Here is a 144,179-nt window from a genome sequence, read left to right as displayed (position 1 = left end):
ATGCCACCTTATTTTATTTTATTTATTTATTTTACCTTGGAGTCCTGGACTTCAATATGCTACCTATCAGCCTAAGTTTGGCTTCCATGAACTCCTGACTATATTTCCCCACATCGTTGGTGCAGAAATGCACCATGACAGCTGTCTCCTCCCCATCGCTGTGTAACAGCCTATCTAGACACTGTGTGATGTCCACAACCTTTGCCCCACCCGGTCAACATGTGGGTCACAAACCCATCTCTCTATACCTCTAATGATTGAATCACCCACTACAAGGAGGCCCCCATTCCCCAGAGGAGTATCCCCTGTGTGAGAGGATATGGGTGCATCATCCACGGATGGGTTCCCTTCTAATGGAGCATTTCCCTCTTCCTCAGACTGATGTTCTTCTTCCCAGAGACCTTCATTCTCCCTGAGAGCAGATGAGCTAGCAGCCTTGGAGTTTGGCTCTATCAGCCTCCAAAATGGCCACCGGGCTGCCAGGTTAAGACCGAAAACTAGCTGAAGAGTGCCCGAACTGGCGAAAAGGGGCATAATGGAGGCTGGCGGGGGGAGGGGGAACCTCCGCGTGCGCGCACACACACACACACACACACACACACTTTTTACAAAAATGGTCTGAGAACCCCCTGGACTGGACCGAACCAAACTGGGGGGGGGGTCAAGGGGATGCTGTACTGAACTGCCCCGGTCGGGTTCGAGTCCAGTCTGGACTCGAACCGATCCGGGCCAGCCAGTTCCATGCACATCCCTCGTAGGAATCACTTATTACTCACCTTCTACCATTCCCTTATTTCCTCTTCAGGGGATCGTGTGTGTGTGTGTGTGTGTGTGTGTGTGTGTGTGTGTGTGTGTAGCACGGAGCAGCTGGCATGGACACAGCTTGTCATCTTCGACACCAGCCTGCTGCTGGCATTCACTTTACAGCTGCCAGGAGGAGGGAAATAATTCAAAAAAGCATTTGTATTAGGGTTGACAGGGTATCCCCATTATTATACACTGTGGTGTTCCTTACTGCAGGGCATCATAAACATAATTGGAACGGCTTTTTTGTACATGTTAGTTTCTCCCACATTCTTTTTCACATAATCCAATGTTCTGCATTGAGTTGCTCAAATTCTCTCTGTGAGAACTTGAGGAAGATCTGTAATGTTATTAGTTGCTCAATCAATCTTTATTGCTTGACAAACAGAATTCTTACTGGCTTGCTGTATATGCACACATTCTCTGTACTGAATTATTGCAGTGGATAAAACTCATTGTGGCAGGGGTGTAGCAAGATCCCCGGGGGCCAGGGGACAAAATCATGGCAGGGGGCCCTCCCTTGGGACCCCAAGCCCCACCCCCTGTGTCTGGCATCAGATGCAAGGGGTGGGGCAACCAACATCTCCTCACTGCTGCTCCTACCTCCTGTTGGCCACCTCTAGTGCCTCTGCTGCCACTGTGCCTGCACAGTTCAACTGTGGACGTTGCATGCCCATGACACCACAGACATGCAACATCCATAGTCGATTCGAACTACGCAAATGCACGGTTTGGCTGGAGAGGGGCGCAGACCAGCTGGAGAGTTCCATCAACCACAGCGCCTGCCACTGCTGCCACAGGGTAGTGGTGGCCTGCCCCGCTCAGCTCACACACACCCCCTGGAGGCCAAGATAAGAAGTGGCAGGGGTGGCAGCGGGGCAGGGCAGGGGCAGTCTGCTTGTGGGGCCATTGGGGACCCTCTGACCCTCTGGGCCCAGGGACATTTGTCCCTGCTTGTCCAATGGATGCTACACCCAAGCATTGTGGTCTTTCACATGAACTCGGCTGGTAGGGTGGGCGGGCTTGGGGGAAGGCAGGAGTTCAACTGCCTCCCCCGTAAGTGAGCAGCAACCGTCTGTGCTTTCACCATGCCACATGCCCACACAGCGCCTGCCACCAGAGTGGCGCTCTGGTCCAGAGTGGCACTGTGGCAAAGGCTGTAGCTGGAAGTGGGAAGTCTTCCCCCCCCTGCATTCCAGGGTATGCCATGCCGCAAGCACAGTGGCTGCTCATGTTAGAGCAGCCGCTCCTCCCACTTGGCTCACTGTCGGAAATGGTAAGTGTGAAGTAGGTTAGGCTGAAAGAGAAGTGACTGGCCCAGAGTCACCCAGCAAGCCTTATGGCTGAATGGGGATTTGAACTCAGATCTTCCTAGTCCAAGTCCAGCACTCTAATCACTACCCCACACTGGTGTAGCCTTCAAACTCTCTTCTGCTGACTCCGTACTATTTAGGCTGCAACAGATGCTAATGCATTTAATAGTATGGAGTCAGCAGAAGAGAGTTTGAAGGCTGCTTCTCTTTCTGGGCAATCAGATATGGAGGCAAATATGAGGGGCCAAATGGGAGAGGCCAAATTCCCAGACCTAGCACACTGGGAAAGGCTTAACACAGGTCTGGGTTTCTAGCTGTGCTGTTTCAGGGAAGACACCGCAGTTTCAAGTATTGGAAGAGGGCTAAAGCAAGGGCTTCCTCTGGAAGCCCCAGAGCCAAACAAAGAGGGAAAGATCCTCCAAGACAAGATCCTCCAAGACCCTGGCACAAGCAGGGTCAAATGAGAGACCTCAGCCTGTGTCTATACCCTTAGCATACTAGGCAGATGCAGACAGGCCAAGTCCCCTCTATGTAAAATTCTCCTTCCTTCCTTCCCCCACTCATGCCTCTTTATTAGAGAAGCAGAGGAGGCAGCCAATGCCCACTGTCAGTAGGACTCCACAGCACCCAGCCACTCAACATGCTCCAGGTCGATCCTAATCTTGGCCTTCCCTGCTTGGTGCACTCCAGGGCATTGACACACATGCACTTACAACATCCAAAACTTGATTTGAACTTACAGCTGTTGCTCCGAAGTACTGGCTTGAAAAACAACTGAAATGTGATGAAAGTTGCCGTCTGGGCCAGCCATCCCACTTACACTGGCTTAATAGAGCTGGTATCCTACACCAATTCGGAACAAAAGGCAAGGCGAAGAGATGGCAGATGAGGAAACTCCAGAGGTGAGTTGCTCAAATTCTCTTTGTGAGAACTTGAGGGAGATTTTTGATGTTATTGCTCGATCAATCATTATCGCTTGACAAACATAATTCTTACTAGCTTGCTGTTTATGTGCAAGTGCTCAGTACTGCATTATTGCAATGGATAAAGCTCATGGAGTTCTTTCACACAACCTCGCTATTGTTGTTATTGTTTTTGTGTTTTCTTCTGAATTTATTTTCTCTATTTCAGATTATTGAACTCCTCAGCAATAGTTGGAATAATGGTCAATTTATACATAGTCCAGACTCTGCTATTATATATTCATGACTGTCTTTTTCATCCTCGATAGAGTGGAGGAATAATTTTAAAATCTGAATTTTAAACCCAGAACCCAGAACTCTGAAACCCAGTGTCCTAGAAAGTCAGAGTTTGAAAACTCCTACTTGATGAAAAAATAATTATTTACTCTTGGACAACATCCACGTCCCTTGATGGGACCTCACACATTTTTGACCGTGTTCCTTTTGGCTACTCTTTGCAGCAGTGAACTGAGTGACTTTTTGAATTATTGTATTTTGGGTTGGATATAAAGCAGCATTCTTATAAGTCTCTCTCTCCTTAACCCTTTACTAATCCCATTAATGCCCACTTTTCTTGCCTTGGATACAGGAAATATTAAGGGAGGGAAGTTATATTTTGGTTTTTTTCTCTTTCAGATTACCAGATATATATCTGATGAACATACTTCAATCACTGGCCACATTAGCACATAACATGAAACTGGAGGCTGCCAAACGAGTGGTTAATTTTTCTAACTGTGAATCACATTACAGATGTTTCTTCAACTGCAGCACAGCAACCTCCATTTTCAGAGCAGGGGAGCCCCTCCCAATTTTTGATCCATATATATATGAGGGAGGGAAAAGGATGCTGGGTCTGGCCTGCTGTGACCAAGGATTCTCTTGCGATGGCTCGCCCCACAAAAGCAGTCCATGCAGGCCAAACCATACTCCTGCTCCCATGACACAAGAATAGCCCTTCTGGATCAGGCCCAAGAATGCCCATCTAGTCCAGCATCCTGTTTCACACAGTGGCCCACCAGATGCCGCTAGAAGCCTACAGGCAGCAGTTGAGGGCATGCCCCCTCTCTCCTGCTGTTACTCCCCTTAACTGGTACTCAGGGGCATCCTGCCTCTGAGGCTGGAGGTGGCCTATAGCCCCCTGACCAGTAGCCATTGATAGAACTCTCCTCCATGAAGTTATCCAAACCCTTCTTAAAGCCATCCAGGTTGTTGACTGTCACCACATCTTGTGGCAGAGAATTCCACAAGCTGATTATTAGTTGTGTGAAAAAATACTTCCAATTGTTGTTCCTAAATATCCTGGCAATCAATTTGATGGGATGACCCCTGGTTCTAGTGTTATGTGAGAGGGAGAAAGATTTCTCTCTATCCACTTTCTCCACACCATGCATGATTATGTAGACCTCTATCATGTCTCCCTGCAGTTCTCTTTTTTCTAAACTAAATAGCCCCAGGTGTTGTAGTCTTGCTTCATAAGGAAGGTGCTCTAGGCCCCTGATCATCCTGGTTGCCCTTTCCTGCACCTTTTCCAGTTCTACTACAATGTCTTTTTTTAGCTATGGTGACCAGAATTGTACGCAGTACTCCAGGTGTGGCTGCACCATAGTTTTATATAAGGGCACTATAATATTAGCAGTTTTATTTTCGATCCTTTCCTAAAGATACCCTAGCATGGAATTGGCCTTTTTCACTGCTGCCGCATATTGAGTTGACACTTTCAATGAGCTATCCACCATAACTCTGGCTGCCAGTAGGTTTCCGGGCAAAATACAAAGTGCTAGTTATTACTTATAAAGCCCTAAACGGCTTAGGCCCCGTGTATCTAAGAGAGCGTCTTCTTCGCTATGAGCCCCACCGGCCGCTGAGGTCACTTGAGGAGGTCCGTCTCCAGTTGCCACCAACTCGTTTGGTGGCTACACAGAGACGGGCCTTTTCGGCTGCTGCCCCGAGATTGTGGAATGTACTCCCTGCTGAGATACGATCCTCCCCATCTCTTGCAATTTTCAGAAAACACCTGAAAACACATCTCTTCAGCCAGGCTTTCTCAGCTTTTTAAAAATTTGTTTTTAAATTGTTTGATTGTTTAATTGTAGTTTTATGATGTTTTTAATTGTTAATCATTGTTATGTTTTATAATTTTTATTTTAATTATTAACTGATTTTAAGGTGTTTTAATGTAAACCGCCCTGAGCCTTTTGGAAGGGCGGTATAAAAGTTTTAATAACAACAACAACAACAACAACAACAACTCCAAGATTTCTCTCCCGGTCAGTCACTGAGAGCTCAGATCCAATCAGCGTATATGTGAAGTTGGGATTTTTCGTCCCAATGTGCATCGCTTTACACTTGCCAATATTGAACCGCATTTGCCATTTTGTTGCCTGCTCACCCAGTTTGGAGAAATCCTTTTGGAGTTCTTCACAATCTGTTTTGGATTTCTCTACCCTAAATAGTTTAGTGTCATCTGCAAATTTGGCCACCTCTCTGCTTACCCCAACTTATGTAAGTGTATGGCAGCTTGGGCTAGTGCTCTCATTATAAGGTCAGTCTAATGGGGAGGACCCCAGGCTCAAAAAACTTTGACCTTCTGTTGGATTGCATGCTCATAAGTGAGTCATCCAAAAAAGCTGGCCCCACGTGTGGGGGCCCAATTATCTCTTGTTAATGATATAACTTTTGCACAGGGAATCCTTTCTAGGGAATCCTTTGATGTACGCAAAGTAGGATTTGACACTCTATGTGTACGGGCATTTCCAGGTGGACAGAATGGGGAAACATCAGTACCAGAGACAAATCTTTACTCTCATTCAAGTTTTCCAGGTTTGGAACAGCATTGTTGCATATGTAGATCTGCCACCACAGGGAATTGTGAGAGAGGGGAGTCCCAGTTGTCTGAGACCCCTGGAGATATGGGTCACTATTCTGGGCAAAAATCAAGACGGATATGTTCAAATGGGCAGATGGCCTGGCAGAGAATCTGCATTGATCGCTTCTTTGCAGTAATAGCCAAGACAGGGAGAGGTGTTGCTGGGATAACCATCCCTGTGGCTTTCTTGTGTGGATCAACCAGGCTGGGCAGAATCTTCTGTCTGACCCACATGCATGTCTCCATGGTCTAATACTCTCGTGAGAGGGCAGTCCATGAGAGAAGGGCTATCACTGCACATTATTAGCGATCCTGCCAAATCCCCCTGTCCCCTCGGATGGTTCTTCTAATGAATCCCCATGGCCTTACACTCTTATGAGACAGTGGTCCACACAGGAGCAGCATCCATCCTCATCACATATAAGGAATCTCTCCTTTCACTGGAGGCAGTGCTGATCCTGCTGCCTGGCTCTTCTCATGTGTAAGCCTAGGGGCCGCATGTGTTAATCCAGGGGAAAGGGCTGGGCCCTCCTTCCCCAACATCACTGGATAAAGAATAGATCTGAGCTGTTCAAGAATTCCTGGGTAGGGATGCCTTTTAAACCCAACCTTGGTTATCTCCACCTTGCCATATCTTGCCAGCCCAGTAATCTAATGGGGTTGCCCTGTTGATGCTCCCAGCATGACTCCATGTCCTTGTGAACATCTATCTTTATTGCTTTATGCCCATCTTGCCATCCCATTATTATTGTAAACAAATTCCAACCTCTGCCCTATTTAACTGCTCCCCTCACCCCCTGTCACAGCCTCCCTCACCTCAGAGATCTCTCCCCCCTCACCTGAGCCACACTCCTGCTCCTCCTCCTCCATCCCCTTACTCCATCTCCCTCACCCCTCTTGGTTTCAACTGCAGCATTGCTGACGCTATTGGCCAAGCTGTAGCCCCCTATCCCAGAGACCTCCCCATCCTCACCCGAACCCCTCTCCTGCTCCTCCCCACAGGCAGTGGTGGCCTGTGAATGCACCTTGGGGGGCAGGGGTGAGTGGGAGGCACCTTTAAGAGTAAATTAATTCAGTGCTCACCTCCGTGGCACCTGAACTCTGTTTGGAGTCGCAATGTGCCACCCAGCAGCCCCTACGCGGGGAAGCACCTCCGCCACTCACTTGGCTTCCATAGAGCCGAGCCCCTGCCAGTGGCCAGGTGAGTGGCAGAGGCGCTTCCCTGCCATAAGGGCTGCAGGGCGGCACATTGCGGCTTCGAACAGCATTCAGGTGCTGCGGTGGCGGAGGTGAGCACTGAATTAATTTACTCTTAAAGGTGCTTCCTGCTGCCCCGCCCCACCGGAGGTGCGCTCACGGGCCACCACTTCCAACGAAAGCAGCAGCAGCAGCAGTTGCCTGGGCCTTCCTCGCTGCTGCCACAGCCATGGCTGCTCTTTATTCTCAGGTCACTGACAGGCTTGGGCTTATCCCTTGCCTGCCTGCCTTGCTCTGCCAATGGCCCAAACAGCAGCAGTGGTTGACTAAGTAGCCCCCCAAAGCAGCAGTGTTTGACTGGGCCCTTCCTTTCCGCTACCGCCATGGCCGCTCATTCCCCTAAGTCCGCTGAAAGGCTCGGGCCCATCCCTCACCCTTCCTTCTTTCTGTATTCCCTTCCCTTTCTCTCTCTTCCTCTCTCCACTCGCTTTCCCCCTCTGTCTGTCTTCCCCTCCCCCCCCCTCTCTCCCTTCCTGAGCTCTTGTTCATCTTGTTTCTTCAACTAATTCACATAATGACAGCTCCTCAAGGGGCTCCTCTCTCCCTCACGACCCCTCTCTTCATAGACCCCTGCCCACTATCCTTTTAGATATATAGATTTCTCTCCTCTACAACCAAGAATATCTTCCGACCAGTAACAGTTGCATTCCAACTGACCTTAACCATCACAGGCTCCTCCTCCCTATATGCATATGGAATCCCCACTGCTCAATAACCATGGTGCTTCTGCTTTCACAGGCTCCTCCTCCTTATCTCCATATGGAAATCCTCACTGCCCAGTCAGGTGCTTTTGCTCACAAACTCTCGAGAGAGCTGCCACACATGGGATTAGCCACGGGTATGCCTTAGAGAATTAAATATATAGATAGATAATACTCAGACTTTTAATGCAGCACTATTTTAATTACTTTAATTGTTGAATTATGTTTTAAGTATTGGTTTTAAATTTTGTAAACCGTCTAGTTGTGGGCTGCATTAAAAAATCAATAAAAATGAATACTTTTGGAAAAACAGAAATGCTATACAAAGGTATCTTATAGTAGAGAAGATAGCAGGGACCCCACTTCTTCCATAACAAGATGTGATTATTGCTAGGAAATTCATCGAAGAGGACAGGCCTATCTATAGATATTAGCCTGCAACTAAACTGAATGTTCATTTTCAGAGGAAATGCCAGATGCTACCCTCAGTGATCTTCATGCCCTGAACCTCCTGGAGACATCTGACTGGACATAGCTTGAAATAGGATGCTGGACAAGATAGTCACTTGTTCTGATCCAATGAAGTTATTCTTCCTCTAGCCATTATTGGAGACATAGCTCTTCAGGTAATGCAGAAATGCTAAAAGGAGATGCATATTTGAAACTATTTAACTGGTGAGCAGTTTCCTCAGTAGCTTCTTAATTTACTATGGAGCTGGGGATATTGAAATAGCTGGAATGACAACTCAAGAGATGATAGTGGAAGCCTTGTGATAGGGATGTGCAATCCAGCCATGAGAGCAGTTTGCTTCGAATCCGGACTGGACTGGAACCAATCCAGCCCACTCCAGAATTGGGTTCAGCCAAACCGGTCCAGTTCAACCATCGAACCAGGATGAAGTTACTCTGGGGGTATACTCGTAAAAGGGAATCTGGCAAGGATTCCCCTTTACAAGTAAAGGGCATTCCCTAGAGTAAATGCAGGGGGAGGGGAGAAAAAGGGTAGTTTTTATCTTTAAAATTAAGATGCCAGTGTTGTGGGGAATGCAGAGGCGGTTGAAACATTGGAGGCAGCAGTGGTTGCTCCTCCAACTCCCCAGTGGCCTCCCAAATGACAGCCTGGGCAGGTTGCAGCCTGGACCAGACCTCTGAACACATGCATAGGCCATTTTTGTGATCTCCGTGCATGTGCAGAAGCCATTTGCATTGCCACACAAAACCTCATGAAGAAGATGGGACAGCCAACCCTCCTGAACTTTTTCAAGAGAGCAAATCCTGGCATTCAGGGAGTCTGGCACTTCAGAGCAGCCTGGCACTTTAGGGCACAGCTGTGAACTCCCTGCTCATTCCTCTTGCCGACGCTTGCTGACTCCTGGCAATTTTATGTGCATGTGAGTGATTTTGGGGGATTCAGAAATTTTCCAGGGGTTCAATCTACTCTTTTTTCTTGATGACTCCTGGTAACTCTTGCTGATTCTTGGTGACTTGTGGTGATATTTAGGCAATTTTGGTGATTTTTAGCATTTTTTTAGCATTCCCCCCTTGATTTTTAGATGGTTTCATGGTCACAGTTCCCCTAACCACCGGTTTTCCATTGGTTTCAATGCCTTGCCAACTGCAAATTTGCCAACTGTGGGGTTTTGTGCGAACGTAACCCCATTGTAGGCGAAGGATGACTGTACACGAATACCAACCTCTGCTCTGTTCAACTCTTGTTTGGCATTGCTTGCGAATGTGGTCACTGTCGCAACTGCCACTGGCATTTGTTCTTTAGTCTATTAAGACAAAAGATGCTTGGCAACACTAACTGCAGATGCGACTATAATAGAGAACAACATACCTAGAATATTTGAGTATGATGTCATAACTTTGTTATCAGTTTGTCTTTTATAAGTGGATGAGTGGATGAAGGATGAGTCCCTGAGGAAATCACAAAGTAAACTGGGAAAAAACATTCAACACATCCAGACACAGAGAGAAAACTCAGGAAAATGTTGGAGCTTCAGCTATTTCTATTTTTTCTACTGGTGTGTCTCCTGATCCTGCATTACCTGAAACAACTTTGGTCAATTAGACACTACCCTTCTGGACCTCTTCTGCTTCCTGGCATTGGTGGCCTGTGGAGGGTTGCAACTGGAGTATCTCACGATACTCTCATAAAGGTATTTCCCCCCTAAATTATCAGTTACCTGAATAAGAAGTTTAGTGAAGAGAATTGTGAACTATTTTATCTGATCAGTAACCATGAAACATTAAGACCCATGAGATTTTGAGGTTTTCCAAATGGTGATTTATTCCTGCTTGATAACTCTTAGAGTCGGGGTGAGTTTATAGGAGGGGTGAGTTCATATATGTATTTACAGCCCCTGCAGTTCAGTGCTGTTCATGCAACCAGTGGGATCATTTGGCTTTTTTTCCCATGATGTAAGGTACAGTGTGCTGTCGAGTTAGTGTCAACTCCTGGTGCTCACGGAGCCCTGTGGTTTTCTTTGGTAGAATACAGGAGGAGTTTACCATTGCCTCTTCCTGCGCGGTATGAGAAGATGCCTTTCAGCATCTTCCTATATTGCTGCTGCCTGATATAGGTGTTTCCCATAGTCTGGGAAACATACCAGCAGGGATTGAACTGGCAACCTTCTGCTTGTTAGTCAAGCATTTCCCCGCTTAAGGTGGCATGATGATTGGTAAAATAAGCATCTTTTAAAAGTTGTACTTTGCTGGAGTGTTGAAAACAGTTGTGTGGTGTCCTCTGGCATCTGTGTGGAGCCTTGTGGAAAGACCCCATGGATAAAGCAAGAGGTGGAGGTGTGGCTACCTGCCTGAGGGTGATTTGGGGAGTATTACTCCACCTGACACCCTTCTCAATTCCTAACTAGACAGAATTGTTTCCTGTGCCCTGTAGTCAACTTCTAAACTACAGAACAATAGATTTTTTTCCCTCTTGTCCTCTTGCACAGTCCCAGTGGTTAAGGATGTTTACAAAACATGCCTGGTTTGGTTCAAATCTGAATCAGATTTGAACCAGACCAGGCATGTTTGGTAATGGCACCCTCAAAAAGGGGCCTGATTGTGCCAACCACATGTGCCAACCACCTCCCAAACCGCAAGGCAGTGGGGTACTCAGTTTATATTTTAGAAATCTTTGAAGTGTTTAGACGCATTGGTGTGTAATGAATCTTCATAGGAATTCATATGTTAAAAAGGCATAACACACCAAAGCATCTAAAAACTTCAAAAATTTCTAAAAAAACCCAACTGAGTACCCCACTGCCTTGCTGATTGAGGGGTAGTCAGCACCCAATATTCCCTACCCCAACCCACTTTAGACCATAATGGCTCAACCCATGGGAATTAATGGGGCTGCTTTGAATACCCATTATTTCCTATGGCGGAAATATACAAAATCACAAAAAACTGGGGGGGGGGATCATTAAACATCAACCGAGTACTCCACTCCCTTGAAATTTGGGTAGTATGTGGCACCTATGGGGCTTTACCCACCAGCCCACTTGAGTTCCCCCTGGACCTTTAGAAGTCAGTCAAATCAATTTGAATCCAAATCTAATCTAATCCAACTTGAATCAAATCTGATCAGATCCAAGTCTGCAGATTCAAGTTCAGATTGAATCTGGCTGATTTGATTCAACCTCAGTTCAAATCATAAAAATCAGTTGTGCCTTGCTCATGGATAATCGGAATAATTGAAGGCCAAATACCAAGAACACAGTGTTCATCAAAATTTAGATCAATTTCTCATTGTCTCATGCAGCATCTGCTTCCTCCCCAAGATGGAGCTGTCAAAAGCAAAAGATCCAATAAAGCTACAGTTCATATTCTGTGGGATGGTTTTCTTTCTATTTGTTCCCCAGGACTTCCAGAAAAGGGGCCCAGTATCTTAAGCAACAAACCCATTACTGCTCCAGTAGTCCCGAGCAATCTACATGATGGCTCAGAAGGCTCAGAAGGCTCATGGCCTCTAATAGCAAGTGTGACCTAAATAGTCACACCCATCTTGAACCTTCCTTACACAGTAAACACTGAAGCAACTTCTTGAGAAAAGATGAACAGATGGAACAGGAAGAAACAGTATAGGGAGTTCTGCACATTCACCTCCTGCACATTTGCAAAACAAGTTAGCCTGGATTCTGCTGTACCATAAAATCTAATCTGCCTAAACTTTTCCTTCCAGGCCAGCAGAGTTATTGGCATCAAGTGCACCTCACAAATGACTTCTGTCAAACAAGAGGGTTACATATAGCTCATGGGAAGAAGTTAGATCAGACGAGAGCAACAATACAAGCTCCTTTGCACTCTCTCCTTTCCAAATAACCAGCTCTTCATTAAAGCTCTTTATTAAGCTGTGTCACTTGCTATAATGCTGCAGCTTTCAGGTTAGGAGCTCAATCCTGAGCATGCCAAAAGACGCATTAACTGCCTCTAGGCCACCAGTATAGCAATGCATCAAGAGGTTTGGTGGTAGCAATGACTGGTTCACCCGTCTCTCTAAGACAGAGGGGCTGAGCAGTCAGAAGAGCCCTGGCTGTGATTGGCTTTCCTGCTCAGATGCTAGACTGTGGTAAGGCAGGCAGAATGGGCTTCAGAAGAGGGACTATGAAAGGAAACTTGGGGGAGGGAAGATGAAGAGGCCAGAGGCAAGAATCTGAGATGGAAAAGAAATTAGAAAGGAAAATGGGCAGAGAGGAGTGCTTCAAAGAGCTAGAGAAACTTTTAACCATCTAGTTTCTTTGAATATAACACTTGTCTCCTCTGCTCTGACTAAAATGGCAGCTGGCAAAGCAATATGGAAACATTTACACCATATGGGCAGGGCCGCTACCCTTAGTAATACTTTCTGGATTCCAAGCTGTGAAAGAAGGGCTGATCAACCATTCAGAAGCAAGTGCTGAGCGACTGGAGACCCCATTCCTTAGAGATGCTTTGAAAAATAGAGGTATGTTGCAAAGAGTCAGTAACACCATTTCCTTCTACAAAGACCTTTGATTGATTACAGCAGGCTCAAGCAGGAACTTAGGAAGCTGCCTTATACCGAGTCAGACCATTGGTCCATCTCCCTCAGTATTGTCTTCACAGACTGGCAGCAGCTTCTCCAAGGCTGCAGGCAGGTGTATCCTTGCTGAGTTCCTATTAAATCCTCTATAAGAGACAGGGGCATAACAAGGTTGGAGTGGGCCCAGAGACAATATTTAAAAATGCTCCCCACTGCATCGCGGCAGCCTCTCCTCTCCTCCCGCGAGCATGGCACAGCAACAGTGAGTCCTTTCCACCACCCGCACAGCAGCAATCTCACCTGGTACAGCAACAGTGAGTCCTTTCCATTCCCCCCCCCCCGCCCAGCAGTGGCAATCTCACCAGGCATTGTGATGCACTTTCTCTCCCAGCAGGGCCTGCCCTGCCGTTCGCCCCAGCTGAAGCTCTCCTCCCCTACCCCCCCCCCCCCGGCAGCGGTGATCTCACTCCCAGCCAGAGCAGGGCTTCCCCTGCCATTCGGTCCAGCCGCATCTTTCCCCAACTGCGAGGCATGTGCCTGTGCAGTGGAAAGATAGTCACAGTGACAGATCATCACTGTGATGCTCTTTCCACTGCGCAGGTGTGTGCCTCGCAATTGGGGAAAGACACGGCCAGGCCGAATGGCAGGGCAGGCCCTGCTCTGGCTGGGAGTGAGATTGCCACTGCCGAAGGGGGTGAAGAACTTCTCCCCCCACCACCCCCTGGCAGCGGTGATCTCACTCCCAGAGCAAGACCTGCCCTGGCCGCATCTTTTCCCAGCTGTGAGGTATGTATTCCCAGAGACCACCTGCTGGAGAAATGTCCAGGTGAATGAAACTTGAGAGGTGTCCTTCATTCTTTTTTTACTTGAATCTCTTTTATGATATACTCATTATTCCCAATGGGAGGAAGCACTGGGAATGCAATAATGTTTAGAGTGGGCATGGAGCCTCCCCACCTTCACAAGCCACATCAGTGGGGTTTAAAATGCTACATAAGCAATGAGTACACCTGCCACTTAGACAGATGGATCGCAATATGGTATGTTAGCTAGAAGCTTTAGTCATCTTCTCTCTAGAGAAATCGTAAATGAGATCCAAGTAAAAACGAATGAAGAAAACCTCTCTGAAAGTTGCAGTCAGCCACAGCTTTCTCCAGCTGGTGGCCTCTCGGAATGAATATTGCTCTGCATTTCCCAGTTTGGTCCATTAGGCACAGAGGCTGCTATATTGTCCATTAGAGGCTTTAATGTTGTGTACACCACCTTGAGATCTAGGTGTTAGGCGGTTCAGAATTGTAATAAATAATCAAATAAAAGTAAACCCAGAAAAGAGAAGTGATTCGATTGTGATCTTTTAAAGGTCTTTGTAGAAAACATGAGTTTTCAGGAGCTATTGACAGGAGGACATTTCTGAATGGGAAGGGAGAATGGCCATTCTATGCATAGAGTGAAGGGTTGTAGATGGTATGAGGGGGAATATGGGGCAAGAAATAAAGAGCAGCTGAGTTCTGAGGAAGATGAGGGCCATCCCGCTCATTCTAACATGTTTGTGGGAGTGGCACTGAACCTGCTAGATGTGGCCTATTTACTGGGAAAGGTAGAAAAGCCCAAGGTAAACTGTTAGTGAAATCCAAATGAGAATAGGCAAAAATAAAAAGGGGGGTGGGCGTGGGGAAGCCCTCCCTTCCTAGGGCCAACATATTTATTCTCTGCCCCACTGGCAAACAGCTAATCCTCCACCTCTGGAAACTGACTATGTGGGCAGGTTGCCACTGTGCTGATAACTAAGCCTTTGGGGAGGCATGGTCAGTCAGACTTAGGTCACATTCACACGTAACATGTTACGGTTCTGCCCCCCCCCTTATTTGGATGCAGCATAGAGTGATCTCTCTGCAGTCAGCAAGACTGCAGAGAGGAGGAGCAACTGGCTGTGCAAGCTTCCTTCTTGCATGAAGGACAGTCCACACAGCCAATCATAACCAGAGTTGAGGGAGGAGCTTGAAGGGGACGCAGCCTGTGGTTCTGAATTTGAACGCAATGCAGGTAGACAAGGATGCACAGTTGAATGCATGAACATCAGTGGGTTGTTGGGATTTTTTGTTCTCTCTTTTTAGTCTAAACAGCCTAAACAGTTATTTTCATGTGAATTTTTGCAAGCAGTAATTTCTCATTGATTCCTGATGGCCTCAGGTTTCGTATTTGCAAATGGACACTCCTTGAAGCAGCAGAGGCGTTTTGGGCTAATTACCCTGCGGAAGCTGGGACTGGGGAAGAAAGGGATGGAGCAGCAAATAGAAGTGGAGGCCCAACAGCTTGTGGAGACTCTTGAACATGCAAAAGGTATGTGATGCTGAGACTATACTGGCACATGTCCCAATCTGAAGAAACCTTCATGTATCATCTGTCCTGTCTGGGTCACCCCCAAGACAAGGTAGGACCTTGGGGAGGTCCAAGTGAAAAGGTTCTCAGCACTGCGTAGGACCAGACTGACCCCTTAAGGCTCCTTGAGCCCAGACTACCTCCTGCCTAGAAAGCCGGAGCCTTAAAGAGGAATCCTTCTGGAGCCTGGCACTCCTCCTCCAATCTACCTGCTCCTTCAGAGCTTGTGATAGGGGAGGTGTGATGGTGTAGGAGAGGCCAGCACTTTAGTGGCCTCAGATTCTGTGGGTGCTGCTCCAGACATCCCAGGACCCAATGGAGCTTCCTATGGGAACCACAGATTCGAGGCTCCCTCCCTCAGGTTCCTCTCCGAGGGCCAAGGCTGGGGCCGTGCTGGTCCTGCCTTTTCCAATTCTGGCCCAGTGCTCTGATTGAGGACTGGAGTCCTCACTGGGCCCACCACTTCAGGGTCAACTCAGAGTCACTACTGTGAGCAGGGGTGGTGAATGCCAGGCTATGACTCTATTTCTATCCTTTGGAATGGAATTTGATGCATTTCTACCTGGTCTCTGAAATATTATTACTATACTCAAGTCCCTGGGCAGTTCACAATCTAAAAACACTACAATTAAAACATCAATACAATTCATACTGTTTAAAATACAGATAAAAACACTTAAACTTAAACCTTTAAAACTATAAACTAAAAGCTTGATTAAACAGGTATGTTTTCAACATCTGGATCTTAAAAACATCCAGAGAAAGGGAGGCTCTAATTTCATTAGGAAGCGTGTTCCAAAATCCTGGGTCAGCCCTAGAAGAGGCCCGGTTCTGAGTCACCACCAACCGAACTGGTGGCAACTGCAACCGGACCTCCCCAGATGATCTTAATAGGCTGCAGGGTTCATGAAGAAGAAGGTGCTTTCTTAAATACCTTGGACCCAAGCCATTCAGGGGTTTATAGGTCATAACCAGCACTTTGTATTTCACCCAGAAACTTATTGGTAGTCAGTGTAGTTCTTTCAAACTGGGTGTAATATGATCTATTTTGGTAACCTCAGAGACAAACCTGTCTGCTGCATTCTGCACCAGCTGCAGTTTCTGGACCTCATACAAAGGCAGGCCAGCTTAGAGCACATTTCAGTAGTAAAGTCTGGGTGTTACCAGCATATGCAGCACTGTTCTAAGGTTATTTATCTCCAGATATGGATGTAGCTGGCGTATCAGCCGAAGCTAATAGAAAGCCCTCCTGACCACCGCCTTGACCTGAGAAACCAGGGAGAGGAATGGGTCCAGACCTACTCCCAGACTACATACTTGCTCTTTCCAGGGGAATTGTAACCCCATCCAGAACAGGCAGATCTAAGCCACTTCCTAAGTTCTGACTTCCCACAATGAGTACCTCTGTCTTGCTTGGATCCAGCCTCAGTTTGTTCTCCCTCATCCAGCCCATTATCGCCTCCAGGCAGGCATTTAGGGAAGTTAGGCCATTTCTTGATGAAGTTGACATGGAGAAATAGATTTGGGTGTCATTAGCATATTGATAATACCCGGCACCAAATCCCCTGATGATCACCGCAGGCGGTTTCATGTGGATGTTAAAAAGCATTGGAGATAGAATGGAGCTTCATGGAGAATAAAAACTGTAGAAGATCCTCACAATAGTCTTAGCCCAATAGTTGTATCCCACTCTCCATATAAACAGGAGAGGCTGGGTTAATATTAATATGAGTGCAATTAACTTGCTTCGCAGGGCAGCCTCTTGATCCTTCACTACCCATCACAAACTCAGTCTGCAATGTGATCAGTGTCTTGGCTTTTGGACAGCGGTTCTCGCTTGAAGACGAAGACTTCCAAAAACTGGTGAAAGCCATTTATGTTCTTTCAAAATTTGGAGCGACCTTCTTTCAAATTGTGAGTGGTCTTTTTAAAAACTTCCTACTGACCTGAACGGGTCTTCCAAAGGTCTTATTAATATTCAGAGTGAGAACTGACAACTAGTGATTAGAAGTGGCGCTGAAGAGCAAGGAGGTGCAAGTATAAATCTCTGCTTAGCTTTGGGCCAGCTGCTGACTGACAATCTACTAATATATATACGTCTTAGGATTGTTGTAGAGATAGAAGGGCCAGAGGCCATATATACCACAGATATTTATGAAAGGAGAGTAATATAAAAACATAATTGTCGGGGCTTCCTACCCTCCTCTCTGAGACATGGTAGTTTACCCAGTCAAATGGCAGTGTGCTGAGAGAAGCAGAGGGCTCTGGTTGCCAGGACAACCTCAGTAATTACCTTTCAGAAGTCAGGAAGGGCTCAGAGAGGTGGGCAACAGCTGCTGGGGGTGGGCAGGGGCAGCCCAAGAGGCAGCAGAATGGTGGAGATGGAATAGTGATGATATTAGCTCCACAGCTGCAGCCTTGTGTGGAAATGCTAGTGAAGGGGGTGAAGTTGGAGAAAAGGGCCCCTTGGGAGGCCAGGGATTGGGTGGCTAATCCACTTGCTGGCCGGGGAAGAAGGAGCAAGCTGCAAGTGGGGAGGAGTGTCCTAAATGTAGGGCTTTATTTAAGGCAGGGGCTGCCGAAGATGAGACAATCAGCAGGGATGGGATTTGTTGGTCTGGTGGACTCCCAGAGAGGAGCTCAGACCTTTGTTCCCACTAATAGGTGAAGAAGTGCAGTGAATATACTTCCCTCCTCCACCAACTCTCAGGCAATGCCTGTGCCTATAATTTAGTGCAAGAGGGTGGGAAGGTGAATTAGAGAATTTCTCCTTCCTAAACACGGACAGTAATTAACAATAATTCACAGGAATCTCTTTAATGGTTTGCTCTGAACCAGATCTGTTTTCTTAGCAATCAATCAATCAATCATCTTTATTACAGTCATAGACCAGCATAGTTTTCTTATCTCTTCTTATAAAATGCAAGTTTTGGGTGGTATAGAAACTGTACCCCCTTCTGTGTGGAGGAAAGGGGTGTGGTTGGTGGTTGCTGACAGCAGCAATAAGGATGGATGGGCTGGGGGGATTATGTATTAACACAAATGAATGTGATGTTATAAAATGGGGACAATGTTGAAGAGGGAGAGAGAGGGAGAGAATTGCCCCCTTTTTGTAACATTGTATTCATGTAGTCCATATCTATCTCATTTTTTAACAGTTCTCTCTTTTGTATGCCACCTATGCAAAACTTAGAAATAATTCCATTATTTTGAGGCATATTTTCAGGCTACACAGGGCACTTACAGAGGCAATGCAAATAATCTAAATTAGCTCCTTCCTGCCACGTGTCCAATGCTGCACAACTAGGAAAGCTTCCCATAGAGAGATGCATCTTTCTTTCATGTCTGCTGTGCCTTGATCTGGATGTCAGCTACTAAATCCCAGCTTTCACTCACTGACAGACAAATTAATATATTAGCCCTCTAGAATAATCCACACCATCATTGGTAACCCAAAGGAGTTGGCTCACAATACTTAGCCTTCACCTGATATGACAGGATTTGACTCACATCTTTCCTGCAGCTCTATGATGCGGTCCCATGGCTCATGAAATATCTTCCAGGGCCTCACAAGAAGGCATTTTCCTGCGTGGAGATGGCACGTTCATTTGCTAAAAAGGAGATTGAAAGGCATAAGGAGAATCAGACACTGCATGAGCCACAGGATTTCATTGATTTCTATCTAGTTCAGATGCAAAAGGTAAGTGTTGGCTTTGATGATAAATACTACACATTTAGGCATGTAAATACTACGCATTGTAAATACGACGCAATAATTACATTTCCTGCTGTGACTGAGTAGCAACATGTGGGGCAATAGCAACAAGTTTTTCTGGGCCTCAAGTAATATTTGCCTCCCATCTCTCCACTCATACCCGTTGAATTCAGCACTTTCCCCATATTAAATTCTGCCACAAAAGTAACTTTTTTACTGTAAAGGAACAGTAAAGGAGCCAGCAGTCAAGAAATATGCGACAGACTAGCCCTTGGTAGGGTTGCAATGAAAGCCTTGGAAAGGATGCCGTGATGTGTCTATACCTACAAAGATTAGAATCGTTCAGGCAGGGGTTTTTCCTGTTACACTCTATGGATGTGAAAGCTGGATTTTGAAGATGCAAGATAGAAAAAGTATTGAAAAATTTGGAGAAGACTTTTGAGGATACCATGGACAGCCACGAAAACAAACAAATGGATCATAGAACAAATCAATCCAGAATTTTCACTCAAGGCACAAATGACCAGGTTCAAACTATCATACTTCAGACACATTAGTGAAAACCCAGCTCCCTTGAGAAGTCCATAATGCTGGGGAAAGTTGAAGGAAAGAGAAGAAGAGGACAACCAGCAGCAAAATGGATGGACTAAATTACAGCAACAATAAATGCACCCCTGAGAGACCTTAAAGGCCAAGTTGAAGACAGATCAACCTGGAGAGAATCTATTTATGTGGTCGCTAAGAGTCGACACTGACTTGACAGCACTCAATCAATCAATCAATCAATCAAAGTGTTTTATAATCTGCACAGGAGAATGCATTGAAATTGTCTGTGTGTGCGTGTGTGCGTGTTTGTGTTTGTGTGTGTGTGTGTGTGTTCCTGCATTTTCAGTTCCATTCCCAACACCCTCAAAACTGCCATTTCTTCTCCCCCACAGTTCTACTAATTACCCACTTGGCTTTCCCCACCTGTCCATTCCATGTCGTCCTCCCCACCCCCACCATCCCTGGTTCCCTGAGAGCTCACATTGCATATCTATCAGAACAGTCATTGCACTTGCAATAGAATTCACTAGCTGATTCCCCCTGCCAATGTCAGAGTACTGGCCAACGCGTCAGCAATTTGGCTTCATCCTTAAACAGGTCATGCTCTGTATAACTTGGCCAGCACTTGCTAGCCAGAGGCTTTAATGAACAGGAATTTTTAAATAACCTTTGAAATGCTGCACAAATGTTCATCAAACCAATAAAGGATTGTCATCCTAGACAAGCCTGAACAGATTACATTTGTCATTTTCATCAAAATTTGAAAGGAATATATGACACACCAGTCTAACAGGATAAAAAAAGAGTCAATTTGTCAGTTCTGGGCACTTTTTAACTTACTGTACTGTACCTGTGGCAACTTTTTTCAGATCACTTTGAAATGAGGCACATTTTGTAGAGCTTGTCTAGTTAGTAGATCATACATGCTAAGTTTCAAGTTATTAACTCAACAAATGTCATATTTATAAGTAATGGTATATTGAGGCTTATAAAGGCAGGGTCGTCCCCCCCCCCCCGCTCACTTTAACTAAAGGCGTACAGGGGCTTGCCTTTAAAAGACTAGTTTTTCAACAGACTGATAAGGCACATCAATGTTAACCTGCTTGACTGGGTCCCCTGCCTCTTGCCCCCCCATTTCCTATCCACACCCCAAAGAGAAAACTGACACTTGACCAAGATCTGAAAGCTATATTAGTGGGGAACAGTTTAGCTCTAGGAAGCAGAATGTGGCTGTCGGAGCCTCACCATATGGAGCTCCACATTGATGAACTGATAACCAAAAGGCAACACTGGATAACCACAGGAGCAGATGGATAAATAAAGCATGGTGGGGTCTTAATAATCCTAAGACGTACAGACCAGATGTCAAGAAGGTGTCAATGGAACTGAACCTCCAGGGGAGCAGCACAAGCTTAGCATGCATGAGGTCTCAGGAGGAAACTCTGGGGACTATAGACTCCCCTTAGAAAAGTCTAGAAGGTGCCATATGCTAAACGACCCACCCTCACAATCACAGGTGTGCCTGTCATCACAGGAAACTCTTTTCCCTCTTCAGACAAGCCCCATGGAAACCATTTTTGTCCCTCTGTGTGGTTGATGGGCAGTGTCTGCTCTACCTGGCTATACTCACTGTCAAATAAAAGGTAACTAAGCCATGAATACTTTGCAGACAAAGCTGCTCGTAATCTGCCATTATTTGGATCTCATGTCGATTGTTCTCATGGATGTAACCTTTGAAGCTGCTAGTCCTGTTCTTATGAATTCTTTTCAGCTTGTGCAGCCTAAGGATGTGGACCAAATTCTTAGAAGTGCAAAGTTGTCCATTTTCACTCTTGACCCTTGCCTATCTCAGCTTCTGCTTGCGGGACTGATGTAGGGAGAACTAGCCCAGGGAATAAACAGATTTTATTCCTCCTGCCTTAAACTGGCAATAAATTGAAGCTGCTTCAGTGTGTGATGGAGACCAAAATTTGTGGATTCAGTCTGGCTTCTGACTTGGGTTTGGGACTGAAATAGCCTTGTCCTTTTAGATGATCAACACCAGAAGCTGGAGAGAGGAATGATCCCCCTGTATTTTCCTGGAACTCCTGGCAGTTTTTTGCATTGGTGATGCATCAAATTTGAACAATAATTGTATCCAATTTGATACAGCCCTTCTCATCCGGTTCTTTTTGTTTCTTTCTTTTTCTTTTTCTTTTCTTTTTTTGCATTGCAGTGTTTTTGGTGCAAAATTGCCAATACCATTGTATCAGACTTGTATTGAACTGCATCAAAAGATTGGGTTGTTTTCATGCTTTACTCTATTGCTTGCTTATGTCCCAAAAGTTGTTTCTCTTTGACTCTTTTGATGTGCCACATATGGAAAACATTGAGTGGAGAAGGAGTGTAGTTAACTCTTTTTACCCAAAGAGAAGACAACCCTGAATTTAAGACAACCCCATCGAAGAACTTGGAAAAAACCTAGCCTTGGATTCAGGTAAATACAGTCTGTGACTGACATCTCTAGTTGCATATTGTTTCAGTGCCTGCTCAGGTGTATATTTGCTGAGTATCTTTTGTTTCTGCTGTGCTTCGCATAGCATCTTTAATCCATGGTCACATTAGGAGCTTTTTCACTGTTTACATTGTTGAATCTGTCCTGCAATAAGCATTTATCTGATTTTCCCACACAAATTTCTGCCCACATTACTTCAGCAAATAGGGATGTGCGAAACGTTTCGGATACAAAACGTTTTGTACCCAAAACAGCCTGTTTCGGGTGTTTTGTAGACAAAACAAAACACCCATTTTCCAGATCCAAAAGTTTTGTATACAAAACAAAACGTCCCTGTTTCGGCTACAAAACGTTTTGTTGTTTCGGACCTCCATTTTGTGGTGATCTTTGAGTCAGTCTCCATTTTGTGTTTGACATCTTTTTGAATTTCCCACCCTTCCAGCCTTCTGATCAGTGACCTAAATCATGGGCTGACCTGCTGACAATTCCCTCCTTGTTCCCCATTGGCTCTTTTGCTTCTTCCCACTCTTTACTGACCCCACATTGGCCAGGGGAAGGGTTGCTAGCCCATGGGGTGCTGGGTTCTGCTGTTTCTGTGGTGTTCTGAGTGTAGATTCTCTGGTAGCATATGAGTAGATTCTTGTTTTTCACTGAAAATCTCATATGCTACCAGAGAATCTACAATGAACACCTCAGAAACAACAAAACCCAGTAACCCACAGGCTTGTGGGTGTGGGGGTGGTTGGCACCCTATGTGCACTACACAACCCCTCACTCTGGGCAACCCCAGTGCCCCCCAAGTGGAATTATGGAGCTGCTGAAACCTCCATTATTCCCCATGGGAGAAATCTTAAAGACACGTAAACTTCAACAAATCACAAAAGATCAGCCCTTTGCCCAATTCCTTTGAAATAATTCTGGAAGTTTCCTTGCCCCCATTGGGCACTACCACCCACCACACTCTGCTCTGGGTCATCCCTTTCCCCTTGATTTGAAGTGATACATTTGCTGGAATTCCCATTATTCCCTATAGGAAAATTCTTAAAGATGTGTAAACTTAAAAATAAATTCACACACACACAAAAAATCAGCCCTTTGCCTAATTCCTTTGAAATTTGGGTGGTAGCTTCCACCCATTGGACACTACCACCACCACCCACTCTTTTTGCCCTGGGACCCTTTTTAAAATCCAAATCAATTCGGATTTGGATTCAGAAAATTTGGCTACAAAACAAAACAGGGCTGATTTGGATTCAGAAAATTTGGGTACAAAACAAAACGGGGATGTTTCGATTTGGATACAAATTGAAACAAGAAAATTCCAAAACGCACACCCCTATCAGCAAATTGATGTTCAGCTGAATTATATTGAAGGTTGTGAGGGGTTTAGTTTAAGCCCCCTCCACCTTGAATTTGATCTTGGAACCATCTGTCACTCACTGTGATGTCTTCAATGACTTTTTTGCAGATAAAATCTCTTGTATTTGTGCCAAGCTAGATTCCACAGTTATTGCAGCCTACTACAGAGTCGATAGATAGATAGATAGATTGATTAAGTGCCATCAAGTCAGTGTCAACTCTTAGCGACCACATAGATATATTCTCTTCAAGCTGAGCTATCTTCAACTTTGCCTTTAAGGTCTCGCAGTGGTGCATTCATTGCTGTCGTAATTGAGTCCATCCACCTTTCTGCTGGTTGTCCTCTTCTTCTCTTTCCTTCAACTTTCCCCAGCATTACGGACTTCTCAAGGGAGCTGGATCTTCGCATAATGTATCCAGTATCCAGTACAGTATCAAATATGATAGTTTGAGCCTGGTCATTTGTGCCTCGAGTGATAATCATGGATTGATTTGTTCTATGATCCATTTGTTTGTTTTCCTGGCTGTCTAAGGTATCCTCAAAAGTCTTCTCCATCACCAAAGTTTAAAAACATCAATGCTTTTCCCATCTTGCTTCTTCAAGTCTATTACAGAGTCTGTTAATAGAGGTGGCCAGCAACTCCTCTTTGAGGATTGGATTGGATTACTTTCAGTTTGTGACTCCTGAGGATGTGGATAAACTGCTTCTGACTGTCCGTCCCACAACCTGTTCTCTTGACCCTTGCCCAGTTTGGTTTATTTCATCTGGTAGTCATATTATCAGGAATGGTCTGGTAAATATTATAAATGCTTCTCTGAAGGAGGAGGATGCCTCCTTGTCTTAAGGAGGCTATTATTAGACCTTATCTACCAAAACCTGCAGTGGACCCCTCAGAGCTGGCTAACTACAGACCCATTTCTAATTTTCCATGGTTGGACAAGGTGATTGAGTGGGTGGTTGCCTCTCAGCTCCAGGCAATTTTGAACGACACAGATTATCTAGACCCATTCCAAACTGGCTTTTGGTTGGAGGGTTGAGACTGCCTTGGTCAGCCTGATGGATGATCTCCAATTGACTGTGCTGATCCTTTTGGCTCTCTCAGTGGCTTTCTATAACATCAGCCATGGTATCTTTCTGGGTCACTTGAGGGAGGTGGGATTGGGTGGCACTGTTCTACTGTGTTTCCATTCTTCCCTTTCTGGCAGATTCTAGATGGTGTCACTTGGAGGCTGTTGTTCTGTTAAGCGATAGCCAAAGTGTGGAGTTCCACAAGGAGTTCCATACTGTCTCCTATGCTTTCTACCATTTATTTATTTACATTTATATCCTGCTCTTCCTCCAAGGAGCCCAGAGTGGTGTACTACCTACTTGAGTTTTTCCTCACAACAACCCTGTGAAGTAGGTTAGGCTGAGAGAGAAGTGACTGGCCCAGAGTCACCCAGCTAGTATCATGGCTGAATGGGGATTTGAACTTGGGTCTCCCCAGTCCTTGTCCAGCACTCTAACCACTACAACACGCTGGCTCTACATGAAATACATCTACATGAAACCACTGGGAGAGATCATCAGGAGGTTTGGTGCAGGTTATTATCAATATGCTGATGACACTAAGATCTATTTCTCCATACCAATTTCATCAAGTAATGGTATAATCCCCTAAATGCCTGCCTGGAGGTGATAATGGGCTGGATGAGGGATAACAAACTGAAATTGAATCCAAATATGATAGAGGTGCTGACTTTAGCAGGTTGGGACCAAAAGGTGTTTTTGGTGGTTTAAATCTACCTGTTCTGGATGGGGTTACATTCCCCCTGAAAGATCAGGTATGTAGTCTGGGAGTGCTCCGGGATTCCAAGCAGTCCCTGGTCTCTCAGGTTGAGGCAGTGGCCAGGAGTGCTTTTTATCAGCTTCGATATGCCAACTATGTCTATTTCTGGAGGTAAATGATCTTAAAACTGTGGTACATATGCTGGTAACCTCTAGGCTTGACTACTGTAATGCGCTCTGCATGAGGCTGCCTTTGTACGTAGTCCAGAAACTACAATTGGTACGCAATGCAGTAGCCAGATTGGTCTCTGGGTCAACCCAAAACACCAATTTCGAAAGAGCTGTATTGGCTGCCAATATGTTTCTGAACCAAAAAAAAAGGGCTGGTTATTACCTGTAAAGTCCTCATTGGCTTGGGTCCAGGGTACAAGATAGCACCTTCTCTGCCATGAACCCTGTCATCTATAAAGGTCATCTGGAGGGGTCTGGTTATGGTTACTGCCAGCTTGTTTGGTGGTGACTCGGGACAGGGCCTTCTCTGTGGCTGCCCCAGGGCTTTGGAATACACTCCCTGTTGAAATAAGAACATCTCCTTCTCTGCTTGTTTTTAGGAAGACCCTCAAGACTTACCTGTGTTCCCAGTCTTTTAACTGAAATTGTAAATCTTTAATATGTTTTTATCTGCTGAGATAGTTTGTACTTGTTTTTGAATTTTAACTGTTTTATATTGTTTTACATTCATTCTGTTTTAACATTGTACACCACCTAGAGATGTCTATATCAGCTGGTATAGAAATATCATAATAAATAAATAAATAAATAAATAAATAAATAAATAAATAAATAAAATAAAATAAAATCTCTGGGGCCTTTAGGTTGTAGACTAGTAATAGCAGCAAAATTCTTGCAATTAATTGTAAATGGCATTTCACTATTTATCTTGTCAACAACAGGCTGAGAATGACCCCGATTCTGCCTATAATGATGACAACTTGGCTCAGTGCACTATTGATTTATTTGCTGCAGGGACAGAGACAACTGCCACTTCTCTAAAATGGGCGCTGCTCCTCATGGTGACTCATCAAGAGATCCAAGGTGTGAGAGACCTGTGCAATGTGATTGCTCTTGTTCCCTATAGGGAAGAACTTAATTTTGATATGCTCAGAGTTGGATTTGAATTCCTTTATGATCTCATATGTACCTCAGATGAGGAAGTCCTAAAATATCAAATACAACCCAATTCTAACAACGTTTCTTAGAAGTAACTTTCATAGAATAAAAGAGGCTTACTTCAAAGTAAATGGTTTTGTTTGGCTTTTCAGAAAGACCTGAACCTGAAGATGATTGGGTTTTCTCTGATAGGAGGAAATACTTTTTCACACATTGTTTTTGGAACTGATTGTCACAAAATATCATAAAGATTAACAGCTTGATAGAATTGAAGTAAATCAGATACTTTGGTGGATCACTGGAAATCATCTTATTAAAACAATGAGCATTAGAATACTGAGTACGATTCTCGTGAGTATGGGAGAGACAGTGGCGGAACGGGACCGCCGGTGGCCTGTGTGCAGCCGTGGCTGTGGCCCCACTAAGCCTGCCCCCGTGAATGACATCAGACGTGGGGGCTAGCCACACCCCCACATCTGTTGTCAGATGTGGGGGACGTGGTCTGGCTCCTGAACAGAGCCTTGAGGCTCCGTTTGGGAGTTGGAGTTTAACTCCCAAAGGGGCCGCGCGGGAACCTGAAGGGAAGGGCCACTCCTGGCTGTGCTGCAAACGCAGTGCCAGCCAGAGTAGCTTTAGTGGTTTAGCTCCCGAGCTAAAAAGTGGTTTAGCTCCCAAGTGGGGGCCGTGTGGCCCCTTCAGGATCTAATTTGGCTGGCTTTCCCTGGGAAGAACCACTCCTGGCTGTGCTGCAAACACAGCGCCAGCCTTAGTTTAGCTCCCGAAGGGGCTGCACGGCACCCGCTCGGGAGCTAAACCACCACCCCCACATCTGATGTCAGATGCGGGGGGCATGTCAGGGCCACGAGATGCGGCCCCTGATTGGGCACGGAATGGGTTCTTTGAACCCGTTGGCCCAGTGGTGGCTCCACCCCTGGGGAGAGAGCTCGTGCCCAAACCAAGAAATGGATCGAGAATTCTCCTTGGAAAGTAATGCCTAGATACTGAAGAAATATAAGGAAACCAACAAAGCTGGACCCACATGTCTGAATACACAGGCTGCAACATTCTGCAACAAGTGAAGTTTCCAAATATTTATCAAAAGCAGAAGGAATTGCGGTAACTGGAAGGCAGTAACATCAGTCGAGAAGTGGTCCCCCGGGGGTGGCTCCTCCATGAGGCAAGGTGAGGAGATCACTGCCAGTGCAGACATCCTACCCTACAGCCTGGGATATTACGTCGCCTGCCTGCCTGCCACAGCCGCTTCCCTGCTCAATGCCACCACCCAATCACCCTGCCTTTCTGTTCATCCTCCCCACCTTGTGTCGCAGCCCAGACCCTGATGCCGATGCCAGTGTCAGGTGTGGGGCCAGCTCTGCCTCCCTCACCCTCATTCTCCATCTTTTGTCTGCCTTACATTTTATTTATATCTTTGTAAGCCTATTTGGGAGCTTTTGTTGAAAAGTGGTACAGTATATAAATACTCACTGTTGTACATAAATATTAGTCATTTTGCCGTGGATGGAGCTCGCCAGTGCAGCTCCATTTTGGTCCTCTGTGTGTGTGTGTGTGTGGGGGGGGGGGTCTTCAGGCAATTTTGGCAGTGGTGGCAGCACTATCGGTGCTTTCAGTGGTGCTGGCAGCAGTGGCTATGTTGGAGATTTGGTGACAGCTGTGGTGGCCCGGTGATAACATCAGTGGTGCCCGCGGCATGGCCCACCTTGGGTTTGAGGGGCTTTGGCCCTTGTCAGGTGGCAGTATCATTTGGGCCTTTTGCCCCTGGAGAGGGGCACTTTAATGGCCTTAGGGAGGGCTTGGCCTCATGGGCCTTGGGGCGTCTTCAGGCTGTTCTGGCCTCTGGTGATCACAGGCCCTGGGTTAGGAGTAAGCAAAGTGCACAAGTCTATTGGTGGACGTGTAGGGGGGAGAGAATGAAGAAGTAGTCAAGGCAATGAGTAGAGGTCACCACTCTCTGCTATGAGCTCTGTTCTTGCTTGCCTTGCCACCACCTCTGCCGCTGATCTGAAGTTTACCAACAGAGAACTTGAGTTTTGGGTGGTATAAAAATGTGATAAATAAATAATAAATAAATAAAATCCCAGCATGCCCAGAAGGCAAGGCAGCTGGGAGATGGGGAAGGCAGTGTAGGTGAGGGCTGACCCTGCCTCTGATTCTGGCATTGGCATCAGCAGGCTGGACCTCAAACAGTGGAAGCTGGTGTCTATGAGAACATAACCATATTTCAGAGTTCATCTTTCCACCATGGAGTGTACATGTTTTCCCCTTTTACTTTAAGTTTGGTAGTAATAACAAATTTATTGTCTATAGCCATAGGGCATTATAAATAAAATACAAACACATAACAGAGTCTGAATTACAATATCAAAAAATTTCCACCTTGTCACTTGCACTAAACTTCATACCAGCCAGCATGACGCCACAAGAATCCACCAAAATCTTTATTTCAAATAAGAAACATGTATCTTCTTAAGTGTTGTAGCCAATAGTGCTACAACATATGTAACACTCACATACACATCCCACAGAAGATATTTTAAAACTTCATGCTCTGAACTATAAGCCATGGAAGTGGGCCTGGAAGTGCCAGTGGACTTCTTTCAGGAGGTTTTCCACTTCCAACCCTCTTTTTCTGTAAGACATTAAAGGCAGGCCACTCGCTTCCAGGAACAACTCATGCTGTATTTCATGAGGCTCCTGACAAAGCGGTCTGCCCAGAGACCAATCAACTGCTCTTCCTTTATTTTTAGATTTTCCATTTTCTGTGTAACACCAGTATGTGCCCTTCAGATGCCAGGTTCCTCCATCCCACCCTTAGAGTTCACTCATTATTCCAGTGTCTTTAATAGAGCTGTGGGGATTAATTTCATTCATTTCTCAGCGATTGCCTGACTTAAGATTGCATAGGATAAATGCAGTGTCCAAAAATAAAGCTTTCTTTCCACTATTTTTCTTAGATAAAGTCCATAAGGAGATAGAAGATGTTTTTGGTTCCTCTCGCCTAATCTGCTATCAAGATCGGAAGAAACTACCCTACATCAGTGCAGTAATTCATGAGATCCAGCGTTTCAAATACATCTTTTTCTATGGCCTTGCCAGACAAACTACAAAGGATGTGAACATGTGTGGTGTTCACATTCCCAAGGTATAGAAGGTTGGCATGTTTGCACTCCTGTATTCCAGGAGCAATAAGCATCCAAACACCTAAAGGGCAAGAAAGAATGGTGGGCCAACCACATTGCAAAGGCTACCATAAAGCCACAGGCTACATAGCACTAGGATACAATGAGGCCATTCACACAGTCAAAAACTGTGTTCTACATGGGTTTGAGAGCTGTAACGTAAGGTAAAGTGTGCCATCGAGTTGATTTCATCTCCTGGCGCCCACAGAGACCTGTGGTTGTCTTTGGCAGAATCCAGGAGGGGTTTACCATTGCCATCTCCCACGCAGTATGAGATGATGCCTTTCAGTATCTTGCTATATCACTGCTGCCTGATATAGGTGTTTCCCAGAGTCTGAAAACATACCAGTGGGTATTTGAACCAGCATCCTTCTGCTTGTTAGTCAAGCATTTCCCTGCTGCGCATGCCCCCCATTTTTGGTTGTGTGGAAGCAAGGTAAGAGGTAAACCTGGGTAGAAGTGATTGTGGAGAAGCAATGTAAGAGGAAAAGCTAGAAGGGCTGTATAAAAATCAAATAAATAAATAAATACAACTGAAAGTTGGGAGCACACCCAGCTCTCAAAGCTGGGTAGAACACAGTTTTTGTGTGTGAATTACTTCACTATCTGTATTCTACCTTTACATGTATGTTGAGTGGTTTCTAGTGATTGGGAATACATCCAGGAAGACCCAAGACATGTTCATGTATTTAATATGCTCTCTAACACACTTCCCACCCCATCATCAGTGCTCCAGTAATAAAGCAGGAGCAACATTTCACAAACAGCATCTTGCACTCGGCTCTTCTCTTTTGCTTTCACAAATCATTGTCATCGGTTCTACACCAAACTCAAAAAGAAGGATCTGAAATAGAAGTGTGTAATGTGTGTTTAGTTTTCTCTGGATGAGAATTCATTGCCGTTGCTGTAGAAAAATCTGTCTTGTCTGCTTTCTTTGCAATCCACACAACAAATCGCAATCAACATAATGAGCCCTTTCTCATGAGCAGTGAGAAAGGGCTACCCGTTGTGCAGGGAGGGAGCCCAAAAGCACTTACCTCCCTGCAGACGATCGCTCTGGTGTCCCTGGGTGGGCGGATCGCCTGCCCAGATGAGCACCAGCTGCTGCCGGCAGCTCCAAGGGTTGGGGTGCTGGGACGCACCACCCTGTGTCTCCCCACCCCTCAGAGTTCCAATAATACACTGTGCGAGTGCACAGTACATTATGGGGATCTCCCTCCCCTTGCAGCTGCAGCTGTCACATGAGCAGAAAAACAGGGTTAGGAGAGCACTCATTCTCCTAACCCTGTTTTGAGGGGAGGATCCACAAGTGAGTTTGCTGCCACAGTGCCGCCAGGGTCGGACCTGATCCTGGTGGTTCACACGCACATGCAAAACTGGGCTGGACTCCATTAGCCTGGCTTTGCATGCGTGTGTGAATAGCCTCAACAAATCACTTTTTCCAGACTACCCCACATTCTCAAGATGTATATTTTTCCACAGATGCAAAACTGCAAATGCAACACATATTTAAAAAATCTGAGAGATCTAGGACAATGAGCCTGGTATATGTGAGGGCCAAAGTGCATATATATCTGTCTATTTCCTCTTTGTGGCCAATAGTTGCCACAGAGAGTGGGGGGTGGGTTAGGTTTGGAAAACAGCATAAAGGAAATAGTTATGCCTATAGGTGCACTGCATCCCCAATCCAAACTGGAAGGGGTGATGACAATTTTTTGTTGTCGTGTAAAAGCAAAATGCTTCAGGAGATCCAGTCTTCTATGTCACATTTAGTTTGGCCTGAGAAATAGCAAAGATTAGTCCTGTGACCTCTCTAAATGCATTCTCTGAGTCAAATCTTTCTTCCTTGTAGGGAACCATTATTGTTCCAGATCTGCGCTCTGTTCTCCTTGATTCAGAACATTGGGAGACACCTGAAGAATTCAACCCAAATCATTTTTTGGACAAGGATGGAGAGTTTGTGGCTAGAGAAGAATTTCTGGCATTTGGTGCAGGTAAATGTAGAAGTGATCTACCATGTTTACTGGATTGTTTAACTGAAGCCGAGGTTTGTGTTTGATTTTCATTTTCAATGAATAAAGGAATGTAGCCACAAAATTACCACAAAATTACCTGACTTGTGTAAAACGTGAAATCTGTCATGATTTTGTTAGTGAAATTATTGAAGGATAAATTAGCTATTGTTTTCAACTTGGTGATAATGAGAAGCATCATTCTTTCCCCCTCCAAGGTTATAAAGCCTTGTGCTGAGAGAGACCAGCGGATTTTCAGCTGAACAGTGGATCACAAGGCAAATACTTGACAGCAGAGGGGCACATCCTCATGGGTGGGGTGGGGTGAGGTTGGTCACCAGTAGGGATGCTGTTGCTTTTAAAACTCCATGCATCTTGCTGCATGGTATTTGAGTGGCATCAGGGTTGGGTACCCGAGTTAGGGCTGCTTGCCGTTCCCCCCTCCGTGGCTGCCACATTACCCATTTCCCCCTCCCTCTGCATCCTCAGCTCTGAGCTCATGGGGATGCACAGGCCCATACACAGGGTTGAAACTCTGACATTCAGCATGCAAAGATTTGAATCCTTCCTAATGCATCCTTCCACAACATTATACCACTAACATTTGCTACTTTGGGATGGTGGGGCGGGGGGCGGGGGAGGTTGAATCTCCCATGAGCATATACATACAGGCTGTGGTACCTGAAGCACAACCCAGCTGCATACCTTCTTTCCCTGTACTAAGGCTGCATATAGAACTGCTGCATATAGAAGGCTGCCTGTAGCTTGGCCAGAGAACCCACTATGTCATCTCAGTCATCCCTGTTGGAACAGAAATGGAAACTTCTAAACTGAATTTGACTCTACGACAGGCTTGCACAACCAGCTGTTTTTGAACTACAACTCCCATAATCCTCAGTCACAGTGGCCAATAGCTAGGGATTACGGGACTTGTAGGCCAACAACTGCAGAAGGGCCAAAGTTGAGCAGCTGTTTTCAACAACAGCTAGGAGCGCTGTCTCGGCAGAATGCTGATTGGCTGGCTCTAGTTGCAAACACAAAGCCACTTCCTCACACCCAAATAAAGCTTCCATGTTTCAGAAAAGTCAAATGAATTTAAGAAGCTGTTGTTACTGGTAACTGAGCAAAGAGGCACTTTTATAAAGAGGTGGTTCTCTTTATTGAGCAGGGGGGGAGCAACTGGCCCTCTCCAAGCCCTTCTCAGCATCACTCCAGGGGCTGTTGGCATCTCCCTTATGTTTCTTTTTAGATTGCATGCCCTTTGGGGACAGGCATTTATCTTTATTTATTTTTATTTCTCTATAAAAACTGTTTTGGGAACTTTTGTTGGAAAATGGTATATAAATTTTTGTTGTCGTAGTCATGGCCCCCTTTACCTACCCGAGGGGTGCCTACTCATAAGGTATGGAAGAAACAGAAGTTCTAGCAAAGAGAATTGCTAGGGTGCCACTTTCAGGGGGGACCTTGGCCCACCAACTCAAATTCCTTTTTTGTAGTACAATGTAGTTGCCAATTGATGTGCATGTTTCTGTTCAGAAGAGAGCTGGAATAGCCTTACTCATGTTTTGTCTCTTTTATTTTCTCTTCAGGGGCTCGTGCATGTATTGGGGAGCAGCTGGCACGGATTGAGCTCTTCATCTTCTTCACCAGCCTGATGAGGGCGTTCACCTTCCAGCTGCCAGCAGGAGTCAAAGAACTCAGACAAGACCCTGTAATGGGGATAGTGACACCTCCCCAGCCATATAAGCTCTGTGCTATTCCTCAGTGCACTATATGATCAATTATACAAATAATCAGAGTGACATTTGTCAGTCTCTCTCAAGCTGACTTCCTGCCTTGCTTTGCTAGGATTAATCCTGTCCCAGTAGTCTCCACTCCATCAATGCTTGGCAGATGCATTCTTTAGACAGAGAATCCAGGGTACTTTCCAAATTAGACCCTGCAATAGGGTCATGTCATATCTCGGAAGTATGCTTCCACACTTCCTGTGTTGTGACACCACAGTCCCTATGCAGACAGCAGAGTGTCATTCACATTTCCAATGCCTTGTTTCTAATTTAATTGCTGTGATATAGAGCTAAGACGTTGTATATCCGGCGTAAAAAGGTTGCTGTTTTTTCGAGTTGTTAGTTTCCATGAGACTGCCCCCTCCCCTGCTGTTTATGTTTTGAATGCGACTTGCCTGAATGGAGGCATTTTGCTGCTGTTGAGCAGCTAGTCTGGAAAGCGCCCAGGCTGCTTCTGTGCTTGGGCCTGCATATTCCATGGCTCAGGCAATGTGACGTGTTTTGTCTCAGCCTCTACAGAGTCTGGAGAGGCACAAGAGGAGCTCCTCACGAATGCACAGCGGCCTTCCTGCCTGTGTGTGGCTGTTGCTCCATTCTTTCCTTGGAGCAACTGACTTTCCTTCTGCTGTTTTAGGGCTTTAGTCTTCTTCCTGATCTGGTGTGTTGTGTGCCGAGTGGCAGTAGTGGTGGGGATCGAGACCAGTTTGGGTGGTGCTGTATAACCTGAGAAGGGGGCAAGCGAGCAAGCATCACCTCCATGTTGTTTGGGATGAGCGGGCCTCTTGCTCAGGAGGGCATGGCTGGCATCCCACTGCATCGGTCTCTTGCTCCTCCAGTCACTGTTTCTTGGGGAGGGGCTTTGGGTATGCCCTGCTCGATCACATGGTTGTTGAGGCCACGAAGTTTGCTGTTGGGCGCAACAAGTGGGAGACTTGTGAGGCGATGCCTGAATGGAGGCATTTTGCTGCTGTTGAGCAGCTAGCTGGAAAGCGCCCAGGCATCTAATTGTGATCTAATTGCTTGACAATTAAATCACTGTTGCCACTCTGTCACACAACAGGGATTACTTGAATTCAATGACTGACATATGGAGAATTACTCAGAGGTGAGTGCAATGCTGAGTAATTTTCCTCATCATATCAGCCATTTTCAGTAACAGAGAATACCACCAAACTACCATTCATTTCTCTCCCTTATTTATTAGCATATACTCAGGTACTATTTCCCCCTGATCTCATCATACTTTTGAATTAGGGTTAAAACTGTATCCTTACATTGAAGAAATTGATAGAAACATGGCTGTTCTCTTTGCTTTGCTGTTATCTCCTGGTAAGATAGTGTTCTAGTTCCTGTCCATAACAGAAATATTTGATCATCTAATATTTAATCCATGTAAAAAATACCACCTAGGTCTTCCAAATCCAGACTTTTTCATTCCAGATGTAGATGGAAGGAGACCTGGGCTTAGTTTAGCTTTCAAGTGTATTAGCTTGTCATTTCCCCCAAACTTTATTCCAATACCATAGAAGACTAAAAATATTTGTTTTCAGTTCTCATTCTCCAGATTTAAATAATTTATCTTGAGTATCTAAAGAGTATCTATATGGTCACTAAGAGTCGACACCTACTTGATGGCACTTAATCAATCAATCAATCTCAAGATAATATTGCTAATGTGGAGGCTTTATAGTAAAGTTCAATATAAGGAAGATCCAAGGGTGTAGCTATAATTGAGCAGATGGGTTCAAAGAATCTGGGCCCCTTGCCCAGTTCCTAAGGCCCCCCACCCAGCTCTGCTCCTCCCTATTTTCTTCATTATCTCCTTCACTCTGAGGGCCTCTGGGGAGAGGGGTGAACACAGGCCCCCTCTCACCATCCTGTTTATGCCTAAACAGGACTGTTTTTAAAATGCTAGGTGGCTTCCTCTCCCATATTAAAACCCTGCATTCTCTTTTGCCATTTTTGTAAAATGACAGATTTAGGTTATTCACACGATTGCAGAAAATCGGGCTAGTCTCCGCTAGCTCAATTTTCCGCAATCATGAGAATCAGCAGGCTTGGATGCAAGCCTGGTGGTTCTTGAGCGGGTAACCCGCTCAAGTAGCCCGCCTCTAAAACCGGGTTTGCAGAGCGAGCTCTCCGCAAACCTGTTTTTTTTTTATCGTGAGTAGCCTCGTTGCAGCTACTCATGAAGATATCCCTAGAGGGGAGGCAAAAAGCCACCTCCCGGCTCCAGGGGTCTTGCCAGCATGCCCTGTGTGCTCGTGCAGGACGTGCTGGAGCTTCCAGGGGCCGATCAGCCCCCGATCCCCCCAGCCCCCGCCGGCTCCATCACAGAGCCGGCAATCATGTGGGCAGCTGATCCTGCCACCCAGGACTCCCACCTTGATCATCTATTAAGCCTGCTCTCCTCGCTCACTCTCCAAAACTGGATCTCAGTTATCGTGAGACCCAGCTCATTAACAGAGCAATGGAATAGTCATACATAACAAGTGGTTCAAGTAAGAACTAATCAGCCAACTTTCCTTTCACTGTTTCTACAACTGGACTAAATTTGGTGCAAATCAAAGTCCACAAGTTAGATCTCTAGTGCCTCAAATGTTCATGTCTCCACCATCTTGGATTGGGGTGGATGTCATCATTACAAACAGCACTATTGAGGTGTCCCTGTGTGTCACTCACTACAGCTGTTCCAAATTTGGTTCTAAGTGGTTAGACAGTACTCAAGTTAGTGCACTTGTGCCTCCAAAGCTTATGTGTCCACCATCTTGAATTGGAGTAGATGGCATCATCACAAACCTCACTGTTGAGGTGTCCCTATGTGTCTCTACAGCTGTAGCAAATTTGGTTCTTATCAGTTAAGTGGTTCACAGGTTAGCTCACTTGCACCTCAAATGTTTATGTTTCCACCATCTTGAATCAGGATGGATGACATCATCACACACCACACCATTTGGGCATCCCTATGTGTCTCTATAGCTGTAGCAAATTTGGTTCAAATCAGTTAGATGGTTCACAAGTTAGCCCACTTACGCCTCAAAAGTTTATGCATCCGCCATCTTGGATTGGAGTGGATGACATCATCACAAACTATGCTATTGAGGTGTCCCTGTGTGTCACTCACTGCAACTGTACCTTTACCTTGCTTCCACACAACCAAAAATTGGGGGCATGTGCAGCAGGGAAATGCTTGATTAACAAGCAGAAGGTTGCCAGTTTGAATCACAGCTGGTATGTTTCCCAGACTATGGGAAACACCTATATTGGGCAGCAGCAATATAGGAAGATGCTGAGAGGCATCATCTCATAATGCATGGGAGAGGGCAATGGTAAACTCCTCCTTTATTCTGCCAAAGACAACCACAGGACTCTGTGGGAGCCAGGAGTAGAAATTGACTCGACAACACACTTTACCTTACCTTACAGCAGAGCCTATTTCATTCATGGAACAGAACACATGCCAGGCAGGTAACCAACACCATGGTTCAACCATGGGCCAATCACTCTCCAGCTAAACCTCCAGTTATGGGTAGCCCAGCAGGAGAAGGTTCGCCTTGAGGAACACCAACTGCTCGACCACACCAAAGTCCAACCAGGACCGAGCAGGTTTTTCCACGTCACCAGTACATGAAAACACCCACTCGCTCTGGACGCTGGTTGGTGTGCAGGAGAGGAGGCGCACAGCAACCACTGCCAGGTCTGGCCATACTTGGTGGTGGGTCACCCAGAACTGCCCACGGTCCATCTCTGGGTATTCCTCCACAGGCTACTCCAAGAACTGGTCAACACATTGCTCAGCACTGGTGGGCCTAGTAGGCCGAGCCTCCCGCACACTGGGCAAGGTGCCAAGGCACACCCGCTCAAACCACTGGGCTGATTTAGTGGGAGGAATTGCCTGTTGCATTGATGCCGCTGCCTGGGATGCCATGCTGCTGGACTGGGAAGAAGAAGGGGAAAGGGTAGCTGACGCCGGGCTGCCAACACTGCTGCTGCTGGGTGTGCCGCAATACAGTGTGGGACACAGTGGAGCCAGAGGCACCACCCAAGGTCACCTCTCTCTCCAGTCCCCACCAGTCCCCCAGTGGGCAGTGAGGGCCAGGAAAGCAGCATGCATTGACACTGGTCCAGAGGTCAGCTGTGAAATGCACACTGGTGGCAGACAGAGTTGCCTGCAGCCTGGATGACACAAGCTCCCTGCACCATCAGTACAAGGAGGGGACCACAATCCGGCTAAACGTTGTCCTTGAGGGGATCGTGAAGTTGGGTGCAAGGTACTGAAGAATCTGGCAGAAGCAAAGTTCTCGACCACCTGGAAAGGTTGGTCATTGGTGGCCATCATCTCCCCTATGAGACGGGTGCGGTGACGTGGGTCCACCTGACCTGGCCACTTGCTACCCGATGCCTGTGTCCACCACTTGCCTGGCAGCATGCCCTGCTTCATTGAAGCTGGCATGCTGCCCTTGCCAGCACTATTTGCAGGCACACAAGGTGCACTAGTGTTGCCAGAAGGGTCAAGGACACCTGGGTGATGCCGCTGCATGTGCCGCCACATGGGCATTGTCCCCAGGTGCTTGGGATCCTTATCCCAATTGACTTGTGCCCTGCAGTGGACACAGCAAGCAGTAGGGATGTGCGAACCAGTTCGAATTTGAACCAGGGTGGTTCGAAGGTTCAAATTTGAACCGAACCAGGGGTGGTTCGATTCAAGCTGGTTTGGACATCCAAAAATTGGTAGGATGGTAGCTGGCACCCAGGGGAACCTGCCACCCAAACCCCAAAGCAATCAGACACTCGTATGATTTTTTTTATGAATTTTTGAAAATTATTTTTATTTTTTCTCATAGGGTATAATGGGACTCCAACCAGGCCATTATACCTTATTGTGGAGCACCCATGGGTGCCAACAACCACCCAAACCCTGAAGCAATCAGACAGTATTAGGATTTTTTATGAATATTTGAAGTATTTTCAATTATTTTTCTCATAGAGTATAATGGGACTAGAACCAGTCCATATCCCCTATTTTGGAGCACCTAGGGGCACAAAACCGTGGTGGGTGGTAGACAGACAGTGGTGCCTACCACCCACAAAACCCCAAGGCAATTGGACACTCCTCTGATTATTGGTGAATTGTTAAAGTATTTTTGAATTCCTCATAGGGAATAATTAGGATTGCAGCAAATGTATAGCTTCACGTCGGGGGAAAAGAGGTGTCGTAGAGCAGAGTGTGGTGGGTGGTAGTTCCTAGAGTGGGCAAGGAAGCTATCAGAATTATTTAAAAGGAATTGGGCAAAGGGCTGATTTTTAAGTGATTTTTGAAGTATATATGTTTTTAAGGTTAGCAATGAGAGTGGATTCATGGTTTGTCATTGAAAATCTTATATGCTACCTAAGAATCTACACTCAGAACTCTTCGGAAACAACAAAACCCAGTACCCCATGGGTTAGCAACCCATGGGGGTGGTTGGCACCCTCTTTGCACTAGACCACCACTCACTCTGGGCCACCCCAGAAGCCCACAAGTGGCTTTAAGGTTTTTCTCCATAGGGAAGAATGGAGGTTTTAGCAGCCCCATAACTGCACTTGGGGGGTACTGGGGTGGCCCAGAGCGAGGGTGCCAACCAAGAGGTTCATTGGGTCGGGCGGAGCTGTAGGGGTGCCATAGAGGACATCTGTTATTTTGAAGGGTTAGGACTGGCCTGCCCCTATTTGCCTCACCCCCTTACATCTGATGTCAGACACAGGGGGCATGGTTTGGGGCACACACACACTTTTGTACAGGGGAGGCCCCCTGGCTTTACTTGGTCGCCTGGCCACCAGGAAGCTTGCTACGTCACTGCTTGTTTTCTTCAGCCTCCACCCCATCCCCTTTCTCATGGTCTCCCTCTCTTTTTCCCCTCTGGTTTTCTCAGTTCGTATACATTGGACTTGCTCTCTCTACTGGCTGCATGCTTGCTTTAAAAAATCCTAGTTTATGTTATCTTCATCCCCTTTTTGGTGAGAGTCAGCCAGCTAACCATCAGCCCGCCCCCTGTCCCTTTCATTCTCCTCATCCCTCCCTCATCATTTGATCTCTCAGCACTGTTGCTTACTTTTTCTCTCCAGCCCTTTATTGCAAAAAAATAGAATTAAAACATAAGTAAAACTTAAAACAAGCATTTTGATGTAAACACGTCAGCCTCAGTGTTCGATATTCCACTGTTTAAACCACATTCTTACATTTCAAACTCTCCCCAATCAAATCAAGAGACAGATAACACACAGCTATGACTGCTTATCACTAACATGGGAAGAAACAAGGTGGGGTAGGAGGGTAAGAGAACAAATTCTTTTATGTACCCTTTAGTGACCTATGTACTTCAGTTCTTTGCCATTAACCTCAAACATAACAACTGATCATAGGGTAAGCTGTTCTTTATATGCTTGGGCTGAAAAATATTGTAAATATGTATTTCTGTCTGTAGATTTCTTATAGAGAGTGGTATTCAAACTTCCTTCCTCCTTATATACCAGAACATCCATGCATTTTAGATCACGTTGCTTCTCAAATATCAAATAGCTATATCTATCTCTGAGTAGTTCCACATTGCCCTGCCATAGGACAAATACATCATCTATGTAACACCATCATGAATCAAAATATCTTGATATGGCTTCTGTGAGAAGATAGGTTTACTCTCAAAATCATCCATATATCAATTCGCCATTTCTGGTGCTGGCTGCAATGTTGTCCAGGATTAAGGCTTTAGAAAAACAAAAGCAGAAGGCACCTGCACAAGGGGAACCATCCAAACAGAAGCTTCGCTACAGGACTAGCTTGAAATCATTCATTCATTCATTCATTCATTCATTCAATTTCTATACCGCCCTTCCAAAAATAGCTCAGGGCGGTTTACACGGAGAAATAATAAACAAATAAGATGGAACCCTGTCCCCGAAGCGCTCACAATCTAAAAAAGAAACATAAGATAGATATCAGCAACAGTCACTGGAAGTACTGTGCTGGGGGTGGACAGGGCCAGTTACTCTCCCCCTGCTAAATAAAGAGAATCACCACGTTAAAAGGTGCCTCTTTGCCAAGTTAGCAAATTGGGTTAGGGATTTTGAGTTGCTAGATTTTCAGTCTAAGGGCAATTTTTACATAGATTGGGCCTTGCTCATAGGTTGCTCTGTGTCCTGCACAGCTTTTGAGTGTTTCTGTACCTTCCTTGAGTGATGTGTCATAGCTTGCACTGGGCACCCTAATGTGGTCTATTTCTAGATGATTTTTTGTTTGCTGGGCCTGCTGAATCACCTCTTTGTGGCTGGTTAATGGCTGCTTTCAGCAACCTTGCAAGTGAGCTGGGGGTTCCCCTGGCTCATGAAAAAATGGAGGGACTGGTGGCAGATCTTTCTTTCCTAGGCATTGAGCTCAATTCTGGGGAGGGACAGTGCAGACTGCCAGCAGAAAAGATGGGTGATTTGGTTGTCCGCCTGCAGAATTTTTTGAAGATCAAGAAGGCCACTTTGCGTGAATTCCAATCCAGTTGACCTGGAAGTGGTTTACTTGTGAAGTGGTTGCACCTGGTAGGACTTTTCTGAGGTGCCTGTGTGATGCAATTAAGGGAGTTCGTTCCCCACACCATCACGTTAGAGTGATGACTTGCAAGTGTGGTACTCCTTCCTTCACAGATTTAATGGTGTATCGTTCTGGATGGATGAAATGTTGAAATGCTGCTGTATGCTGAGCTTCAGGTGCACTCAGATGTGTCTGTAGCCTTTGGCTTTGCCCTTACCTTTGAGGTCTTTGGTGCACAGTCGATTGGCCTGTTGAATGGGCAGCAAGTGAGGTCACACAGGATTAGACCTCTTTTGAATTGTTGCCTATTGTGGTTATGGTGCACATCTGGGTTGTGGACTTCGCCAACAAGATGGTGCACTTTTAGTGTAACAATGAAGTGACAGTTCAGGTTATTAATGCTCATACCTCTCGTAGCACCAGGGTTATGGAGCTGGTTCAGTGTTTAACTCTTCATTGCCTCTGAATGAATATACAAGCTCTAGCTCGCCATGTTCCAGGTTTGGATACAGTGGTGTAGCAAGGTTGGAGTGGGCCCAGAGACAAGATTTTAAAATGCCCCCCCCCCACCGAAGCTCTTTTCTCGGATGCAGATAGAGTGTTTTCAGCAGTTGGCACCAGACTCTTCTCCTGTACCCGAGATCCTGCCCGACTTCCTTTGGAGGCTTGGAGACGTGAGGCAGACCAGGTGACAGCCTGGTCATTGGCACCCAGCACCAGAAAGTGCTACCTTGTGTCCTTCAGTGAACGTAAGAATTTCAGGAGGTCTGCCAGTTTGTCACAATCATAGCCTGCACCTGTGAAACATCTGGTGCAATTCATGCATGGTACAAGGAGGGGACCGCGCTCCTGCTGAAGGTGGTCCTTGAGTGAATCTTGTACTCTGGGGCAAGCAGCTGGAGCAGATGGTGGAAGCAAGTCATTCTCCATGATGCAAAAAGGCTGGTCGTCCAAAGTGATCATCTCACCAATGGCCCAAATTATGAGATATGGTTTTGGGCAATCAGACGCTTGCTCAGAGGCTGCACCCAGCGCTCAGTCAGCTTTTCCTGCCTAGGAGCAGGAGCCGCTGGCTGCTTGCTGCCACTAACACTAGCTGAGGCACTGGGCCTACTGCCACTGCCAGCAGAGGTTTCCACACCCAGGTGCCACTGGCGCAAGTGCACCAACAGACCCAAGGTAGTGAAGTGCTTAGGCTCCTTGCCTCTGCTGACCAGTGCCTTGCAGTGGGTGCACTCAGCATGTCTGGGATCACCAGGGCAAAGCTCAAAGTGATCCCCGACCACACTGCTGACCTCTCCTGCGACACAAGGTTGCTTGGGTGGTAGCACCTTTGCTGGTTCCTTCTGGGGCACACCACCACCACTGCCCTCAGAGCTGGCCTGGGAAGGCCTAGGGACAGGAGGGCTTCTCTCCTGAGCCTCCTCAGACACAACCCTGGGGCCCCACCCCAAACAGGAACTGGTGGAGAGGGCGGCAAAGTGGATCTGGCTGGACTGCCAGCCGCCTCCACCAGCACCACCTCCTCCGCAGCCACAGGAAGATCTTCTTCCCTGGTAAGCTGGGAGGACTTCCCCCCTAAATTCTGCCTGGCTGCAAGCCCTGGCATAGGTCCAGGTTGACTCGAGAAGCCCAGCCTGTGCACTGAAGCAGGGCCGGGGGTGACTTGGGGAATAAGCCCCTCTGGCCTCCCCCTGCCATGACCAGCAGGGAATAAAAGCCTCCCCCTCCCTTGCACCCTCCCTCGTTCTGCTGCTCTACCAGCCCTACCAGCCGTGGTTTGGGGGCTTCTTTTTAAAACTTTTTTTAAAAAGGGAACTTTTTTGGGAAAGGATGGAATGTGGGGCGAGGGGCAGAGTGGATGGGGTTGTCTCAGGGGGAAGGGGGATGACACTCGGGGGGGCAAAAACGGGCTGCTGTGATTACTTCTGATGCAGTGCCTCCTTGCTTAAGACTTTTTGGCACAGATTCGGTGGCTGGCTAACTCAGAAGTTATAATGTTGTGTATCACACAGAGTTTAGTTAGACGGACTGTCTGGGAGTTAGAATGATACAACAGCAAAGAAACAGGCTGCCACAGACCATCTGTCGCTCACTGTGATGTTTTTAACAACTTTTTGGCAGATAAAATATCTTGTATTTGTGTTGAACTAGACTCCACAGTTACTGCAGTCTATCATGGTGGTGCCCAGCAACCTCTCTTATAGGATTGAATTGGATCACTTTCAATTTGTTGCTTCTGAAGATGTGGACAAACTGCTTTGGACTGTGAGTCCCATCATCTGCTCCCTTGACTCTTGACTCTTGACTTTCCTCTGGCAGTCATAGTATCAGAGAGGGTCTGGTAAATATCATAAATGCTTCTCTGAGGGAGGGCAGGATGCCTCCTTGTCTTAAGGAGGCTATTATTAGACCACTTTTGAAGAAACCTGCACTGGATCCCTCAAAGTTAGCTAATTACAGGCCTGTCTCTAATCTTCCTTGGTTGGGCAAGGTGATTGAGCAAGTGGTTGCTTCTCAGCTCCAGGCAGTTTTGGATGAAACAAAATATTTAGATCCTTTCCAGACTGGCTTTCAGGAGGGCTATGGGGTTGAGACTGCCTTGGTCAACCTGATGGATAATCTCCAATTGGCAGTCGACAGAGGGAGTGTGACTCTGCTGATCCTCTTGGATTTCTTGGTGGCTCCATACTGTCTCCAATGCTTTTTTTACCTCTCCAATGCTTTTTAACATCTACATGAAGCCGCTGGAAGAGATTGTCAGGAGGTTTGGTCTGGGGCGCTGTCAATATGCTGATGACACACAGATCTATTTCTCCATACCAATTTCATCAAATAATGGCATGACTCCCCTAAGTGCCTGCCTGGAGGTGATATTGGGCAGGATGAGGGATAACAGTCTGAAGTTGAATCCAAACAAGATGGAGGTACTGTCTGTAGGGGGTTGGGATCTGAGAGATGGTTTAGATCTGCCTTTTCTGGATGGGGTTACACTCCCCCTAAAAGATCAGGTTCATAGTCTGGGAGTGCTCCTGGATCCCCAACTCTTCCTGGTTTCTCAGGTTGAGGCTGTGGCCAGGAGTGCTTTTTATCAGCTTCAGCTGATACACCAGATGCATCCATTTCTGGAGACAAATGACCTTAAAATGGTGGTATATATGCTGGTAACCTCTAGGCTTGACTACTGTAATGCACTCTGCATGGGGCTTCCTTTGTACATAGCTCAGAAACTATATTTGGTTCAGAATGCAGCAGCCAGATTAGTGTCTGGGACAACATGAAGGGACCACATAACATTGATTCTAAAAGAACTGCACTGGCTGCCAATCTGATTCCGAACGAAATACAAAGTACTGGTTATTACCTATAAAGCCCTTAACAACTTACATCCTGGGTACTTAAGAGAGTCCCTTCTCTGTCGTGAACCCTGTCGCCTATTAAGATCATCTGGAGAGGTCCGGTTATGGTTGCTACCAACTCGTTTGGTGGCAACTTGGGACTTGGCCTTCTCTGTGGCTGCCCCAGGGCTTTGGAACTCACTCCCTGCTGAAATAAGAGCATCTTTTCTGTTTGTTTCTAGGAGGACCCTGAAGACGTACCTATTTTCCCAGGCCTTGAGTTGATACCAATTTTTTTACATTTTATTATGTTTTTATCTAATGTTACTTTAATCTTTTTATGAATTTTAAATTTATTTTATTATTGTTTATTTATTGAATGTATATACCGCCAATATTCAAATCTCTAGGTGGTGAACAGAATTAAAACATAATATAACATATAAAACATGGGAAATTTTTTAAACCCTGTGATGGGTTTGCTATGATCTCTCAACTGCACAGGTGCACCTTGCAGTTGGCAAAAGACGCTGGCCCAAATGGATGGCCCCAGCATCGCTCCAGCTCCTGCCTTCTCCAGGGGTGGGGTGATAGGGGAGAAGGACTGCTCCCCCCACCAGCAGCTACCCCTCGGCCACGGTAATAATAATGTTTTTTAAAAGTTAAAGGTTTGGCAGGGCACATGGTGACTGTAATAATTATAAAAAAAAATGGAGGTTCAGCAATGGGCCCCCCAAAGAAGGTTGGGGCCCCCAAAGAAGGTTTTGGGGGGTCTCACATGGGGTGGGCTCGTGAATGATTGGTCAACATGCCCAAATTACCAACATGCGCCCCTGTTAGGTGTATATGTGGAGATTGTAAAGAAGGTATACTTTCCCAGCACCACTGCATTGGCACAGTGCTATTCTGCGGAGTAACTTCCAGTGGTTAGTGGCATGTTACATCCTGGCCCAGAGAAGGAGTTAGAAGAACTCTTGCTGCTTTACCGTGACCAATTTGTCAAGAACTTCACAAAGAGGACCACTCATATATGACTCAGCTTGGACACCACATTGAATACAGAAGCAGCTCTGGTTGGCCAGGAAGAGCTGGGTCAAGCAAGGAAGTGGTCCAGTTTCCAATACCTTTGTTGTCATCTTCAGGCTGCACAAACTGAAAATTATAATTGTTAAGATTATTGATTGTTAATATTCCCCAGTAGCCAAATTTTAGCTATGGGGTTATTGGGTTCAGTTATAGCTTTGTCAATAATATGCCATTGTTCAGTTATAAATATGCCCCTGTGTTAGTTGGCAAACAATGATATATGAGATATATCATGGACTTTCCACAGGTATCTGACAGCATGATGAGGCAAAACCAAAAATCCTTCAGAAGTAAAATGGCAACTCCCCCAACACCATGAGGCTATTCCCACAATCGACGGAAAGCAGGCTAAGGGAGGTTAGCCCCCTATCCGTCAATTGTGGGAACCAGCGGGCTCACGGGTGAGCCTGGTACTCTCAAGGTGGCAAGCCCACCTAGAACACCCTCCCCATAAATGAGGTTAAAAGTGCGAGCACTACGTTAACCTCATTTCTTTGCTCGTGTGTCACCGCAGTGCATGGCAACACATGTGTAGACTCCCGACCGGTAGGCTGCAGCCAGCCTTCTGGGATTGGGGGTCCCTCCAGGATACCCCATGCACTCACATGGGGCATCATGGGACTTCCAGGGGCCACACAGCGCCTAATCCCCACAGCCCCCACCAGCTCCATGATGGAGCCAGCAGCTGTGTGGGTGGCCGATCCGGCTAAGCCCGCCTTCCCCACAGAATCCTGTCAGGCTCTTCGCACATGCTGTGTGAAGCACCTTCATGAATAGATGGCAAGTTGTTTTTCAGAATATATGTGGCCCATAAGTAGTTTATATGCTTGCCTTTGATATTCAACTCAATGAATTTGTGACCCATGAGTAGACCACACGGTGGACCGGGTCTCAGGATCAGTGAGACCCGGTTTAGGGCGCTGAGCAGGCAGGGAGCCCTGGGCGGCCGGATCAGCTGCCCATACAATGGCTGGCTCCGAGACGGAGCCGGCGGGGGCTCGGGGGCCACACGGCCCCGTATGCCCTGCGTGAGTGTGCAGGGCATACTGGGGAGACCCCCGAGCCGGGAGGCTGCTTTTAAGCCTTCCGGCCAGGGGTCTACTCGTGAGTAGCCACGGCGCAGAGCTGTGCCGCGGCTACTCACGAGCAGATAGCCTGGGTTTGTGGAGCACTCACTCTGTAAACCCAGGCTAAGGGGTGGGCTACAGGAGCGGGTTAGCCGCTCCAGAACCACCGGGCCCAGTGGTTCTGACAACCAACAGAAATCGGGCTAGCCTCTGCTAGCCCGATTTTTGTTGGTCGTGTGAATAGCCCCGGTGATTGCCTGCCTGGTGCATAGAATGTGGATGTCACACAGCATCTAGATAGGGTGTTAAGCAGTGCTAGGGAGGAGTCAGCTGTCGTAGTGCACATTGGCAACAATTGCTGGGAAATGCAGGCGGGAGGTCCTGGAAGCCAAATTTAGGCTCTTGGGTAGCATATGGAAATCCAGGACCCCCACAGTAGTATTCTCTGAAGGACATGCAAGGAGAGTGAGACAAATGGAATTGAGGGGTCTCAATGCATGAATGAGACGGTGATGCCGGGAGAAGGTGTATAGATTTGTTAGCCACTGAGGAACATTTTGTGGCAAGGAAAGTCTGTACAAAAGTGACATGCTGCATTTGAAACAAGATGTAACCAGACTGCTGGCACTTAAAATCGAAAAGGTCACAGAGCAGATTTTAAAACGACACCTGGGTGATTGCCGACAGGAGCTTGACAGTATCTAGTTTAGCAAATGCCATCCCTTAAGTTGCGAGGGTATAAATGCTTCAGAAAAACAGAAGGGGACAGTGTAGGACCTGCTAAAGAGCAGACAGATGGATGTGTTATCCCTCTATAAAATTATGCATGGAGTAGAGAGAATGCACAGAGAGAAATTTTTCTCCCCAACACTAGAACCAGGGCTCATCCCATGAAACTGAAGGCTAGGAAATTTAGGACCAACAAAGGAAGTTCTTTTTCACACATCACATAATTAATCTATAGAATTCTCTGCCATGGGGTGTGATGATGGCCAGTAGCTTGGATGGTTTTAAAGGGGGCTTAGATAAATTCATGGAGGAGAAGTCTATCAAGTTGCGTCAAAATACCAGTTGCAGGGCAGCAACAGCAAGAAAGAAAGCATGCCCTCACCCCTCAGAGGCACCTGGTGGAGCACTGTGTGAAACAGGATGCTAGGCTAGATAGGCCTTGGTGTAATTCAGCAGGGCTGTCCTTATTTTTTAAATAGTATTATGTTCCTGTTAATCCCTTGATGCGTAATTAGTTTAATGACTACTGCATACGTTCTACCTTAAAATATGACTGGAGGGTGGCACTCCTAGACTAATGAGAATGATGTCAGAACCGTTTTTTATTTCTTTGTCTTCCATAACTGCAAGCACAAAGCCATTATAAAAGAACACTCAGACATACTAGAAGGACACAGACAACAAAAGAGAAGGCAGGAGAATGTTGGGGCTGTGGACATTTCAGATTCCTCTGCTAGTGGGTCTCCTGATTCTGCATTACTTGAAGCAGCTCTGGTCACATAGACACTACCCTCCCGGACCTTTTGAACTTCCTTTCATTGGAAACATGTGGCGGTTTGCAGCTCAGCTTCCCCAAAATGTTTTAATGGAGGTAACTTTTTCTAAATAATTGATCACCTTAATAAGATTATTTTTGAAGATAATTGTGAACTGTTGTCCTCCAATGGTAACAGCGAATCAAAAATATTGATAATTTTGCAATTATTATGTATTCTATCATGACTAAAGTTATACATGCAATTCTCAGTTCAGTAATATTTTAAATTTTCTCATGATTCCACTTAATATGCAAATAATCCTTTCCTTCATTGTTATGTCACATACGATGATAATGACTTTTGTTATACAATGCAAATTGACTACTTCTGTGTCTAGGTAAATTTACCTTGCCCATGAATGTAAATGACATCTATTGACTTCCTGAAATGAATTAAGGGGATTCAGCTGGGACACATATGAATGGGGATCAAAACCAGCCCTTTCAGCCCTGATGTTGACACAGACCTGCTTCTCTGGGAGTAGGCAGGGCACTTGTGAATGAGCACCTCTTTTATCTGGAGTTGGCAGAGGCCGCATTAGCACATAACATGAAACTGCAGTTAAACAGGGCAGAGGTTGGAACTTCGTTATGTCTGAATGCGTTAAACCATGGTTTTTAGGCAAAACCGACCTGTGGTTTGCCTTGCAAAACTCCAAGTTAAACTTTCAGTGAGGCTATTCACACGACTGTAGAAAATCGGGCTAGCCTCTGCTAGCCTGATTTTCTACAACTGTGAGAACCACTGGGCTCGGCTGCGAGCCTGGTGGTTCTTAAGCAGGTCACCTGCTTAAGTAACCCTATGCTTAAACTGGGTTTGCAGAGCGAGTGCTCCACAAACCTGGTTTAAGCAATCATGAGTTGCCACAGCACAGCTCCGCACTGCAGCAACTCATGAGGAGACCCCTGGAAGGGAGGCAAAAAGACGCCTCCCGGCTCCGGGTGTCTCTCCAGCATGCCCAGTGTGCTTCCACAGGGCATGCTGGAGCTTCCGGGGGCAAATCGTCCCCTGCTCCCCCCAGCACCCGCCAGCTCCGTAACAGAGCCAGCAGTTGTGTGGGTGGCTGCTTTAGCCACCCAGAGCAGACTGTCTGCTCGTGTGTGGGGAGTGCAGGCTAAGCCCGCTCTCCCTGCTCACCCTCCCCAGGCAGGTCTTTGTGATCATGAGACCTGCCTCAGTTTGTAGTAGGTTTCACTGCTCCAAACTGAGTTTTGGTGGTGGCAGTGCTACCTCTGAACATAGACAGAGGTGTGGTGCTTTTGGAACCTGAATAATAAAGAGGGTGACCTAGACCTGCCTGGGAACATAGGAAGCTGCCATATACTGAGTCAGACAATTGATCTATCTAGCTCAGTATTGTCTACAAGACTGGCAGCAGCTTCTCCAAGTTTGCAGGTAGGACTCTCTCTCAACTTTATCTTGGGAAAGCCAGGAACATGGGAACTTCTGCTCTTCCCAGAACAGTTCCATCCTCTGAGGGGAATATCTTATAGTGCTCACATGTGGTCTCTTATTCAAATGCAATCTTGGCGGACCCTGCTTAGCTAAGGAGACAAGTCATGCTTGCTACCACAAGACCAGTTCTCCTCCCAGAATGTGGTAGCTCTATGCACGTGGTGCCTCTCGAAAACACTGCATCCCCTACCATCCTTGTTTCTCTTCCTGACTCTGCCTTGCAACAATGATGCCATGGCCTCGCATACAGAGTATTTAAAGGGAGACTACCCTTTTGGATTTTGCCAGCTTTCTAGTGCTTCCAAGGGGAACTGGGTGTCCCCTATGAATACAGGAGAGAAAGATGTGGATGGGGACAAGTGGGGAGGCAGTCCTACCCGCTACTGCACAGGTCACACCATTTAAGTCAAGTCTGGTCCTTTCTTTCATGGACCAGGCCATGCAGAGGCCAATCATGCAGGCATGCGGGCTCCAAAATGGGTGCTGGGCCATCAGGATAAGGCCAAAACCCAGCCGAACTGGCCAGAGGGGGGCATAAGTTAGTGGTGAGTCCGAACCGGTCCGGCGGCCATTCTAAGGTGGTTCTCTTGGTGGTTTGGGTCCGGGTGGGGGGTATGACTTTAAGGGCGGGAGGGATTGCTTACCCCTCCCGCCTCTTCGGCCCCCTCCAGCGCCCGTATTTAACTTAAAAGCGGGGCGCTGGAAACCAGCCGCCCCACCGCCGCTACCGCCGCCCCCCCCGAGCAGATTAGCAATTAAGGGTGCCCCTGCCGTCGCCCGCCCGCCCGCCAGCCAGCCAGCCAGCCAGCCAGCCAGCCCTCCCTCCCAGCTGCCCGCCTGCCCGCCTGCCCACCCGCCCGCCCGAGTGTGTCCTTACCTAATGCTTTAAGTAAACGAGAGGAGCTACCGAACGGAGCTCCTCTCGTTAGCAAGGCCTCCAGAAGACTGAAGGCGCTTTGCGCGCGCGCGCATGTGCACGCCGCAAAGGACGCCGGAGGCCCGGTCTACCCGCCGGGAAAAGGCCGGGTAGACCGGGCCTCCGATCGCCGGAGGCCCGGTCTACCCGCCGGGAAAGGGCAGGGTAGACCGGGCCTCTGGCGATCGGAGGCCTGGTCTACCCGGCCTTTTCCCGGTGGGTAGACCGGGCCTCCGGCGTCCTTTGCAGCGCGCGCAAAGTGCCTTCAGTCTTCTGGAGGCCTTGCTAACGAGAGGAGCTCCGTTCGGTAGCTCCTCTCGTTTACTTAAAGCATTAGGTAAGGACACACTCGGGCGGGCGGGCGGGCAGCTGGGAGGGAGGGCTGGCTGGCTGGCTGGCTGGCTGGCGGGCGGGCGGGCGACGGCAGGGGCACCCTTAATTGCTAATCTGCTCGGGGGGGGCGGCGGTAGTGGCGGCGGGGGCGGCTGGTTTCCAGCGCCCCGCTTTTAAGTTAAATACGGGTGCTGGAGGGGGCCGAAGAGGCGGGAGGGGTAAGCAAGCCCTCCCGCCCTAAAAGAAAGGGCCCCCCGTCGGTGCTGGTCCGGACTGGGCCGGACCGTGCACATCCCTAGCATAAGTAAAGCCGACAGGGGGAGGGGGAACCTGCGTGGACACCCCACCCCCATACACATCACCTCCAGCAACTCCCCAGAAGGGAGTAAGTTTTTAAAAACCAATTTTTTTTACACTGCAAAATCTTCGCAAACCACCCCCCCCCCAAACCGAATGTTGTGGGGTTTTGATGGGATGCTGGACCGAACTGGCCTGATTGGGTTTGAGTCCGGTCCAGACTTGAACTGAACTGAGCCAGACAGTTCCATGCACATCCCTATCCCCTTTCTCTCTCATCTTCCACACAGGTGGAGTTTGTGTTGAAGGATCAGAACAGTTTGTGGTGAAGGATCAAGGTGTAATTTTAATCAAAATTTCAGAGAAAAACGTCTCTTATTTTTTTTCCTTACAAGTGCTCCATGTTAAGTGGGGTGATTTGTATGAATAATAAGCTGTAAAACCATTGGGGCTTGTATTATTTTTCCTTACAAATGCACTATTTTCAAGTTTGTTTGTGAATTATCAAGAAGGCTGTGAATCCATGGAGGAGCCTCTGCTGTTTTTCTTTTAAACAAGTGTATTCATGTATTTTAGATCTGTGGGCCAGTGGAGGTGAAGCCTTACAGCCCCTGAAATGTTTCTACTAATGTATATCTGCACAGAAAGTCTTGTACATCTTTACAAATTCAGTTGCTTAAATATTGGATCCTTTAGAGCCATAATGGGGGGAGGGGAAAATATGTGTGATGGGAGTATGTTAAGTTGTGTGTTGAAATGTTTCTGCTAATGCATATTTGCATGAATATATTTGTTTTTATATTCTTAATTTCTTGTGAGTTTAACCCACATGTTAAAAATACTGTGAGACGAGTCTGCTTTTAAATTTTTTATTGGTTTTTACAATATCTTAACAATCCTGTTACATCTAATTAAGTAAATGTAGACTTCCCGCTCATCAATCTGCATGATTCATTAACTATACAAGTCAACCATTGCTATGTAATTCAAAACATATATCCTACACATTGCGAACTCGATTTTGCTCTACCCAACCTGCTATTATTACTAAATTTCAAACCCTGCTGAAAGGTCCATATTAGAAAAATAGTTCTAAGTATAGTAAGAATGGTTTCCAATCTTCTTTAAAAGATTCCAAGTTTTATCCCTTATCAGTACTGTAAGTTTTGCCATCTCAGCATATTCCAAAATTTTTATCAACCAATCTTCTTTTGAGGGCATTTCATTGTCCTTCCATTTCTGCGCATATACTATTCTGGCCGCCGTGGTTGCATACATAAAAAATGTTAAGTTTCTTCTGGAAAACTCTCCTTGCATTATTTCCAGCAGGAAGGATTCTGGCCACTTAGGAAACGTCATTTAAAAAATTTTCTTCAACTCGTATATCATATCCCAAAAGGCCTTTGCCTTCCCGCAAGACCACCACATATGAAAAAAAGTTCCTTCACAATGTCTCCATTTCCAACATTTTTTGGAACATTTTTATAAACTAATGCTAATTTTTTGGGTGCCATGTACCACCTATACATCATCTTATAATAATTTTCTTTTAAAGTATAACATGCAGTGAACTTTAAATCCATTTTCCATAATTTTTCCCAAGCTGCCATATCTATATTTTGACCCACATCTTGAGCCCATTTTATCATAGTCGTTTTAACCACTTCATCTCTTGTCTCCTCCAAAAGCAACAACTTATACATCTTAGAAACTAATTTTTCATCATTTTCACACAGCACCTTCTCGAATCTCGACATTTGATCCTCAAATCCAACTTTAAGATCCTTCTTATACATTTCTTTTAGCTGATGGTACTGAAACCAGTTACTAACCAAATTTTGTACTTCAATTAGGTTTTTTAATTTGTAGCCCTTTTCTTGGAAACATAACAAATCCCCATAGGTACCCCATTCAGATTGCATAGTTATCTCTTTACATCCTAAAGCTTCAATCGGGGATACCCATAATGAAGTTTTAGATTTCAACCATTTTTTATATTTTACCCACACTCTCATTAGACTCCTTGTGCCCAGACCTTGAGCCCCAAAAAGACACGGACACATATTTATTTTGGGTAAAGGCCCACGACTTTATTTAAATGAAATAAAATAAAGCGGACTGGCAAACCAATAGGTGATCAATCACCCTAAATTAACAGTGAGGGTCTGCTAAGGTTGGGTTAGGATTTCCGCATCCTTTTCCCAAACCTGTAAGGGCGACACACCTTGGCTCAGGCAAGAAGCAGGTACAACCTACCTTCCGCCTTCAAGGCCAACCCCCTCACCTGAGGGGGCCTGAATACTTCTAGGTCTTCGCCAGTCCTGGACCGCGCAGCCCAAGGGCCAGTGAATTCCTGAAGCTGCTGTCATGGTGAATCAATCTCCCTGGGCTGCACAAACCACAAGGGAGCGATTGACCAATCGACCTGATAATTATTCAAAGGTGCTCACCAAAGCTTATTCCTGAAATTACCCCCAACCCTCACTGTTCCTGCCACACAGGGAGGTTAGCCTAGCTTGACCTCCCTGCCCCATACCCATCCAAGAGTTCAACAAGCCTATTCCTGATATTGAGAATATAAAGATCACAACCTTCTTCAGAAAGGTGCACCCCATCGGAGCGATAAAGCTGCGGGAAATGGGAGGATAGCCCGGGCTGGCGCAGCACTGACCCGCCAGCCGCCACCACCAGCTTACCAATGGCAGCAGATGCCTTACGGCGTGCCCTTTCAATGCCCCTAATGTTCTGGACCCCGCACCACGCCCACCGCTGTAACCAATCGGCCCAAATAATGTAGACATCAGGCAACCAACCCTTCAAAACCTGCAAATCCGAAGAGGCCTATTGAACTAAGGAAATGCCAGTCTGCTTACCCAAATCATTTTCGCCCAGATGGATGACGAGAACATCCGGCCTGGGCATCCTACCTAAATAATCCCAAATTGCTGGGAGCAACTGACTCCACAGCATACCCCGCATGCCTTTCCAATACACAGATGCCCGTTCCGCGAGACCCAACTGGGTGCCCCAATGGGAGGTGCTGGCCTTCTTGAACGCCCAGAAGACCAAATGAATGGCCGCAAAGGAGTATACGCACAGGAGCCGCTGCTCCACCAGCACCTGCCGGGAGAAGAAACAGGTAAACCAATTAGTGCTGTAGCACGTGCTAACGCACATTGCGCCGCATCACCAAGGATTTCCAACGCCCACTCCACATTATAGTCTCCTCCTGCAACCCCAGCCGACTGGTGGTGGTTGCCGCCCTGATCCGAAAGGAATGGAGCTTGAATCCAGAGACGGGCACCCCGGCAGAAACAAGGGCCTTACGCAGGATGGTCAGAAACTGGAATTGTGTAAGTGGGTCCCCGGCCTGATGAACAAAAAACAGCCCCCCCCTTTGGGGGCCCAAGTCCACGTAGTGCCGCAAAGCCGCCACGGGACAGACCGGCAACAAGCGAACCTCCTGCCCCTTCCCCTTCTGATCCGTCTTTGACCTGCGCAGGAGCAAACGCGCTTCCCCCTCCAAGAGAGACAGATCGGAGAACTGCAGGCATCTGTCGCGAGGAGAGCGGCCGCTCCTAGGCAACAGCTCCCCAGGCCGAAAAGCCCCAAAGAAAGCCACGAAGACGGCCGCCCGAAAAAGGGTGACTTCTCACGAAGACCTGCAACACATAGGTAATCTGTCAAGTAACAATTGAATTACCTCTAATGTGAGTGCGCGCCTGACATCCCCAGCCTGTGGGACCTCCCTGGCCCATCCTTCCAGCATCCGCTTCACCCTAGGATCGCCTGAGCAATCTGCCACCCTGCGCGCTTGGGCAGCAAAGGACAGAGCCGCCACATAGCCAGTCAAGGTGGACACCGCACACCCTTCCCCCCACAACCGAACTAGAAACTGCAACAGGTGGTCACTTGGCACGGGCCAAGCCTCCTCCAACCCTTTGCCCCTCCGGAAGCAAGATAAGGCGGCTATTTTGGAAAAATAGCTCGCCCGAGTGCTGGGCGCCAGCGAAGCCACTGTGGCCCACTGAGCCTCTACCTGCCAAGTTGCCACAACGCAACAGGCATCGGTTCCGGGTGAAGTGCTGCCTCGGGCGCTAAATCCCTAAACCTGTCCACCTGGAAGCGAGACAGAGCATCAGCAATGTTGTTTTGCAGCCTGGGAACATGACGCGCCATGAACATAATGTTCTCCCGTAGGCACTGCAACACAAAAGTGCACAGCAAACCCATCACCCGCGGGAGGCGAGAGGTCTGAGAGTTAACGACCTGGACCACTGCCTGGTTGTCACACCAAAAGCGGACCATGGAATTAGCAAACTCCACGGCCCAACGGTGCACCGCCACAACGATGGGAAAGAACTCCAGGAAAGTTAAGTCCTGGTCATCCCCTCAGACACCCATCGAGCAGGCCAGTGGGCGGCACACCAACGACCCCGAAAGTATACCCCAAACCCAATGCCACTGACGGCGTCAGAATTAACCTGGAGCTCGGCTTCCAGAAGCTGAACGCTCCTCCAAAAGGACACGCCATTAAATTCCCACAGGAACGCTTCCCACATGGCCATATAAGCCCTGACCCCCTCAGAGATCCTCACCCTATGGTGAGGGGCCCGCAAGCTGGACATAATGTCACAGAGGCATCGCAGGAACACCTGGCTGGGCGCCACCGCCCTGCAGGCAAAATTAAGGTGGCCAGCAACCACCTGGAGCTCCTGAAGCGAAGCCTTGCAGGCCCACCCAAGGGACCTAACCAAGTCTAATAGAACTTCCAGCTTCCCCAAGGGAAGCCGGGAACGGCCGGCCAGGGTATTCAGTTCAATGCCCAAAAAGGCGAGCCGGGTCACAGGCCCCTCTATCTTTGCATAAATTCCAATTATCACCATTTTGATTCTGGAAACTAGGATTCCCAAAGCTAGCACCCTACCTTCTTCATCTTTAAAAATCACCTTAGGTTCAAATTGTTGTTTCACATAAAACACTACCCCTCTTTTTTTTTTCTTGTCAGAGGAAACGAATTCTTGTCCCAAGGCCTTATTAACCAAATATTTTCTATCTTGTTTTCTAATATGTGTCTCTTGTAAGCATACAATGTCCAAGCTTTGTTTTTTAAGAAAAGGAAAAACTTTTAGCCTTTTGGTTTTGCTATTTAATCCATTCACGTTCCATGAAGCTATTTTATAATCCATCTTGGCTAGTTAGAGTTATGTGTTGAAGGCACTGGGTGCTCAGAGGTTTTTGTTTTTTGTTTTATTTCCACCAAAATTCTTGCGCTTTGAGGAGCTCTGTGAATCTATTCCTCTTGTTAAAAAAGGAGACCCCTTCAGGTACTTCCCATCTAAAACGTATTCCATTGGCATTTAAAGCATCTGTTAAAAATTTGTAATCCTTACGTTTCCTTAAAATCCTGGATGGTATTTCTTTCAGAACGTTTATCTGTTGAGCTTCAATGGTAAGGGCTTTGGCAAAATGTGCTTGTAGTATCTGCTCTGTAATTGATTTGGAGTTGAATTGAACCATGCAATCCCTAAATAATTTGTTTCTTGTGGCATATTCAGAATTCACATGGAAAACTACCTCTATCTGCTGTTCCATGTCTTCACTTGAAATTCCCAAAAGTAGTGCGGGTTCCTCCCTAAGCACTTTTAAAATATCTTGACCAGTTTTTTCTGGGATTCCTCTAAACCTCAGGAAACGCTCTTTTTGCCTCGGTTCCAACAAAGCCATCTGATCTAATAATTTTTCCCTATCATCTCTTAGTAATCCCACATCTTGCTCCAGGCTTTCCACCCTTGTTTTAAATTCTTTGTTGTCTTCTGCCAATTTTTTCACTGTCTCCTCAATATTTGATGTTCTCTTATTGTTTTTATATCCTGACTTACTTGTTGGAGGGTGCCAGTATTAGCTTCTAGTAACTGTTTCATAGCAACTAGTGTCTCATTTAACTCTGAAGACATTTTCCCTTCACCCAGGCCTGGGATTGGAACAGAAAGTCTCCTAGTTTGTGTTTGGGTCTGTGTTTGGCTCTGCTGCTTTGCCCTTTGCATTATTTACAACTCCTCCAGCAACACAGCTCTTACAGAAAGATTCAGCCCCCTTGTTGTCCAAGAAAGTAGAGGCCTGCAATAATTTTCCAAATAAACTCAGTTCCAGATCGCAAGCTTTCTATCTTATCACCGCCAGTTAAATTTTTCCCACCATTCAATAATCCGCCTTCTTGCTCTAATTGGTCCACTTCATGATAGATAGGGATGTGCATAAAACCAGTTCTCCCGGTTCGGTTCGGGTCCGGACCGGGTCCGGACCGGACCGGGGAGGTTCGGTTCTGGTTTTGCCGGACCACCCCCCCGGTCCGGTTCGGTTTCGAACCGGTTCGGATCTGAACCGAACCGGTTCGGATCAGAAAAAGTGGCTGGTTTTGAAGGGGACATTGTGTTCTACCTGCCACCCAAATTTCAAGTCGATTGGACCTTCCTCTGATTTTTTACAATTTTTTTTTAAAATTAATTCTTGCCCATAACTCACAATGTGGAGCCCTTAGGGGCAAAAAAGCTGGGGTGGGTGGTAGCCACCCATGGGTGTCCTCCACCCCAAAAATCCCAAGGCAATTGGTTGCTCCTAGTATTATTGGTGAATTTCTGAAGAAAATTTTTTTTCCATTGCCTAGAATGGGGGTTTGGGGCTGCCCCAGACCCGCCTCTGTGGGGTGGCAGCACCCCCAAAGTGGGTCCGGGGCCATGGCAAAAATGCCCTCAGTCCCTCCCTGCAATCCACGTAGAGATAGGAGTGATGGTTCTGTTGTTTTTCTGAGGTGTTCTGAGTGTAGATTCTATGATAGCTAATGAGATTTCCAATGAGACACCATGAATCCACTCTCATTTGCTATCACAGAATCCACACTCACTCAGAACACCTCAGAAAAACAACAGAACCATCACTCCTATCTCTACGGGGATTGCTGGGAGGGACTGAGGGCATTTTTGCCATGGCCCCGGACCCACTTTGGGGGTGCTGCCTCCCCACAGAGGCGGGTCTGGGGCAGCCCCGAACCCCCATTCTAGCCAATGGGAAAAAAAATTTTCTTCAGAAATTCACCAATAATACTAGGAGCAACCCAACAATTGCCACCCCATCTTTTTGGCCCCTCTCTCTGGGCGCCCTAACACGTAACACCTAGTCAGTCCATCTTAATGCCTACCTACTACCACCACTCCTATCCAAGCAAGTAAGAGGAGGACACTCAGAGAGACAACACCCACTCTCTGATCTAACAAAAAGGCCACTGCTGTGCTGCCTGCCAGCACAGCAGCAGCAGCGGAGCAGCACACTAAGCACAAGAGCAGCACACACAGAGAAGAAGCAGGAGGCGGAGCAGCAGAGCAGCAGACCTGCCGCTCTGCATGATGGGTGACGTGATGCCCAAAGAAACCACCGCCTCACTCAGTGCCTGCCACTGACTAGGCCCGACAGACAGAAGCCAGCCAACCTGCTCTGCTCTGCTCTGATGCTCCCCATGGATGATGCACACACACCCTACATCTGCATCCCAATGACCAGACCAGACCAGACCAAGTGCGCAGAGTCAGCACAGGCCAGCAGCCACCAGCCCAGAAACAACAACAGCTACTACTGCTACCACCACAACCAGTGTTGCCGCTACAATAACATTCCCAGTCCAGTCACGCGCGCCACAGCCTGAGCCTAGCACACAGCCAACAGCTGCTGCCAGCCAGTGCCTGGCAAGCCCAGCCAACATGAGGAGGAGAGAGCTAACAAGTAGACGGCGCACGCACATCACCAACCCATCACGACGGCGCAACTGCAAGGGGAGAGGGCACAATTACAGGCAGGAGGAGGAGGAGGAGGCAAGGCAATCCTAGCACAGATTTGAAAGTTTAAAATCCACCAGGACATCTTCTAGAATCTAGACTTCTGTTTTTTCTACCACCAGCTGTAGTGTCTAGTTAGTCAGTGTGCTGTGCAGCTGAGCTGAGCTGAGCTGCATGTGAGGAAGGGTGATTGTAGGTAGTTCTTTAGTTTCAGCAGACTGAGCATTGAGCATGGGCAGTGGCCTTGGGAAGCAACACAATTACACGACACTCACCTGCTGCTGCTGGTTCTAGAAGTTGCCTCTTCTCGTCTTCACCTCTTCGTGTGTGTGTGTGTGTGTGCAGTGAGTGCATGCCTTTTGCCTTGCTGGAAAGAAATGCTTCTCTGGTCCACCACCACATATCTGCTCAAGGACACAGAGGCCCAAGGCAGAGGTGGTGGTGGCACCAGTGTGAGTGCATGTGTGCTGGTGGTGTTTGCCACCACAGGTGTTTTGTGTGTGTATGTGTGCGCTGCTAGCTAGGAGGGGGGAGGGAGGCAGGGAGGGAGGCAGGGAGGCAGGGGGGAGGAAAGGGGAGGGGGAGAGGGATGTAGAGGGGATTGAAGGGGGGAGGGTCCGGCTCAGAGTTGGTCAGCCACATATTTGTGCACACACGTGCTCACGTGTGTGCTTCGGTGGGAGAGACCAGACTCTCATCATCTGCCAGACCGGGGTTGGGGGCAGGTGAGGCGGTGGTGGGCTGGAAGGGAGGGAGGATGGAAGGTGGTGAAGAGGAAGGGGAGAGGATGAGAGGGGAAGGATGGAGGGAGGCATGGGGGGGAGGAAAAAAAACAAGTAGACAGACACACACCACACTACACACAGAAAGCATCCACACACAGAGACAGTGCTAGGCATCCATTCACACAGACAGACAGACAGACAGACACACAACAGGAAGAGACAGACTGAGCCTGCACCACACACACACACACACACAGACCCAATTCCCCCCCTGCACAGTTATCAATCAATATGTTGTGTTGGCTGCCAGTTCATTGCTATTCTGATGGTTTTGGGTTTTTTGCCATCAGCCAACATCAACAGTGACCACAATCAAGATGAACATAAGATGATAATAATTCATTCGTTTCATTTCAAAAAATCACCCAATCATTTTCTCCATGTAAACCAAGCCCCCCACACATGATTTCTGGTGACATTTTCAATAAAATCAATTCATTTGGCATTCATCATTTTGTTCTCCCTTTGTCACCTTTTTTTCTTTCTTTTGCATAATTTTGAGGCTTGATTTTGACATGGGGTTTTTAAAGAAAAAATTATTTACATGTTTATTTACTAGTATTTACATATCTACACTGCATTTTTGAACGTATACCCGCCACTGCCGCTAAGTCTAGTACTCCGTGGGCTGTGCTACTTTGGGGGGGTCTGCCGTGCCCACGCCAGGTCCCCAAATGCTGACAGATGGATAGATAAAGGGCCTGTGCTGGTCAGCATTGGGTTTCTTTTTAGGTGGGCGTGGGCATTGTAAACATCTGGCCAGTCGCAGCACTACAACTACTACTACAACTGCATCTCTGTGTGGGCACACTACACGCTGCGACTGGCTGGCACGGCTCAGCATCTGTCACGTCAGCTCAGCTAGAGGTGGAAGGGGGGAGGGTAGGGATAAGCAGAGGTCGAGCCAGGCAGGTGACCAACCATGGGGCAACCCACGGTAATCACTTGCCCGTCTCAAACTGCAGCTTGGGGTAGCCCAACAGGGGGAGGTTCACCTTAAGGAAGACCAGCTGCTCCACCACACCAGGGTCCAAGCGGGAGCGAGAGGGTGTCACCACGTCCCCGGCACGTGAAAACACCCGCTCGCTCTGGACACTGGTTGGGGGGCAGGAGAGGAGGCGCACAGCCACCACCGCCAGGTCCGGCCAGACTTGGCGGCGGCTCGCCCAGAACTGTGCGCAGTCCACGCCGTATCCCTCCACAGGCTCCTCCAAGTACTGCGCAACGCATTGCTCAGCACTGGAGGGGGGCCTGGCAGGTCGAGCCTCCCGCATACCAGGCATGGCGCCATAGCAGAACTGCTGAAACCACTGGGCGGATCTCGAGTCGGTAGCAAATGGCTGCTGCGATGGCGCCGCCTGGGATGCCGCGCTGCTGGACTGGGAAGAGGGAGGGGAAGGGGAAGCTGACGCCGGCTGGCCGCCCATGCTGCTGCTGGGTGCGGGTTGGGCCGCGAGGGCTGCCCCCGCACCACTACCAACACCCTGGTCTCTGCGGGCCCTAGCGGCCTCCTCCTCCCTAACCTTCTCGACCAGGATGCCCTTCCACCTGGGCAAGTCATCGGCACTCACGGCATTGCCCTTGAGGGCTGGGTGACAGAGACAAGCGAGGACATACTCCTCCCTGTCTCCCAGCACATCAACGAGCCGCTTGTCAACCCCAGACCTCAGCCTCCCAGCCAGAGCACGACCCTCTGGCGTGGTCAGAGAGATATGGAGTCCACCCATCAGCTTCTCTAGACCAACAGCTGTGGGCAGCGCCTGGCTCAAGGGAGTGGTGTCGCCACACAAGCCCTTCGTGGCAAGCTGGAAGGGCTCGAGTGCCGACACAGCCTCGGACATCTGCTTCCACTCTGCGTTCGAGAAGTCGCAGACATCCAAGGACTCGTCCCTCGCCAGGGAGACAAGGGCTCTCTCCTGCTCCAACAGGCGCTGGAACAGGAGGAAGGTGGAGTTCCACCGCGTCTCCACATCCGTAGGGATGAGATGGCGAGGAAGGCCAAGGTCATCCTGCTTCTGGCGAAGCAGTCTCCTGGACTTCTCGCTGCGGTGGAAGTGGGCGGCCAGCTTGCGGGACTTATCCACAAGCGTGGCCGTGGCAGCAACAGCAGCTGCGATGGGGCGGGCCCCCTTCTCCTGGGACGCCTTCAGCTCCTTAAGGCCAAGGGCGTCCCTGACGGTCAGATGGAGCGTGTGTGCCATACACCGTATGTTCACACAGTCCATGACTGTCTCGACAGCGGCGGTAACGTTGGCTCCATTGTCGGTGACAATGAAGCCGCGGGAGAGGTGTGGACACCCGCCAATCCACTCCTCTATCTGGCGGTCGAGTACGGCCGCCACCTCCTCCGCGGTGTGCCTCGTGTCCATCGTCTCCACGTGCAGGACGGCCCACCTGTGCCGTAGTGCAGCGGGAGCCGCGCCGGACCCGGAAGCATCGCCCGCGGAGGTCCCCTCACTCTCCGGTCCCCACCAGTGGGCAGTGAGGGCCAGGAAAGAAGCGTGCATCCCACTGACACTGGTCCAGAGGTCAGTCGTGAAATGCACGCTTGTCCCGGCCGGAGCTGCACGCAGCTCGGCCGACACGAGCTCCCTGCACCGGCGGTACAGGGAGGGGACCACGTTCCGGCTGAACGTCGTCCTTGAGGGGATGACGTATTCGGGAGCCAGGTATTGGAGAATACGGCGGAAGCCGTTGTTCTCGACCACCTGAAACGGCTGGTCATCGGTGGAAATCATCTCCCCTATGAGGCGGGTGAGGTGATGATGGTCCACGCGAACAATACGCTGGCTGCCCGAGGACTGCGTCCACCGCTGGACGGGCAGTGTAGCCTGCCTGCTGGCTGGCACACTGCCGCTGCCCGCCCTAGTGGCAGATGCACAAGGCGCACTAGCGCTGCCAGCCTGTCCCCTGAGACCTGGGTGGTGACGCTCTAGGTGTCTCCACATAGGCGTCGTACCCAGGTGCGCAGGGTCCCTTCCACGGCTGACAAGCATCCTGCAGTGGACACAGCGGGCGTGGAATGGGGCATCTTGAGGGACCTCAAAATGCACCCATGCACCACTGCCCTTGGCCTCCTGCACCCTGGGCGCCGTCCTAGGCCGTTTCTCGCAGGGTGGCTGCAGTCCTAGGGGGGGGGAGGCCGCCGCTGCCTGCCCACTGCTGCCACCCAACCCGCCCCTTCCGCCCTCCACAGCGGAGGAAGGGCCCGGCTCAACTGGCATCGGAGAGGCAGGCCTCTCCTCCACCACCTCGCCAGACCGCTCCCCACCAGAGTGTCGGGCTTCACGAGGGGGGGCCCCACTGAGCGGCGAAAGGATAGGGGGAAGGGGCCCCAGAGGGAGGGAGAACCTGGCTGCATCGCTGCCAGCCGCACGGTCCTCACCGCCCTCTACCTGCTCTTCCAACTCCACAGTCTCCTCCACCTCAACAACTGGCGGTAGCTCAGCAGCACCTGGTGCCGCCGGCGAGGAGGGACCCGCCACAGCCCTAACAGTGCCTCTGCCTCTGCCGCGATTGGCGGCAGCAGGCGTGGGGAACTGAATCCTGCGCACCAAAGATGGGGCCGGAGCAAAGAATTCTCCAATGGGGAGAACTGGGGTGTCCTCAGGCTCCCCGCGTCCTCTCCCTCCCCGTGCCGCAGGCGCACCCCGCACCTGGCCTCTCCCACCTCTGCCTGCCAGCCTTGAGCGAGCCCTGCCCGCCACACGGCGCTCAGACATGCTGCTAGGTCAGAAGGAGGGAGACTTTAGGAGGAAGGCCAGACAGGGTCAGAAAAATAATTTGGAGGGGCTTAGGGGCCAAAAAAAAGGCAGCTGATTTGGAGGCGGCGGGGGGGGGGGGGAGTTTGTTTTCAAAAAAGGAAGCCAATTGGGGGGAAAGGAAGACTTTTTGATATGGGGGGGAAGCCAATCGAAGTGAGGGGGAGGGTGTCCTTTTTGAATTTGGGAGTCAACCACCAAGCCAATTGGGGAGATGGGTCTGGGAGGGTTTTTTTTTAGAAAAATAGGGGGTTAAAGGGTGGAACCCCGGTGTGGGAGGGTGGCACGGGCAGTTGGGTGGAGTAGTTGTGGTGTGGGTGGCAAGTTTTTAGCTTTTTTGGGGGGGGAGAGTGGATGGGGGGAGGGCACAGCACCTACTGGGGGTGGGGGAGGGATGCAGTCAATGCTTGGGAACCTGCAGATCAAAGGAGGAAACCCTTATTTAGTGAACTGGAACACAAAGTGTGGGTTCTGGGGGGTGGTTCTCAAGTAATGCTCCTGTGGGGGGAGCATCAAACTCAATGCAGCCTATTTAGTGACTCTAAATTGCACACAACCAAAACCAGAACCCAGTCACACCAACACAGAGGTTGAACCCACCCACTCTGTGACTCTGCCTGCCCAATGCCATGGCAAGCAAGCAGCAGCAAACACTTGATGGCAGCCTCATGGATTGAACATCATGATCATCATCATACGTGTGTATTGGCCCAGCATGTAGTGGCAGCATCAGAGCCCAGCCAGGACCCCACTCAGACTGCCCCAGAGGCAAGGAAGCACTCTGGCATGGCATGGGCCCAGCATGTAGTGGCAGCATCAGAGCCCAGCCAGGACCCCACTCAGACTGCCCCAGAGGCAAGGAAGCACTCTGGCATGGCATGGGCCCAGCATGTAGTGGCAGCATCGCATCAGAACCCTGGACCCCACTCAGACTGCCCCAGAGGCAAGGAAGCACTCTGGAAGGCACCTGTTCAAAAACCACCTGCAAGTCGCATGCAATGCAACGCAACACACAGCAGCAATTTCTTTACTGGGCATGGGCATGAAGACACAAGTTTTACAACAGTACATCTCCTCTCCAAGGTTCCCTCCCTCCTCCCCACACCCAAATGCATTTCAGAATAGGGGTGTCCCTATTTAAAACCGCCAGCTAGGGAGAGAAAGGGGCAACAAAAGGTGCACAATCGCACACGCACTAACCCCTCTTCTTCCGGTCCTTCTCCTGCCGCTCACTGCTGGTCACGGATTCGCCGCCGCCAGCCAGCCACCCTGGGCTGAGACACAGCAGGGCGGCCGCACGAGGCACACAGGCAACCGGGGTAGTTCAACAACGATGGAGGGGCAGAAGTGAGGAGACAACACTATTTGTGTCGCTCAACTCACCCCCAAGCAGAGACAAAATCAACCAAAAAACTATAAAAAGAAAAAAAAAACCGATGGCAGCCGCCAGGTGGGTAGGCTACTGTGTGCGGCTGCAGCTGTGGGAGAGGAGGTGGAAAGTGAAGGGGAGCAGAGAGAGAAAAGACTAAGAGAGAGAGAAAAGAGAGGGGGGGGCAGGGACAAAGAGAAAGAGAGGAGAGAGAGAGAAAAGAAAGAGAGAGAGAGGAGAAAGAGAGATGATAGAGAGAAAGAGGAGAGAGGAGAAGCGCAGCGCAGCAGGGAGGGGGGATTCAGGTGTGTGGGGAGGACACAGCAGTAGCAGCGGTCCAAAGAGGTGGGGGGAGCAGAGAGGGTGTGTGTGGTTGGGGGCTAGTGTGTGGCAGGGGGCCTGGGGTAAGTGGAGAGAGTCGGGGGCAAGGAGAAAAAGAGGTGGGGTGGGGGGAGCAGAGAGGGTGTGTGTGGTTGGGGGCTAGTGTGTGGCAGGGGGCCTGGGGTAAGTGGAGAGAGTAGGGGGCAAGGAGAAAAAGAGGTGGGGTGGGGGGAGCAGAGAGGGTGTGTGTGGTTGGGGCTAGTGTGTGGTAGGGGGCCTGGGGTAAGTGGAGAGAGTCAGGGGCAAGGAGGAAAAGAGGTGGGGTGGGGGGAGCAGAGAGGGTGTGTGTGGTTGGGGCTAGTGTGTGGCAGGGGGCCTGGGGTAAGTGGAGAGAGTCGGGGGCAAGGAGAAAAAGAGGTGGGGTGGGGGGAGCAGAGAGGGTGTGTGTGGTTGGGGCTAGTGTGTGGCAGGGGGCCTGGGGTAAGTGGAGAGAGTCAGGGGCAAGGAGGAAAAGAGGTGGGGTGGGGGGAGCAGAGAGGGTGTGTGTGGTTGGGGCTAGTGTGTGGCAGGGGGCCTGGGGTAAGTGGAGAGAGTCGGGGGCAAGGAGAAAAAGAGGTGGGGTGGGGGGAGCAGAGAGGGTGTGTGTGGTTGGGGCTAGTGTGTGGCAGGGGGCCTGGGGTAAGTGGAGAGAGTCAGGGGCAAGGAGGAAAAGAGGTGGGGTGGGGGGAGCAGAGAGGGTGTGTGTGGTTGGGGCTAGTGTGTGGCAGGGGGCCTGGGGTAAGTGGAGAGAGTCAGGGGCAAGGAGAAAAAGAGGTGGGGTGGGGGGAGCAGAGAGGGTGTGTGTGGTTGGGGGCTAGTGTGTGGCAGGGGGCCTGGGGTGAGTGGAGAGAGTCAGGGGCAAGGAGAAAAAGAGGTGGGGTGGGGGGAGCAGAGAGGGTGTGTGTGGTTGGGGGCTAGTGTGTGGCAGAGGGGTGTTGGGGGGAAGGGGAGGGGGCAACAACAAACAGCAAAGGAGAAACTGGAACAACTCGGGCAGCAGCAGCAGCGATTAGGCTGGATGGGGTGGTTGGGGGAGGAGCTGGGCCTGGGCTAGGGTCTGGGAGGAGGGAGGGTGGGGGGGCAGGCAGGGGGGGGAGGAGGAGGAGGAGGGTAGCAAAATATATAAAGCAATATATATCAAGAGAACACAAGCCAGAAGTTTAAAAAAAAAATGAAAAGAAAGACTATAACCAGCAGAAAAAACTTGGGGGTGGGGGTGTGGGGAGGGGGAACCAAACACAGACTCTGAGGGGGGGCCACTAAGTGAACAGAGACAATGAAACCACAATTGCTGCAAATTAATAATAGCAAATGAATAAGTGGAACCAAGCAAAGAAAACTGGACTCTGTTTGGCAGCAGCAAACTTGGGAGAAGGCTGGATGGGGTGGGGTTGGGGTGGGGTGTGGTTGGACTTGGAGGGGCAAGTTTGGAGCAGGGAACCAAAACTGATTATATGGGACAACAAGAAACAACAACAGAATCCTCTGGGGGTGGGGGGGAGGGATTCAGGGAACCAACTCGCAGGGCAGCAGCAGTCAGCAGAAACAAACAAAATGGTACAATTTAAGCAAAACCAGCAAGCAATATATAAATGAAACCAATGGAATGCAATGTGAAAATCAAAAAGTTGGACAAAAACAAGGCAGGACAAAGAGCAATAATTAATGGAAGAAGATTTAAAGCAATGAGGATGCAGTGGGTGGGAGTGGGGGAGGGGGAGGGTAGGCCCAAAGGATGAGAAGGGAAAGGGGGGGGAGGGGGGGAGAAAAGCAGACAGACAAGGAACAGGGAAAATTGGGGGAAATTAAGAAGAAAGTAAAGTGAAGTAACACACAGTATACAGACAAGAGACAGACAGAGAGAGGAGACACACAGAGAGTCACAAAGGGCAGGTGGACAAAGGATTAGACAGAGCACACACAGAAAGACACAGGACACAGTCAGGACTCACAGAGACACCAGAGCAGCCAGCAAAGGGCAAGCAGGTCTCAGAGATGATCCCACAACTGCAGCCAAGAGAAGTTTCCAGAGAAGAGGCTTGGGTTTATATAGGTTTGAAATTCCCTCCTTTGGGAGCCCCCACCTTTGCACTCCCCCCACGGCCAACAGGGTGCCAGCTCTCAACAGTGCAACAGCCAAGCAGCCTACCAGACCAAAGGACTCATTCTGGCCAATCAAGGATCAATAGCGCAGCCAATACAATGCCTGGAAATAGCATCACAAAATGGATGCAAGGAGGAGCAAAAGTTTCGGGAAGGAGACACAAAATGGAGGACACACTTGGAACTTTAAAGAGACACTCCAGAGACTCAATTTCATTCCCGAACCGGTTCGGGAAACCCGAGCCGGTTCAGTACCGAACCGGCTCGAATTCGGTCCGGCTCGGTCCCCGGAAGGGCCCGATTCGGTCCGGGATCGAGCCGCCGGATCCGGACCGGTTCGGATGAACCGGTCCGGATCCGAACCGAACCGCACATCCCTAATGATAGACATATTCAACAGCAAACAGCAAATCACTTGTTCGTTGAGTTAAACTCTCTCAGAAGGTACTGGGGGGAAAATAATGCCAACTGCTTTGCTTTTTAAAGTTTTAGAACTTTTAGGCATCAGTTCAATTTTTAAATTCCAGCATTTAGTACACAGATTGAATATCCATCCTTAATTTATAGTTGGCAGACTTACAACAGCTTCACAGCATCGGCTTGAGATCTGTCCAGTCTTTGCAGCAAAAGCAGGTAGAATTCCAGCAATTTATGACTAATCACGCTGAGAGGTGAGCTTCTTGAACTTCAACCATTAATTATAATCCAAACCAAAAGAAATTGGACACCAGACCGGCTTCTGTCCATTGGATTTCCGATAAAGGAGTGTAGCTTGATGAATCCCAGCCCCCACTGCTCGACTTAAATCAAATCTGTACTTTCCAGCACAGCCTTGAGATAAAGACCAGGCTCCAGGGGGATACAATGGTCAATCTTGATCCAACCCTTTAATCCAGGGTGGTGGTGGGGGGGGTTGTGAAGACTCAAACCCCCCCCCCCAAATAGCTTGTTTTCGGTCTCCCCTGTTGGGAAGCATGCAGCCTCGTTGGCAGTCCATCCGGAAGTGTGTGAGACGAGTTTCATGATCAGTGAGACTCACCGGAATGGGGTTTGCGGGGAGAGTGGCCTTAGCTAGCTCTCCCCACAGACGATCACTACTGCAGCCCTGGGAAGCCGGATTGGCCGCCCACATGACTGCCAGCTCTGTCACGGAGCAGGCGGGGGCTGCGGGGATCAGGGGCCACGCAGCCCCTGCAAGTTCCAGGATTCATAGAATGAACTTCTCTTTAATGGGAAGAATTTCAGTTGTGAAGATGAATGTTTTACCAAAAATGTTGTTTCTTTTTCAGACTATTCCTATAATTAATACGTTAACCTGTTTCAAGCAATGGCAAAAGGATAAGGTTTGGCAAGGGAAAAGACCAAGAATTAAATTTAAAAATTTAATAGACACTAAAGAAAAAGGTGGTCTTACCCTGCCTGATTTAAGGTTGTATTTTGATGCTGTTTGTTTGATGTGGTTAAAAGAATGGATAACATTAAGAAATCCCAGAATACTTGATCTGGAAGGATTTGATAGAAGGTCTGGCTGTCATTCATATCTGTGGTATGAAAAAAGCAAAATACATAAAGATTTTTTGAACCACTATGTGAGAAGGAGTTTAATGAGGGTGTGGCTAAAAAATAAACACTGGTTGGAACCTAAACTCCGCTATGGGTATCCCCGATTGAAGCTTTAGCACGTAAAGAGACAAATATGCAATCTGAATGGGGTACCTGTAGGGATTTGTTATGTTTTCAAGAGAAGGGCTGCAAATTAAAAAACCTAAACGAAGTACAAAATCTGGTTAGTAACTGGTTTCAGTACCATCAGCTAAAAGAAATGTATAAGAAGGATCTTAAAGTTGGATTTGAGGATCAAATGTCGAGATTTGAGAAGGAGTTGTGTGAAAATGATGAAAGATTAGTCTCTAAGATGTATAAGTTGTTGCTTTTGGAGGAGACAATAGATGATGTGGACTATGATAAAATGGGCTCAAGATGTGGGTCATAATATATATGGCTGCTTGGGGAAAATTATGGAAAACTGATTTAAAGCTCACTGCATGTTATACTTTAAAAGAAAATTATTATAAGATGATGTATAGGTGGTATTTGACACTGAAAAAATTAGCATTAATGTATAAAAATGTTTCAAACAAATGTTGGAAATGTGGACAATATGAAGGAACTTTTTTTCATATGTGGTGATCATGCAGGAAGGCAAAGGCATTTTGGGATATGATATATAATGAGTTGAAGAAAAAAATTTAAATGACATTTCCTAAGAGGCCAGAATCCTTCCTGCTGGAAATAACTCAAGGAGAGTTCTCCAGAAGAAATTTAACATTTTTTATGTATGCAACCACGGCGGCTAGAATAGTATATGCGCAGAAATGGAAGGACAATGAAATGCCCTCAAAAGAAGATTGGTTGATAAAATCTTTGGAATGTGCTGAGATGGCAAAACTTACAGCACTTATAAGAGATGAAAATTTGGAATGTTTCAAAGATCGGGAACCATTTTTTACTTTACTTAAAGAACTATTTTTCTAATATGGACCTTTCAGCAGGATTTGAAATATAGTAATAACAGCAGGTTGGGTTGGGTAAAATTGAGTAGCAATGTGGAGTATGTATGTTTTGAATTATTATAGCAACGTTTTATATGAATAGTATAGTTAACGTGGACTGCGCAGACAGGTAAGAGGGAAGTCAATATTTACTTAATCAAATAAATGAATGTTGTTGATTGTTAAGCTATTGTAAAAGCCAATAAAATTTTAAAATGCGAAAGTTCCAGGATTCCCTATGTGAGTGTGCGGGGCATGCTGGAGAGACCTGGAGCCCGGGAGGCTGCTTCCAGTCTCCCGGCCGGGGGTCTCCTCATGTGTTGCCATGGCACAGACCTGCAGGGTGGAAATACACAATAAAAACACCGGGATTAGCGAAGTATTCGCTCCGCTAACTTCGTTTAAGGGGAGGGGTATTTCAGTGGGTTGCCCGCTTTGGGGAAACTGGGCTTGTCTGCGAGCCCGGTGGTTCCCACAATCTGTGGAAAGCGGGCTAAGGGAGCTTAGCCCGCTTTTCACTGATCATGAGAATACCCTCTTAATGTGTCAGAGAGAGAGAGAGAGAGAGAGAGAGAGAGAGAGAGAGAGATATGATGCTTAATTTGTCAGCAGGGGTGGGGGGGCTCTAAAGGTCTTTAGGCCAGGAGAAGGAAAGGAAGGCAGTGAGGTGCCCATTTAAAAATCTCATCTCTGGGCCAACTCCAACCTTCGTACGCCCCTGCCTGGAGGACATGATCCATGTGCATGCCCCGCAGGAGGTGATGTCGGGGTTCATGCAGAAGGGGTTCCCAGGCATCATTGGATGTATAGACCCAATGGATTTGAACCTAACTGGCCTGACCACTTCAATGCACATCCCTAGTCTCATACAAATTTGAAGGTGGTCAGTAGGGAGCTGTCAAGAGACAGCTCCCATCTCTGGGGAACCCATCTCTGGGGAACAGACAATCAGGGGAAATGGGAAGCAACACTGAGACAGGAGCTAAGAACCATCCAGCTCCTCCGCTGCTCACAGAGCAGGCACAAGAGTGGTGCTTCTTTGATTGATGGAATGAAAGAACGTTCTCTTTCGTGAGTGCCTCCCAAGAGGTGACCTGGCCATCAACCAAAGATATGACACTACTGTTCCTGCTCTCAGGTTTGTGAGCAATGGAGGAGCTGGTTGATTGCCATCCGCTGTCTCCCTATCCACCTGTCGCACTTCAGAGATTCTGGATTAGCTCTTCAGGATTGCTTTATGTTCCTGCTAATGTCTCTTGCTGAATTCTGGATTAATGTGCAAGCTGAGAATTACACGAGGAAGCTAAGAAAATACTGATGTCCTTTGCAATATCCTACTTGTGTGAATCATTTCAACAGCTGCTGCTATGAAGAGCAAATACAGATAAAAAAAACTTGGATTATTTTAGATAAGCATTAGACAGGCATTCTCAAACAGAAAGCCAAGGTTTGAAAAGCTAAGCAGAAGCAAGAAAGATTAGGGGTGTGTGTTTTGTTTTGGATACAAAATGTTTTGCCCAAAACAGGCCATTTCTACTGTTTTGTAGCCGAAACAAAACACACAATGCTCAAAACAGAATGGCTGAATTTTATTGTCAGTGTTGTTGCTGTTATAGATATCGTTGCAGAATATAGCCTGTTCCCAGCAAAGCTGCTTTTTGTAATTGGCTGATGGTGATTTCTGTGGCCCCTATGGTGTTGAGGTGCTCTTCAAGGTCTTTTGGAACTGCACCCAGGGCGCCAGTTACCACTGGGATTATTTTGGTCTTTTTCTGCCACAGCCTTTCAGTTTCAATTTGTAGATCTTTGTATTTTGTCATTTTTTCTATTTCTTTTTCTTCTATTCTTCTATCCCCTGGGATTGCTATGTCGATTATTTTAACTTGTTTTTCTTTCTTCTCGACTACAGTTATATCTGGTGTATTGTGTGGCAGATGTTTGTCTGTTTGTAGTCGGAAGTCCCATAATATTTTTGCATCTTCATTTTCTTCAACTTTTTCCATTTTATGCTCCCACCAATTTTTGGCTACAGGTAGCTTGTATTTTTTGCTGATGTTCCAGTGTATCATCCCTGCTACCTTGTCATGCCTTTGTTTGTAGTCAGTCTGTGTGATCTTTTTACAACAGCTGATTAGGTGGTCCATCTGCTTCTTTACAAAGGCGACACTTGCTGTTTGTTGTTGACTTTTCTACTTTTGCTCTTATTGCATTTGTTCTTAGTGCCTGTTCCTGTGCAGCCAGTATTAAACCCTCTGTTTCTTTCTTCAAGTTGCCATTCTTAAGCCATTGCCAGGTCTTGGTGATGTCTGATTTTTCCACTTATATTGTGCAAATATTGACCAAGCTGCATAGTCAATATTTGCACAATATACGTGGGAAATCACCAAGACCTGGCAATGGCTTAAGAATGGCAACTTGAAGAAAGAAACAGAGGGTTTAATACTGGCTGCACAAGAACAGGGGAAGAATTGAGGTTTTAGCAAATGTATAGCTTCATGTTGGGGGGAAAGGGGTGGTCCAGAGCAGAGTAGGGTGGGTGGTAGTGCCCATTGGGGGAAAGGAAGCTGCCAGAATTATTTCAAAGGGATTGGGCAAAGGGCTGATGTTTAAAGATTTAATTGAGTTTATGTGTCTTTAAAGTTCTTCCCCATAGGGAATGATGGAGGTTTCATAGCCCCATAACTGCATTTGGGGGGCACTGGGGTGGCCCAGAGCAAATGGTGGTGTAGAGCACATAGTGGCCAACTACCCCCATGGGTTGTTAACCCATGGGGTACTGGGTTCTGTTGTTTCTGAGGTGTTCTGAGTGTAGATTCTAGAAGGGAAGAAATACCAGAGAGAAAAAGAGGGAAGTCAAAATCTTTGAAAGTTTGAAAATCTTCCCGCTCACATAACAAGGGGTTAATATGAAATCTTAGAAACAATGTCCAAGGACAGTCTCTTGTTAGGGGAGAGACTAAACAATACCGGAACTATAACTTCTGTGCCCGGTAAAAACTGTTATCAAGTTTCTACACAGAGAAATTCCTCTAGTTAAAATCATTCTGCGTAAATCTCAACATAGCTGTAATGCCAAAAGCCAAGTATTTCTATTAATACACATGCAAAAGGTAAACAACTGAAGCGAGTAAATTTTCAAATGAAGTTAATCTTCTAAATTTATCTCAAAGTAAATCACCTCTTAACAGTCCATCCCCATAGTGGTTTCCCTTCCCAGTCTTTCACAAGAAATACCAAGGTTGCAAGATCAACATTCAGTAAAAGTGAAAGAAATGAAGAGTACTAAATCTTCATCTGTCCAGCTCAACCAAGTAGTAAGTCTGGGAATTCTTCAAGATAAAGTCAGAGTCTCAACACAAAGGCAGCAAACTCTTTCCAAACACTTTCGTTTCCCCAATCAGAGCTTAAATAGTTAGTAGCAAAAGAGTAATTGTTCAGCCATAAAACACTTTGACAGCTGTGCAAACAGAAGGAACTGTAAATGGAACTATTAATTTAAATCAGATCTTCAAGAATCCCACCAAGCGGATCCTCAGGATCCTCCCAGGAAGCAGGTAAACATAATTTTTCCAAATAGGCTTTGTAAAACAAACATAGGCTGATTAGGTATGTGGTTTTGCAAAACAGTAAAGTTAAAAACCAAATCAAAGGTGAAAGAAAGAAACCGTTTTCTCTCTCCAAGTCTGTCTTCTTCTCCGTTCCTCTTCTCCATTGCAAGTACATTATCTGCTGGGAAGTTTGGGGGTGGTGGTCACAAAAAGTATAAAGTGGAAAGGTGGGGGAAGCCATAATAATCTCTGATGAATCCCATGAATAGTTTAGAGTTCAAGATAAAAATAAGTAAGTAACTGCTGGGGTATGAGACATTTTTAAAAAATTATTCTAAGCAAAGCTGAAAGCTGTTAGCATTGGAATGCTGAGATTTCCAGCAAAGTAAAGATAGCAGAAAATAAGCAAGAGTTATCAGTTTAAAAAGCCGTAGATCTGACAAACTTGCAGCCATGGTCATCTCAGAGATTTATTAGAAAAGATAAAAAAGTAGAGCAGGTCGTCCATAACTAGGCGGTGTAAATGCTTCTCTCCGTTCAGTCCCTTTGCTTGTAAAGGGGGATTCTCACAGGATTGACTGAACAGTTCAGTGCTTCAATTCAAATTCAGTTCATACTTGAACTAGACCACATAAATGGTTCAGTTCATACCCCTAGAAAAATCAATGTTTAGAATTGGAATAGAGTATGGAGGCCCTCAAATCCAACCCCCTGCTTTGTAAAGGAATCTCCTACAGAATCCCTGACAGATGGCTGTCCAGTCTCTATTTGAATTGAAAACTGCCAGTAAAGAAGAGCCAACCACTGCACAAAACCCACTGTAGAACTACAGCTCTTTCAGTTAGGAAATTCCCCCCAAATGCTCAGCTTGACATTAGCTTTGATTTAGTTTTTTCAAAGCTTTCTTCCCCCCACTTTTTAAAGCTTCTGTATCACACTGCTGCTTCATGTTCAGTAGGGATGTGCACAAAACCGGTTTGCCCGGTTCGGTTCAAATCCAAACCGGGTTCGAACCGGGACTGGGTGGTTCGATTTTGGTTTTGTCCGAACCACCCCCTGGTTAGGTTCGAATCTGAACCGGTTCAAATTCAAACCGAACCAGTTCGGACTGGTTCGGACCTCAAAAAATAGCTAGGATGAAAGCTAACCTTGGGTGCCACCTACCACCCAAACCTCAAATCGATTGGACCTCCCTCTGATATTTTACAAATTTTTAAAATATTTTCAAGTTTTGCCCATAACTCCCTATGTGGAGCACTTAGGGGCAAAAAGATGGGGTGGGTGGTAGGCACCCATGGGAGTCCTCCACCCCAAAAATCCCAAGGCAATTGGTTGCTCCTAGTATTATTGGTGAATTTTTTTGGGGGGGAATCCCTTTGGATAGAATGGAGATTTTGGGCAGCCCCGGACCCGCCTCTGTGGGGTGGCAGCACCCCCAAAGTGGGTCTGGGGCCATGGCAAAAATGGCCTTAGTCCCTCCCAAGCATCCCCGGATGGATAGGAGTGAAGGTTTTTTTTAATTAAGATTTTCTAAGCCATTAAATAATATCTAATTGGAAAGAATAGAATGTGTGTCAGTGGGTGAAAGGGAAAGCCAGCAAGCTCTGAGAGAGATAGTTATTTAATGCCTTAGGAAATCCTAATTAAAAAAACCATCACTCCTATCCATCTGGGGATGCTTGGGAGGGACTGAGGCCATTTTTGCCATGGCCCCAGACCCACTTTGTGGGTGCTGCCACCCCACAGAGGTGGGTTCGGGGCTGCCCAAAATCCCCATTCTATCCAATGGAAATTTTCTTTTCTTTTCAAAAAATCCACCAACAATACTAGGGGCACCCATCAATTGCCACCCCAGCTTTTTCCCCCTCTCTTGGCACCCTAACACGTAACACCCAGTCAGTCCACCTTAATACCTACCCAAGCAACTAAGATGACACACAGAGAGACACCAACTATTGACTCTCTGATCTAAAAAAAGGCCACTGCTGCTGTTGCCTGCCAGCAGTACAGCAGTACACACACAGAGAAGAAGCAGGAGGCAGAGCAGAGCAGCAGACCTGCTGCTCTGCATGATGGATGATGTGATGCCCAAAGAAACCACCGCCTCAATCAGTGCCTGCCACTGAGGCCACCACAGACAGACAGAAGCCAGCCAACCTGCTCTGCTCTGCTGCTCCTCCCCTCCATGCATGATGCATTGCACACACACCTGCCTACATCCGAGTTTTGATCTGAGACTGAAAAGGCCAAGAAGGCGTCCAGGCAGGCCAGGGGACTGATCCAAACCAGACCAAGTGCAGAGTCAGCACAGGCCAGCAACAAGCCCAGCAACAACAACAACTACTACTACCACTACCAGTGCAGTGCTACATCAACATTGCCAGTCACACGCACCACAGCCTGAGCATAGATAGCACACAGCCAACAGCTGCTGCCAGCCAGTGCCTAGCAAGCCAAGCCAACAAGAGGAGAGCTAAGTAGACAGCGCGCACATGCCAACCCTTGATGACGCAACTGCAAGGGGAAAGGGCACAATTACAGGCAGGAGGAGGCGAGGCAATTCTAGCACAGATTTGAAAGTTAAAATTCAGGACTTCTACCACCAGTGTGTCTGTAGTGTCTGTCTACATAGTGCAGTCAGTGAGTGCAGCTGAGCTGAGCTGCCTGTGAGGATGATAGTTAGAGCAGACTCAGAGCATTGAGCATGGGCAATGGCACTGGCAAGCAACACAACACAACACTCACCTGCTGGTTCAGTACTACTAGCAGTTGTCTTGTCCACACTAGTGACTTCATCTCTTCTTCGTGTGTGCAGTGAGTGAATGCCTTTTGCCTTACTTGGGGAAAGAAATGGTTCTCTGGTCCACCACATATTTGCTCTAGGACACAGAGAGGCCCAAGGCAGGTGGTGGCACCAGTGTGAGTGCATGAGTGTTGGTGTTTGCCAGGTGTTGTGTGTGTGTGTGTGTGTGTCTGTGTGTCTGTGTGTGTGTGTGTGTGTGCTGCTAGCTATGAGGGGGGGAAGGGGAGAGGAAAGGGGAGGGGGAGGGGGAGGGGGATGTAGCAGAGGGGATTGAAGGAGGAGGAGGGTCCGGCTCAGAGTTGGTCAGCTACATATTATGCACACACGTGATGTGTGTGCTTCGGTGGGAGAGACCAGATTCTCATCAGCTTGCCAGACCAGGGGCAGGTGAGTGGGTGTGGAAGGGAGGATGGAGGGTGATGAAGAGGAAGAAGGGAGGATGAGGGATGGAGGGAGGGATTGGGGGGAGGGAGGGTTGGGGGGGAAGGAAAAAAACATGTAGACACACACAGCACAGACAGAAGACAGCACACTACACAGCAAGCATCCACACACACAGACAGTGCTAGGCATCCATTCACACAGACAGACAGACACAACAGAAAGAAACAGCCTGCACCACACACACACGCACAGACACACACAGACCCAATTCCCTCCCCCCCCCCAAATAACCCAGACAGACAATCAAAGCAAGCAATAGTTATCAATCAATATGCTGTGTTGGCAGCAAGTTCATTGCTATTATGATGGTTTGTGGTTTTTTGCCATCAGCCAACATCAACAGTGACCATAATCAAGAACATAAGATGAGAAATCATTCGTGAAGCAAGGAAGTGGGGTAGCATTAAAAAGATATTAAACTCATTTTTTCATGTAAACCAACCCCCCACACATGATATTTTTGGTAACATTTCCCAGAAAATCAATTCAGTCAGCAGTCATTTTATTATTCCTTTGTTACCAGTATGATTTTTGAAAAATTTTGAGTGTTGATTTTAACATGAGATTTTTTAAAAAATTATTTACATATTTATTTACATATTTATGTACATATTTACACTACAGAACGTATACCCGCTGCTGCTACTGAAAGTCTAGTACTATTAGGGCTGTGCTACTTTAGGTGTGTGTGCCGTGCCCACGCCAGGTCCCCAAATGCTGACAGGTGGATAGATAAGGGCCTGTGCTGGTCAGCATTGGGTTTCTTTTTAGGTGGGCGTGGGCATTGTAAACGTTTGGCCAGTCGCAGCACTACTACTACTACTACGACTGCATTTGTGTGGGCACTGCACGCTGCGACTTGGCTGGCATGGCTCAGCATCCATCACGTCAGCTCAGCTAGAGGTGGAGGGGGGAGGGGAGGGATGAGCACAGAGGTTGAGCCAGGCAGGTGACCAACAATGGGACAACCGTGGTAATCACTCACCCAGCTCAATCTCCAGCTTGGGGTGGCCCAGCAGGGGGAGGTTGATCTTGAGGAAGACCAGATGCTCCACCAGACCAGCATCCAAGTGGGAGCGAGAGGGTGTCACCACGTCCCCGGCACGTGAAAACACCTGCTCGCTCTGGACACTGGTTGGGGGGCAGGAGAGGAGGCGCACAGCAACCACCGCCAGGTCCAGCCAGACTTGGCGGCGGGTCGCCCAGAACTGTGCGCAGTCCACGCCGTCTTCCTCCACAGGCTCCTCCAAGTACTGTGCAACGCATTGCTCAGCACTGGAGGGGGGCCTGGCAGGTCGAGCCTCCCACACACCAGGCAAGGTGCCAAGGCACACCCGCTGAAACCACTGGGCAGATTTCACAGCAGGAGCAAGTGGCTGCTGCGTTGGCGCTGCCTGGGATGCCATGCTGCTGGACTGGGAAGAGGGAGGGGAAGGGGAAGCTGATGCCAGCTGGCTGCCCACACTGCTGCTGGGTGCGGGTTGGGCGGCAGGGGCTGCCCCCGCACCACTACCAAACTCCTGGTCTCTGCGGGCCCTAGCGGCCTCCTCCTCCCTCACCTTCTGTACCAGGAGGTCCCTCCACCCGGGCAAGTCGCCGGCACTAATGACATTGCCCTTGATGGCTGGGTTACAGAGACAAGCGAGGACATACTCCTCCCTGCTTCCCAACTCACCAACGAGCCACTTGGCCACCCCAGACTTCAGCCTCCCAGCCAGAGCACGACCCTCTGGCATGGTTAGAGAAGTCTGGATTTCGCCCATCAGCTTCTCCAGACCCATAGCTGTGGGCAGCGCCTGGCTCAAGGGAGTGGTGTCAGCACACAAGCCATTTGTGGCAAGCTGGAAGGGCTCAAGTGCCGACACCGCCTCGGACATCTGCTTCCACTCTGCGTTCAAGAGTTCGCAGATGGCCAAGGGCTCGTCCCTCGCCAGGGCGCCAAGGGCTCTCTCCTGCTCCAACAGGCGCTGGAAGAGGAGGAAGGTGGAGTTCCACCGCGTCTCCACATCTGTTGGGATGAGATAGCAAGGAAGCCCAAGGTCATCCTGCTTGTGGCGAAGCAGTCTCCTGGACTTCTCGCTGCGGTGGAAGTGGGTGGCCAGCTTGCGAGCCTTCTCAACAAGTGTGGCTGTGGCAGCAGCAGCACCGGGGGGGGGGCAGCCCTTCTCCTGGGACGCCTTCAGCTCCTTAAGGCCAAGGGCGTCCCTGATGGTCAGATGGAGTGTGTGTGCCATACACTGTATGTTCACACAGCCCATGACAGTCTCGACAGTGGTGGTAACGTTGGATCCATTGTCAGTGACAAAGAATCCCGTGGAGAGGTATGGACACCCGCCAATCCACTCCTCTATCTGGTGGTCGAGTACGGCCGCCACCTCCTCCATGGTATGCCTCGTGTCCATCGTCTCCACGTGCAGAACGGCCCACCTGTGCCGTAGTGCAGCGGGAGCTGCGCCGGACCCGGAAGCATCTCCCAAGGATGCTCCCCTCACTCTCCAGTCCCCACTAGTGGGCAGTGAGGGCCATGAAAGCAGCGTGCATCCCACTGACACTGGTCCAGAGGTCAGTCGTGAAATGCACGCTGCTGCCTGTCAGAGCCGCACGCAGCCCGGCCGACACGAGCTCCCTGCACCGGCGGTACAGGGAGGGGACCACGTTCCGGCTGAACGTGGTCCTTGAGGGGATGATGTATTCGGGCACAAGGTACTGGAGTATCTGGAGGAAGCTGGAGTTCTCGACCACCTGAAACGGCTGGTCATCGGTGGAAATCATCTCCCCTATGAGGCGGGTGAGGTGATGATGATCCACATGAACAGTACGCTGGCTGCCAGACACCTGTGTCCACCACTGGACTGGCAGTGTAGCCTGCTTTTTGGCTGGCGCAGGCACACTGCCCTTGTCCGCCCTAGTGGCAGGTGCACAAGGCGCACTAGCGCTGCCAGCCTGGCCAAGGAGACCTGGGTGGTGACACACCATGTGCCTCCACATGGGTGTCGTACCCAGATGGTTCGCATCCTTGCCACAGCTGACCTGCACCCTGCAGCAGACACAGCGGGCATGGTATGGGGCATTTTCAGGGATCTCAAAATGCTCCCAGACACCACTGCCCTTGGCCTCCCACGCCCTCGGCGCAGTCTTAGGCCTCTTTTGGCTGGGTGGCTGCAGTCCTGGGGGGGGGGCAGCCACTGCCGCCTGCCCACTGCTGCCACCCAACCCACCCCTTCCACCCTCCATGCGAGAGGAAGGGCCCGGCTCCACTGGCAGAGGAGAGGCAGGCCTCTCCTCCACCACCTCAGAAGACTGTTCCTCAGAGTTGTGGGCTTCACAAGGGGGGGACCCACTGAGTGGCGAAAGGATAGGGGGACATGCCCCAAGAGGGAGGGAGAACCTGGCTGCATCGCTGCCAGCCGTAAGATCCTCACCGCCCTCTACCTGCTCTCCCACACCAACAGTCTCCTCCACCACCACTGGCGGTGCCCCAGCAGCACCTGGTGCCGCCAAGGAGGGACCCGCCACAGCCCTAGTGCCTCTGCCTCTGCCGCAAATGCTGGCAGCAGGCTGGGGGAAATTGAGCCTTCGGACAAAATACGGAGCTGGAGGAAAGATTTGTGCAATGGGGAGGACCGGGGTATCCTCAGGCTCCCCGCGTCTTCTCCCTCCTCTCTGCGCCACAGCCGCCGCAGGCACAGCCCGCACCTGGCCTCTCCCACCTCTGCCTGGCAACCTTCTGCAAGCCCTGCCCGCAACACGGCGCTCGTGTTGCTCAGACATGTTAGATGTTTTCTAAAGGAGGGAGACTTTAGGAGGAAGGCCAGAAAGGGGCAAAAATAATTTGGAAGGGATGGGAAGGGGCAAAAAAAGCCAATTAACTGGGAGGCGGTGGGAGGGAAATTTGAAGTGAAAAAGCCAATGGGGGAAAGGGAAGACATTTTGATGTGGGGGGAAAAAAGCCAATTGAGGTGAGGGGGAGGGTAACCTTTTGAAATTGGGGTGGGTCAGGTGTGAAGCCAAATGGAGATGGGTATGTGGGTTTTTTTTTTTAATTTGGGGAAAGGGTGGTCCCCTGGGTGGGGGTGGGGTGGCACAGGCAGTTAGGTGGAGTAGTATTTGGGTGGGGGGCAAATCTGTGGATTATTATGGGGGAAATGGATGGGGGGAGGGCACAGCACCTACCGGGGGTGGGGGAGGGACGCAGTCAAAGCTTGGGAACCTGAAAATCAAAGGAAACCCTTCTTTAGTGAACTGAACACAATGTGTGGATGGATTGGGTTGTGGGGTGGTGGATTCCAAGTAATGCATTGCTGGGGTACCAAGCATGAGCCTTGCAGCCTATTTAAGAAATTGCACTTTCACAAAACCCACCCACTCCTCACAAAGCAAGTGAAGCAAGCAAAATACATGATAGCATATCATATATCTTCAAAACATAACAACAATGACCTGGGGTGGGGGGTGGGGGTGGGGAACCTGTTAAAACAAGCAACAACCTGCAAGAAAAGCATGCAACACAACAACAATTTCTTCAGCAAGACACAACAACAGTACATCTCCAAGTGTCCCTCCCCACACCCAAATGCATTTCGAAATACAGGTGTCCCTATTTAAAACCGCCAACTAGGGAGGGAAAGGGGGCAACAAAAGGTGCACACAATTGTGCACGCACACTAACCCCTTTTCTTCCAGTCCTTCTCCTGCCGCACACTGCTGGTCACGGATGCACCAGCCAGCCACCCCTGGGTTGGGACACAGACAGGGTGGCCGCACGGGGCACAGGCAGCTGGGGTGGGTCAAGGATGGAGGGGCAGAAATGAGGAGACAACACTATTTTTGTTGCTCAACTCACCCCCAAGCAGAGACAAATGAAATGAAATACTTTAAGAAGAAGAAAACCGATGGCAGGGACCAGGTGAGGTCGGTGGTGGTAGGGTACTGTGTGGCTGCAGCTGTGGGAAGAAGGGAAGGGATGGAGGAGAGAAGGAGAGAGAAGAGAGAGAGAGCGAGAGAGAGAGAGAGAGCAGCACGGAGGGTGGGTGGGTGGAGGTGTGATGTAGCAGGGAGGGGGGATTCAGGTGGGGACAGCAGCAGCGGTCCCAAGAAGAGACCAGAGAGTGTGTGTGTGGGGAATCAATGTAGCAAGGGGGGTGGGGGGTGTTAGGAGTTGGGGGCAGCAGTCCCAAGAAGAGACCAGAGGGTGTGTGTGTGGGGGGGTTCAATGTAGCAAAGGGGTGGGGGTGTTAGAGGCAGGGGGCAGCAGTCCCAAGAAGAGACCAGAGGGTGTGTGTGTGGGGAATCAATGTAGCAAGGGGGGTGGGGGTGTTATAGGCAGGGGGAAGCAGTCCCAAGAAGAGACCGGGGGGGGGGTTCAATGTAGCAAGAGGGGAGGGGGTGTTAGAGGCAGGGGGCAGCAGTCCCAAGAAGAGACCAGAGGGGGGTGGGGTGGGGTTAGGGTGTCAACATAGCAGGGGGGTGTTGGGAGGAAGGCGAGGGGGCAGCAACAAACAGCAAACAACAAACAAGACGGGCAGAAATCTCAGGAACAAAAGACCAAAATAATTACCTGGTAATAAATAATTACCAGCAGCAACAGAAAAACCTTGGAAGAAAAGCCCAACTCGGGCAGGCAGCAACAGCAGGGAGTGTGGGTGGGTGGGTGGGGGTGGGGAATCTGGATGGGAGGGGGAGGGCAGGAGCAGAGGGGGCAGCAGCAGGAGTGGTGGGGGGGGCAGGAGGACCCTAGGGGCACAAGGAAGGGAAAGGGAGCAAGATTCAACAACAACAGAAACCCCAGAAAACCAAACCAATGTGCTGCCAGAAGCAAACCAAATGGGGGAAAATCTCAGGAACAAAAAGACCAAAATAAATAACTGGTAATACTCAGCAACAACCGTAAATCCTTACACGAAAAGACCAACTCGGGTGGGCAGCAACAACAGGGAGGGTGGGTGGGTGAGTGGGGGTGGGGAATCTGGATTGGAGGGGGGAGGGTGGGAGCAGAGGGGGCAGCAGGAGCAGGCCCAGTCAAGGGACACACAAATTAATTAACAATTCAACCAAAGCAGAAAATATATAAATTAACAGCAGCAGCAGAAGCAATAATCCAAATGAATGAATGAATCCAAGGTGGAACAAAAACAAGGCACAAATAATGGAACAGCAATAAATGAAAACAATGCAGATGGGTGGGGGAGGGGAAGCCAAATGATAAAGGAGGAATGAAAAAAAATGGAGGGTGAGGAAAGAGGACAGTCGGAGGACAACAGAAGAAAAACAACAGGAATATGTGGAAAGTTAAGAAAAAAGTAAAGTAAGTAAAGAGAAGAGACAGTCACAGGGCAGATGGACCAAAGAAAGAGCACAGCACAAGGTGGTATACACACAGACAGACACTAAAGGACACACAGTCAGGGACTCACACAGACACCAGTAGCAAACGAAGCAAGGGTCTCCATTATTCTCTATGGGGAAAATCTTAAAGACCCGTAAACTTCAAGAAATCACAAATAATCAGCCCTTTGCCGAATTTCTTTGGAATATGGGTTGTGGCAGCCTGGCAGGCACCCATTGCGGCAATACCACCCAACCTACTCTTCTGCCTCTGAATCCATTCCCAGGCTGGCATGCAGTAGCCATAGCAGGCTGGGCTCAGCCTGGCAACAAGGCAGACATAGGCAATGGCATGGCATCATGGCAACTTGAGGCATGCAAAGCTGCAAACTAGTTCTCATTCTCTCTCTCTCTCTCTCTCTCTCTCTCTCTCTCTCTCTCTCCAATGAGGCAGAAAGGCAGAATGGTGACTACTAACTTGCTGAATGAATTGAAAATTCCTCTGTGAACTCTCCACCCCCACCCTTGCCCCTTCTTCAACCCTTCCCCTGGCCAATGTGGGGTCAGTAAAGAGTGGTAAGAGGCAAAAGAGCCAATGGGGAACAACGAGGGAATCGTCAGGAGGTCAGACCATGCTTTAGGTCACTGATCGGAAGGCTGAAAGGGTGGGAAATTCAAAGACATGTCAAACACAAAATGGAGGCTGACTCAGAGATCACCACAAAATGGAGGTCCGAAACAACAAAACATTTTGTAGCCAAAACAGGGACATTTAGCTTTGTATACAAAACTTTCAGATCTTGAAAATGGGTGTTTCGTTTTGTCTACAAACTCCAAAAATGGGCCCTTTCGAGTACAAACGTTTTGTATCCAAAACGTTTTGTATCCCAAACGTTTTGCACATCCCTAGTGTGTTCTCCTCTGGTGCATTTGCAAAATAATTAAGAAAATGGTGCAAAATGGAAATGGCCTAGAGTCGGCTGCACCATAAAACCTTAATTTACCAACATTTCTCCTGCCTCTGGCACAAACTACACCACACAAGCATTTTCTGTCAAAGAAGAGGGAAACATCAGACTCATAGGAAGAAGTTATATCAGACAATAGCAACAGTGCAGGCTCCTCTCCACACTCTCCCTTCCAAATAACCGGCACGGAGTTCCGAGAGTGTCAAAAGACCCAGTAACCGACTCCAGGTCACCAGTATAGCAAAGCATGAAGGGATTGGGTGTCAGCAATGTCTGGCTCACCTGCCTCTCTGTCACAGTGGGGCTGAGCAGTCAGAAGAGCCCCTGGTAGGGATTGGCTCTGCTGTCCTGATCCTAGACTGCGGTAAGGCAGGAGGTGGGGGTGGGGGCTTCAAAAGAGGGACTATGAGGGAATGAGAAGGCTGGAGTCAAGAATCTGAGATGGAAAAGAAAATGGGAAATTGGCAGAGAGGAGAGCTTCACATGGGTATATGAACTTAAAATAATCTAGTTTCTTTGAATATAATACTTATCTTTGTTTTGACCAAAATGGCAGCTGGGGAAAAAATACGGCAAGATTTACACTCTATGGTTAGGGCCACGACCCATGGTGGTACTTTCTGGATTCCAAGCTGTTAAAGAAGGGCTGATCGGCCATTCTGACGAATTCTCTGAGAGAACAGAGACCCCCTTTTTTAAAGCTATAATGAAAGGCAAAGGTAAGTTGTTTTGAAAGCTAAGTCATTTTAATCATCTTCTCTCCAGAGAAATCATAAAGATGTTTTGACCAAAGGAGCATGAAGGAAATCACTCAGCATGTTTCAGTTAGTTGGAGATTTCTCCAGGAAAATAGAAATTATCCTCTGGAAATAAAAATTGTGCTCTATTTCCCAGCTATTGTTCATTAGGCATGGAGATTATCACATCAGCTCTTACAGAGGCCTCCACATAAACTGAAAAGTCAACAAAGGAGATGTGAGCATTTTTAATCTTGCACAGGTTTATATAAAATGAGAACTGGTCTTGTGCTGGCAGACACGAATTGTCCCCTTTGCTAAGTGGAGTCTGCCCTGGTTTGCATTTGAATGGGATACTACATGTGACCACTGCAAGCTATTCACCTTAGGGAATGGGGCTACTCTGGGAAGAACAGAAGGTTCCAAGTTCCCTCCCTGTCATCCGGCTGAGAGAGACTCCTGCCTGTAATCTTGAAGAAGCCACTGCCAGTCTGGGTAGACAATACTGAGCTAGAAGGAGAATTAGTCTCACTTGGAAGATGGCAGCTTCCTGTGTTCCTGTGTTCATAGAATACATGGTTTTTGCAAAGGTAGCAAATTATGCCTAGACTGCAAGGTAGAAGTGGCTATACCATAGATAGTGCGAAGGGTGGCAACAGGCACAATGAGGGTGGAGACATTATCCACCTATCCACCCCCAGAACAGTATTTCCAGTGACTGTTCCTGGTGTCTATCTTATGTTTCTTTTTATATTGTGAGCCCTTTGGGGACAGGGACCCATCTTATTTATTTGTTATTTCTCTGTGTAAACCGCCCCGAGCCATTTTTGGAAGGGCGGTATAGAAATTGAATTAATTAATTATTTAAATTAATTAATTACAAGGATGAGAGACATCTAACCTCTTCTAACTTCACTTTTTTTGTTTGTGGGACTTGTACTGAACCTGCTAGGAATAGCCCAAACTAATGAGATGGGATGCAGGACAAATGTCACCTGTTATTGAAATCCACACGAATGTAGGCAAACAAAACAAGACTAGACTATATCTACTTGGAAACCAGCGAATGCTTCATCACCAGAAGCAAACTGAGATGGCAGGTTGTCATTGTACTTGTAACCAGAGAGGCTGGGCTGCATGAAGTCCACTCTAGGGCTGAACAAGTCTTTTGCAGGCAGTTATGTAAAAGCCCCATGTAGGGGGTGGAGGCTACATCATGTCTGCCTTCATGAGATGGGAAAGGAAGTAATAGGCTCATTCACTCTAAACAGGGTCAGATTAGAACTCTGCCAGGGTAGGAGAGCTGTGCGCTCTCCCGATCTGCAGTCGTGTGAATGAAAAAATCAAGGTAGAAGGCTGTGAGAATGATCATGTGGGAGATAGGAGCTGGGTAGGATGGGCACACCCACCCACATTCTATCCCCAGCATTTTACATGGATTAGATGAAAAGTTGTCCCACCCAGCTCTCTTCTCCCACATGATAACTCTCCCCTCCTTCTTCCTTGATTTTTAAGTGCACATGACTCAGATCAGGAATGCATACCACTTTCTTGCCTTGGCTTGGCACTCCTATGATCATACGGTTCTGTCACGGACTGAACCGAGGGTGGTTCAGTTGGTGATCAACCTGAACCAGGCACAGTTCAGGCGAAATGGTTCAGAACAGTAAGGGGCAGCCGACTGGGGGTGGCAAGAGGGGGGGAAAGGTTACCGTGACTGGGGCTGCTGCCAGTACCATTGCTCACCACCACTCACCCTCCCAACACAGCCCAAGCACGCTTGCTTCTCTTTTACTGAGCTGCTGACTCAGGAAATTGTGTGGTGACACAAATGGCCTCTGTGCATGTACAGAGGTAACAGAAATGGGCTGTTCTTCAGGAGGCCAAAAGGGGGTTTGGAGGAGCCACTGCTGCCACCACCAATGTCTCCACTGCCTCCACAGCTGCCTCTGCCATCCCCGCTGCCAAGGGACTAGTAAGTACCCTTTCTCTCTTCCCACACCTTAGGGATTGCCCTTTTACTTGTGAAAGGGAATCCTTGCTGGATTCTCCTTTAGAAATGTATTCCCCAAACCAGCCAGCAAACCAGTTTGGTGGGCAGACTGGACCGGACCCCGTTCAGCCAGACCCAGTTCTAGACTGGTCTGGCCAAACCGGTTCCATGTATACATGTACTGAGAACCAAATATATCACGAATTTGTGAGCAAAGATGTTTCATTGATTCCTGAATATCTTAGGAATAATATTTGCAAATGGACATACATGGAAGCAGCAGAGGCATTTTGGGGTAGTTACCCTGCGGAAGCTGGGACTGGGGAAGAAAGGGATGGAGCACCACATAATCGAGGAAGCCCAACAGCTTGTGGAGACTTTTGCAGAGGAAAAGGGTGAGTGAAAAATGACTACTGATACTAGGCTGGCAGATGTTTTATAAATGTCGTGAGCTGCCCCGAGCAGTAATGTACGGGAGGGGTGGTGTATAAATGTTTTAAATAAATAAATAAATAAATAAAATAAATAAAATAAATAAATAAATACCAGTCTTCAGAACTCTTCAAGTACAATCTGTACATTTTGAAAAGAATTGGGTGCAGTACTTCTCTCACCTTCTTTAAAAAAATGTATTCCTAACTGCATTACTGTATCCCATTCTCATTATTATCAGGAGAGGAAGCATTAATATCAATATTAATTCAGTTAACTTTCTTTGCAGGGCAGCCTTTTGATCCTTCATTACCCATCACCAATTCAGTCTCCGAAGTGATAAGAATCTTGGCTTTTGGAAAGCAGTTTCCCAAGGAGACCTTCCAGAAACAGGTGGAAGCCATTGCTTGTATGGAAAAGATTATATCTACTGTCTCTCATGGGGTGAGTGGACTTTTTTGTTTTTTGCCTACTGAGTTCAATCCCCTCCTTCAACTTTCACTCTTTATTAGTATTTAGAGTGATTATTGAAAACTAGTAGTTAGAGTTTGGTTCGGGCATAAAAGCAAGGATACCTTGGTCTAAATTTTCACTCAACCTTTTCCAGTCACTGACTGACAGCCTAATATAAGTCACACAGTTGGTATAATGATAGAGGGTAGTGGTCACAGAGGTTCTTGGACGACGTGTGGTGTAAACATGTAATTAACAATAATTGAGATGGACAGATCACATTGAACCAAATCTCTGTTTTATAATAATGGCAATAATTGCTCCCTTTTGCGTGTAAGGGAGGGCTGTGGTTGGTGGTTGCTGACAACCACCAACATGATGTGGGTGGGGGTGGAATCTATCAGCACATTCTCCACTTCATGTCAAACTCTAAATACATGGGAAAATTTGAATCCTATTATGCACTCAAGTGTTGTCAAGTTTTAATGGAAACAATGTTACTTTCAGAAAGTTATGGCAGGAAGTAGGAAGGAACGGAGGGAGAAGTAATTAGGCTTGTGTGTTTTGTTTTTTTCTGTGGTTTTTTTTTTTTTGGCCCAAATCCAAAACACCCCCATTTTGTTCCTTGTTCGAAATCAGCCAACCCGAAACACCCCAATTTTGTTCTTTGTTCGAAACTGAAAAATCCGAATCCGAAATGACTTGGATTTTTAAAAATGTCCCCAGGGCAAAACTAGTGGGTGGTGGTGTTAGTGCCCAATGGGTGGAAGCTACCACCCAAATTTCAGAGGCATTGGGCAAAGGGCTGATTTTTGGCGAATTTTTGAATTTTAAGATTTTCCTCATAGGGAATAATGGAGGTTTCAGCAAAAGTATAGCTTCACATTGGGGGGAAAGGGGTGGTCCAGAGCAGAGTAGGGTGGGTGGTAGTGCCCAGTGGGGGCAAGGAAGCTGCCAGAATTATTTCCAAGGAATTGGTCAGAGGGCTGATTTTTAAAGATTTAATGGAGTTTATGCATTTTTAAAATTCTTCCCCATTGGGAATGATGGAAGTTTCAGAGCCCCATAACTGCACTTGGGGGGGCACTGGGGTGGCCCAGAGTGAGTGGTGGTATAGACCACATACGGTGCCAAACCATGGGGTACTGGGTTCTGTTGTTTCTGAGATGTTGTGAGTGTAGATTCTCTGGTAGCATATGAGAGTGGGTTCATGGTTTGTCATTGAAAATCTCATATGCTACCAGAGAATCAACACTCAGAACACCTCAGAAACAACAGAACCCAGCACCCCATGGGTTAACAATAACCCATGGTGGTTAACAACAACCTATGTTGGTGGTCGGCACCCTATATGCACTACACCAGAACTCACTCCTTGCCACTCCAATGCCCCCCAGGTGGAGTTATGGGTCTGCTGAAACCTCCATTATTCCCTAGGGGAGGAATCTTAAAGATGCACAGGCTTAACAATTCCTAAGAAATCAGCCCTTTGCCCTATTCCTTTGGAATCTGGGTTGTGGCAGACACCCCTTGGGGCACTGCCACCCAACCCACTGTTTTGTCCCCCAGGCCCCCTTTCCACCCCAAATCTGCCCCAAATAAATTTTATTAAAAATCACCCCTTTCCCCGAATTCCTTTGGAATCTGGGTGGTAGCAGGCATCCATTGGGGCACTACCACCTGACCCACTCTTCTGCCCCCAAAGCCCCCTTTCTGCCCCGAATCCACCCCAAATAACATCAAATATCAGAACCGATATTATCAGAACCAAACATCAGAATCGATTCATACATCCCTAAAGGCTACAGCATCTGGGTTTTTTAATTTGGAAAAGAGGTGACTACAGGGAGATATGATAGAGGTGTACAAAATTACACGTGGAGTAGAGAGAGTGGACAGATATAAATTTTCCTCCCTCTCTCACAATACTAGAACCAGGGGGTCATCCCATGAAACTGGAGCTCAGGAAATTAGGACCAACAAAAGGACGTACTTTTTCACACTGTTCATAATAAGTGTATGGGTTGTAGGGATGTTCACAGAACGGGTCAATCTGGTTCAGTGACGCAATTGCCTGGTGATGCAAATAGTCTCCGCGCATGTGTGGTCACTAAACGGGTAGTCATTTGGGAAGCTGGTGGGTAGGGATGTGCAAACCAGTGGAGTAACTATAATAGAGCAAGGGGAGACAGTTGTCTGGGGGCCCACTTCCTTGGGGGGCCCCCAGAGGCAAGTCACATGACTGACTCTCCCAGCCGCACACCCACCCGGGTTTCCTTCAGTTGTATTCATCCTCCGAAACTGATGTGGGTGTTAAGGCCTGGAGCTACCGGAACAGTATGTCTTTTTCTAGTACCATTAAATGACTTGCATCGTCCACAATTTATATATTTGCCCCCGACGTGAAGCTATACATTTGCTGACACCTCCATGCTTCTTTATGGAGAAAAACCTTAAAGACGCGTAAACTTCAAAAATCACTTAAAAATCATACCTTTGCCCAATTCCTTTCAAATAATTCTTATTGCTTCCTTGCCCACCCTAGGAACTACCACCCACCACACTCCACTCTACGACACCCCTTTCCCCCCGATGTGAAGGTATACATTTGCTGCAGTCCTAATTATTCTCTATGAGGAATTGAAAAATACTTAAACAATTCACCAATAATCAGAGGAGTGTCCAATTGCCTTGGGATTTTTTGGGTGGTAGGAACCCCTGTCTGTCTACCACCCACCCCGCTTTTGTGCCCCTAGGTGCTCCACAATAGGGGATATGGACTGGTTTGGGTCCCATTATACTATATGAGAAAAATTAAAAATATTTCAAATATTCATAAAAAATCATAGGGGTGTCTGATTGCTTCAGGATTTGCATGGTTGTTGGCACCCATGGGTGCTCCACAATAAGGAATAGTGGCCTGGTTCGAGTCCCATTATATCCTATGAGAAAAAATAAAAATAATTTTCAAAAATTCATTAAAAAAATCGTACGAGTGTCCGATTGCTTTGGGGTTTGGGTGACAGGTACCCCTGGTTGCCAGCTATCATCCTACCAATTTTTGGGTGTCCTAACCGGTCCGAACGGGTCCTAACTGGCTTGAACCGGTTCAAATCCGAACCGAACCGGGGTGGTTCGAACAAAACCAAAACCGAACCACCCCCTCCTGGTTCGGACCTGGTTCGAATCCGAACTGTACTGGGCGAACCAGTTTTGTGCACATCCCTATTACCCATCCCTTGGGCACCTCCAGACTGGATTACTTTGAGTGTCTTACATTCCTGGTGGAATTTGTTGTAAACCACCCAGAGACGTTACATATAGGAATATGTTAAACAAACAAACAAACAAACAAACAAAATGTAAAAATTCCACACAGCAGCCAGCTACATACTAGTTGTGCACAGAACTGGCTCTCTTTGAGCCTATGGTGGGGCAGGGTGGCTTTCAGGATGGGGAGGGTGTGCTTCCCCCTCTGCCACACTTCCCCCTTCACCACACTTCCTCCTCTGGCGCTTTGTGAATAAATAGTTTGGCAGGGTGGCAGGATACCTCCTTGCCGCCCCATTGTTTTCCTGACTGGAAGTGATTGGAAGTTTTGTGCACATGACGCACACGCATGTACAGCACTTCCGGTCACTTCTGGTCAGGAAAACAATGGGTAGCAAGGAGCTACGCTGCCACCCCACTGAACTAATTATACACAGAGTCCTGGAGGGTTATGTGCCGCAGGGGAGGGCGTAAGTGTACCCTCCCCATCCTTAAAGCCACCCCCATATTCAAACTGGTTCTAACGTAGGGCTTCCAAACCAGTTTGGCGTTCTAAGGATAGAATGCCCAACAGTTTAGTGCACAGTCCTACCACACACCCATGAGACCTCTGTGCTCTGGCAAAGCTGTAGTAGTTTGGCAGTCTGCTACATAGGGGAAAGTTGTAGAGATTATGGTTCTCTCAGACTCAATCTAGGCAGAACCTGACAATTATTGGGCCTCTTCTGTTGGGATTGGTAGAATGTGCCTTGTTGCACCCATGCATGCCTTCACATTTGACATTTTATGAGTTTCTTCTTTCTAATTTCTTTCTTCTCCCCATAATCTAATTACAAAAATTGGACTAAGTGGCTCAATTTTCCTTGAAGTCTACCGGACATCCAAAAAGATAATCTGGAATAACTCCTCCCACAGACAGTGAAAAATCCTCCAGGAATCATTTCTGTATTTCTTGCTTTTGTGCTTTGTGTACATGTTGAGAGGACTGCCCATTTCCCCACAAACATTATAGTAGTAATATCTAGGGAGGTGATATGGGCTCTCCACTCCAATTAGTCTTCAATCACATCTTCCAGTAGGATAGATGAATCCTGTGAATTCACAGGATTCAAGGGACTCGGGATTTAAAAGAAGATGCTGAGTCTCACCTTTCATTCACTGAGAGAAAAATTCATATGCTAACCCCCAAGATAAGCCACAGTACTATTGATATAGGAAAGGAATTGCCTCATATTAGGGATGTGCACAAAACTTGTTTGGCCTATTTGGCTTGAATTTGGACCAGCTTTGAACCATGGTGGGTAGGTTCAGTTTCGTTTTTGCTTGAGCCCCCACCCCCACCCCGGCCCACCTTCATTTGGTTCAAATTTGAATCCAACTCAAACTGGTTCTAAAATGCTCTACATAGGATATAATGGGGACATGAACTGGCCCATTAATCTCTATGAAGAGTACCCAGGGGCACAAAAACAGGGTGGGCAGTAGGCATCCAGGGGTGTCTACCACCCACCAAACCTCAAAGCAATCTGACACTCCTGTGAATTTTATTGATTTTTTAAAAATGAATTTTCCATTTATTGTATTTTCCCCATAGGGGATAATGGGGATTTGAGGATGCCTTCACTGCCTCCCAAATTGCGTTTGGGTACAAGTTATTTATGGCCGCAATTTCCCCGGGAGTCCCAAGCTGGTGGGGTTCATGGATTTTAATTGCTGTGAACTCTGAGTTCACAGAGAGTTCACAGCAATTAAACAGGTCAGGTCGCACACTTCACTTTCTGAATGGGGGAGGGTTTCCTGTTCATTGCATAGAAACAGGCTAAAATCTTTTTAAAAATTGAAAAAACAAACCATAAACCCCACTGACTTGGGGCTCCCAGGAGGAGTTGTGGCCATACCTGCCTTGCATCCAAACCCACTTGGTGCACATGCACCTCACAGGGGGGCTATTGGGAAATCCTCAAATCCCCATTATTCCCTAAGGGGGAAATGCAAAAAATTGAAAAATCTTCAAAAAATCATTAACTATCGCCGGTGTGTCCGATAGCTTTGGAGTTTGGGTGGTAGTTGGCACCCATGGGTGCCTACCAGCCCAACCCAGTTTTGGAGGCTTGAACCTTTGAACCAGTTCAAACCAGTTTAAGTAGAACCAGGCTCTGTTTGGTTCCAACTCAAACTGGCATTGCCAATATAATGCCCTGTTTGGTTCAAGTCTGAACCTTCCAACTGAACCGGTTTGAATTCGAACCAGTTTGAATTTGAACCTGTTTGCACATCTCTATCTCATACACCACAATAATGAGCTCTCAACTGATAATGTCATGTTTTTGATTTGATTTTTCCTGTAGCTCTATGAAATGTTCCCTTGGATCATGAAACATCTTCCAGGTCTTCACCAGAAGGCATTTTCCACAATGGATGAGGCAGTTTTATTAGCAAAGAAGGAGATACAAAACCATAAGATGTATCAGACACAGTATGAGCCACAGGATTTCATTGATTTCTACCTACTTCAGATGAAAAAGGTGAGTGTTGGTTTGTATGTAAATAATAGGCCTGTGCACAAGCACAACATTCAGAATCAGGTCTGATGATCTGATCTCATCAGACTGTGAAAATGTTAGTTTGGGGTCTTCGAACAAGTTTGAACAGGTTCAAATTTGAACATGTTTGAATTTGAACTGGTTTGGTTCGACAGTTCGAATTTGAACTGAACCAGGCATTCGGTTCGACCTGCAGGTTCAAATTCAAATGGAACAGAACCTGGTTTGATTTGAACTGGTTTGAACCAGTACAAACTGGTTCAAGCCCTCAAAATTGGGTTGGGTGTTAGGCACCCATGGATGCCCACTACCACCCAAACCCCCAAGTAATTGGACACTCCTACAATTAATGAATTTTAATTTTTTAATGATTGCCAATTATTCTGTATGTGGAGTACCCATGGGCAAACAATTGGGGTAGGTGGTAGGCACCCAGGGGGGCCAATCACCCACCAAGCCCCATGGCAATTGGTCACTTCTTTGATTATTGGTGAATTTTAAAAATATTTTTCAATTTCCCATAGGGAATAATGGGGATTTGAGGCAGCCTCAACCCCCTTGTGAGGTCCCAGGGCAGCCCACAGTTGGTCTTTGGGCATAGCAGGGCTGGCCTCAACTCCCCCCAAGCACCCCCAAGTTGATAGGAATTATTATTATTTATTTATGAATTTTTAAAGAATTAATTTTTGGCTCTATAGACATGCATTGGCTCCATAGGAAATAACAGAGTGACTTTTCAGCTACTGACCTTAATTTCTTATTGCTCTGAACTCCAAGTTCGGGTAAAAGCAATTAAGCTATTATGGTGAAAGGGAACACAGTGTTCTTTCTGAATGGAAAGGCTCAGGCAATGTTTTCCTAAGGAGCCAATGTATGTCTATGGAGCCAAAAATTAATTCTTTTAAAATTCCTGATTAATCAACAATAAATCCTATCAACCTGGGGGTGCCTTGAGGGGGTGGAGGCAAGCCTGCCATACCCCCAGACCCATTTTGAGGTGCTCTGGCACTCCCCAAAGATGGGAATGGGGCATCCTCAAATCCCCATTATTCCCTATGGGAGGGATACAAAAATTGAGAAATACTTCTAAAATCCACCAATAATCAGAGGAGTGTATGGATTGCCTTGGGGTTTGGTGGGTGGTAGGCACCACTGGGTGCCTAGGTTTTTGCCCCTAGGTACTCCACAGAGGAAATAATGGGCAATAATAAAAAATTAAAAAATTAATTAAAATCATAGGAGTGTCCGATTGCTTTGGGGTTTGGGTGGTAGTTGACACCCATGGGTGCCTACAACCCAACCCAATTTTGGAGGCTCATACTGGTTCTAACTGGTTCAAACCAGGTTTGAATTTGAACTGAACCAAAGAGGGGTTCAAGAAAAACCAAGACCGAACCTCCCCACCCCAGTTCGAACCCGGTTTGAATTCAAACTGAACCAGGCAAACCAGTTTTGTGCACATCTCTAGTTTGTATCAGAGTCAGGAATGGGATCAGGGTCCAAGAAAACCCACAAGGAAAGTAAAGTAACCCACAAGGAAAAATAACATAACACCAGAGAGTTGCAGGGGAAGTGAGGTAACATCAGAAAGTTGTTACCTTACACCAGAGAATTGCAAGAGAAACCCGGAAATCAGCTGGCAGATGCTAATTTGACTTTTAAATGGGCTAAAAAACTTGATTTTTTTTTTAAAAAAATAGATGAGATATACATGGGTGGGTAGATAGTGGGCAGAAGATGCCCCTCCCTCCAACAGCAATTACTTAAAAAACAAACTCGTCTCTTTGCCACCATTTGGAGTTCTAGAAAACTCCAAAATTTTGTGAAAGGAGTCAGAGAAGTCCAACCTAAACTGGGCTGGCCAGTTGACTCTCTCCGAATCCCTCCAGGCCTAATAAATAATTTATAGATGTCTTTCACCCAACCTCATGGCCCTCTCTTCAGCTGTGCCGCGTGCTCTCATAAGCAGTGACTGCAAGAGGAGTGAGAGGACTGCCCCACTCCAGCATCCTTAGAGCAGCTGCTACACTTGGTGCAGCTGCTCCTTCCCAAACTCCCACTCACTGGTGGAAATGCCGGCGGGCCAGGGGGAAGCTTCTTAACCCAAACAGTCATCACCCAGACAATTGCCTGCTGATGTTTAATGGCTGGGGTTAAAAGTTGGGTTGGGTGGGCAGGCAGTGCCGGGATCAAGCTCAATCCTGGTGCTGCACAGGAGCAGCCTAGCCAAGGCTGGCCTGCCCTAGTCTGGGCTAGGCTGCTCATGAGAACAGCCTCAGTGAAGCGCCTTGAGGTGATTTGCAGAGAGAGCATGCTTAGCCGAGCAGGGAGTCCTCCCTAGGCAACCAGATCAGCTGCCCAGAGGATTACTGACTCCATCACAGAGCTGGTAGGGGAGCCGGGGATCGGGGTCTGCCCGGCCCCCAGAAGTCCCACGATGCCCCGTGTGAGTGTGTGGGGCATCCTGGGGAGACCCATGAGGCTGGGAGACTTGTTGTAGCCTCCCGGTCAGGGGTCTACTTGTGTGTTGCTGTGAAGCGGAGCTGCGCTGCGGTAGCACATTATCAACTAAATGGGGTTAGTGGAGCACTTGCTCCGCTAACCTTATTTAAGGGGAGGGGTATTTTGTGAGGTTTGATGCCGGGAGCCGCAGAGCTCCCATGACAGCACACAAACAGGAGGAACCGAGCTAGTCTCCCTTAGCCCGGTTCCACCTGATCGTGAGAATAGCCTCTATGTCTATCTGAAGTATCACTACATGTCCTGCTTTAATTAAACAGCAACAACTACAGGGCCACCATTTATATTTTATGAACTTTATTAAGACTATTGAATACTCTCCATTTAAGAGTATTATCTATATACTAGCTAGGCTGGGCACAGAGCATCTGTGTCTCTAGTTCTCTTCTCCACTTTCTTCTCTCCCCCCCCCCGCACCGCTTTCCTCTTGCCCCCACCCCCCGCTTTCCTCTCGCCCCCTCCTGGCCATAACTTTCCTCTCCCCACCCATTGGCCGCCATTTTGCTTTCCCCCTCCCCAGCCACTGCTTTCCTTTTCCCCAGCCTGGCCACACTTTCCTCTCTCCACCTGTTGTCCTCCACTTTCCTTTTCCCTGCCTTGGATGCCACTTTTCTCTCCTGCCCCCAGCCACAGCTTTCCTTGGCCTGCCCATTGGCCTACACCTTATCTTCTCTGCCACCGCATTCCGTTCCCTTTCCTAGCAGCTTGCTCACAAACTCTCGTAAGAGCTGCCACACATGGGATTAGCGATGGGTATGCCTAAGAGAAATAGATAGATAGATAGATAGATAGATAGATAGATAGATAGATTAGGATAGATTAGATTATTTCCTAAAGGGCTGAAATTTGGGACTCTTAGGGATGGATAACCACAGTGCCTGAGGCAAGTGAGAGCTATAGGCAGGCTTGGGATGAATTGCAGATATGTTGGTGTTTAAAAAATGAAGGGGAAAAACTAAGTCTAAAAACTTTTTGAACAAAAGAGAGGGATTGCTCTTCCAGTGGATAAATTTCTCACACGGCAGTCACAAGGCCTTCTGCTTCTGAGGGGGAAAGGTGTGTCAAATCAGTGTTTTCTGACTGGCCATTTGTGTTTCGGGGGGGGGGGTAGATGGAACTGGGTACCAGCCCCCCTGCCCCCCATAACAACCGGTGGGGGGGATGAATAAGAAATAAGATCCAAGTTACAGCAGGTACTCCTGTCTTTGTTGGTAACATTGGTTTTTCACCAGGATTAGCTACAAGCTTAGGGAACACTTGCATACCAGGGATATACTGCCATCTTTTGTTGCAGGTCCATTCTTCTTTCTTTTTATTCCCCTTTCTTTCAGGAGAATGAAATAGTGCCTGGTCTGGCAGGTGAGACCTGTGCCTTATGTCCAGTCAGTTGTGGCTTTGGGTATAGACAGCATGCTTACAGAGAGTCAAACAAAAATATGGCTTTGAAGCACAGTAGAAGATAGATAGATAGATAGATAGATAGATAGATAGATAGATAGATAGATAGATAGATAGATAGACAGAATGCCCCATTTCTGCTTCTCAGTCCTACTCACCCTTCAGAAGAGAACATCCTAGCACTTCTCTCTCTTTACTCTCAGATCTGCCTCACTCATTCTTACACCAGCACCAAATGGATTTATGCTGTTGAACCTGCCCCTCAAAACCCATCTCACTTCTTTCCCAACACAGTTTCTGGGGGCATTTGGTTGTATGTTAGTAATAACCGCAAAATGTCTGTAATTTTTTGTAAATGTTATTTCACCATTCCTATTGTCAAAAACAGGATAAAGATGGTCCCAACTCTGCCTACAATGAGGACAACTTGGCTCAGTGTGTTCTGGAATTAATGGGTGCAGGGATAGATACCATTTCCACTACTCTAAAATGGGCACTGCTCCTCATGGTAAATCATCCAGAAATTCAAGGTGAGAGAGACCTGTGCAATGTTGGTAAAGATTCTTCTTAATCCTCACAGAGAAGAATGTAACTTTGCTATGTTTACTGGTGGATCTGAATTCCTCCAAGATTTCATACATATCTCAGATAAGGAAGTCCAAAAACATCACATTCAGCTAGAAATGTGCACAAATCAGTATTTGTGGATTGATTCATGTTTGAATGGAATCATCCTGATTCAATTTGAGCTTGAATCTGCTGCCCTAGAATCTGGGTCAATTTGATTCTGATTTGATTTGATTTGATTTCAATTCAAATTCATTCAGCCAGATTTTTAATGGCTGGAGGGCACCAAAGAAGGTTGTCCCCATGGGTTCCAACTGTCACCGAACACCCAAAGGAATCAGGCAAAGGGATGAATTTTTAGGAATTTTTATGTGTTGTGAATTCTCAGTTGTGAAATGAGTTCTACACAGGGATTCCCTTTGAAGAAGTCATCTCACAACCAAGAATCCACACATAAAAATTCACCCCAGACAGTGATAGCAGAAGCTCAGAGGACACAAAATTGAGATTGCTGTGGACAAAATGGAACAATGTATAAACAGCAATCTGTGAAATAACCTCAGACAAGGTAAAAATGTATTAAACATGCATATGAAAATGTAAAAACATACACAATGATGCAAATAATCTTCACAGTTTCAGATACGTCTGGCATCTCTGTAGCATTTTGCATGTTTTACATTCCAGCTGTGAGGAGTCCATCTTGAACACTTTGCACTTTTCCACTTGTTGAAGAGTTTTGTGGAGAATTATGACATGTTCGGCCTATTTCTCTTCATAGTGTTTTGCTCTCCAGCTGTGAAGATTCTTTCTTTAACTTTTTGCACATTCATGTAGTTGCACATGTGTTGTTTGCTGGGTTTTTCCATGGTTTGAGATTTGTTGCATCATGGTGTATGTTTATACATTTTCATATGTATGTTTAATACATTTTTACCTTGTTTAAGGTTATTTCACGAATTGCTGTTTATACATTGTTGCTTTGTCTGTGGTTGCCTGTGGTTTATTACTGGGGGACAAAATGGAGGCTCAAATTGATTTGAGCGTGGACTGAGGGTGATTCGATTCAACCTCGAATCTGGTAAGCATCCTCAAAGGTGATTCAATTTGAAGTTGAATCATTTTGGTGCCCAGATTCAAGTCAAATTGATTCGGCCACAAATCAATTTGCACATCCCTACATTCAGCCCAAGATCTATTTTGAAGTATTTGGCTTTATTGAAAGACTAGAAAATCCTAAATTCAGGGGGAGTTATTATTATTACATTTATATCCCGCTCTTCCTCCAAGGAGCCCGGAGCGGTGTACTACATACTTAAGTTTCTCTTTCACAACAACCCTCTGAAGTAGGTTTGGCTGAGAGAGAAGTGACTGGCCCAGAGTCACCCAGCTAGTATCATGGATTCTGTGGTGGAATCTGCTTCTCCCACCATGTTGCTAACACTTGTCACAGACCAGACTAAACCAGACCCATGATTTCTATGCTTAACCACTGCCACCAAGTAGACTTTTCTTTTCTCAGGCTGTGTCTAGTGTAACAACCCTTCAACCTTTGTAGTAAAACCAAAACCCAGTAGTGTTGAAGGGCTTTAGGTGTCGGGTGGAGACAATCAAGCAGAAGCTTCTAATCTTTAAATACAACAATAAATTTTACTTTGGAACAAATTTAGTCAATTTTAAACAGTAGCTTTGGTTTCTTTGTACAGCATAACATTAAAAACAGACAAACAAACCCAACAGTTCTCATAAGAGCATAAGGACAGAAATAAAATGGTTGAGAAAATTCATCCAACTTACCTATATCAATCAATCATTTTTATTACAGTCCAAGACCAGCATAAAATAGTGTGATGCAGTAATTATGAGTACATACATCAGGACTGGACAGATTATGAAGCAATAAAACCATATTACATTAAAATTACTACATTAATGTTACTATAAACTATAATTACTATAAAATGATTACTATAAAATTACTAATAATTACTAGCTCGCCCCCCGTTCCCTGCCCCACTGCCACTGCCACCGCTTTCTCTCCCGCCACTGCCATTTCCCGCCTGCCCCCCACTGCCACAGTTTTCTCCCCACCGGCCACCACCGTTTTCTTCCCCCCTGGCCACCACCACCGTCTTCTCTGTCCACCGCCACTTTCCTTCCCCCTCTCCCAGCAGCTCACTCACAAACTCTTGCAAGAGCTGCCACACATCGGATTAGCGATGGGTACATCTTAGAGAATTATATCTATGGATAGGGAGAGAACAGAGGCAAAAGTATGAGTACAAGGTCACTACAGTTATATTCAAATTTATATGCATCTGTCTATGAGAGGATAAAACATAAGATATTTAAACTATAGGATGGGGTGTCTAAATATGTAGGACAAGATACGTGCCTGAGAGTGAAGCAGGCAAGTTAAAACAGAAAGTTACTAAAATCAGTACAAGACTAATACATGGTTATGGACTGGCAATCAGGGCCCGGTGGATCTTGTACGCTGCCGCACAGAACTTGGCAGTGTTATACGTGAAGGCCTGATCTTCATCTGAAAGCTGGTATAAGCTTGACTGGGATGGCCAGGTTACTTGAGGAGCAGTGGAAGTATAAGCATGTCACGACTGTCCTTATAAAAGGGGCAAGAGAAACCACATGCTCTGTGGTTTCCACCTCCCCAGTGTCACAGGGGCAAAGTCTTTCCATGATCCCTAGCTTTCTGTATTTGCCTTCCAGCACTCTGGAGGGAAGGGCATGACAACAGGCAAGGGAGAAAGCCCTTCTGTGGCTTGGGATTTCCAGCTGTGTCAAGTATGCAGCAGAGGAGAAGGTGAATCTAAGCCTTTCTGATGACAGGAAGCTGGTGCCCCACTAAGGACAGCCTGTCACTCAGTGTCCAAAATCCTCTATTTGATGGCCTTTTTTGCCTTGTCACAGCCCATAGCAAGTAGGAGGGGCAGGGAGAAGCTCGGTAGCGCCACGTTATTCTAGAACGCCAATTTCTAGGAGGATTGGAAATTGTCCTGTAGGATCAGAGGGTCCGGGCCCCGAGGGCTGAGAGCTAGTTTGAGCCAGTGGTTGAGAATGGTCATCCACACCCTGGCCTCAACTTTTAGCATACCCTATTCCAGGCATAGAGTAGCATTGGAGACACAGTAAGGCACTTGTAGGAACAGTCATAGGAATTTAGACTGGACATGTTCTAGTGAGGGAAGACTGAAGGGGGTTCCCGGGTGTGCACCATAGAGTAGTTGAGCCAGCAGCTTGGCCTCAAATAGTTTAAGCGCTGCTGGTATGTAGTGGCCACCTCTAGTCCGTAAGGACTTCAGAACGGCGGTGGAGCTTCTCTGTGCAATGAAGGCGACATGATCACAATGGGCCTTTCTTGTGCCAGAGGAATGAAGGACCACTCCCAGGTATGTGAAACAAGCAACCTGCTCAATTCTGTGGCTGTCAATATTCCAGTGGCGGATCTTGGGACTTCTGGCAATGGCCATGACCTTAGTTTATTGGTAATTAATTTCAAGTTGTTCACTCTTGCAGAATTGCGCTAGTGTTGCCAATGCTAACCCCTGCTAACTTGGCAAAGATGCACCTTTTAACGTGGTGATTCTTTTATTTAGAAGCAGGAGAGTAACTGGCCCTATCCACCCCCAGCATAGTACCTCCAGTGACTGTTGCTGGTGTCTATCTTAAGTTTCTTTTTAATTTGTGAGCCCTTTCGGGACAGGGATCCATCTTATTTATTTATTATTTCTCTGTGTAAACCGCGCCAATCCATTTTTGGAAGGGTGATATAGAAATCAAATAGATAATAATAAATAATTAATAAATGCCCTTCTGAGGCCTATAGGGGTCCTCGAGAGGATTGCCACATCGTCAGCCTATAGTAGGGTGGAAATGCTTCTTTCAGCCAGCTTGTGGGGATGGAAGTTTGGATTGCTAAGATGGCTTACTATGGCACTGTTGTAAAAGTTGACAAGAAATGGGGACAGAATACATCCCTTTTTGACTCCCTTTTGGGTCGGGATATGGTTTGTAAGGTATCCTTGGGGGCTACACCTTACCCTGAGTGTCCTGTCTGTGTGAAGGGTGCGAATTAGGTAGAGCAGACATCGATCAGTTGAGGAAGATTCCATCTTCTCCCATAGCTTAACTCGGGATATGGAGTCAATAGTTTTGCAGGAGTTTAGCGGGAAGTGTGTGGGTGAGCCTGGAACAAGCCCCTGCGATCATTATAACAATTAAAACACATATAAAAGTGACATCCAAGGTCTCCATGTGCAAGACGGCCCACCTGTGCTGTAATGTGGTGTGGGACATTCTGGAGCCAGAGGCACCACCAAATGCCCCCTCTCTCTCCAGACCCCACAAGTGGGCAGTGAGGGCCAGGAAAGCAGAGTGCATCCCACTCAATCAATCAATGTTTATTACGGTCTATGACCAGCACAACTAGAGGAGGGGAAAAAAACAATTAAAATATAAATAACAGTTAAAAAGATAGCAAATCAAATTGATCCGAGCAGGCCTTACACTGAGCCAACCTTAAATCCAACTGTGGCTTCTTGGAATCTATTGGATCCAATAACCTTCTTGGATGGGCCATTGTAATAGGCCCCTCACCTCTGCAGAAGTGGGACGTAACTGTAAGTCCAACCTAAAACAGATAGTGGTCCATCCATGACAATGGGGAAATCATAGAAGTCCCCACCCACAGAACACCACCACCCACAGAACACCACCCTGAATAGGGCCTCCTTTTGTATTTGGTTGTGGGGAGGGATATTTTCTGTGTTTTTTCTTAGCAGGTTGTTTCTTGTTTTTACATGTTTCCCTCCTCCCCCATTGTTTAGTAGTTTATTGATTGCTTTTTTGTTTTTATTGTATTGCATGGTTGTGGGTGGGTGGGCTTGTGTTAAATGGTGTTTTATTTAAATAGGGCTTTGGGGTTTGTTTTTGTTTTTGTTTTTAAAAAAACAAGTTTAAACCCAATAGGTTTTGCTTTAAAAAAAGATTGTTTGGTTCCCTCCTGCCCCAATACCTGTTCTTTAAAAAAGGTTGATCCCCTGCAAAAAAGTTTTTATTTAAAAGTCCCCCCCCACTCCATCTGTGTTTTTTTTTTAAAGATTCCTGCCACCCCATTAGGTTTTTTTTTTTTTAAGGTTCCCGCCACCCCATCAGGTTTTTTGTAGAAAAGGTTCCCCCCAATTGGCTGGTTTTTTTTAAAGGCTCCCCTCCCCCCATTGGCATTTTTAAAAAAGGTTTCTCTGTCTCAGGTTTTTGTCTTTCTTTTTTAAATCTCCCACCTCAATTTTTTAAAAACATTTTTCTAAATCTCTGATTAATCCGGTGGAGACTTGTCTGAGTGCTGTGTTGTGAGCAGGACTCGCAGCAGGGTGGCAGGCAGAGGTGGGAGAGGTCCCTTAGCTGCTGCTGGGAGCTGGGGTGGGGGCAGAGAAGATGCCCTCCTCCTCCTGGAGTCCCACAGGTCCCTGTGGGTGAATTCTTTGGCCCAGGTCAGCCGGAGGGGGAGTCTGTTGCCATCAAACCAATTCCCGAACCTGTGGTGTTGGTGGCTCCATCGGGTTGTGCCACCAGTGTTACTGGAGTCTGGTGGTGCGGGAGGCTCTCCTGCCTGGGCTCCTTCCATAGCAGGAGTGGAGGAGGCAGAGAGCAGAGAGAATGTGATGGCTGGCAGTGCAGCCAGATTTTCCCTCCCTCTTGTGGCCCCTCCTATGCTTATTTCTCCGCTCAGTGGGGGCCCCCTTGATGATGTCCAGGTCATGGTGGAGTCTAGTACTGGGTCCTCCCAGTCTGGCTCCAAGGAGGAAGGGTCTGCTGCTGAGGTGGAGGAGCCTGCCCTCCTCTGCCAATGAAGCTGGGCCCTTCTTCTTCTGCCCAGGGCGGAAGGGGGGTGGGTGATGGTGGTGGGGGAGCATCGGCAGCAGCCTCCCCATAGGAATACCATCACCCAAGAGGCCTAAGATGGCTCCCAGGGCGTCTGAGGCCACACAGAGCAGTGAGATTTGGAAGCACTTGAGGTCCCTCAAGATGCCCCAACCCCTGCTTGCTGTGTCCACTGCAGGGCACAAGTCAGTCAGGGCAAGGATTCCAAGCACCTGGGGACAACCTCCATGTGGCGGCACATGTGACGGCATCACCCGGGAGTCCTTGACTCTGCTGGCAGCGTTAGTGTGCCTTGTGTGTGTGCAAGTACTGCTGACAATGGTGGTGTGCCAGCTCCAAAAAAGCAGGGCATGCTGCCAGTCAACCGGTGGACACAGTCGGGCACCAAGCAGCCTGGTCACGTGGACCCACATCTCCTCACCTGCCTCATAGAGGAGATGATGACCACTGACGACTAACCTTTCCACGTTGTCAAGAACTCTGGCTTCTGCCAGATTCTCCAGCTGCTGGCACCCAACTACATGATCGTGGTCCCCTCCCTGTACCAACAGTGCAGGGAGCTCGTGTCAGCCATGCTGCAGGCGGCAACGGCTGGCACCAGCGTTCATTTCACCACTGATCTTTGGAACAGTGTGAGTGGGATGTTCTTACACAGGCCAGATCTAGATGCCTTCCCTCTGCTGTTCTTGAAGGTCGCTACAGTGGGACTCCTTATGTGGAGCATTTATGCCCCTGTGGTGATGGGGAAGTTGAAACTATCGAACATGTTTTGCTTCATTGCTCCTTTTATAGGGACTTACATTTAGAATTAATATCTCCACTGCTGGCTCGTTTTCCAGGAAATTTGCCTAGTCAACAAGTGGCTTTACTGCTTGAGGACAGTATTCCTGCCATCACTCGGAAAGTGGCGGGCTTTTGCGTGGCAGCTTGAAGATTGCATCAGTTTTTAATTAATAATTCTAGTGCTGCTCTATAACCTTTCAGTTATAATATTGTTGGTGGGTTAGACTGTTGATTTGCTATCTTTTTAACTGTTATTTATATTTTAATTGTTTCCCCCCCTCCTCTAGTTGTGCTGGTCATAGACCGTAATAAACATTGATTGATTGAGTGGGATGCACTCTGCTTTCCTGGCCCTCACTGCCCACTTGTGGGGTCTGGAGAGAGAGGGGGCATTTGGTGGTGCCTCTGGCTCCAGAATGTCCCACACCACATTACAGCACAGGTGGGCCGTCTTGCACATGGAGACCTTGGATGTCACTTTTATATGTGTTGTAATTGTTGTTAGCCGCCCAGAGACGTAAGTTTGGGCAGAGTATAAATTTAATAAAATAAAATAAAATAAAATAAAATAAAATAAAATAAAATAAAATAATAATAATAATAATAAGTACCACAAGGAGGAGGTGGAAGCCGTACTCAGCTGCCAAATCGAGGATTGGATCGGCAGGTTTCCACACCTCTCCCAGGGCTTCATTGTCACGGACAATGGCTCCAACATGACCGCCACCGTAGAGTCAGTGATGGAGTGTGTCAATATATGGTGTATGGTGCACATGGTCCATCTTGCTGTTAGGGATGCCCTCTGCTTTAAGGAGCTGAAGGCGTCCAGGGAACAGGGCCACCTCTTGACAGGTGCTGTTGCTGCCACAGCTGCACTGGTGGAAAAGTCCCACAAGATCACAGCCAATTTCCACCGAAGTGAGAAGTCCAGGCACCTGCTTCACGAGAGGCAGTGTGCCTACTGGCTTCCACACCACCTCATCCCAATGGATTTAGACAGCTGGTGGAACTCTACCTTCCTCTTGTTTCAGCACCTGTTGGAGCAGGAGGCTGCCCTCGATGACCTGGCAAGGAACAAGTCCCTCAGCATGTGTGACCTCTCCAATGTGGAGTGGAAGCTCATGTCTGAGATGGTGTTGGCACTCGAGCCTTTCCTGTTGGCCATGAAGAGCTTGTGTGCCAACACCACTCCTCTGAGCCAGGCCCTGCCCACAGCACTCTGCCTAGAGAAGCTGATGGGTAAACTCTGGACTTCACTGACCATGCCAGAGGGGCGTGCTCTGGCGGGAAGGCTTAGGACTGGGGTTGTCAACGGGCTGGTTGGTGCATTTGGTGACAAAGCGGAGTATGTCTTTACTTGTCTCTGTGACTTGACCATCAAGGGCAATGTTGTGCACGCCGATGACTTGCCCAGGTGGAGGGACCTCCTGGTCCAGAAAGTTAGGGAGGAGGAGGTCACTAGGACCCACAGAGACCAGGAGGTTGGTGAGGGTGTTCCTCTCCCCGAGAGAACCACACCCAGCAGCAGCAGTAGTGTGGGCGGCTTGGCGTCAGCTCCTGCCACTTCTTCTTCCCAGTCAAGCGGCGTGGCATCCCAGGCAGTGGTGTCAACGCAGCAGGCAGTTCCTACCACTAAATCAGCCCAGTGGTTTAAGCAGGTTTGCCTTGGTGCCTTGCCCGGTTTGAGGAAGGCTTAGCCTACCAGGTCCACCAGTGCTGCACAATGTGTTGCCCAGTACTTGGAGGAGCCTGTGGAGGAAGACCCAGAGATGGACCACGCACAGTTCTGGGCAACCTACCACCAAGTCTGGACAGACCTGTCGGTGGTTGCTGCATGCCTCCTCTCCTGCCCACCAACCAGCGTCCAGAGTGAGCAGGTGTTTTCACTTGCTGGCAACGTGGTAACACCCGCTCGGTCGTGGTTGGACCCTGGTGTGGTCAAGCAATTGGTTTTCCTCAAGGTGAACCTCCCCCTGCTGGGCTACCCCGAGCTGGAGGTTGAGCTGCACAAGTGATTGGCCCATGGTTGACTCATGGTGTTGGTTACCTGCCTGGCAGCAGCCTCCGCTCATCCCTACCTTTCCTCTTCCACCTTAAGCTGACAGCCGTGTGCCAACCAAGTTGCAGCATGCCCACTACTAGTGTTGTGACTTGGCAACTGATACACCCCCACTGCCATAACCTGATGCTGAACAAGCCCCTGATTCCACCTGACCACAGAATTTGGGGGGCCGTGGGCACACACACGTATACCAGGCACCAGCAGTGGTCTGCATGTGTGTAAACATGTGGGTTTTTTTAAATCTTGATTTTTAAAAAATGAATTTTTAAAAGGTTGATTCTCACAAAGACAAATTTAAACAAAACTTGATTCTCACAAAAATGCATTTTTTAAAATTTTGATTCTCACAAAGATGAATTTTAAAAAAGGTTGATTCTCACAAAGATGATTTTTTTCAAAGCATGATTTTCAATTTGTAAATATGTCAATTTTTAAATCGGTTCTGCTGCTTGGGGGGAGGGCAGCGGGACTGCCCAAATGTATGTCTGTAAATTTTTCTGTGTGTCCTTGTGTAGTTAGAAGTGTGTGCATGTGTGTGTGTGGTGTGTGTGTGTGTGTGTGTGTGCATGCATGGAGGCTCCATCTGTTTTGTGTGTGTGTGTGTGTGTGTGTTGTCAGTAGGTTTTTCCTTTCCTTTCTGTAGATAGTGTTTTTGGTGTGGTCCAAAGATGCGATGGACCAGACACAGTCTGAGGCATTTATTTCCCTACAGACAAAAGGCATGCATTGCATACATGAAGAGAAGAACAGAAGAAGACCCAGGTGCATGTTACTTTAAGTTCCCCTTCATTGTGTTGCTGTGTTTTTGCCTTGTTGCTCTTTCTTTGCAGATTGCATGCCGGGTTGGTTTTATTGCCTTGAACCGTCTAGTTAGGTCTTATTGGTTTGTAGCTGTTGTTGTGTAGCTAGTCTGTGCTGTGGTACGCTTTGGTCCCCTTGGCTTTGCAGTTGTTTCTGTGGTGGTTTTTTGCTTCCCAGTTGGTTGTCTTCTTAATTGTGTAACTGTGTGTGTGTGCGTAGGTGGCCTACTAGGGGCACAAAAGTGAGGTGGGTGGTGGGCACCCAGGGATGCCTACCACCCACCAAAACCCCTGCTAACTTGGCAAAGAGGCACCTTTTAATGTGGTTATTCTCTTTATTTAGCAGGGCGAGAGTAACTGGCCGTATCCACCCCCAGAACAGTACCTCCAGTGACTGTTGCTGGTGTCTATCTTATGTTTCTTTTTAGATTGTGAGCCTTTTGGGGACAGGGAGCCATCTTATTTATGTATTATTTCTCTGTGTAAACCGCGCCAATCCATTTTTGGAAGGGCGGTATAGAAATTGAATTATTATTATTATTATTAAATTGGACACTTCTGTGATTATTATTGAATTTTGGATGGTTTTTTCAATGTTTTTATTCCTCCCATAGGGAATAATGGGCATTTCAGACAGCCCCACCCCCTTTGGGGCATGCCAGGGCACCCCAAGGTGGGTCTTGGGGCACAGCAGGGCTTTCCTCAACTCCCCCCAGGCATCCCCAAGTTGATAGCATTTATTCTTTATTCAGGAACTTTTATACATTTTTTTGCCTCCCATGGAAAGCATTAAGACCTTTCTCATTAACAAAACAGAGTGTACTACAGGCTGAGTATCACTTATCGAGACATCCAAAATCCGGACACCACACCGTAACCAAAACAAAACAAAACAAAAAAACCTCGCCTCAGCTCACTTTAAAAATGCAGTCAAGCCACCTTCCTCAGGGCCAGGGCTGTCCTGCCACCACCGAGTCCCTCCCTGCCATGCCTCAAGTTCACTTTGTACATAGGAAACTGGCAGCCCACCACCACTGTCCTCCCACCACCAGCGCCTCCCGCCTCCTCCGCTCACCTCTTCAGCCATCCGCCTCCTCGCCGCCGCCATTGTTTCTCACCGCTGGAACTCTCATGTGCACTTGGGAGAGTTCTGCCTCCAATTCCAGACCCCATTCTACCAGAATTACATGGCTGTATAGAGAAGATTCCCAAATCTGGAAAAGTCCAAAATCCAGAACACTACTGGTCCCAAGCAGTCCGGATAAGGGATACTCAACCACTATCACCTACTGACCTAAATTACTTCATTGGTGTGACCTCTGAGTTCGCAGTTCACAGCAATGAAGTAATTAAGGTCATAGTACACTGTGTTCTATGAATGGGATAGACTCTCCCAATGCTTTCCAATGGAGGCAAAAAATATTTATAAAAATTCCTGAATAAAGAACAATAAATTCTATCAACTTGGGGGTGCCTGAAGGGAGTTGAGGCCAGTCCTGCCATGCCCCCAGACCCACTTTGGGGTGTCCTGGCACCCCGAAAGGGGCAGTGGGGTTGCCTCAAATCCCCATTATTCCCCTATGGGAGGAAAAAAATTTGAAAAATTCAGCAATAATCACAGAAGTGTCTGATTGCCTTAGGGTTTCGGTGTATGGTAGGCACCCCTGTGTGCCTACCACTCACCCCACTTTTGTGCCCCTAGGTGCTCTACATAGGGTATAATGAGTCAGTTTGTGTCCCCATTATACCCTATGTAGAACCATTTAGAACCAGTTTGAGTTGGGTTTGAATTTGAACCGAACCAAAGTGGGGGTTTGACCACAACCAAAACTGAACCTGCCCACACTGGTTTGAAGCTGGTTCGAATTCAAACAGAACCAGGCAAACTGGTTTTGTGCACATCCTTAGTTTTTGGAGCGCTTGCACTGAATCATAGGTCATCATAGGTCTCCAGAGGGGTGAGAGAAGGAGTCATTGACATCAAGTCTCTCCGGTAGCTTTGGAGGGTTCCACTGCAAGAAGTTCCTTTATATTTTTATCAAGCTGAGGTGTCTATTTGTCTTGACATCTCCAGACAGCTGTTCAACAAAGGGCACCAACTGGAGGGAGAGCAACAAATGATTGCTATCTAGGTAGGAAAGGACCTTAAAGTTCACAACAAAAGGGAGCAAGTTCTCAGTAACAGCAATATAATCAATAGAACTTGTTTTGCAGCCGGATAGATATGTGAATTCCCCTGCATAATCACTCACAGGGGAGCCATTTAGAATTAGAAGATTAAGTCTGGCAGTTGTTTGAGCTAGACAGAGAGCTGCATAATCTGATCTCAGATCCTTTGAAGAGTGGATAAGGGGTAGGAGCTTGGTCTCCAGGCTTGGGGTGGGGAGCTGATGTTAAGAGAATAAGGTGTAGTTGTCAGGCCCCATCCTAGCATTGAAGTCACCCACCCCCATCTCCACCAGCACTTCAGAGTTGGCCAGAAGAAGGTCATTTGTGTAATGCTCAAGCTTGGCCCATACAGAGCAGATTTCGAGTTCCCATTGCTGTGGTGATAGATACACATTGATTATTAATAGTGATCTGGGTCCAAAGTGGATTAATATTGCCATAGTATAGTATTTGAGTGAGGTGAGAGGTGTCAATGTTACCCGCAGGGAGGTGGAGACTAATATTGCCAGTCTTCCTTTGAGCCTTCCATACCCTGTCCCAGGAACTGCCCTCACTGAGAATGAGTGATATCAACTGAGTGCAAAGTTGTCTGCTGTCCAGGTTTCCTCAGCAAAATTATGTCAAACTGAGAAAGAAAGCTATTAGAATCTGTATCCATGTGATGGTGCCACCCAGCCAAATTCCAGGATGTGACTTTGATCCTATGATCATCAGGGGGAGGTCATAAGGTTGAGGTGGGAGTAGGATTTAGGTGTTCATCAGCAGGCCTGCTGCTCTTGCCGAGATAGGGACAGTGAAGCAGCACATGTTAGCACCTGCTCTGGTGGCCTGAGTGGCACTGGAGTGGCACTCAGGGGAGTCAATGCTTCCTTCAAAGGCACAGACTGTCTTAGCTCCAGTCCTGAGAGTTTGTCAGGGGATTCATGGGTGCTCACTGTCTCAGAGCAGTTGCCTAATGCACTCAGCATGCTGTCAGGCTCAGAATGAGTATCATATTTCAGGGGTGTGCCAGAGCAGCAAACCTGAAAGGAGGTGGGTGCTTCACCTAGTTCTAGTCCCCGAGTGGGGCTGTCATCGCTATGCTCCAAAGGACGTTGCTGAATGGTGTGGTGGGTTGGCAGGTCCCTCTTCAAAGACAGGCTGTCTGGGGCAATCAGTGCAATGATGTTTTTGTAGTGGGGGTCACTGGCAGATGGCAGCCCTGGGCAGACTACTGTCAGGGCGTTGCTCTTCAAGGGCATCACAAGAAGAGCTCAGTCTCCTACAGGGCATGGCACTTGGGGAGGGGCTGCAACAGCAAGGGCTTATTAGGGGCATCCTGCTTTTGCTGTATCTCACTGGAGTTTGCAGGAGTCAATACATGTGTGCCTTCTCTGGGAGTAGGAATGTCCCATATAATACTGGTCCCTAACTCAGAGTCCTCTGTAGTTACCTCAGCTTTTGCAGCAACCTGGCTTGTCCCTTGTGCAGCCTCAGCTCCTGTTCTCCTGCACAGTCCTGTGGGGTTTAGCCCCACACTGTTTCTTCTTGCTTGTGATTCCAGCCCTTCAGAGAGCTTCCACTCTCTGCTAGTGATTGCACAGCTCTTTCTACAGTCCCAGCTCTGATCCTCTCTCAGACTGTGCCAGCAATTCTTCAGTTCTGTACTCTCTCTCCAGACTATATCTCTTCCAGTCTTCAGCTTTGATTGCACTCTGAACTCTTCTTCTGACTCTGACTCTTAACTTCTCCAAACTTTACTGAAACTCTGCTGAAGCAGCCTCCCTATATATACCCAAATTTCCCTGTCATACTTTTCAAAATACCCAATCAGAATAACTCAAATTCTCGCTATTTTTCAAACCCCCCTTTCCCTCCCAAATCAAATGGTTTTCTCTCAGAACTGAAACTACAGGACAGCAACCATGGACTTTTGACCCTATCAGCTTTATTAATACAGAAACTAGCAAGGTAATTTACAATATACCATCTTATTTACAAAAAAAGAGGTTTATGCCTTATTCCTCCACAGTATCGATTTTATCTTATAGATTCTATTAATAAGTAAGTATGTCTAGAGAAGTATTTCCTATCACAAAGCATCACAAAAATCAAAAGCTTAGAAGAATTATAATAGATCAAATATTTATACAGATAACTAGAAAGTATGCCCTTAAAACAGTGAGCAGTAGGACAGTGAATAAGATTCCTGTGAATGGAGAGGGAACTTACGTCCAGACCAACTACTGGGTTGAGAGTCTGCTTTGGATTGTGAATCTTCCTGCAGTGTAAGATCTGAAAATGCTCAAGAGCTTGAATAAAAATGCATCATGGTGGAAAGAAGTGAAATAACCAAAACTGGAATTATGTCTTTGAAATACTAGGTTCCAGTCAGCACACAGCCCACCACATTTTGTAACGGCTGAAGACAGTTTCCAAATTCTTTCCAAAGGTAGTTCCAGGTAGAGAACTGCAGTAAAATACGTTACAATAGTCCTGGACATTTTCCTTCAAAAAGTCAATCATTTATATCTTAACCTTGGCAATAAAATAGAAGGGGGAGGGGAGGAGTTCAGGTTTCTTCCAATGAGCAGAAAACAGACTCACGAGATTTTGGAGTGGGAAGGAACCACTTCAATCTTCTGGTCCAGCCCCCTGTCCAGAAGAGGAATGGGCTACAGCATTCCTGACAGACAACTGCTCAGCCTCTGTTTGAAAACCTCTTGTGAAATAGACCCACACCCACTTCACTTCAGAAGGCTCTGTGCCACTATTGAACAGTTTCTGCATTTTGGAAATTCCTCATAATGCCTAGCCTGGATCTGTGTCCATGCCATTTCAACCCATTGGTTCTAGTCTTGCCCTCAAGGGCAACAGATGAGAGGTTCACTCCCTTTTCTATGTGACTGACTTTCAGGTATTTGAAGATGGTTAACATTATCTCCCCCTAATTTTCTCTTCTGAAGACTAAACATACCTATTCTTCATGATACTTGGTTTCTAGATCACTTGTCATCTTTTCTGATCCCATTCCAGTTCATCAATGTCCTTCCTAAAATGTGGTGCACTCAGAACTGGACGCAGTATTCCAAGTAGGGCCTTAAGAGTGCAGTAGACAGTGGAACTATTAGGCCCAACCTGTAATCTTCTGACAAGAAACAGTAGTGATATTGTTGGGAGGGGACATTTGGCACTGTCAAATCAGTTCGTATTGTTGCAGAACTCTGAAATGTCCGTCAGAACTTGTCCGCCTTCCCATCATAACCCTTACAATTCAATGGTTTTTCAGGTTTTGTAATAGAATGATGAGAGATTAATTTCTTCATGATTGCTTGACTTTCCTGAGATGAATGCAGTGTCCAAACTGAAGCCTCCTTTTCTACTGTTTTCTTCAGATAAGGTCCAAAAGGAAATAGAAGATGTTTTTGGTTCCTCTTCCTTAATCTGCTATCAAGATCGGAAGAAACTACCCTATACCAATGCAGTAATTCACGAAATCATGCGTTACAGATATATTTTATTATTTGGAAGTGGCAGACAGACTGCACAGGATGTGAACATATATGGTTTTCATATACCCAAGGTACAGAAGATTGACATGGCTGCACTTCTGTATCTCAAGAGCAATAACCATCCAAAAACCTGTAAGGCAAGAAAGCCTGGTTCTTCCAAAAACTTGTACCACATTGCAAAGGGTAGGGCTGTGTAGTCATGTTGGTCTGGTAGGAATGCTGGACCAAATATGCCCATTGTTTGGCACTATCATAAGGACTTCAAACATAACAGTAGGGAGCTCCAACAGTTGATAGTTCAACTAAAATTCCTGTTGTCCTGTCTGAACTTTTAGTTCTGGCATTCTTGTCAGACGAGGCTGATTTAAAACGAGTACAACTTTGAAATCTGGAGAGGGGGGCAATGGTAACTTGCGTGGAGAACTTTTTAACCCTGAAGGACCCTGCAGGAATTGCCATTGCTCCCCACCTCCCAGTCTCAGGGGTGCAGCCCTCAAAATGATGCCCAGGATCTGGCTTAGAGAAAAAGTCTGTCTAAGTGGGCATCCGGGCAGATTTTTGAGGGCTGCTCCCTTGAAATTAGGAGAGAGAAAGCAAAGGCAATCATCACTGGGAACCCTCTGTCCCTATGGGTCCCACATGGTATGTTGCCATAGCCCCCACCCCCATTTTGGGGGGATGCAGACATAAAAATCAACCCCGGAGCCAGCTTAAAAAGACTTTCTCTCTAACCCAGCTCCAAGACTGTATTTTGAGAGCTGCACCAATGGGACCTGGAAATGGGAAGCAGTAGCAACTGGGGCTGTGCAAACAGGTTTGAACCAGTTCAGTTAAACAGTTTGGTTCCTGTTTCCACCCCGTGTTCAGTACAACCACAGATCAAACACCCCCAAATTTTCGGGGGGGGGTCACAAATGTTTTGCAGGGTTTTTTAAAACAAATGCTTAACCTTACTCCCTTCTGGGGAGTTGCTGGAGGCAGCGGGGGGGGGCGGGATCCTGCAGAGGTCCTCCCCCCCGCCAGCTTTACTTATGGCTCCCTCTGGCCAGTTCGGCCGCTTTTCAGCCTTCTCTCGGCAGCGTGGTGGCCATTTTGGGTGCACCTGTGCATTTTATTTTTTTTATTATTATTACATTTATATCTCGCTCTTCCTCCAAGAAGCCCAGAGCGGTGTACTACATACTTGAGTATCTCTTTCACAACAACCCTGTGAAGTAGGTTAGGCTGAGAGAGAAGTAACTGGCTCAGAGTCACCCAGCTAGTTTTATGGCTGAATGGGGATTTGAACTTGGGTCTCCCAGTCCTAGTCCAGCACTCTAACCACTGCATCACGCTGGCTCTCTTTTGGCCTCTGCATGGCCCGGAACGGATTGCAACAAACAAGCCCCAGAAGCATTTACGTGTAGAGTTTCCTTTGGTGTCTAGGCACCCAACAGGTTCGTGTGGGGACACTGATAACTCATTTTTTAAAAGGAGGAGGTGAAGGTTTGGGGAGGGGCAAGGATGAAGAAATGACTTTAAGGGAGTTCTCGCCTTGTTTCCTTTGTAGAAACACAGAGTGGTTGGGACTGCCTAAAAGAGACAGACGGCAAGATATGTAGGAAACAGAAGGAACTAGGTAGTTAGACTGATAGGCATACACAATCCTGACTAAAAGAGGCACTATTCATCCAATCCGATGTAGAACCCAATAGACCGGGATAGGTGCTGAGGCTAGCTCACCGTAGCAATAAAAACACATTTTGCATGTGCTCAGATGTACATTCTGCTCTCATGAGCTGGACATTCAGAACAGGTTCTGGGAATAAACCCTGGTGAGCCTTTGCTCAAATTAAGCTGTTACAGGTCCTGTGGATATTTCCTTTCATGTTCATTGGACAGGAGGTAGGGTGACTACGAAGCGATCGCCGAGTGTTTTGTCGGGGAGGCACAAAAGGAAAGAGTTTCTGAAATGATTAGGGAAAGTTGAGAATTGGCCAATTCAGTTACTGTTAAGGCTCTCTCTCTCTCTCTCTCTCTCTCTCCCATCCCCGGCGTCTCTCCTTCTCCCAAGGAGTTGATGTGTTAATTAAGGATTTGGTGAGAGCCCCCAGTCAGGTCACCTCATTTCTCAGATCAGAAATTATTTCAAGTGTCCTTCTGCGTTCTCAGAAATGACAACAGCAAACCAATAAGTGCTTGAAATGAAAGGGGGGTGCTGCCTGGCCCCCGAGGCAACAGCTTTTCACACCGCCAGCTTCCCGCCCCCCTGCACCCTTCCCCTCCTCCTCCTTCTGAACTTGTAGCAGCCCAGACAGAAAGAAAGGGCAGGGGGAGGAGGAGGGAGCGCGGGGAGGGCTGTATCAGGCCCTAATTTAAAGTCTTTGGAAGAGGCGAGTGGTGGGGACCAGGCAGGTTCTTTGCATGTGCCTCTGGGTGGAGGCGAGTGGGCGGGTGGAGGAAGGGAAGACTCTTCCTCACATTCTTCTGCTGGGTTCAAAGCAAAAGCAGTCATATAACATTGTGGGTCTGTTTACATTTGTTTAACCAGTAACGTCCATACAGTCTAAGTGTCAGTCTTGGAATTCTGGCCGGCCAGAATTTCTCTCATAGGGCGTACAAGGTCTTTGTGACTTTTGCTATGGGGGCAGGTTGCTTTGCAATGGGGTTCTCCCTCCTACACACACAGTACACACAGGCTGGATATTTCTGAGGAGGGACTCCAAAGAGCACCTTTCATTTTCTAAGCTCTCAGCTTTTCAAATGTTGCTGAAATAAAAGATTCTAAAAGTGAGAATGACTCCTCTCATAGCCTGAAGAGAATAGCGGGTGTTTGCCCCCCCCCTTTCTATTTTTAAGACGCTATTTTTATTGACTAAATGATCTGTGACAAAATGACCCTTCCATGCCTCCCTCTCCCTTTCCTCATTATTCCCCCAAACGACCCCATCACGCCTTCCCGGCCCACAATTTTTGTTTATTCGTTCCATCAAATGCAACAATCCCCACCTATCCCCAAGGCAAACTGGATAATTAGAGGGGAGGGGAGGAAGCCGGCTCTTTAGGAAAACCTGGCTGGCATCCTTTGGATAGATTTTGGTTCTAAACTGAAGGGCTGGCGGGGCTGGAGGTGGCTGTCAATTTCAAATCAGCCCAGTAAAAAGGGCGTGGAGACCGACAGCACAGTGTTTATACAACTCCTTTCTCAAAGCAATTGATGTATAATGAAATAATAACAGAATTACACAGCCTGCAATAGTTTGAATAATAGTTCTCTGCAAGAGAAGCTGCTTTACCTGTGAGTGCAAAGCACTGTCAAAGCTATGTCCTTCTGGTAGTATTCTATCCCCCATAGGTTACAGCGACCGACTGTGGAATGTAGATATGTAGAAAGGCTGATATGACTAGGATGAAGCTGTCTGTCTGCCCGTGTACATGTTTGTGGTTTGTGCCTGGCCTTGGTTAGGTACTCTGGCAACAACATGCTGTTTTCTTTCATGGATGACTTTTGAATTTTTCTTGTATAAAGGTATGGATGTTTGAAAGAATTCTTGTTCCTGCACATTGGCATTAGCCAAGGCAGCACCTCTGTTCTTAAGGCAGAATACAATGCTTTGATCTTTAAGTCCTCTCATTTGGGCTGATTATTGACTCCATCTGCCCAGAAACGAACCTCCCTTATTGGGGACAAGGTTACCCTGATACATCACAATTGGTTCTCTCTCAGGCTGGAATCCACAATCTGAAATTCACAACCCGCTTATATGGAATAGTTCTAACTCGATTTCTTATTTCAGAACCAACAGGACAGAAATCAAGTTAAAGCCACCTTCCTTCAGTTAACTAGATTGCTATAGATTCATGTTAACAAAAGGACGCCCACCTTTACAACAAAATGAAACAATACAATTAAAAAGGAGGGGGGCAAATAGGCGAGCAAGAGGTGAAGGAACTGGCTTCCCCTCTTCCCCCATGATTAATGTGATTTCTTCCCTTCCCTGCAGACCGGATTCCCCAATCTGGAAAACCTAATGTGGATATGAACAAGAAAGGGAAAAGGAGAGAAAGCGCAGGTGTCCCCTTTCCCTCTACACTGTGCTGTACCTTTGGGTTATTGCCATTAGTGGTAAAAGAGCAGATGGCAAAGATTGGGGTAAAGCCACTGCAGAAGAATAGCCCAGAGGGAGCGGGTGGCACAAGTCTTGTCCTGTTTCCATCCCAGTAACATTTCCCAGCCCAGGGTGGATTTTCTGGTCACATTCAGTGCCTTAAAGTTCCAGAAAAAGTGCCCTCCCCAACCCTGGACCTGCATGTGATAGGGCTGCAAGAAATTCTGGTGAAGCAGGTGGGTCCCTGCTCTTGTGCAATCCCATCCCATTTATTTCTCAAACGTAAGACTCATCCTCTCTCCTACAAACATACCAGTGGGAAAGAAACCTTCCCAGACCACCAGGACCTGCCTGAACTCCAGTGCCTCCACAGCCTTTCCTTTGCCTCCTTCCCAAGCACACCTGGGGTGGAGAAGATACATTTTCCATCTCTGTAATGGCAAACATTCGCATTCACAGACAGGCACAGGAACACACTTCGCTCCTCTCTTGTTGCCTCTGATCCAGTTTTGTTTCTTTGTTAGGGGAGTGGGGAGGGTAGAGAGACAGGACTGGCATGATTGGGGACTTGCCATTTCTAAATCGTCCTGTTTGCTGGTCATCGGTACCAAACTTTCTTCTACCCGAAAAATACTCATCAGTTTACAACTGGAGCGGATTTTATGTCAGAAGTGTATGTCTTTTGATGGGTGGGGAAGGCGCTTCGAAATGTATATGTGTCTTTTCCTTTGCTTTCAGCCGCTGTTTGGAGTGCATATTGGCGGGGGGGGGGGGGGGGCTTTAAACTGAATTGGCTAAGAACAAAATTGAGACTTTCTAAAATGCTGCTTTTAGGATTCCAGACACTTTTATCCACAGCCGCCTTTTATATTTTCCTTTTAAAATCCTCTCTCTTCCAGCCATGGGGTTAAAATTTTAGCATTTATTATTACATTAACTAGCCACTGCCAAAAGGATATAATTTATTTTTTTAAACTTGGCTTTGGAAGTTTTTATAATATTTATTTTCTCCCTCTTTCTCCCCCCTCCCAACCTTTTTTGTTTGCCTCTTTTAGGCACAGACGTTATTTATATATTCTAATATGTTTTCTTAATCTGATCTATCTAGCAGTTTTTAGCATATGAATAGTTTTACATTCCATATACTACGCACAAGTAACTAAACAACCACATATATAAAACTCTTTGAAAGAACTTACTAAAAATAAACCAATAGGAAACTAATCTGCAGAAAGGAGACAGAGAGATGGGGGGAAGAAAGAGAGGAGGGTAGAAAACAAGAAATGTGTTTTATAAATGGTATAGAAGATGGCCATTTTCAGAGTCAAATGCTCTAATGACACTCTAATCTTCTGCTCTTGCACAGATCCTGTCTCTTTCAATGGGGCTTCAGCTGAAGAATTTAGGTGGGATTGGATCTATGTGATGTGCTATTGAATCCAGAGCCCAAGTTGGCTGTAGGAAAGATTTTAGTTGAGGTGGGATAGATTTTAGTTGAGGTGGGATAGAGCGATGGAGTTTAGCTGTATGTATGTATGGGAGGTGCTCAGAAAGAGCTTTGGATTCGAGTGATCAGTGGCGGTCTTATTGATTTACTGTCGTGACAAGACTTGGTCCTGACAAGCCCAGGAATGTGGGGGCTACAGCTTTTTTCTTTGGTTGTGTCTTCTTTGTGCTCCAGAGAGCGGGTGCTGCCTTCTATGCTTTCCTCCTTTGCTCGCTGGTTTCAAGGATTGCTGATTTACTACCAGCCTGGTTTATCTCTCTGTGTGTGTGGACCTGTCCATCTAGAAATTCTTCCTCCTGTTATTCGAGACTAATTTGCATTTGAGTGAAATAATTGGCAGCTCCACTTGGAGTATATTAGAAACAAACAAAACAAGATTTCTACCTTCAATCAATCAATCAATCTTTATTACGGTCACAGACCAGCATAAAGTATAAGAGTTATTACGTTAAAAGTGGGAGTAGATAAAAAGTGATTACATAGTATATTAAAATGGTGCATATTAGTACTAGAAGGACTATAAATACTAAATATACTAAAAATAATAAAAGTACTAAAAATAGTAGCTAATACACCAAGGGCATGAGGGCCTAAATGTCTGAAAAATGGTAAAGTCATAAAAATGCATGAAGGGCATAAAAGCGGGGGGGGCATAAAAATGGATGTTAAAAAGTTAAAATACTTGAGAAGACATAAATATATAAAATCCTGAGTAATAAATCTGGAAAGCAGCCAAATAGAGGTTATGAGGAGCAATAAAAAGGGAGGTGTGTGAGCAATAGCAGGGCCTGCCCAGAGACACCAAGAGTCAGATTAAGACTGATAGGACTCACTGCCTGTCACCCACCGACAAATGTTGATCGCAGCCGCACAGTACCTGGCGACCAAGTGAACCAGTTGTGTGCCTAGACACCAAATGCTCTTAGACACCAAATGCCTCTACGCTTAAATGAGCTTCTGGGGCTTGTTCGTCGCAATCCAATCTGGACCCTGCAGAGGCCAATCTTGCCGGCGCGCCCAAAATGGCCACCACACTGCCAGGAGAAGGCTGAAAATGGGCCGAACAGCTGGCCGAACTGGCCAGAGGGGGCATACGTAAAGCCAGTGGCAGGAGGGGGAACCTCCATGGACCCGCCTCCAGCAACTCCCCGGAAGGGAGTAAGTGCTCTCTCTCTCTCTCTCTCTCTACTGCAAAATGTTCGCGAACCCCCTTGAACTGAATGGAGGGGGGGGGTCGATGGGGTGCTGGACTGAACTGACCCGGTTGGGTTCGAGTCCGGTATGGATTCGAACCAAACCGGGCCAGCCAGTTCTGTGCACATCCCTAATAGCAACCCACAGGAGAGGACACCCTGGCTCAGAGGGTTCCCCCAGGGCATTTCCTTTGTCTTCCCTCCCCCAGATCTCCAAGGCACAGTCCCTTCAAAATAGCCCAGGCGGAGTTAGAGTTGTCGTCCCCCCCGCCTGCCTCCTGTCAGGACTGACTCTGACCCTGGTCTGGAGGCCACTGGTTCTGAGGATGAGGGAGACACTGCAGCACTAGATGAAGTCACTCCCGCTATCAAGTCCACGATGCTACTGTTGCGAGAGCCACCTGAACCTGCCATTCCCATAGAGGTATTGCTGCCATCTGAACCCACCATTTTAGCAGTGGCCCTGCCAGTGCCTGAACCTGCCACCCCAGACGAGGCCATGTTACCCTCTGAACCTGCCACTCCTGCAGAGGTTCTGCCTCCCCCAGAAACGGGTGCCCCTGTAGAAACCTCTGAGGAGACACTGGATCCAGCAGGCCCCAGGGCCCAGCCAGCTACTGCCTTTGAACCGCCTGCCTCATCCCCAAGACAATGACTTGCCCATGCAGGAGACAGCGATTTGCCCATGCAGAGATACAGCAACAGAGGAGAAGTGCACGGCTACCTTCTTGGGGCTTGCCCATAGATGGCTCTTCTCAGAAGCCTGAACCAAGGTCTCCTCTAGAGCAAGGCATTTTGGACAGGACAGGTAGGGGTGTGGCTTCTTCAGGCTACGAATGCTCTCACACCAGGCCTGGCTTTTGCTGGTTCAACAACTGTCCTAGAGAGACTTATCCAGCCACAAGTTCTTGCTTCCTGGCATGATGTGCTGCCTGACTCTTGATATCTGGCCTAGCTTTTGTTTTGGCCTGTGTGTGTAGTTGCCGTTGTCATTGCTGTTGCTGCTGCCACTGCCACTGCTGTTGCCGCTACCATTGTTGCTGCTGCTGTTGTTAGACTGCCCTGTTCCCACCTGAGTTTCTTCCTTTCAGGGGACCTTTATTCTTCCAGAACTGATCTCTGTTCTTACTGATCCTGAGCAATGGGAGACACCTGAAAAATTCAACCCAAATCATTTTTTGGACATGGATGGACAGTTTGTGACCAGAGAAGCATTTCTGCCATTTGGTGCAGGTAAATGCAGAAGTAATGTATGTTTATTAGAAATTTCCAATAAGGTGGAGGTTTGTGGTAGATTTTAGTTTTCAAAGAACAATGGGTGGAGTCACAAAATTACTTGACTAGTATAAAACATGAAATATCTTGTTATTTTAGCTATTAAATCACTGAAGGATTAATGGGTAATAATAAGAAACAAAACACACACACCCCAAAGGCCATATAGCCTACAAAGCTGTAAGACCTTTGGGGGTAAGTCTTCTGAGTCAAACTGCTCACCTTGCATAATCCCATGACTGCCATGCAATGCTGCAAGGTCCCAGCACTCAGCAGACACCTTTTCCAGCCGAGTTATTTAGGATCCTCTTAACTGCAGGTGGCTGAAGTCCAACCTTTGACATTTCCATTCCTAATGATCCCTTCCCAAGCATTATTCCGCTATATTCTGTAACATGTGTCTGTTTCGGGAGGAGAAAAAGAGTGAACTGATTCCTTCTCCACATATATGTTCAAGCTGTGATGTTTAAAGCTTAACCCAGACCAGACCTACGGATGTGTTTTTACTAAGGATGCATACTGGCTGTGCAGAGAGAAAACTGACTCACCCTTTTGGCTATCACAAAACCACTTCTGCACACCCAGAGAAATCTTGCATATTTTCAAAAAGCACAGTTACTGGATTAAATAATTTTAATAGATAAATATGTACATAAAACAACAGTTTTTCAAAAACCCAATCAGTTGGAGGCATGAGGATGAGAGGCAAAATGCATGCTGGATTCTTCACCAGGTGCATGTGTCAGTCCAGGAGCAAAGATGTGGCAAAGATGTGAAGTTCTTTGAGAGTGTCAACAAATGTGTGGATGAAGGTGATCCAGTTGACATAGTATACATGGACTTCCAAAAAGCTTTCGACAAATTTCCTCATCAATGAATCCTGAGGAAACATAGCAGTCATGGGATAAGGGGACAAGTACATGTATGGATTGCTAACTGCTTGAAGGACAGGAAACAGGTTAGGGATAAATGGAGAGTTTTCACAATGGAGGGAAGTAAGAAGTGGGGTCCCCCAGGGATCTGTACTGGGACCGGTGCTGTTTAATTTAGGGGTAAGCAGCGAGTTGGCCAGATTTGCAGATGATACAAAACACTAAAACGCATTGTGAGGGACTCCAAAAGGATCTCTCCAAACTTGGTGAATGGGTGACAAAATGGCAAATGTGGTTCAAAGTCGGCAAATGTAAAGTGATGAACATTGGGACAAAAAAACCCAACCAAGTATACACTGATGGGATCTGAGCTGTCGGTGACTGACAAGGAGAGGGATCTCGGGGTCATGGTGGACAGCTCATTGAAAGTGTCGACTCCATGTGCGGCAGCTGTGAAAAAGGCCAATTCCATGCTAGGGATCATTAAGAAGGGGGTTGAAAATAAAATTGTTAATATTATAATGCCCTTATACAAAACTATGGTGCAGCCACACCTGGAGTACTGCGTACAATTCTGGTCACCACACCTTAAAAAGGGGATTGTAGAACTGGAAAAGGTACAGAAGAGGGCAACCAAGATGATCAGGGGCTTAGAGCACCTTTTTTATGAAGCAAGGTTACAACACCTGGGGCTATATCGATTAGAAAAAAAGATGACTGTGGGGAGACATGATAGAGGTCTATAAAATCATGCATGGTGTGGAGAAAGTGGAGAGAGAGAAATTTTACAAAAGCAACCTACAGTTTCCCTCTTGAAACCCATATTTGAACCTTTGGTTTGTAGTGAGTTTCATTGATCTAACCTGAGTTTTTGCAGCAGCAGCGTTACATCTGAATGTGAATGATGCTGTTTCTGGAACCGTAATCATACAGAGGCCATCACAAACCCATCCGGGATCAAGCCCACTCCATGCCTTCGGCGCTACTCATTGGCCACTTCTCTGAGAACTTGTCTCACCCACTGTCTAATAAATCAGTTGCCTGTTAATAGGGATGCCACCACATCCCATCCCAAGCTTGTAAACCTGTCAAATGGGAAAGTCACATGCCCCCTTCCCGCTTGTTCCCACCTTGTCCCCACCTCCTGCCAATCAGGAGAGAAAGGGGATGGGATGGCAAGATGGGGACTATGTTTATTGTTCTTTAAAAGAAGCAATAAATATGTACAAGCTTAACCCATGCAGAGCAGCTGCACGCTAGTACCTGATTGCTCCCCTCACCCCCTGCCACATCCATCCCACTGCTTCCATTCTCCTCACCCGTCTTGGTTGTGGCTACAGCATTGCTGGTGCCTATTGGCCAAGCTGCAGCCCCCTATCCTCAGAGATCTCCTCACCCCAGCCCCACTCCTGCTCCTCCCCACAGGAGCAGCGGCAGTTGACTGGGCCATTTGTCACTGCAGCCACCGCCATGGCCACTCGTTCCCTCAGGCCGCTGACAGGCCCAGGCCCAGGCCCATCCCTTGCATGCCTGCCTCCCTCCGCCAATGGCGTTGGTAGCCCCAAGAAGCAGCAGTGGTTGCCTGGGCCCTTCCTTGCTACCAATAGGTGCTGCCATGGCCACTCATTCCCCTCAGGCCACTGACAGGCTCAGGCCTGTCCCTCACCCTTCTTTCTTTCTCTCTTCCCCTCCCTTCTTTTTCTCTCTTACTCTCTCCTCCACTCACTCTTCCCCTCTATCTTTCTTCCCCTCTCTTCTTTCTTTCTTTCTTTCTTTCTTTCTTTCTTTCTTTCTTTCTTTCTCTCTCTCTCTCTCTCTCTCTCTCTCCCCCCCCCCCGAGTTAACGGATCTTGTTTCCTCATCTAATTCACACAACGGCAGCTTCCTTCTCCTGAAGGGGCTCTTTCGTCCCTCATGACCCCTCTCTTCGCAGACCCCTGACCCCTATCCTTTTATATATATAGATTCCTCTCCTCTACAATCAAGAATATCTTCTGACTAGTCAGCATTCCAACTGACGTTAACCATCAGAGGCTCCTTCTTCTATCTGCATATGGAGTCCTCAGTGCCCAATCAACACGGTGCAACAGGCTCCTCCTACCTGTATGCATATGGAATTCCCACTGCCCAATCACCATAGTGTTTCTGCTCTCACAGGCTCCTCCTCCTTATCTGCATATGGAATCCCCTCTCTCCAATCAGGTGCTTCTGCTTGCGAACTCTCGTAAGAGCTGCCACGCATGGGATGAGCCACAGGCATGCCTTAGAGAATTATATAGAGAGATGTTCATGAACACATGCAGTCACGAGCACATGAAGTCAGGATAAAAACATAAACAGGGCAACTGCACAATTACCCATGGTGACAGATCTGCTTACACCGCAATGCCAGCCCAATTTGAATGAAATTTCAATCTGTCTCCAGTCACAGTGTTTCCCCAATCCACCCACCTGTCTGTGCCTGGACACATGGAGCATCAAATTATCCTTTGGGTGCATCAAAAGTTTCCTTGGAGAGGAGGGGTTCACTGTGCAAAAGTTATATCATTAACCAGAGAGAGTGGAGGCCCCACACAAGTGCCCCTCCTTTCTGATGGCTCAATTCATGAGTACACAGTCTGACGGAACACCAAAAGTTGTCAAGCCCAAGGTCCTCCCCAGAGGCGTAACTAGGGAAAACGGCGCCCGGGGCAAGCACTGAAATTGCGCCCCCCCCCCCCCCGCCACCCCTTAGCTAAGCAGGGTCCACCCTGGTTTGCATTTGAATGGGAGACTAGAAGTGTGAGCACTGGAAGATATTCCCCTCAGGAGATGGAGCCACTCTGGGAAGAGCATCTAGGTCCCAAGTTCCCTCCATGGCAGCATCTCCAAGATAGGGCTGCAAGAAACTCCTGCCTGCAACCTTGGAGAAGCCGCTGCCAGACTGGGTAGACAATACTAAGCTAGATAGACCAATGGTCTGACTCAGTATATGGCAGCTTCCTATGTTCCTAAATACTACTGCAGCACACACACAAGACACCTGTCCCATCCTGACACTCAGCCAACTTCCATAATCAAGATCCTACACACACACACACACAAACACACAGACCACAACTGCCTACTCCTAGATTTACAAGGAATACAAGCCACACCTAATGGCACAGCAGGGAAGTAACTTGCCTAGGGAGCAAAAGGTTCCGGGTTCGAACGGAAACACCTATATTGGGCAGCAGTGATATATGAAGCTGCTGAAAGGCAACACTTCATACTATGTGGAACCCATTTTGAGCAGAGACCATCATAGTCACGAGACAGAAAAAATGGACCTATGGCAATGACAGCAGGACAGTGCACATTCTGTACTCTGGAAAGCTCTCGTTTGAACACAGCTTGAATTAATTTCCCAGCTCATCTGTTTCAGAGGGCCACACTAGATACAACGATGGCAAACCTGTGTCTCGCACAGCTGGGGTGCAAAGCAGTGCACTGCTTGGGGCAGGGGAGAGATTTTAGAGTACAGCATAGGCAGGCAAATGAACACTTTCCCAACCCGTATTCTCACCTAAAGTGTTTCTCTCCAGCTACTTTTCTCCCACTGGGAGTCCATGAGGTTATCCCTTCCAAGAGAAAAACTACTGGAGAGAAGTTGGGAGTGGGGGAAGTATGGGAGAGGAAAGGGTTCCGTTTCTCCCACTCCTTCAACTCTTTAAATCTCATACTCTAGCCCCCTTTGCTACAGGGAACCAGAACAACCTGGGTTGGATTAAGCCATATCACCCTCACACTATCATTGAGGCAAGGCTTAAGGTGCCATTGGGGAGGCCCTGGAGGCAAGCAGGAAAGCTCTTTGCCTTCATTGCCCCCTATAGGGATAAATAGCTGGTTCACTCACAATCACTCCCTTGCAATCATCTCTTTAGATTTATATGCACACACCGTGCAGGAGCTGCAAAGGACAGTAGGTGCTGCAACCAATTAAACCACTAAGACAAAGGAAAAGCACACACAGAGAAACCTCAATCAAGATAGCAAAAGAACCTGTTCTTTAATGACAATGCAGCTTGCCTCACCAACCCAAGGTCTGAATCCAAATTGTGATTTTGTAAACTACAGGAGCACTGCTGGAAAGGCACAAACATTCAGTTGGTGACAACCAAAGTTTCACCCATGAAATACCTGTTTGTAACCATAAGGAAATCTACTGCTATCCTTATGAGTGCAGTGCTTATATGGAGAAATGGAGGGAGGGCTAATTTGGTCATATGTGCTTGCCTTAGCAGATTCCCACTCCTCTTGGAAAGAGAGAGGAAGAAAAGACTCAATCCCACCTTTGAAAAACACCCCCTTAATTAACCCCCCCCCCCAAAAAAAAGGAAGAGAGAAATGCATTTCAGGCAAGATGTATGGATGCATTTACACCCAATCCTCTCCCTCCCCAGATCTGCATTAAATTTCACAATACTGTATGCAGCACTGGGCTCCCTGTTCCTTAGCCAAACAGCACAACTTACCCAAACTCTGAGGCAACAGCAGCACTCTCTGGCAGAGGAATGCAGGAGCCTCGCCCAGCCCAGCCCCACCCCCAGCCTGGCCCGCACCACCGGACTCCCAGGGCTCCTGGGAGTTGTAGTTCACGGCGGGAAAGCAGGTTTGGGGAAAAAAAACTGTTTTAATCAGGCTTTGCTGCAGTTGCAAGCCTGTTCCTTCCTCTCTCTCTTCTCTTCCGGAGCAGGAAGGCCTCCGTGCTCACTCAAGCCGTGTGAGCTGTCTGCAACAGGGGCGGCAGAGTTCTAAAGGCAAAGGCAGCACGCGGCGCCGGGAGTTTGCATGCAGCCCTTGCCCTTCCCTGGCTTTGCATTGCATTGCATTGCAAAATAGCAGCGGCGTGGGCAGCAGCGGAGGCGGAGCAAGCCCCGCTCGCTGGCTGGCATGCAGGGTGCACGCCGACGCCCTGCACTGCCCAGTGCCAGCGGAGAATTGAGATAAGCAATGGGGGGGGGGCGTGCTGGGACCGGGGGAGGGGGACTGCTCCTTGCAGACTGCTGCACACACACACACAAACATCACAATGAAATAAAATAAAATAAAAATTTCTGCAAAGGCAGGGGATTGGCGGGGCACTTTTTGGCGCCCCCCACGTGACCAAACAAGGTGGCGCCTGGGGCACGTGCCCCCCCTGCCCCCCCTATTGTTACGCCCCTGGTCCTCCCCAGTAGGCTGTCCCCATTATGAAGGCGGCGGTGCAATAGCTATCAGAGGAAGGGCTTGCATGGCATTTAGAGCAATTTGAATGCCTTTCCCTGCTTAGGATGGGTGGACCATTCCAAATATGCACAAGTGTGTTCGGAATGTCACCTTGAAGATCATGGCAAATGGTTGTCATCCTGCAGATGTTCTGATGCCTTGCCAACCATCTGGTGATGGGAGCATTACAGAGCTTGCTGGGATGTGGACTCTGGGACCAGGAAGAGGGAATGGCTCCCCTGCTCTGAAAATGGAAGTTGCCGGGCTGCGGTTGGACAAACATCTGCAATGTAATTCACAGTTATAAAAATCAACCGCAGGTTCGGAAACCTCCAAACCTCGATTTCATATTATGTGTGAATATGGCCACAGTCGAATCTTGTTGCCAACTGAGATATGGGTCCTCTAGAGTATTGGTGGAATAGCTTATTACTTATGTGTTGCCTTGTTTTCTCTTCAGGGGCTCGTGTATGTATCGGAGAGCAACTGGCGCACATTCAGATATTCATCTTCTATACAAAGTTGCTGAGGGCATTCACCTTTCAACTGCCAGAAGGAGTGGAAAGACTCAGTGAAGAGATTGTACCAGGGCTCACGTTACAGCCCCATCCTTTTAAGTTCTGTGCTATCCCCCACTGCATATATCATAAACCAGGGTTAGGCAACTTTGGCTCACAATATATTGTGGCTGAGGATGATGGGAGTTGTAGTTCAACAACAGCTGAGAGTCAAGGTGTCTACCCCTATTATAAACTATATACATAATCAGAAGTACTCAGTGGTTTCTTTAAATTTTTCCATAATTCAACTGAACTAATTTTCTTGCCAATTCAGTCACTCTCAACTGACAAATGTAACTGTTCCAAACTTGTTTTTATGCACCTGATTTGCAAGAATACTTGCAGTCATTAAATGTTTTAATTTCTCTTCAAAATACATGCTAAAGCAATTAGCTTTCCATGGTAATGGAATCAGTGTTGGGATCAGTTTTCCTTTTGGATTTGACTTACAGTACTCTATGCAAAGCCCAACAGAATGATCTAGAAATTGGGGTAAGCAGCAAGGTGGACAAATTTGGAGAAGATCCTAAAATATTCAGAATAGTTAAATCTAAATCTAAAATGGATAGTGAGGAGCTACAAAAGGATCTTTACAACTGGGTGAGTGGGTGACAAAATGGCAAATGCAGTTCAATATAAGCCCCTCCCCGCCGCACTGAAACCAGGCAGGATCTTGGGATTGTGATGGACAAAAGTGTCAACTCAGCATGCAGTACTTTTGAAAACGGCAAATACCATGCTTGAGACAATTTGATTGATTGATTAATTGATTAAGTGCCATCAAGTCAGTGTTCCCTCCTAGTGACCACATATAGATTCTCTCCAGGGTGATCTGTCTTCAACTTGGCCTTTAAGGTCTCGAAGTGGTGCATTCATTGCTGTCCTAATTGAGTCCATCCACCTTGCTGCTGGTTGTCCTCTTCTTCTCTTTCCTTCAACTTTCCCCAGCATTATAGACTTCTCAAAGGAGCTGGGTGTTTGCATATTGTGTCCGAAGTATGATAGTTTGAACTTGGTCATTTGTGCCTCGAGTGAAAATTCTGGATTGATTTGTTCTATGATCCATTTGTTTGTTTTTTTGGCTGTCCATGGTATCCTCAAAAGTCTTCTCAAACACTAAAGTTCAAAAGCATCAATGCCTTTTCTATCTTGCTTCTTCAAAGTCCAGCTTTCGCATCCATAGAGTGTCATGGGGAAAACCATTGTCTGAACAATAATAATTTTGTAGGTGTAGACACATCACAGCATCTAAATATCCTTTCAAAGGCCTTCATTGCAACCCTACCAAGTGCTAGTCTGTGGCATATTTCTTGACTGCTGGATCTTTGACTGTTGATGGTTGATCCTAAAAAGCAGAAGCTATCCACTTCTGTGTCTTCATTGTCAATTCTGAGGCTGGTTGCTGTACCCTTTGTCATTAGTTTAGTCTTCTTTACATTTAATTGTAGTCCCATTTTTTCACTGTGCTCCTTGACTGTCATTATTAGAGCTGGCCGATTATCCGCATTCTCCGCTATCAAAGTCATGTCATCAGTGTAGTGCAGGTTATAGATGTTTCTTCCTCCAACTTTAAAACCACGCTCATCTTCTTCCAATCCAGCTTCTCTCAGTGTATATGCAGCATATAAATTGAATAAAGAAAAAGAAAATATACAGCCTTGTCTTACTCCTTTGCCAATCTGGAACCAGTATGTTTCACCATGTTGTGCCTGGACTGTGGCTTCCTGCCCTGTGTATAATTTTCTCATGAGAACTATGAGATGCTCTGGGATGCCCATTTGGATATTCCAAAACTTGACATGGTCGATGCAATTGAAGGCTTTTCTGTAGTCAATAAAGCACATATTGTCTTCTTTCTGGTATTCTTTGGCTTTCTCAGTTATCCAGTAGGAATGTGCACAAAACTGGCTTGGCCTGTTTGGTTCAAATTCAAACCAGCTTCGAACTGGCATGGGGGTGTTTGGTTTGGTTTTGCTCTAACCCCCCTTCGGTTCAGTTCAAATTTAAACCAAGTTTGAACCGGTTTGGAAGATGCACCATAGGCTATAATGGGGATTCAAACTAGCCCATTATAGCCTATATAGATCATCTAGTGGCACAAAATGCCTACCATCCAACTAACCTCAAGGCAATCAGACACTTCTTTGATTATTGGTGATTTTTTGAAGGTATTTTTTCCCATAGGGAATAATGGGAAATAATGGGCAGCCCCATCCCACCCTTTTGGGGAGTGCCAGGGCACCCCAAATTGGTTCTGGGGGCACAGCAGGGCTGGTCTCAACTCGCAAAACCACCCCCATCTTGAAAGGATTTATTGTTGATTAATCAGGAATTTTTAAAGATTATTTTTTTGCCTGCATTGGTAAGCCTTTTCATTCATAAGAACAGTCTGTACTATGACTTTAATTACTGTGGACTCACAGTAATACAACAACTAGGTCAGTAGGTGAAAGGTCCCTCAATACTTTCCAAAGCAGGCAGAAAATAATTCTTTAAAAATTCCTGATTAATCAACAATAAATCCTATCAAGTTGGGGGTAGCTTGGGGGAGTTGAGGCTGGCCCTGCTGTGCACCAAGACCCACTTTGGGGTACCCTGGCACCCCCAAGGGTTGGGGTGGGAATATCTCAAATCCCCATTATTCCCTATGGGAAATTTAAAAAATACTTCAAAAAATCACCAACCATCAGAGAAGTGTCTGATTGTCTTGGGGTTTGGTGGGTGTTAGGCACCCATGGGTGCCTACCACCCACCCCACTTCTGTACCCCTAGCATGCCTAGCAGTACCCCTACCCACACACACAGTGAGACAACTAAGAAGACAACCAACTGGGAACCCAAAAACCACAATTACAAGGCCAAGGGGACCAAACCAAACAGCAGCACAGATTAGCTATACAACAACAGCCACAAACAAATAAGACCTAACTAGAGATGGCGGAAGGAAGTAAAACCAACTCAGCAAACAAAATGGAGAGAATTTAGGGGCAAGGCAAAAACAACACACCAACACACTGCTGCTGAAGGAGAGAACTTAAAGTAAGTAACACGCATCTGGTTCTTCAGCAGCTCTTCTCTTCGTGTGCACAATGCATTAGGGATGTGCGAAACGTTTCGGATACAAAATGTTTTGTACCCAAAACAGCCTGTTTCGGGTGTTTTGTAGACAAAACAAAACACCCATTCTCCAGATCCAAAAGTTTTGTATACAAAACAAAACATCCCTGTTTCGGCTACAAAACGTTTTGTTGTTTCGGACCTCCATTTTGTGGTGATCTTTGAGTCACTCTCCATTTTGTGTTTGACATCTTTTTGAATTTCCCACCCTTCCAGCCTTCTGATCAGTGACCTAAATCATGGGCTGACCTGCTGACAATTCCCTCCTTGTTCCCCACTGGCTCTTTTGCTTCTTCCCACTCTTTACTGACCCCACATTGGCCAGGGGAAGGGTTGCTAACCCATGGGGTGCTGGGTTCTGCTGTTTCTGTGGTGTTCTGAGTGTAGATTCTCTGGTAGCATATGAGAGTAGATTCTTGTTTTTCACTGAAAATCTCATATGCTACCAGAGAATCTACAATGAACACCTCAGAAACAACAAAACCCAGTAACCCACAGGCTTGTGGGTGTGGGGGTGGTTGGCACCCTATGTGCACTACACAACCCCTCACTCTGGGCAACCCCAGTGCCCCCCAAGTGGAATTATGAAGCTGCTGAAACCTCCATTGTTCCCCATGGGAGAAATCTTAAAGACACGTAAACTTCAACAAATCACAAAAGATCAGCCCTTTGCCCAATTCCTTTGAAATAATTCTGGAAGTTTCCTTGCCCCCATTGGGCACTACCACCCACCACACTCTGCTCTGGGTCATCCCTTTCCGCTTGATTTGAAGTGATACATTTGCTGGAATCCCCATTATTCCCTATAGAAAAATTCTTAAAGATGTGTAAACTTAAAAATAAATTCACCAAAAAAAATCAGCCCTTTGCCTAATTCCTTTGAAATTTGGGTGGTAGCTTCCACCCATTGGACACTACCACCACCACCCACTCTTTTTACCCTGGGACCCTTTTTAAAAATCCAAATCAATTCAGATTTGGATTCAGAAAATTTGGCTACAAAACAAAACAGGGCTGATTCGGATTCAGAAAATTTGGGTAAAAAACAAAACGGGGATGTTTTGATTTGGATACAAATCGAAACAAGAAAATTCCAAAACACCCCCCCCCCCTACAATGCATGCCTTTTGCCTGTAGGGAAAGAAATGCCTCAGACTGTGTCTGGTCCACCACATCTTTGCTGGAGCCCACAGGGCCCCACACGTGGTGGTGGCAGTAGCAGCACCAGAAGCATGCATGCATCTTTGCATTTGGTGTGTGTGTGTGTTTGTGTTTGTGCTGCTATTTACAGGTGAAACTCGGAAAATTAGAATATCATGCAAAAGTCCATTAATTTCAGTAATGCAAATTAAAAGGTGAAACTGATATATGAGACAGACGCATTACATGCAAAGCAAGATAAGTCAAGCCTTAATTTGTTATAATTGTGATGATCATGGCGTACAGCTCATGAAAACCCCAAATCCACAATCTCAGAAAATTAGAATATTACATGGAACCAAGAAGACAAGGATTGTAGAATAGAACAATATCGGACCTCTGAAAAGTATAAGCATGCATATGTATTCAGTACTTGGTTTGGGCCCCTTTTGCAGCAATTACTGCCTCAATGCGGCATGGCATGGATGCTATCAGCCTGTGGCACTGATGAGGTATTATGGAAGACCAGGATGCTTCATTAGCGGCCTTCAGCAATTCTGCATTGTTTGGCCTCATGTCTCTCATCCTTCTCTTGGCAATGCCCCATAGATTCTCTATGGGGTCAGGTCAGGCGAATTTGCTGGCCAATCAAGCACAATACACTGTATGCTTTTCAGAGGTCTGATATTGTTCTATTCTGTTTTGAGAATGATATTATATTTTTTAAAAACCAAGCAAGCTTCTTTGGAATTCATCATTTTGAAAACCAAGCTTTTATAAATCGTATTTGTAAAACTCAAGCTTCTTTAAAATGTGTGTTTTGACCAATCAAGCTGCTTTGAGTTTATCGTTCTAAAAATCAAGATTTTGGGGATAGAGCTTGTTGTTATAAATCAAGCCTTTTAAAATTATATTTTTAAAAATCAAGGATTTTTTGGAATTTACATATTTATAACACATGTAGACTGCTGCCGGTGCCTAGTAATAGAATTTGTGTGTGTGCCAATGGCCCCCCCCCCAATGCTGTGGTCAGGTGGAACCAGAGGCTTGTGTTCAGCATTGGGTTACGCCAGTGGGCGGGGTGTATCAGTTGCCAAGTCACAGCACTAGTAGTGGGCACAGTGTGACTTGGTTGGCACAGCTGTCACATCAGCAGAAGGTAGAAGGGGGAGGGTAGGAATGAGCAGAAGCTGCTGCCAGGAATGTGACCAACATCATGGCTCAACCATGGACCAATCACTCACCCAGCTCAGCCTCCAACTCAGGGTAGCCCAGCAGGGGGAGGTTTACCTTGAGGAAAACCAACTGCTTGACCACACCAGGGTCCAACTGGGTCTGAGTGGGTGTTAACGCATCACCAGCATGTGAAGACACCCATTCGCTCAGGACACTGTTTGGCAGGCAGGAGAGGAGGCGCACAGTAACCATGGCCAGGTCCGGCCAGACTTGGTGGCGGCTTACCCAGAACTGTGTGCGGTACATCTCTGGGTCTTCCTCCACAGGCGCATCCAAGTACTGGGCAATGCATTGCTCAGCCCTGGTGGGCCTGGTAGGTCGAGCCTCCCGCACATCGGGCAAGGCGCCAAGGCACACCGGCTGAAACCACTGGGCTGATTTGGTGGGAGGAAGTGCCTGCCACGTTGGCGCCACTGCCTAGGATTCCACACCACTGGACTGGCAAGAGGAAGAGGAAGGGGTAGCTGATGCCGCTGGGCTGCCGGCACTGCCGCTGCTGCTGGGTGTGGGTCGCTCGGGGGGAGACACACTCACACCACACTCCTTGTCTCTCTCAGTCCTAGTGACCTCCTCCTCCCTAACTCTCTGGACCAGGAGATCCCTCCACCTGGGCAAGTCATCAGCATGCACGACATTGCCCTTGATGGTCGGGTCACAGAGACAAGCAAGGACATACTCCTCTTTGTCACCCAATGCACCAACCAGCTGGTCGACAACCCCAGTCCTCAGCCTTGCAGCCAGAGCACGCCCCTCTGGCAAGGTCAGTGAACTCTGGAGTTCACCCAACAGCTTCTCTAGGCAGAGAGCTGTGGGCAGGGCCTGGCTCAGAGGAGAGGTGTCAGCACACAAGCTCTTCATGGCAAACAAGAAGGCCTCAAGTGTCGACACGATCTCAGATCTGAGCTTCCACTCATCATTAGAGAGGTTGCACATGCCCAAGGACTCTTTCCACGCCAAGTAGCCAACACTCTCTCCTGCTCCAGAAGGTGCTGAAACAGGAGGAAGGTCGAGTTCCACCACATCTCTACTTCCATTGGGATGAGATGGCATGTAAGCCTGAGATCATGCTGCCTCTTGCGAAGAAGGTGCCTGGATTTCTCACTATGGTGGAAGTGGGCTGCCATCTTGCAAGACTTCTTGACAAGCATGGCCATGGCAGCAACAGCACTAGGGAGGCGGCCATCCTGTTCCCTGGACACTTTCAGCTCTGTAAGGCCGAGGACATCCTTGACAGCAAGGTGGAGCATGTGCACCATACACTGTATGTTCACACAGCCCATCACTGACTCAACGGCGGTGGTCACATTGGAGCCATTGTCCATGACAATGAAACCCCAGGAGAGGTGTGGACACCCACCAATCCACTCCTCTATCTTGTGGCCGAGTACGGCCTCCACCTCCTCCTTGGTGTGCCTGATATCCATGGTCTCCACATGCAAGATGGCCCACCTGTGCCGCAATACAGTGGGAGACACACGGGAGCCAGAGGCAGCACCCAAGGTTCCCTCTCTCTCTGGGCCCTACCGATGAGCAGTGAGGGCCAGGTAAGCAGCATGCATTCCTCTGACACTGGTCCAGAGGTCAGTCATGAAATGCACACTGTTGCCAGCCAGTGCTGCCTGCAGCCTGGCTGACACAAGCTCTCTGCACCATTGGTACAGGGAGGGGACCATGTTCCAGCTGAACATGGTCCTTGAGAGGATCATGAACTCGGGCATAAGGTACTGGAGAATCTGGCGGAAGCCGGAGTTCACGACCACATGGAAAGGTTGGCCGTCTGTGTCCTTCATCTCCCCTATGAGGTGGGTGAGGCGATGTGGGTCCATCTGACCAGGGCGCTTGCTGTCCGACACCTGTGAGCACTGCTGGACTGGCAGTGTGCCCTGCTTTTTTGGACCTGGCACACCACCCTTGTCTGCACTAGATGCAGGCACACCTGGTGCACGAGCACTGCCAGTGGGACCAAGTAGACCTGGGTGATGACACCGCATGTCATTGGCGTTGTCATCAGGCACTTGGAATCCTGGCCCCAACTCACTTGTGCCCTGCAGTTGACACAGCAAGCAGTAGTTGGGGCATCTTGAGGGACCTCAAAATGCTCTGAGACATTGCTGCTCCAGGAGGCCTCCGGTGCCCTGGACGCCCTCTTTGGCCTCTTGGGTGACTGAAGTCCTATGGGGGGTGGCCACTGCAGCTTGCCCACCTCTGTCACCCACTCCCCTTCTGCCCTGTGTGGAAGAAGAAGGGCCCGGCTTCACTGGCAGAGGAGGGGAAGGCCTCTCCATGACCTCAGACACAGCAGACCCTTCCCCCTCAGAGCCAGAGTAGGAGGAGGACCCTGCACTGGACTCCAACATGACTACCTGGGCTTCCTCACAGGGGCCCCCACTGAGCGGTGAAATAAGTTTGGGAGGGGCCACAAGAGGGAGGAATATTTGGCCGTAATGCTCACCATCATATCCTCTCTGCTCTCTGCCTCCTCCACCCCTCCACGTGCCTTTCTTCCACAGAAGGCGCTGTGGCAGGAAAAAACCCAGCACCACCAGCCTCCAGCACCACTTGTGGTGCACCACCTGGCATTGGACCTGCCACAGGTCTAGGGACTGGTTCGGCACTGGCAGCAGGCTGTGGGTAGTTAGGCTGTGCAAATGCCTCACTTGGGGCAAAGAATTTACTGATGGTGAGGACTGGGGTCTCCGGTTCCTCTTGGTGTCTTCTCTACACCCAGCCTGGTCCCGGCCTCTCCCAGCTCTGCCTGGCAACCTGCTGCGAGCCCTGCTCAAAACATGGCGCTCAGACATTGTGCAAAGTTTATTTATTTATTTATTTATTTATTTATTTTTACAGTTCTATACCGCCTTTCGTTAAAAAACAACACCAAGGCGGTTTACAAAAATTAAAACATACAATAAAAAAGCAATAAAAACATCAAGCTAAAAACATATAAAAACAGGCATAAAAACAATACAACAGATAAAAACACACCGAAGCAGCAGTAAAAACGATTATGTAAAAGCCTGGGTAAAAAGCCAAGTCTTTACAAGCTTTCTAAAAACCGTGATGGAGTCCGAGGAACGAATGGCCACTGGGAGAGAATTCCAGAGTCTAGGAGTAGCAACAGAGAAGGCCCTGTCCCAAGTGCACGACAGCCGGGCCTCCCTCATTGTCGGCACCCGGAGCAGGGCCCCCTCAGATGTCCTCGTCAAGTGGGCAGCAACCCTTGGGAGCAGGTGGTCCCTCAAATACCCCCGGCCCAAACCATTTAGGGCTTTAAAGGTCAAAACCAGCACCTTGAATTGGACCCGGAAATGAACCGGCAGCCAGTGCAGCTCTTTCAAAATGGGGGTGATATGTTCCCAACGGGCAGCTCCGGATAAAACCCTCGCTGCCGCGTTTTGCACTAGCTGCTGTTTCCGGATATTCTTCAAGGGCAGCCCCACGTAGAGCGCATTACAGTAATCCAGCCGCGACGTGACTAAGGCATGGGTAGCTGTGGCCAGATCTGCCTTCTCGAGAAAGGGACGCAGCTGGCGCACTAGCCGAAGCCATGCAAAGGCACCCCTGGCCACCACCTCCACCTGAGCTTCCAAAAGCAGAGCTGGGTCCAGTAGTACCCCCAAGCTGCATACTTGCTCCTTCAAGGGGAGTGCAACCCCATCCAGAACCGGTAAAATTTCCTCAACCCGATTGGCTCTCCTACTGACCAACAGTACCTCCGTCTTATCTGGATTCAAGTTCAGTTTGTTAGCCCACATCCAACCCATCATGGCCTCCAGCCCCCGATTCAGGACATCCACCGCCTCCCTAGGATCAGATGACAAGGAGACATAGAGCTGAGTGTCATCCGCATATTGCTGACAACTCAGTCCAAGTCCCCGGATGACCTCTCCCAGCGGCTTCATGTAGAAGTTAAACAGCATGGGGGACAAGACCAATCCCTCCGGGACCCCGCAGGCCAACGGCCACGGGGCCGAGCAGTAGTCCCCCAGCACCACCTTCTGGACCCTCCCCCCAAGAAAGGACTGGAACCACTGCAACGCAGTGCCTCCGATTCCCACACTTGAGAGGCGGCCCAGAAGGATACCATGGCCGATGGTATCGAACGCCGCCGAGAGGTCCAGCGGAACCAACAGGGATGCACTCCCCCTGTCTAGTTCCCGGCGTAGGTCATCCACTAGAGCGACCAAGGCAGTCTCAGTCCCATACCCGGGGCGGAAGCCAGATTGAAAAGGGTCCAGATAATCCGTATCATCCAAGACCCTCTGCAGCTGGGACGCCACCACACGCTCCATCAGCTTGTCCCAAAAGGGAAGGTTAGACACAGGTCTATAGTTATCCAGGCTGGAGGGATCAAGGGAGGGCTTTTTAAATAGCGGTCTTACCACCGCCTCCTTGAGGGACGATGGCATCCTGCCCTCCCTTAATGAAGCCTTAATGATCACCTCCAGCCATCTGCCTGTCCCCTCCCTGGCATCTTTTATTAGCCATGAAGGGCAAAGGTCAAGAGCGCATGAAGTCGCCCGCACACTGCCAAGGATCTTGTCCACATCCTCAGGCCGCACCAACCGAAAAGAATCCAACACAACGGGACCAGATGGTACCAAAGGCACGTCTGCCGGAACTGCCAAAACTCTGGAGTCCAGGTCAGCACGGATGTGAGCGACTTTATCTGCAAAGTGACAGGCAAACTGATCACAAAGAGCTGTAGATGACTCCTCCCCCATTGTCTGGGGGGACGTGTGGAGCAAGGTTTTTACCAGACGAAACAGCTCTGTTTGTCTGCACTGAGCAGACGCAATGGAGACGGAGAAATAACATTTCTTTGCCGCCCCCACCGCCACGGAGTAGTCCCTAAAATGGGCTCTAGGCCGTGTTCGATCAGATTCGTGACGACTCTTCCTCCAGCGTCATTCCAGCTGTCGCCCAAGTTGCTTCATCACCCTAAGCTCCGAGGAAAACCAAGGAGCAGATTGGGCTCCACCAAGCCGGAGAGGGTGTTTAGGAGCAACCGTGTCAACAGCCCGGGCCATCTCTCCATTCCAGAGATCAACCAGGGCCTCGACAGGGTCACCAGCTCTGGACACTGGAAACTCCCCGAAGGCCATCTGAAATCCAAGCGGATCCATAAGCCTCCGGGGGCGGATCATCCTAATCAGCCCACCACCCCTGCAGAGGGCAGACGGAGCAGTCAAACTAAACCCCACCAGATGATGATCTGTCCATGACAAAGGAGTGGTCTTAAATTCCCCCACCTTCAGATCATTTATTTCCCGGTCTGCAAAAACCAGATCCAGTGTGTCCCGCCACATGGGTAGGGCCCGATACCAACTGAGACAGGCCCATGGTTGCCATGGAGGCCATGAAATCCTGAGCCGCACCCACTAGGGGGGCCTCAGCGTGGACATTGAAATCCCCCAAAACAATAAGCCTGGGGGAACCCAAAGCCACCTCCGAGACCACCCCCACCAGCTCAGGTAGGGAGACTGAAGTGCAGCGGGGTGGTCGGTACACCAGCAGAATCCCCAGCCTATCTCGGAGGCCCACCCTCAAGGACAAGAACTCAAAATTCTGAGATTGCCTGACCGGGCACCTGGAAACGGGGAGAGTCTCTCGAAAGATGACTGCAACGCCTCCTCCCCAACCCTCGAGGCGGGGCTGTTGCACGATCTGGAAACCTGGAGGGCAGAGCTGAGAGAGACCAACCCCGCCCAGCGCATCCAACCAGGTCTCCGTCACACATACCAGGTCAGCACACTCATCCACAATCAAATCATGGATGAGAGAGGTTTTTGCATTAACTGACCTGGCATTCAGCAGCAGCACCCTAATCCTCGAGGGAGTGTTCTCAGAGCTCCCTGGGGTCAGAGGGTTGGGAGAAGGGCCGGAAAAAGGAACAGGCCTCAATTGCCTGGACCGATTTCCCCTGTAACGGCCTGCCCAACTCCCACCGCCATACCTCCCTCTGCCCGCTACCCGTGATATTGCTGCCCCCACTCCATACCCAATTTTTCGCTCTCCCAGACACATCTCCCCAGACTAACCCACCACGGCTTCTTGGCTTAATAAAAACCAAAACCAGACTTGCGTAATCTTCTGCTGGCTTCTTAATTGCGGGAAGACGGATCTTCGGGGCAGAAGGAAAGAGATCTTCTGGGCCCCAGGCAGCTTGCCCCATGGCAGAGAGCCACAAGGACGAGAGCCCTTGTGCTCTCGCCCTTTGGCTTGCGCCCTTCAGCTCGCGCCAAGAGGCTCGCGCCCTTGGGCCAGCCTGCCCTATATAGCTGCAGAAAAAAGCCCCAGCAACAGCCCAAGGAGATGTTACACACCTAAGGAAGGTGGGGCAGAGACAAAGACAGCACAGTCAGTCAGTGTCCCACCCAAGCTGTTCCTTCTGTCTTCTTGTTTAAAAAGTTGTAAAAAAAAAAAAGGTGGGAGAATTAAAGGACAAAAAAGGGACAATAATTTTTTTAAAGGAAAAAACCAGCCAATTGAGGGGAGGGAAACCGCTTTGGGGGGGGGAAAGCCAATTAGGGGGAGGGAAACCTTTATGGAGGGGGAAGCCAATTGAGGGATAGAAATCTTTTTTGGGAACAAGCCAATTGGGGGGAGGGAAACCTTGGGGGGGGGAGCCAATTGAGGGACAGAAATCTTTTCCCAGACCCCAGCCCAAGAAGACACGTAGACATTCTTTATGGGTAAAGGGCCACGTTTTATTGATTAATTAACAACCGGCAAAGGCGAACTGAACGGTTGGTGATGAATCACCCCCACGAAACAGTGCGGGCCCCTAGGCATGGGCTAGGATTACCATCATCCTACCCATTGCCACCTTGGGCGACACACCCTGGCTCTGGAAAGGGGCAGGCACACCCTGCCCTATTCCATCAAAGCCAACCACCCCCTTAGAAGAGGGGACCTGGACAGCTACAGGTATTCACCCCCCGGACTGCGCAGCCCAAAGGATGGTGAAGACCTGGAGCAGGTTTCATGGCCATCAATTACTCCCTGCGCCACACAGGCAACAAAGGAGCGATGAACCAATCCACCTTTAAATATCCAAGGGTGCTCACCGATACTATACCTTGCTTACCCCTCAGCCCGCACTGTTCCCGCAACCCAGGGAGGTTAGCCCATGCTTGACCTCCCTGCCCCACCACTGCCTAAAAATTCAGCAAGCCTCCTCTGTATATTACCAAAATATAGATCACAACCAAGCTCCGAAAGGTGAACCCCATCAGCACGATATAACTCGGGAAGGCGAGTCACCACATTAGGGTGGTGTATTACAGCCCCACCGGCAGCTATCACAAGTTTCCCAATTGCGGCCGAAGCCTTGCGCCTGGCCTTTTCTAGACAAAGCCCCGAACGGGCATTCCGCCACACCCTATGCTGCAGCCAATTAACCCCGAGAATAAGCACCCTGGGCATCCATTCTTGCAATAAGGACATATCAGAGGAGGCCTAATGAACAATAGACAGGCCAGTCCGCCGGCCTAAGTCGTTCTCCCCTAAATGCAAAACCAAGATGTCGGGAGGGGGGAAACTACCTAAATGCTCCCTAAGCGCGGGCAGCAGCTGGTTCCAGAGCATCCCTTGCATGCCCATCCAGGATACAGAAGCCTGTCTTCCAAACCCAAGCTGGGATCCCCAACGAGACGTGCTAGCCCGCTTGAAGGCCCAAAAGACCAACGAGTGGCCTCACAACAGGATCCGTACTGGAGCCACCGATCCCCCAACACCTGCCAAGGGAAAAAACACAACCAGTAGCGGCCGATGACGCTGTCAGCACACATAGCGTCTGACCGCCACGGACTTCCACCTCCCAATCCTCCGAACCTCCGCTTCCTGGAGGCCCAACCTCATGGCAGTGGTAGCTGCCCCAATGCGGAAAGAGTGCAGCATGACTCCCTCGAGGGGAATCCGAGCCGTGCTAAGAGCCTTCTTAATCACTGAAAGGAACTGATACTGGGTAAGAGGAGTCCGATCCAAATGCACGAACAAACACCCCCCAGAGTGGAGTCCCAGAGCCACGTAGGCTCTGAGGGCCGACACCGGGCAAATTTGCCTATCCCCAGTGGCCGCCAAGTGAACCGTCTGGCCCCTTCCCCGCTGATCCGTCTTAGAGCGGCGAAGAAAAAGCCGCAACTCTTCTCCTGACAATGACAGGTTGGAGAACTGAAGACAACGGTCACGAGGGGAAACTCTGCTGCACGGGAGCAGCTCCCCGGGGCAAAAGGCTCTGAAAAAAGCCACCAAAACCGCAGCCTGGAACAAAGACACCTCCCAAGAATCTGCACAGCACCCGGCTAACTGACTGAGTGTAGCGGTCACCATATCCAGATTAAAGGGCCGCCTGGAGTTTCCAGGGCCAGGGTCAGCCCTAGCCCAGCCCTCCAGCATGCGCCGCACGCAAGGGTCGGAGGAAAAATCGCCCACCCCTCTAATCTGTGCCTCAAAGTTAGGGGCAGCTAAATAACCACCCAGGGTAGACATGGCCCGTCCTGCTCTGCGTAACATGACTAGAAACTGTTGCAGCTGACCCACCGGGACCGGCGAAACCTCAGGCAAACCTTCAGCCCTCTGAAAAAGGGCAAAAGCCTCAAGCTTGGCTGCGTAGCTAACTCTGGTGCCAGGCGCCAGAGACGCCGCTATCGTCTGCTGCGCCTCCACCTGCCAAGCTGCCAAAGAAAGGCCGGCATGGGATCCAGGTGCAGAGAAGCCTCGGGAGCTAATGCTCTGAATCTGTCCACCTGGAAACGAGACAGAGCGTCAGCGATGTCGTTCCGAATCCCCGGCACATGGCGGGAGCGGAACAAAATGTTGGCCCGCAAGCACTGCAAAACCAAAGCTCTGACCAGAACCCGAACCCTCGGGGAGCGCGAAGACTGAGAGTTGACAACCTGCACCACCGCCTGGTTGTCACACCAGAAACGAACTGAGGAGTCAGCAAACTCCTCAGCCCAGATGTGAACTGCCACCACAATCAGGAACAGTTCCAAAAAGGTCAAATCCGCGTTACCCCTGGGGGGGCAGCACACCAGCGGCCCCTAAAGTAAAGCCCAAACCCTGCACCCCCAGCAGCGTTCAAATGGACCTGCAGATCAGCCTCTAAAAGCTGCTCCTGTCTCCAAAAAGTAACCCCATTATAACCAGCCAGAAAAGACTCCCAGAGTGACAAATCGGCCCTAACACCCTCTGTAATCCTAACCCTGTGATGGGGAGCGCGAAGACCCATTATCAAGTCACAGAGCCTACGTAGAAAGGCCCGACCAGGGGCAACAACCCTGCAAGCAAAGTTAAGATGCCCCGCTACCACCTGAAGCTCCCTAAGGGAGGCTTTACGGGCCCGCCCCAAGTCCCTAACCAGCCCCATCAGCACCAGCAGTTTAGCCTGCGGGAGTCTAGAACAACCCGCGAGCGTATCAATCTCAATGCCCAAGAAGGAAAGCTGCGTAACCGGCCCTTCAGTTTTATCCTTAGCCAACGGCACCCCAAGCTCTTCAGCCAGCCCCATAAAGGAGTGCAGCAAGTGGTGGCATTCCCCAGAATTGCCTCTACCGACAAAAAGAAAATCGTCTAAAGAATGAGCCGTAGATAGAAGGCCCACCCTACGCCTGACCGCCCATTCCAAAAAAGAGCTGAAAGCCTCGAAGGCAGCACAAGAGATCGAGCAGCCCATTGGCAAGGCCCGATCAAAATAGAACTGGCCAGCAAATGTGAAGCCCAGCAACTCAAAATCGTCCGGATGAACGGGAAGCAGGCGAAAGGCGGATTCAATATCACATTTGGCCAAAAGGGCCCCTGGGCCCTGACCCCTAACTACTCTAACTGCTTCATCAAATGAAGTGTAGCGAACCGAACACAAACTATCAGGGATGCCATCATTGACAGACAACCCTTTGGGATACGAAAGGTGATGAATTAACCGGAATTCACCGAGTACCTTTTTAGGAACCACTCCAAGGGGCGAGGTTCGTAACTGGGGAAAAGGAGGGGCCTCAAAGGGGCCTAACACCCTACCTGCAGCCACCTCTTTATTAATCTTCCGTAATACCACATCCTCCTTGCCTACCACAGATTTAAGATTACGAGGACTCCCTAGCCCCCGGCGTGCAGAGGAAGGAATCCGGAAGCCATCCCGAAAGCCCATGAGTAAATAAGAAGCTGCAGACCAGTCAGGGTAGTCCATCAGCAAGCGCTCTAACACGTCAAGCCTGATGGGGCTGGGGCCCCTTACCCGAAGGGGGTGGGGGAGGACTACCCCTCCGATTGTTTCCAGGCCTAAACTTGGACCCGGGACCACCAGGTTTGGCCCAGGAGCACAATGTACTAGGGTGCTTTGCCCCGCAAAAACCGCATGCGTGCCTGAAGCGACAGGGGGAGTGAGAGCACTTGCCACTGGTGTTATACTCCCAGCAGACTAGGTGGGATTGAACCCACTGCTGGCCTGCCCCCGCTGCGGCCGAAACCCCGGAAGGCCTGGACAGCAAGTGTCCACTCTCCGAGAGGTCATCTTCAACTGGGCGAGCTGGAGACATGATCACCAGCCATAATTCCTGTAGAGGTGTATCCCACGGCAGTGTGGGATCCAAAGCTGCCCTCATACGGAAACTCTCATCATAACGGATCCATGAGGATCCAGCAAAATCTGAGACAGCACGGTGAATGATATCCATATACTTCAGGAGTGCCAGGCCATGTGCCGGCTGCGCCTGAAGTATCACGCCCATGTAGATAGTAAAGCCAGACAGCCAGTTATTCCACGTTTTTTCCACTGGCTTTCTCTTGGTGGCCTCATGCTCCTTGCAAGACTCCCCCTCCTTATGTTTGACTTCTGGTTCCCTAAACAGAAGACTAAAGATGTCTATATACTCCCCCTTGAGAATCTTTTCCCTGGTAGAAGGCAACAAGTGATCCTCTAGGGGAAGGCCCATGCCCCCGTAGGGGGCGTGCTGGGCTGAAGGCAGAATCCCCATTGGGTAATACCCAGGCCGATTATTGGCATCCTGCCCTGAAGAAGGAACACTCCCGGGGGGGGGGGAGAGAACGGGCTACTCGA

At 47.8% G+C, this 144,179-nt stretch overlaps 2 protein-coding genes across 2 annotated transcripts; both read left to right on the top strand.

Moving 5' to 3' along the window:
- Positions 1-2,930: 2,930 nt before the first annotated feature.
- On the top strand, positions 2,931-33,626 carry LOC128350405 (cytochrome P450 2J2-like). Its single transcript, XM_053308673.1, has 11 exons — positions 2,931-3,019; positions 8,371-8,532; positions 9,786-10,068; positions 12,695-12,857; positions 15,105-15,254; positions 17,047-17,207; positions 18,817-18,993; positions 26,129-26,270; positions 29,318-29,505; positions 31,395-31,536; positions 33,144-33,626. Exons 3-11 carry the CDS (start codon positions 9,898-9,900, stop codon positions 33,329-33,331), a joined length of 1,482 nt encoding a protein of 493 aa, XP_053164648.1. The 5' UTR covers positions 2,931-3,019; positions 8,371-8,532; positions 9,786-9,897; the 3' UTR covers positions 33,332-33,626.
- A 14,193-nt stretch (positions 33,627-47,819) lies between these two features.
- On the top strand, positions 47,820-135,720 carry LOC128350629 (cytochrome P450 2J5-like). Its single transcript, XM_053309019.1, has 11 exons — positions 47,820-47,990; positions 84,341-84,503; positions 86,760-86,909; positions 87,236-87,390; positions 93,018-93,194; positions 97,519-97,660; positions 112,787-112,974; positions 120,783-120,924; positions 127,528-127,723; positions 134,782-134,926; positions 135,631-135,720. The coding sequence occupies exons 1-11, from the start codon at positions 47,820-47,822 to the stop codon at positions 135,718-135,720; spliced, it is 1,719 nt and encodes a 572-aa protein (XP_053164994.1).
- The last annotated feature ends 8,459 nt before the right edge of the window (positions 135,721-144,179 follow it).

The sequence above is a fragment of the Hemicordylus capensis genome, chromosome 3 (assembly GCF_027244095.1).
Source record: "Hemicordylus capensis ecotype Gifberg chromosome 3, rHemCap1.1.pri, whole genome shotgun sequence".
Taxonomy (NCBI): Eukaryota; Metazoa; Chordata; class Lepidosauria; order Squamata; family Cordylidae; genus Hemicordylus; species Hemicordylus capensis.
Note: the sequence above shows the minus strand (reverse complement) of the source record. Positions and strands in the feature narration are given on the sequence as shown.

What these genes read in the sequence shown, in the direction of transcription:
- LOC128350405 (XM_053308673.1), top strand. Translation starts at nt 9,898, where the DNA reads ATGTTGGAGCTTCAGCTATTTCTATTTTTTCTACTGGTGTGTCTCCTG. An exon ending in ATCTAGTTCAGATGCAAAAG is followed by an intron (nt 18,994 to 26,128) that starts GTAAGTGTTGGC and finishes TGTCAACAACAG; the next exon opens with GCTGAGAATGACCCCGATTC. An exon ending in ATTTCTGGCATTTGGTGCAG is followed by an intron (nt 31,537 to 33,143) that starts GTAAATGTAGAA and finishes TTTTCTCTTCAG; the next exon opens with GGGCTCGTGCATGTATTGGG.
- LOC128350629 (XM_053309019.1), top strand. Translation starts at nt 47,820, where the DNA reads ATGTTGGGGCTGTGGACATTTCAGATTCCTCTGCTAGTGGGTCTCCTG. An exon ending in CCCAAAATGTTTTAATGGAG is followed by an intron (nt 47,991 to 84,340) that starts GTAACTTTTTCT and finishes CCAAAATGGCAG; the next exon opens with CTGGGGAAAAAATACGGCAA. An exon ending in AAATCATCCAGAAATTCAAG is followed by an intron (nt 97,661 to 112,786) that starts GTGAGAGAGACC and finishes TGTTTTCTTCAG; the next exon opens with ATAAGGTCCAAAAGGAAATA.